Source organism: Spinacia oleracea, chromosome 4 (genome assembly GCF_020520425.1).
Source record: "Spinacia oleracea cultivar Varoflay chromosome 4, BTI_SOV_V1, whole genome shotgun sequence".
Classification (NCBI taxonomy): Eukaryota; Viridiplantae; Streptophyta; class Magnoliopsida; order Caryophyllales; family Amaranthaceae; genus Spinacia; species Spinacia oleracea.
Window position 1 is genome coordinate 25,077,301 of NC_079490.1, and position 144,179 is coordinate 25,221,479.

General features: G+C 35.6%; 4 protein-coding genes and 4 long non-coding RNA genes across 16 annotated transcripts; 4 read left to right on the forward strand and 4 right to left on the reverse strand.

The window, feature by feature from the left end:
• Positions 1–8,877: 8,877 nt before the first annotated feature.
• Positions 8,878–9,698, forward strand: LOC130459925 (RING-H2 finger protein ATL39-like). The gene has a single exon (XM_056827555.1). The coding sequence runs from the start codon at positions 8,992–8,994 to the stop codon at positions 9,505–9,507; it is 516 nt and encodes a 171-aa protein (XP_056683533.1). The 5' UTR covers positions 8,878–8,991; the 3' UTR covers positions 9,508–9,698.
• A 21,876-nt stretch (positions 9,699–31,574) lies between these two features.
• Positions 31,575–34,166, reverse strand: LOC110799082 (uncharacterized). Of its 7 annotated transcripts, none has more exons than XR_008919516.1 (4): positions 33,855–34,166; positions 33,670–33,756; positions 33,478–33,528; positions 31,575–31,942 (listed from the first exon to the last, which is right to left on the reverse strand). XR_008919516.1 is itself a non-coding variant. In XM_056827444.1 (4 exons), the coding sequence occupies exons 1-4, from the start codon at positions 33,850–33,852 to the stop codon at positions 31,742–31,744; spliced, it is 393 nt and encodes a 130-aa protein (XP_056683422.1). In that variant the 5' UTR covers positions 33,853–34,162; the 3' UTR covers positions 31,575–31,741. The 7 variants fall into 7 exon arrangements, 5 of the variants coding, with proteins under 5 accessions (XP_056683422.1, XP_056683421.1, XP_056683425.1 ...); XM_056827444.1 differs by lacking the exon at positions 33,670–33,756 and adding an exon at positions 32,070–32,159 and having other exon boundaries at positions 33,802–34,162; XM_056827443.1 differs by lacking the exon at positions 33,855–34,166 and adding an exon at positions 32,070–32,159 and having other exon boundaries at positions 33,670–33,795.
• An 18,756-nt stretch (positions 34,167–52,922) lies between these two features.
• Positions 52,923–55,293, forward strand: LOC110778593 (NAC domain-containing protein 10-like). Its single transcript, XM_056826763.1, has 3 exons — positions 52,923–53,349; positions 53,991–54,331; positions 54,489–55,293. Exons 1-3 carry the CDS (start codon positions 53,124–53,126, stop codon positions 54,534–54,536), a joined length of 615 nt encoding a protein of 204 aa, XP_056682741.1. The 5' UTR covers positions 52,923–53,123; the 3' UTR covers positions 54,537–55,293.
• A 7,127-nt stretch (positions 55,294–62,420) lies between these two features.
• On the reverse strand, positions 62,421–63,884 carry LOC130460114 (uncharacterized). The gene is made up of 3 exons (XR_008920049.1): positions 63,766–63,884; positions 63,517–63,640; positions 62,421–63,293 (listed from the first exon to the last, which is right to left on the reverse strand). It is a non-coding gene; the product is annotated as an uncharacterized lncRNA (long non-coding RNA).
• A 219-nt stretch (positions 63,885–64,103) lies between these two features.
• On the reverse strand, positions 64,104–69,946 carry LOC110796418 (uncharacterized). 2 transcript variants are annotated; one of them, XR_008919999.1, is made up of 5 exons: positions 65,468–69,946; positions 65,275–65,360; positions 64,761–64,850; positions 64,570–64,636; positions 64,104–64,160 (listed from the first exon to the last, which is right to left on the reverse strand). It is a non-coding gene; the product is annotated as an uncharacterized lncRNA (long non-coding RNA). The 2 variants fall into 2 exon arrangements; XR_008919998.1 differs by lacking the exon at positions 65,468–69,946 and having other exon boundaries at positions 65,275–65,457.
• LOC110778594 (uncharacterized) lies at positions 67,715–71,130 on the forward strand. Of its 2 annotated transcripts, XR_008919997.1 has the most exons (5): positions 67,715–67,787; positions 67,867–67,896; positions 69,529–69,609; positions 69,695–69,793; positions 69,911–71,130. It is a non-coding gene; the product is annotated as an uncharacterized lncRNA (long non-coding RNA). The 2 variants fall into 2 exon arrangements; XR_008919996.1 differs by having other exon boundaries at positions 67,734–67,896.
• A 2,297-nt stretch (positions 71,131–73,427) lies between these two features.
• Positions 73,428–74,037, reverse strand: LOC130472309 (uncharacterized). The gene is made up of 3 exons (XR_008932407.1): positions 73,785–74,037; positions 73,641–73,706; positions 73,428–73,545 (listed from the first exon to the last, which is right to left on the reverse strand). It is a non-coding gene; the product is annotated as an uncharacterized lncRNA (long non-coding RNA).
• Positions 74,038–133,386: 59,349 nt separating this feature from the next.
• LOC110775761 (F-box/LRR-repeat protein 13-like) lies at positions 133,387–135,180 on the forward strand. Its single transcript, XM_021980364.2, has one exon. The coding sequence runs from the start codon at positions 133,495–133,497 to the stop codon at positions 134,923–134,925; it is 1,431 nt and encodes a 476-aa protein (XP_021836056.1). The 5' UTR covers positions 133,387–133,494; the 3' UTR covers positions 134,926–135,180.
• The last annotated feature ends 8,999 nt before the right edge of the window (positions 135,181–144,179 follow it).

The window sequence follows — 144,179 nt, forward strand, 5'->3', positions numbered from 1 at the left end:
ATATGGTGGTAAACAACTCCTTCTACCATCAAATTATGCTTTGGAAGTTATAGCATGAATAAAAATCAACGTTTTTTTCTTATGGAAATCGTTAAGCGGTGTTGATTTATAAATTTTTAGATTTTTAAGGTGTTTAAATATAATAAAAAATAAGTAAGGTGTTTAATTAAAAAAACTAATTTTTTTAAGGTGTTAAATGACAAAAAATCCTATTTATTATTTAGTTATTAATTGTTATTAATATTTATCATATATTATAATTATTTGGTAACTAATTACAGATTATTATTATTTATTATATATTTATTTAGTTATCAATTATTAATTATTAATTATTAATTATTTTGTTATTAGTTATTATTTATTATTATTATTATTTTGTAGTTAACTAGAGATGACTAGTTTTTAATTTTTAATTATTTATTTTAATTATTTTATTATTTATTATTTATTATTAATTATTTTATTATTTTATTATTTTATTATTATTTACTATTTTTTATTTATTATTTATTATTTATTATTTATTATTTATTATTTATTATTTATTATTTATTATTTATTATTTATTATTTATTATTTATTATTTATTATTTATTATTTATTATTTATTATTTATTATTTATTATTTATTATTTATTATTTATTATTTATTATTTATTATTTATTATTTATTATTATTATTTATTATTTATTATTTATTATTTATTATTTATTATTATTATTTATTATTTATTATTTATTATTATTATTTATTATTTATTATTTATTATTTATTATTTATTATTTATTATTTATTATTTATTATTTATTATTTATTATTTATTATTTATTATTTATTATTTATTATTTATTATTTATTATTTATTATTTATTATTTATTATTTATTATTATTATTTATTATTTATTATTTATTATTTATTATTTATTATTTATTATTTATTATTTATTATTTACTATTTACTATTTACTATTTACTATTTATTATTTATTATTTATTTCAGTAATATTCGGTTAAGTTAAGTTAAGTTCAGTTCAGTTCAGGAGCATTCCGTTCAGTTCAGTTCAGTTCAGTTCAGTTCAGTTCAGTTCAGTTCAGTTCAATTCAATTCAATTCAGTTCAGTTTAGTTCAGTTCAGTTCAATTCAGCTCTAAAGAACATGGCCTTAATAATACTATAGTTGTCTAGGTTTTTCTTTAAGGATAAATCAACAACATTGATTAAAATAAAGTATGTAAATAGCATCAAAAGTAGGACCTAATTGAGTTATCGTATAGATTTCGGATCGGTTATGATCACGTCAAAACGGTTAATGTCGGGTCTCAATTTTTATTCTGGTCAATAAGGATCGGGTCAGATAACTTTGGTTCAAATAAAGTTGGGTCATAAATAGTAGCATCTATCTTCCTTAGTAGCCCGTCTTTCCTTGTCGGAAGACGTCTACCTTAGGCTCAACCAAACCTACGCATTTTTCGGATTGAACTCGGTTTCGTTTCGTGTTAATTTCGGGTTCGGTTGGAATTGGTTCGGATTTAAACGATTTTATATCTGTTTGATTTAGTTCGTGTATATGTTTGATTCTGGTACAATTTGACCGATTTGTTTCAGGTACAGGTCATGCATGTCTGGATCGGCTAAGTCGTCTCAGATTCGGGTCAAATATGGATCGGTGAGTCTCGATTTTGGATCAAACTCATATAAGACGTAACTCGGATTTGGGTCAATTACGGTTTGGGTTTCCAGTTGGGTCTAGTATAGTTTGTATTCTTGTGTTCTATTAATCGAGTGACTATCGAGTTTAAGATAAAATTCAGTTAATTTTATTATTCGAAGTCTTCACACTGAATAAAGATTTTTTAGGCTGTCTCCAATTTATTTATTATAAATAGCTCATACAATAAAATTTCATATATCGAGTTGGGTTTACATAATTAATAGTTCAATTCGGTTAACTTCAGTCGGATTAACGATGTATACATTAAATAGGATTTGGGTTAAACCGTTTTTTTTTAAATTTTTTTTATCTCGTTTGGCTTTCGTTTTTGGGTTAACTAGAATCGGATTATTTTTAGATATCAAATTAAATCGGGTTGGATGGGCAACAAATTGGTTGAATTTGAAATCAGATAGACGCGGGTCGGGATAAATCGGGTATCGGGTTTATCGGGCGGGGTTGACTGCGGTTGTTATCGGGTAAAGTCGATTTTTTGGATTGCTACCGAATCAGATGCGGGTTTGGTCAGTTCGGTTCGGTTAAAAGTTATCGAATACAAATCGGGTCACGAGTCTCCTCAAATTGCTAGCAGTTTGAGTTCGGATTTTTTATTTTATTTTAATGGAAGGGTTCAGGTCTTGAATTTCCGGAATGGATCGGATTTCATGTGGACAACGATTCGATTTTTATCTCACTATTTTTCAAATATATTCGATTCAGACGTCGGTGGTTTCCATCGAAGTGTGGAATCAATTTTTTTCGGCAATAGTCAAAAGATAGAACATTTATTTATATTTAAGAAAAATGAAAGGAGTAGTCCTTTTTTTTCTTTTGGTAAATTCTGCATATTTATTTGACAGGTAAAACAAAATTTTGCCACCACCACAGTTGTTAAATACGGAGTAATAAAATTGAAAATTGACTGGACAAGTAATAGAAATACACGTCAAAATAAAAAAATAAAAAATAATTAAAAAACATGTGTCAGTTACAGAATGAGTTAGGCTGTTTCAAACAGAAGTTTCTTCATCACCAGTTCACCACAGTTCGACACGAAAACTATTTACAATCAAAATCACCAAAAACAAACAAGAAAACCCAAAAAAAAAATCTAAAATAACTCGCCCCTAAATCTCAACTTCTTATTCTCTAAATTAATACACCCACCTAAACCCACTTATCAATTTCTAATTCCATCTTAACAAAATCTAGAAAATGCAATTACCTTCAATTTTAAACTGGGTTACATGCTCTCTCCTCATCGCTATGGTCTGCGCCTTCATCGTCATCCTCCTTCTTTATCTCATTAGACGGTATTGTTTCAAGCGCCGCGTCGAACAAGCTGCAATGCAGGATCCTTTTTCCGGTGCTCCACGCGGCGTTGATCCGTCGGTGATCGAGTCTTTCCCGAGTTTTACCGCGGCGGAGGGGAAGAAGGTTTGCGGCGGGATGAATGTGTGCGTGATTTGTTTGGCGGTGTTTAAGGAGGATGAGACGCTGCGTTCTATGCCTACGTGTGGGCACGTGTTTCATTCCGGTTGTGTTGATTCTTGGCTTAAGACTCATTCCACATGTCCTTGTTGTCGGGCTAGTCTTATTCCTGGGCCGGATGGGCCGGTCCTGTTTTTCTCCAAGTTATTTAGACCCGCTTCATAAGGTTTGTTGTAAATATATGACGGATAATAATGGAGGTTAGGGAATGTATATTAAGGAACAAAATAATTGTTTTTTTTTTTTAAATGTCGGTGGAAAAATTGGATGTTCCAATTTTAATTAGAATGATTTAGTTTTCTTCAGTTAATTAATTTTTGATTTATTTTACAGGAATAATTTGGCTGGTTATGATTTAATGTTGTGTTTTCTAGAGTGACCAATTTGTATGATTTTCTTAAAGTTGTTTTTCAGAAAGTCAATGAAAAGTGAAAAAAAATGAATAATAATGTTTTGTGTGGTACTTTCTATCCAGATTTGAATTTTTAATTATGGTTTTTTTTTCTTCTATTTAAGTAATAATAACAAAGTGTATACCCATGTTTATTAAAAAAAATAGTGATCGAATTAGTGATGTTTCGTTTTCAACTTTTACTTGTATTGAATAAATGTCGAACAAACTATCAATTTTCTTTCCTTCTAAAATAGAGGCTTAGTTATGCTTATACTACGTACAACGTTTGAGATCAGTTCGTTTTGTTACTATGAACGAAAAGATTTGACCGTTTGTTTAAGTTGGCGGTGAATAGAACATCTATATTATGTAGCTTGAACACGACATTATGAATCGAACATGAATGTGAAAAGTGAGGAGAAGAAAGAGACGGAGACTTAGGACTTCATGACTCAGGAGTATGCATTAGAGTGTAGGTTTAGATACAAACAAGTTGTTCTAATCGGATTCTATTAATTTTGTTTGTTTAGGTAATACGTACTCCTTAAATGATAGGCATTTATATATTTCCAAGCTTATTGGATGCACGGCGGATTATCGGCGTGCATGCCGGGCCAGGTGGTAAAGTGTTTGGGCTCCTCAAGTGTGGGCCGTGTGGCTGAATAATGAAGGAACCTCAAGTCCTCAACGATGCTACAAATTTAACGAACCAATTTCCTGACCAAGTCGATAAGCAGTAGGTATTTTATAATGCCAATATGTGATTGGTGGAAAAGGGGTCAGAAGCTTAAACTTCACAACATATTATTATGAGGTCAATCAAGATGTCAATTTTTTTTTTTTGTCAATTTAAATGTCGACTTCTGTCGTTAGCTGTTCTCTCAGGTTGAATTGTTGATGTTTATACTGTATACTTTTTATGTTTGGTAGCAGACTAGCAGGTAACCATCGGTTTATCAAGGATGTTCTTTCTTTTTTTTTCTTCTTTTTTTTCTTTAACTTCTAGCGTTGAATATTAAGGTATTACGAGTATTTTTTTTTAAATTCTCCGTATATGAGTTTCATCTACATTATTACCAAATTACCAATGACTCCATCGAGTTCTTGGATTAATACAATAATTGAATGTTTGTTTATGATAGATAATAGGGTCATATTCATCTCTTTATTTTGTAATTTAATATGAAATACTCGCAACGGTTTGACTGGACACGCTTGCCAATGCACAACTTTGACCATCAATATCTTCAATTATATATAATAAAAACTTATAAAATATTATTATTTTGAAAATATATATTAAGATGAAGCCAATCATATATTATATGCTAACACTTATTTTCATATACTATAAATAAAATAGGGTCAAAGTGAATTATGTGAGTATTCCGGGACGGAGGGAGTATGCCCTTTGTGGCTCATCTGGGCCAAAAATCTATGTTAGGAGTATTCATTGTTATGCAACCTTTTTTTATGTTAAAAAATAGTAAATTTATTAGTCCGGACAGGAAAAATTGACCAGGTCGGACTGACCAGACCGAAGGCAATCGTCCGGTCTACGAGTCGAGAAATATAATTTTTCAGTCTTTGGTCCGGTAAAGTCCAAAAACCTTTAAAATCGATTTTTGGATCAGATCGATTTTTCCTTAATTAAACATAATATAAACATTCTCTCCTTTAATATGTTGTAAATATTACTATACTAGATTTTAGCCCGTGTGATGCACGAATTCTATTAAATTGTTATGTTTAAATAAAAAATCTAAAATGAAATTCAATGCAAAATAAAAAACCAATCTAATCTAATGCATTGAATTTCATTTTAGATTTTTTTTTAATTATGAGAGTGTGTGTTTTTGGAAGAAATTGTATATGCGTAATATTAATAATTAATTAATTAAAATATCTACTTGACACTTAATTATTTCTCTACGTGGCACGTACTCTAATTTTTTAATTCAAAATTAATTTTGTAATCTTATTTTTCATGGGCCGAAACCATTAGATTTCCTACGTGGCGCTCTAATATTGGATTAGTGTTTGATTTTAAATTGAATTTTATTTTATTTTATTTTGGATTAGTGTTTGATTTTGGATGAATTTTATTTTATTTTGGATTAGTGTTTGATTTTGGATGAATTTTATTTTAGATTTGTTTTTTAATTATTAGAGTGTTTGATTTTAGATGGAGTTTTATATATCAATAATTAATTAATTAAAAATATCTACGTGGCACCTAATTAATTATCTACGTGGAAATCATTTTTTTAATTCAAAAATTAATTAGGAATCTTATTTTTCATTGGCCGAAACCATTAGTAATCATACGTGGCGCTCTAATAATTCAGCAAATATGCCTCCTTTATCTATATATATATATATTAGATTGTGATTTAATTTATTTTAGCTTCCAAAAAAGCGTTAAAAATGGTTTTTTTAAAATGTATTTTTTTCTTTTTTACTATGATTTTTAGAAAAAATAAAACATATATTGAAATAGGTCTACAACCGGTCTAAACCTGTCCGGTCCGGGTTTTGGACCGGGCAAGCATAACCGGTGCGGTCTCCGGATCTTGAATTATCAAAATTTCGGTATTCGATCCGGTTCGGGTCGGTTCATTCTGGACCAATGAACACCCCTTACATGTAATATACTTTATAATTATGTTTCAGGTGAGGTTAATTTTCTTCTATTTTTTTGGGTTGAAACCACTCCCTTTGGGCTTCACGCAGTGAAAATAGTGTGAGAGATTAATTTTGCAATATTAGGCTAAAAGAAATATAAGCAAACACTAATAATAAAAAGAGTAAACACAACATAAAGGTTAAGACATAGGATAAATTGAATTTTCTAGCTCTCTTATTTTAGCATTGAAATATACTATATCGTATATATATCGTATTTTCGAATATATAACCCATTATACTTCCGTTGTCTCCAACAAATAGGACCCAAATCGCTAAACTGAACTAATGAGCACACATATTTTGCACTCATTACAGCATTTATAATCATCACAAATGTAAAGGATATATACCACAAAAGTTCGTGTTCAAATCCTAACTATAAAAAAATTCAATGTTTCAACATGTACTTCTATCTACAATACTCTATGACTTCAAAAAATACAACGTTTCAACATGTTCTTCCTATCTACATATACCAAAAAAAATTCGAATGTGCATTGTACAAAATGTATTATTCAGATCAAATATTACTAATCCATAACAATGCTAACATTTTTTTTTTGACGGGTAAGGGAAAATTTCATTAAAATAAAGCCATACGGCATCTACAATCAAATTTTTTTCCCTAAACAAGAACAAATCTAAAATACAATAACACATTCTTTTTCCAAATAACTAAATGAGCAAATCCTGAAGAATGACTCCGAAATCATGGTATATGTGTAGCCATGAAATAACTTCGATGTCAAAGCGTCTTTTCGTTGTATGGAGGACCTCATTGTAAACGTTATAGTCATCTTGAAAATTGAATCTGCTTCATATCCCAGATTGATCTTGATCTTCAAAGTGCATACATCATAGAAACAACAAAATTTCCACCATGAAATACACAAACAACACCCCTCGATTTTCGATACCCACACAAAATCAGAAAACCTTTCGAAAAGAAAGGAGAAAAAACCTTGTCTTTCAAGGGAGAATCGTTCCTCTCCGGAGGAGGACGCATTATTAGACCTACAAAAACAAAAGCTAAATGAAATAACACAAGAAAACAAAGCAATTGGGGCTTTCCACCGATAAAAACCGACGGAAGCCCCTCAAAAATTACCAATGGAGGCTAGGGTTTGGAGGAGAGAGAGGAGAGCCGTGGAGAGGAGAAGCTTTTTCTCAAAGGAAGAATACATTGGTAAGGCAAAGATAAAGGTACATGTTGTCAGTTGATAGGAGTAAGAAAGTAAATGTTCACATCCTCTCAAAAAAAAAAAAAAAAGTAAATGTTCACATCCAAAAAAAATATAAAGTATAATGTGAAAAATATTATGAAATGGAATGAAACAAAAAGAACATTTTGACATGGAGGTAGTACATAATACCCCATGTGATGGATTGTTTACATAAAGGATCAAGGAGCCACCAAAACTATATAGGTACATTTATTCACCGGAATTTCATTTATATTATCTTATTGACCATGAATTTATCTTATTTTATTTTGTATTATCTTATATTATATTATCCTTTATTTTATTATTCGCCCTTAATGAAAGTTATGAAAAGGTGTCATTTGAACTTATGATCTTATCTTTTCTAAATTTCGTATCTGAAGTTATTGACCCTTATTTTATCTTACTTCGTACTCCCTCCGTCCCATAATTATAGTACCGTTTGAAAGTGGAATAATTAAAGTATATGTGAAAGAGAATATAATACATGGGTGGGGTTTTCAATTTAATTAATATAGTACATGAGAAATTGGGGACATTAGTAACCAAAATTAGAAACAAGACTATAATTTTGTGACGTCCGATTTAAAAAACAGGACTATAATTTTAGGACGGAGGGAGTATATTATTAGACTTGTTGCATTCATTATAATTTCATATCGATGTACATGGTAAAACATCTAGAAAACAAACTTGGATGTATACTTAAAACTACTATGTGGTGAATTAGTTGAAAGTAATGCCTCTTTCTTCTCATGTAAACAAAACTGTATACATTCAAAAGTGGAATGATCAATTTCTTGATAGATCAAATGAATAAAATAACAAAGTTGATGTTTTGTGCTAGTTGACATCCACCAAAGTCAAAACTACAAGTTGTTATTTCGTGAATCCTAGAGGCTACGTTCTATTTCTATGCTTCAATTCAGAGTTCTCGCTAGTTAACCATTTTATAAGGTAATTTGACAATTTCCCTCCAAAATAAATAACCAATTTGACAACTTCTATCAATTAAATATAGTCCATACAAGTGTATCTACTAGTATGTGTTTTTAATTCTTTACTCTTTTTTTAAAAAAATTTAATGCTACTAAAGTCCATTTATATGTATTTCATTTATTTATTTTCAAATTGAATTAAGGCTCTGTTTTTTGATACACTATGTTTCATCGATCGGAATTTCAATTTAATTCACTATATTTAAGTTTAGCTCATCTTAATTCAAACATTAAATCAATTCAGTTTAGTTCAGCTTCAGTCGAATGAATCTAGTTTAATTTTAGAAGGAAGGAAAAGAAAAAAACGAAGAAAAAGGCAAATAACAAACTTACATGTAGTCATGTACTCCATGTTATAATGGGTCAATTAAAAAGGACAAAGAAACATTCGCTTCTAAATTATCAACTAATTACATTCATAAGTATATTGAAGTGATCAACTAATTACAATTTTGTAGAGAGCCAAAGAAAACATTCCAACATGGAAAGACCACCAATTATAACTTTTGTTATGAACATTATCTTCTACATTACATTGTGTGCGCTATTACTCTTTTGGATTTGCTCCATCTTTTGCCGTCGTTATAGAGCGTCTACTCACAATAGACAAGCAATCGGTCCGACAATCATCGCGTCCCCGATCAACCATGAGCTGCCACGTGGCCTCGAGACCACGGTCATCGACACCTTCCCTAAGTTCGCGTACTCGACGAGGTCGGATGATGATGATGATGATGATCCAAGGGTAAAGTCGGGATTAATGAAGATGACGGGCGAATGTGCCGTGTGCTTAGGGACGTTTGAAGAGAAGGAAATACTACGTTTGTTGCCTAAATGTGGACATGTTTTTCATGCTGATTGTGTTGATACTTGGCTACGAATGCATGCCACGTGTCCTTTTTGCCGGGATATTCTGTTACCGGATGAAACTCACGCCGGGATGAGGCCTACTCAGGTTGATGTTGTGATCAATGTCAACGACGGTAGAGGACGATAATTGGTTGTGACTTTTTCTAAGAAAAGCAATTACTAATGATGTGTACATTATATTTTGTAGACCATTGCTCACATTCACATTGGTTAATAGCTAACATGTACGAACTATAAGGTAGTCTTCGAGTCTTATGGTTGACTTTTGAAATATTGTTGTATGTATTGGTTGCTCGAGTAAACTTTAGCACTAATTGTTTCGAGAACTTTAACTTTTTTTTTGTTGTTTTATTGCAAAATTAATTCCACAATACCTATTATTCGGTATACATTTATTAATGTGTTAAATTTGTTTAAATAAAAGAAATTAATTCATCTATTTCTAGGAAAAATCGAAAAAGTTCATGTAAACTCAAAAAAATAGAATAATTTTATTTCCTTTCAAAACAAAATAGAATAATTTTATATTATATAATAAAGTAACATACTCCATATGACAAAACATAAATCATGCGGAAAACCTTAATGCTAGGAAACATATTATTTACACATAATCATTTAGCATAATTTAGGAGCATACACTTTGTAGCGTGCCCTCCCTAGCTGCGCCCGAACCGAACAAGAACAAGTCTTTAGGACTCCAAATGTCGTCCCTCCGTAGATAGTCCACAGTACGTCCGGATCCGCCTCAAGTTAGACCAACTAGAATCGCCCTTAAGGTTACTAGGAATTTCGGCTATTGTGTTTGCAAGTGTATGGCTGATTTTTCTTTCAAAAACTTACCCTTTGAATACTTCAATCGTGTCTATAAATTATGACCTTAGGCACTTATTTATAGAGGTATGGAAAATGAATTATAATCCTATTAGGATATTAATTAGTTTAATTAGAATTCTGCTAGGACTCTATTAAATAATCATTATCTAATAGTTTTAGGATTTAATCATATTTCGAATCCTGATTGCTTTAGGATTCCCGCACGAGCATTGCACGAGCACCGTACACCCGCGCAAGCCTTGCGGCCCACGCTAGGCGCACAACACTCGGCCCACTGCTGATGTGCTCTCGCGCGCGCGCCCCAGGCCTTGGCTGGGCCTGGCCTTGCGCTGGGCCTGGTCGAGGCTTGGCGCGCGATGGTGCGTGTGGCTCGCTGGGCGATGGCCTGGATTCGTGATGGGCCTTCGTCTAGCGGGCCTCGTCCGATGCTAATTCGTACGATACGCTTCCGATTAAATTCCCAAATCCGGAATTCATTTCCGATACGAACAATATTTAATATTTCCGATTCCGGAATTAATTTCCGTTTCGAACAAATATTTAATATTTCCGTTTCCGGAATTATTTTCCGATTCCGATAATATTTCCGATTCTGACAATATTTTCGTTTCCGGCAATATTTCCGATTCCGGCAATATTTCCATTTCCGATAATATTTTCCGATACGTACCATGTTTCCATTTCCGGCAACATCTACGACTTGGATAATATTTATATTTCCGATACGATCCATATTTCCGTTTCCGGCAATATCATCGTTTCCGGAGTATTCACTTGCTTGTGACGATCTCAGCTCCCACTGAAACCAAGATCCGTCGATTCCGAATATCCATAGATAGAGTATTTAATGCCATTAAATACTTGATCCGTTTACGTACTATTTGTGTGACCCTACGGGTTCAGTCAAGAGTAAGCTGTGGATTAATATCATTAATTCCACTTGAACTGAAGCGGCCTCTAGCAAGGCATTCAGCTCACTTGATCTCACTGAATTATTAACTTGTTAATTAATACTGAACCGCATTTATTAGACTTTAACATTGAATGCATACTTGGACCAAGGGCATTATTTCCTTCAGTCTCCCACTTGTCCTTAGGGACAAGTGTGCATTTCCTAATTCCTTTGTCACTCGATGCTTGCTCTTGAACATAAGGTAAGAGTTGTCATCCTTATTATGTCCAGAGGTGTTTCTCGGTTTCAGAGTTCAACTGATTAAATAAACAGATAATCATAGCCTATGATTCATCTGAGCATGGCCATGCATTTCACAGTTTCTAGCTCTCCGAGTGGCCTTGTACAACTTTTAAGCATCTCATCCCGATTAATGGGAGGACAATCCCAATCTTGCGATCTTGAGATTAGACTTCGTTTGATAGGTGATTACCTGAGCGTTGCCTTTATAGCCTCCTTTTACGGTGCGACGGTTGGTCAACGTCAAAGCAACCAGTTCTCAAATTGGTAATCTCAAATCACTCAGGTATTGAGGATTTAGTGTCTAATAATTTTAATGAAATTTACTTATGACAGATTTTCATCTCTTACAGTAAAGTTTCATAGGTCTGTCCGATACTAGTCTTCCCAAAGTAAGTATCTATGCAAATGATTATGACATTGCCATGTCCACATAGTTCAAGAAACAGAACTACTAGTCATCTTGCATTCTAGTCGTCTAACGTTTTCTATGCGTCCAATTTTATAGAAAACTCCGACCAGGGACCATTTTCAACTTTTGACATTCAAGTTCACTTGATAGACATTTCTTAGTCACAGGACTGGTCCTGACAGTCTATCTTGAATATATCGTCAAATTGAAGGGACTCATCATTTAATAAACCACAAATTAAATGGAAAAATGAATTCTATTCATTTATTGTGAATGATTAACCAATAATGTTTTACAAAGATTTAAACTCTAAAACTTTAAAACATTAAATAAGGACATCAAAGCCATTCTCCAATATGCTTGATTCCCATGGCTGCAGTGTGCGAGTTGTGCTTCGCCTGCGGCAGAGGTTTAGTCAATGGATCTGATATGTTGTCATCAGTTCCAATCTTGCTTATCTCGACTTCTTTTCTTTCAACGAACTCTCGTAGAAGGTGAAATCTACGAAGTATATGCTTGACTCTTTGGTGGTGTCTAGGCTCCTTTGCCTGTGCAATAGCTCCGTTATTATCACAATACAGGGCTATTGGTCCTTTAATGGAGGGAACTACACCTAGTTCACCTATGAACTTCCTTAGCCATATAGCTTCCTTTGGTGCTTCATGTGCAGCAAAGTACTCCGCTTCAGTTGTAGAATCCGCAATGGTGCTTTGCTTAGCACTTTTCCAGCTTACTGCACCTCCGTTGAGTAAGAAGACAAACCCAGACTGTGATCTGAAATCATCTTTGTCGGTTTGGAAACTTGCATCCGTATAGCCTTTAACAATTAATTCATCATCTCCACCATAGACCAGGAAGTCATCTTTGTGCCTTTTCAGGTACTTCAGAATATTCTTGGCAGCAGTCCAATGTGCCTCTCCTGGGTCTGACTGGTATCTGCTCGTAGCACTGAGTGCGTACGCAACATCCGGGCGTGTACATATCATAACATACATTATTGAACCAATCAATGATGCATATGGAATCCCATTCATTCGTCTACGCTCATCAAGTGTTTTTGGGCACTGAGTCTTGCTTAGAGTCATTCCATGAGACATGGGTAGGTAGCCTCGCTTGGAGTCTGCCATCTTGAACCTATCAAGCACCTTATTGATATAAGTGCTTTGACTAAGTCCAATAATCTTTTTAGATCTATCTCTGTAAATCTTGATGCCCAATATGTACTGTGCTTCTCCTAGATCCTTCATCGAAAAACATTTCCCAAGCCAAATCTTGACAGAGTTCAACATAGGAATGTCATTTCCGATAAGTAATATGTCGTCGACATATAATACTAGAAAAGCAATTTTGCTCCCACTGACCTTCTTGTATACACAAGATTCGTCTGCGTTCTTGATGAAACCAAAGTCACTGACTGCTTCATTAAAATGTATATTCCAGCTCCCTGATGCCTGCTTCAATCCGCAGATTGATTTCTTTAGCTTGCATACCTTTTTAGCATTCTTTGGATCCTCAAAACCTTCAGGATGTGTCATGAACAAAGTTTCTGTTAAAACGCCGTTTAAGAAAGCGGTTTTGACATCCATCTGCCATATTTCGTAATCGTAATATGCAGCGATTGCTAACATTATCCGAATAGACTTTAGCATTGCAACTGGTGAAAAGGTTTCATCGTAATCCACACCGTGGACTTGCCTGTAACCTTTTGCAACCAATCTAGCTTTGAAAACTTCAAGTTTCCCATCCTTGTCCTTTTTCAATTTGAAAACCCATTTGCTTCCAATGGCTTCGTAGCCATCTGGCAAATCGACCAAATCCCATACTTGGTTTTCAGACATGGAGTCTAATTCAGATTGCATGGCTTCTTGCCATTGCTTGGAGCTAGGGCTCGTCATAGCTTGTTTGTAAGTCGCAGGTTCATCACTTTCAAGTAATAGAACGTCATAGCTCTCGTTCGTCAAAATACCTAAGTACCTTTCCGGTTGAGATCTATATCTTTGCGATCTACGCGGGGTAACATTTCTAGATTGACCATGATTCTCACCAGATTCTTCTAAAGATCTCTGAGTTTCATCCTGAATGTCATCTTGAGCATTCTCTAGAGTTTGTTGTTCGACTCGAATTTCTTCGAGGTCTACTTTTCTCCCACTTGTCATTTTGGAAATGTGATCTTTCTCCAAAAAGACACCATCTCGAGCAACAAACACCTTGTTCTCAGATGTATTGTAGAAGTAATACCCCTTTTTTTCCTTTGGGTAGCCCACAAGGATACATTTGTCAGATTTTGGATGAAGTTTGTTTGAAATTAATCGTTTGACGTATACTTCACATCCCCAAATCTTAAGAAAAGACACATTTGGAGGCTTTCCAAACCATAATTCGTATGGAGTCTTTTCGACAGCTTTAGACGGAGCTCTATTTATAGTGAGTGCAGTTGTATTTAGTGCATGTCCCCAAAATTCTAATGGAAGTTCGGCCTGACCCATCATTGACCTGACCATGTCTAGCAAGGTTCTGTTCCTCCGTTCCGACACACCGTTCCATTGTGGTGTTCCAGGAGGAGTCAATTCTGATAGAATTCCACATTCTTTCAGATGGTCATCAAATTCATAGCTCATATATTCACCGCCTCTATCAGACCGCAGTGCCTTAATCTTCTTGCCTAATTGATTCTCTACTTCACTCTGAAATTCCTTGAATTTGTCAAAGGATTCAGACTTATGCTTCATTAGGTAGACATAACCATATCTACTGAAGTCATCAGTGAAAGTGATAAAGTAGCTGAAACCACCTCTAGAATTTGTACTCATTGGTCCACATACATCTGTATGGATTAAACCCAATAGTTCAGTTGCTCTTTCTCCAACTTTAGAGAAAGGTTGCTTTGTCATTTTTCCAAGTAAACATGATTCGCATTTACCATAATCCTCTAAGTCAAATGGTTCTAGAATTCCTTCCTTTTGAAGTCTTTCTAAGCGTTTTAAGTTTATATGGCCTAATCGACAATGCCACAGATAGGTGAGATATGAATCATCCTTTTTGGCCTTTTTGGTATTTATGTTATAAACTTGTTTGTCGTGATCTAATAAATAAAGTCCATTGACTAATCTAGCAGATCTATAAAACATCTCTTTAAAATAAAACGAACAACTATTGTCTTTCATTAAAAAGGAAAATCCCTTAGCATCTAAGCAAGAAACTGAAATGATGTTTTTAGTAAGACTTGGAACATGGAAACACTCTTCCAGTTCCAAAACTAGCCCAGAGGGCAACGACAAATAATAAGTTCATACAGCTAATGCAGCAATCCGTGCTCCATTTCCCACTCGTAGGTCGACTCCTCCCTTGCTTAACTTTCTACTTCTTCTTAGTCCCTGTGGATTGGAACATAAGTGTGAGCCACAACCTGTATCTAATACCAAAGAAGTTGAATTAGCAAGAATACAGTCTATAACGAAAATACCTGAAGATGGAACGACTGTTCCGTTCTTCTGATCTTCCTTTAGCTTCAAGCAATCTCTCTTCCAATGCCCCTTCTTCTTGCAGTAGAAGCATTCGGATTCAGAAGTGGGTTGACTGACCTTCCTCTTTTCAGATTTGGCGCCAGCTGGTTGCGTAGTCTGGCTGGCCTTGTTGCCACCTTTCTTAGCATTCCTCATCTTTCCAGATTTCTTGAACTTGCCCCCACGCACCATAAGCACATCTTGCTTATCACTTTTGAGCGTCTTTTCAGCGGTCTTCAGCATACCGTGAAGCTCAGTGAGCGTTTTGTCCAGACTATTCATACTGTAGTTCAGTTTGAACTGATCATACCCGCTATGAAGAGAATGGAGGATGGTGTCTATAGCCATTTTCTGAGAGAATTGCTGATCCAGCCGACTCATATTCTCAATGAGTCCAATCATTTTGAGAACATGTGGACTTACAGGCTCGCCTTTCTTAAGCTTGGTCTCAAGAATTTGCCTATGAGTCTCGAATCTTCCGACTCGAGCTAGATCTTGGAACATGTTCTTCAACTCACTGATGATTGTGAAAGCATCTGAGTTGATGAACGTTTTCTGCAGATCTGCACTCATGGTGGCGAGCATTAGACATTTCACATCCTTGTTGGCATCAATCCAACGATTGAGGGTTGCCTGAGTTACCCCGTCGCCTGCGGCTTCGGGCATCGCCTCTTCCAGGACATACTCCTTTTCTTCCTGCATAAGAACTATTTGCAAGTTCCTTTGCCAGTCAAGGAAGTTTTTCCAGCTCAACTTCTCCTTTTCGAGAATTGATCGAATGTTGAATGAATTGTTGTTTGCCATAATTAAAACTACAATTGAAAAGAATAAACAAATAAATAACCATTCACAGTTTCTCTTAATAAACTTAAATTCTAGCATACAAGCATAATTCAATGTTCATTAAGCATTTTATTCAAGTTATGTGTTCCGGCAGGTGTGAATAAAATGATTCCAAGATCCTAAAATCCATTGAAGAATTAAGCACAGTTTGTCGACTCAATCCTAAAACATCTTAAATAAGCAAAAACCTTTTGCTAATAGTCTAGAAACTATTCTTGGTTGATAGGCACGTCCAAGAACTTATTAGGTAAACCTATCGATTTTGCCACGACATAAAAGGACTCCTTACTTATATCGTTGAGTTTCACCAAAACTAACATGTACTCACAATTATTTGTGTACCTTGCCCCTTTAGGACCAATAAGTAACACCTCGCTGAGTGAAAACTATTACTAGATTGATGTAAAGGATATCCAAGCAAGTGTATATTTTGGCGTGGCACCTTTTAACTCAATTTTTAAGTTTGGAACTTAAGGCTCTTACTATGTTGGTTAGATTTTAAGTGAACTAAAATCCTTAATCATGCAACATAATCAAGCCACAATATCATGCATAATTAAGACATATTTAAAGCAATAAATAACTTAAAGCAAGCATAAGATAAATGTGATCTAGTATGGCCCGACTTCATCTTGAAGCTTCAACTTCAAAGTCCGTCTCGAAAATCTCCGTGGGAGGCACCATTTTCTTCAAATAGGATAAGCTATAATTAAACTAATTACAACTATTTGATGGTACGCAGACCATATTTGAATTGAAAAACAATTTTGGTACTTTAGACCAATTACATTCAAATTAATGGTACGCAGACCATATTCTCTATCCTATTTGGGCCATACTAGTCACTTCATAACCTGCAAAATAGTACATATACAATATATACCATTCACCCATTCATTATCATGAATGGCCCACATAGCTGGTTAGTAAAACACGTTATGCATCACATAAATATTTGCAGCAATTAATCAAGGGCACCAATAATCTACAAATTATTCAGTCCTTATTAATTCTAATCAAGTTGTTTTAACCTTAAGGATTTGTAGACATAATCAAGAGTTTATGACTAAAAGGGCTCCCACTTAAACCAATAAATTCATATGCTTTACTAATTTTAAACATAAAAATGTATTTCTAGTCTAACCGGAAACATACAAATTTAATTAAAATTTAAAGCTCATATAAATTTATAATTGAATCCACATATTTAATTTATTTTCAGTCGTTTTTAAATTAATTCATGATTTTAATTTTAGTAAAATAATTAGAATAAATGAAATTTATTATAATTATAATATTCAAAATTAAAATCCAAGAAAATAATTTAAATTATTAATTATAAAATTAATTAAAATTACGTAAACTGAAAATTTCAAATTAAAATTTTAAAACGATCTAATCGTAACTCAAGGCACGCAACATCACCACGCAACGCACAGCCATAGGCCACACGCACGCAACCATCGTTGTCCATGTGCGCGCAGCCTATGTGCTGCGTCGCATCTGTGAAGGAAATAATGCCCTTGGTCCAAGTATGCATTCTATGTTAAGTCTAATAAGTTCGGTTCAGTATTAATTAACAAGTTAATAATTCAGTGAGATCAAGTGAGCTGAATGCCTAGCTAGAGGCCGCTTCAGTTCAAGTGGAATTAATGATATTAATCCACAGCTTACTCTTGACTGAACCCGTAGGGTCACATAAATAGTACGTAAACGGATCAAGTATTTAATGGCATTAAATACTCCATCTATGGATATTCGGAATCAACGGATCTTGGTTTCAGTGGGAGCTGAGATCGTCACAGGCAAGAAATGAATACTCCGGAAACGATGATATTGCCGGAAACGAAAATATGGATCGTATCGGAAATATAAATATTATCCAAGTCGTAGATGTTGCCGGAAACGGAAACATGGTACGTATCGGAAAATATTATCGGAAATGGAAATATTGCCGGAATCGGAAATATTGCCGGAAACAGAAATATTGTCAGAATCGGAAATATTATCGGAATCGGAAAATAATTCCGGAAACGGAAATATTAAATATTTGTTCAAAACGGAAATTAATTCCGGAATCGGAAATATTAAATATTGTTCGTATCGGAAATGAATTCCGGAATCAGGAAATTAATCGGAAGCGTAACGTACGAATTAGCATCGGACGAGGCCTGCCAGACGAAGGCCCAGCACGAAGCCGGGCCATCGCCCAGCAAGCCAGCGCGCCACAACGCACCAGCCAAGGCTGCGCCAGGCCCACCGCAAGGCAGGCCCAGCGCACGCCAAGGCTGCGGCAGCGTGTGGGCCTCGTGGCAATGGGCTGCGAGCTCGCGGGCTGTGCGCGCGCGCGCATGGCGCCCCTCGTGGGCTGCTGTGCGTGCGTGTGTGTGTTTGTGTGCTATACGAATCCTAAAGCTATCAGGTTTCGACATATGATTAAATTCCTAAACCTAAAAGGATGAATTAATTAAATAAGAATTCTATTAGGATTCTAGTTTAATTAATTCGTATCCTAATAGGATTCCAGTTCCTTTTCCATACCTCTATAAATAGGTGCCTAGGGTCATAATTTATTGATAACAATTGAATTATTCAAGTATTCAAAGTGATTTTTGAGAGCAAAAATTCAGTCACATAATTGCCTACAATAGCCGAAAATTCTAAGTACCTTAAGGGCGATCCTAGTTGGTCAAGCTTAAGGCGGATCCGGACGTGCTGTGGACTATCTACGGAGGGACGACACTTGGAGTCCTAAAGACTTGTTCTTGTTCGGTTCGGGCGCAGCTAGGGAAGGCACGCAACAAAGTGTATGCATCTAAACTATGCTAAATGATTATGTGTAAATAATATGCTTTCCTGGCTTTATGGTTTTTCCGCATGATTTATGAATTGTCATATGTATCATAACCTAACAGTGGTATCACGAGCCTCTTATTATTTTCATAATCTAAATTGCATGAACATGGTTAAATATTACAAATTTGCAAGAATTAAAAGGGGTGATTAATTTTCGTAATTGTTAATTAATTGCAAATTGCGTTTATTTAATTATACGTACGCAGTTTTTCGGCAGTTTCTTCGTTACTCATCCAAATCGAGTGATTTTTGTGTCAATTCCGCATGTAAAAGGCATTCTAAAATTTTGACAAAAATATTAATTTTCGGCCGAACCCAGAATTCTCAAATTCGAAGCCTAACTATGACTTTTCGGAGGTTTTAGTTTTTCGAATGCAAAATTTCGTAAATTTAAGATGTTAAATTAAATATTTGCGATTCTTGTTGATAAATCTTGAATTTTTGATTGACCTACTGTATATGTTTAACAAGTTTGAATGCATAGCCTTGTTAATTATGCAATCTAATTTGTAATTATGATTAATTTGTTGAAAATTGGAATAATTTAGAATTAATTTGATTTTCATAATTAATTATAATTTAATTAGATACCTATGATTAAAAACCACCATAAAAATTGTAAATTTATGTTAAATTTTAAATTTTTATGACCTAGACTTGAATCCATGTTAATCGGAAATCAATTAAATAATAAATTTTCAATTTTTCGCCCTAAAATTATGAAATTAATATTATTTATTAATTTGTCATTAATTTTGAATATAAATTTTTAATTTTTATGCGACTCGCTCATATAACTTGCACGCACAAAGCAATGGACGCTACGTGTTACCCTTAAGGGGTGTTGTATAGTGCGGGCATGCGACGACGAGCAAGGGAGCTCGTCGCCCATGCGGTACGAATGCAGCGAGCAAGGGCATGGTGCACGAGCACAAGGCAGCAGCCCTGCCTTGTGTCGTGGGCTGTGAGCAATGGGCGTGTGGGCAGGGGCGAGAGCAAGGCACGAGCAGTCGCGTGTGGGCAGCAAGCGTGCTGCGCCACAGCGCGCACTGCCTCGCGCAAGCATGCGGAGCCTCGCGCGCAGCGAGCGCAAGCTCGCGTGCCACGAGCGCTACGCACAGCGTCGATGCCTCGCGCGCAGCGAGCGCCAGCTTGCATACTGCTGCCTCGTGCGATGAGCGCAAGCTCGCGTGCGGGAAAGGCAGGCGCGCAGCGAGCGATGGCTCGCATGGATCGAGCGCTGGCAAGCGAGCGCAGCGAGCGATGGCTTGCGTGCATCGAGCGCTGGCGCGCGCAGCGAGCACCAGCTCGCGTGATGCCTTGCGATGGTGAGCAGCAGCGATGCGACGCAGCGCATGGGCTGCGCGCACATGGCCAGCGATGGCTGTGTGCGTGTGGCCCATAGCTATGCGTTGCGTGGGATTGTTGCGTTGCGATTAGATTGTTTTGAAATTTTAATTTGAAATTTTCAGTTTACGTAATTTTAATTAATTTTAAAATTAATAATTTAAATTATTTTCTTGGATTTTAATTTTGAATATTGTAATTATAATAAATTTTATTTATTCTAATTATTTTACTAAAATTAAAATCATGAATTAATTTAAATACGACTGAAATTAAATTAAACTTTTTGGATTCAATTATAAATTTATATGAGCTTTAAATTTTAATTAAATTTGTATGTTTCCGGTTAGACTAGAAATACATTTTTATGTTTAAAATTAGTAAAGCATATGAATTTATTGGTTTAAGTGGGAGCCCTTTTAGTCATATACTCTTGATTAGGTCTACAAATCCTTAAGGTTAAAACAACTTGATTAGAATTAATAAGGACTGAATAATTTATAGATTATTGGTGCCCTTGATTAATTGCTGCAAATGTTTATGTGATGCATAATGTGTTTTACTAACCAGCTATGTGGGCCATTCATGATAATGAATGGATGAATGGTATATATTGTATATGTACTGTTTTGCAGGTTATGAAGTGACTAGTATGGCCCAAATAGGATAGAAAATATGGTCTGCGTACCATTAATTTGAATGTAATTGGTCTAAAGTACCAAAGTTGTTTTTCAATTCAAATATGGTCTGCGTACCATCAAATAGTTGTAATTAGTTTTAATTATAGCTTATCCTATTTGAAGAAAATGGTGCCTCCCACGGAGATTTTCAAGACGGACTTTGAAGCTGAAGCTTCAAGATGAAGTCGGGCCATACTAGATCACATTTATCTTATGCATGTTTTAAGTTATTTATTGCTTTTAAATATGTCTTAAAATGCATGAGATCAAAGCTTGGTTATGTTGCATGATTAAGGATTTTAGTTCACTTAAAATCTAACCAACATAGTAAGAGCCTTAAGTTCCAAACTTAAAAATTGAGTTATAAGGTACCATGCCAAAATCTACACTTGCTTGGATATCCTTTACATCAATCTAGTAATAGTTTTCGCTCAGCGAGGTGTTACTTATTGGTCCTAAAGGGGCAAGGTACACAAATAATTGTGAGTACATGTTAGTTTTGTGAAACTCAACGATATAAGTAAGGAGTCCTTTTATGTCGTGGCAAAATCGATAGGTTTACCTAATAAGTTCTTAGACGTACCTATCAACCAAGAATAGTTTCTAGACTATTAGCAAAAGGCTTTTGCTTACCTAAGATGTTTTAGGATTGAGTCGACAAACTGTGCTTAATTCTTCAATGATTTTAGGATCTTGGAATGATTTTATTCACACCTGCCGGAACACATAATTCGAATAAAATGCTAATGACTTGTTTAAATTGCATGATTGCTTTAATTTTCAAGTTATTACTCATGATAAATGTTTAGACTTTGCATGCTTCAATGTATGTTTTAATTATTGTTTATAATTAAATATCTTGCACTGCAATAAATCTTTTTAGAAAGGTAACAGTGAATTTCCTTGATTGGTAGTGAATCCAAGAATGATTCACGGAAATGAGAGAAAATGAACAATTTAAAATGTACGTTTCTTTTAGCGACTTTTATGGTTGTTTTCGAATATCAAAGTCGAATGGCAAACCGATTGGTGCTTGTGAATTCAAAATACAATGTAGTTTTGAGATCATAAAGCATTGAGTTTAAACGCTCAGCTTTACCAATGGTTAACAACCTAATATCTTTGTCCATTTAATTCTCGAATGAGTCTAGTCCCTAGACATTCGAGTAGATCGATGCTTGGAGAACTTTAGAAGCTTCTAGTAAGATCATCTAGTTGAAACAAAATATTCAACATAAAATGGTAAAGAACCTTGTTGGTGACATTGGACATGTCTAACAAAGTATAAAAGTCAACACTAAAGAATTCAATTCTTAAGACTATAAGAAAGGGTACAAGAAATAGGAAAACAAAGGAACAAATGAAAGGAATTTATAATTCCGTTTCTACCTATAAGTTTATGTTTAAAGAGAAGTGACCTAGGAATCAAACTTCCTTGGTATCATATACCGCTTGAGGTTCTTACTTCGGTAATAACTCAAATAATGGAAGCTAGGCTACACTAATGGCCTACAAGTGGGAAATGAAGCATAGCAATGCTACATTAGCTGTAGGGTCATCTAGTTTGTTTTAAGTCCTTTCAAGGCTGGAACTAAATGGCTATTTTGTTCCATAATCAGCATACCTAAATTTCTGCTTCAAACACAGAAAGACTCACATTCAGAAGAACAAAAACAATGCTTTTTTGAATGAAATGGTCATTTACGGGATGAGTCAATATGCTTGATTAAAACAAACAACTCTTTAAAGAACTTTACTAGGTTCAAATCAACCCCTTGATTTGAGTTCCACTAATCTTTGGCATTGTTGCTTAGACCATATCAACAAGTTAACATTCAAAAGCTCTATTTTGATGGACTTTTGAAAGTTGATTGATTTCTAGATCAATTTAAGACAACTAGTCTTACTTGTTGAAAGTAACAAAAGATATGAACTATTGTTAGAACGCCTAGACGATAGAGTTCAAAGCTAAAGAAAGGTTTTATGACTTTATTATTTCACATGGATTTGAGTGAATATAGGTTTATTTACTCAAATGTGATATAAGTTGAATCTGTTTGGCTAGTTCAAAGATCCAGAAGTATAAAATCCACTTGGCAAGAAATCATAAAGATCTAGGTTAGATCATGTTGATGATTACTTGAGACCAAATATGATCATCAATGATTGTGTGTTGTAATTTCACGATCTGACTCCATAAGATATGGCATATCTTAGTTGGAATAATCGAAGTCAATTAGTACTTGATTCAATTAATGATGAATCATAAAGACTTTTCCTATAATTTCTAAAACAAAATGCTCAACTACCACCAAACTAAACCAAATTCGTCAAAGCTATTGAAAAGTAATTTCAGAATAACTTTTCATAAAATATATCTAGGGAGTTGCAAAACTCAGTGGGAGCTTAGTGTTTGTCATTCGACAAACTAAGGCCCAAGTATAGATATATGTTTCATTGTGATTTATTCAAATGAGACACAAGGGTATTGTTTCTACCACGAATTTTTGAGAACATAATGTTTGTTTGCTCGAAATAATGTCCTTTTTGGAGATTCGTTTCCAAAATGACAAGTGGGAGAAAATAGACCTCGAAAGTTTTCGAGGCGAACAACAAACATAAACGGACATTCCGGTGGCTTTTCGAAGTGCTTCAGAAAATCCGAACTTATTCTTTAAAAACTTTAGAAGTGGCTTTAAAGAATAGACATCTCTTAGAAGACTTTACAAGTGCTTCAAGTGGCTATTGATATTCTATTGTTTGATGTTCTATACCCAAGTAGGCATAGAGTTCAAGTCACTGGAACTATGAGATTCTTCTATTAGATAGTAAAGAAACATAGAGTTCTGGTCAATGAAACTATGAGATTCTTCTATTAGATAGTGAAGAAACCTACAACTTGCAGTCAAACTATTATCATGTAGATTAATGAGTTTGTGACTTGTAAGAAAGCTATGACGAAACCTAGATTCCCTAAAATGGTTAAAGGCCATATATAGACTCAAATGTTTTAAATGGTTAGAGGCCATAAAACATACTCAATGTTTTGATGACAAAATTGAAATTTTGTTGATTTGCAAGAATAGGTTCACACCTATTGGTTGCAAGTTTGTTTTAAGGATAAAAACCATCAAACATGAAATTGTGTTCACACACAAAGCGAGATTAGTTGCTAAAGGTTACAAGAAAATTCATGGTGTGAATTGTGTTGAAACCTCATGCATAATCGTAATGCTCAAGTCTATAATTCAAGCAATGATTGCATATTGGTACATATAGCAATTGGATGACAAAACGTATTCCTCAATCAAATGTTGGAATAAACTATGTACATGGTATGTCATAGGATTTGTGGATCCAAATAAATGCTTGAAAGAGAAAGCTAGCTTATAAAATCTAAGTACAGATTTAAGCAAGCAATTGGGAATTGGAATTATATTTTAATGAAGCTAATAAGTATTTTAGTTTCATAAAATATACATGATTCTTATAGATATATAAGAAGTTTAGTGGGAGTACATAAAAACTTAATTGGTCCTATGTGTATCACACACATATCTCTCTATTGTAAAATAACATTCAAATGCTAATGACTTAGATTTGAAATTATTCATCAATGATGGACCAAGGCGAAACTTAGTACATACTGGGTATTAAGATCTATTTACAAAGATCTTATGATATTGTTTAGTAATGGCATTTACTAAATCAAACACGAAAGACTCCATTGGAGATATTCGACCCATGTGAATAATCTAAGTAAAGGATGTTTGAACTATGTATAAGCATTTACTAAGTTAAACATCAAAGAGTCTAAATGAGATTCTTAACCTATATTATATGTCAAAGAATTTAGCTGAATTTAGTATCTACTGAAACTAGATAAGCTAAAGTTACATGAATAGAATTCAATTGGGAATTATTCTGCAAAAGAATTTATCATGTATGATATAATATGAGGATCGCCAAAAACGTATCGTATGACTTTAGGCATGACGAACATATACCAATCTCTATTGATCTAAGTGAAGATCAACTAGATTGAGATCAAGAATACTTATGGTACTTCAAAAGGTACATAGGAATAGTTCTTGATTCAAGGAAATAAAGATATGCTAAATATTGATGCTACACGCATAAACACTGGCAAAGGATCAAGCAAGACCCTTTGGAGTTAACCATTGATAAGGACGAGCTATAGAGCATCGTGTTTTGAAATGGCAACATGGATTGGAGACCATGAGTTGTTGCGTGGGAAATTAAATATTAATTTCTATGTTCTAAGATACAGCTGGAAAGTCTTCCACATATCCGTGAACTGCTTGGATAAGTAAATCCAAACAAAGCATCACTAGCAACCTAAACAGTTGAAGTAAAAGTACTTATTGCCTAAGAAGCAATAAAACAGGGTTGTTTGTTTATGTTAAAGAGTTCTTCACTGAACTTGGGTAGATCATATGTCTTCTGACTTGATGGTTCTTCATTGCAAGATGCGTAGAACCACTCTTGAAGCAAGAAAAGACTAGATCACAAAATAAACATACTCAAAAGATCTTATCATCTATCTCGAAGAACATTCGATGAAAAGGATATTAAGATTGGCAAAGCATGATAACTAAACCTATGCAACAAGTGAGAAACAACACTCACATTGTAGCACTGGAATCAAGCATAGCTTTGAATTCCATGAACTGTTTTAGAAGATGGGTTTGAGGCCCATGGTTGTAAAACATTGGGGTTGAACATTTATCATATATGAAATGTATTTTCATATTCCATTTAATCTTGGTTTAGTATTAAATGATGAGCCCCTTCAATTTGACGAAATATTCAAGATAGACTGTCAGGACCAGTCCTGTGACTAAGAAATGTCTATCAAGTGAACTTGAATGTCAAAGGTTGAAAATGGTCCCTAGTCGGAGTTTTCTATAAAATTGGACGCATAGAAAACGTTAGACGATTAGAATGCAAGATGACTAGTAGTTCTGTTTCTTGAACTATGTGGACATGGCAATGTCATAATCATTTGCATAGATACTTACTTTGGGAACACTAGTATCGGACAAGACCTATGAAACTTTACTGTAAGAGATGAAAATCTGTCATAAGTAAATTTCATTAAAATTATTAGACACTAAATCCTCAATACCTGAGTGATTTGAGATTACTTGTTTGAGAACTGGTTGCTTTGACGTTGACCAACCGTCGCACCGTAAAAGGAGGCTATAAAGGCAACGCTCAGGTAATCACCTATCAACCGAAGTCTAATCTCAAGATCGCAAGATTGGGATTGTCCTCCCATAAATCGGGATGAGATGCTTAAAAGTTGTACAAGGCCACTCGGAGAGCGAGAAACTGTGAAATGCATGGCCGTGCTCGGATGAATCATAGGCTATGATTATCTGTTTATTTGATCAGTTGAACTCTGAAACCGAGAAACACCTCTGGACATAATAAGGATGACAATGTTAGGTCGACTTCACCCTTGCTTAACTTTCTACTTCTTCTTAGTCCCTGTGGATTGGAACATAAGTGTGAGCCACAACCTGTATCTAATACCCAAGAAGTTGAATTAGCAAGTATACAGTCTATAACGAAAATACCTGAATTAGCAAGTTCTTCTGATCTTCCTTTAGCTTTGGACATTCTCTTTTGTAATGACCTATTCCATTACAATAAAGACAGCTTGGCGTGGACTTGTCCTGCTTTGATTTAGCATTGCCCTTGGACTTTCCACCTTTCTTGAACGGTCTCCTTCTAGCCTTGAGTAAATCTTTGGCTTCACAGTCCAGTATTATTTCAGCCTTTCTGACAAGGTGAACAAATTCTGCAACTGTTTCTTCTCTTGGTTCACTTAGGTATAGTTGCTTGAAGCGACCAAACCCACTGTGTAGTGAATTGAGCAAGATAGAGACTGCCATTCTTTCGCTTATTGGTGTTCCTAGTAGACTTAGGCGATCAAAGTATGAATGCATAAAATCCACATGGAACCTCAGTGGGACGCCTACCCTCTGTTTAGTGCGAAGGAGCTGAACATGTGTTTCTTGGACCTCCATCCTATAACACCTGTTGGGAGAACTAACCTTTAGACCAGACATTGATTCAATCAACTCATGGACGTTCAGGTCCCTGTCCTCCGTGCTTCCACGACAGATATCCCTCAGATTCTTGATGAGCGTAAAAGGTTCATAGGCTACAAACCTTCTAGCCCAATCATCAGGGATATTGTTCAGCATGAGACTCATAACCTTTTTGAGATCCGCATTCCAGGCGTAAAATCTCTCAGGGGTCATGTCTCTGGCATAGTAGCTTGGCATGGGATGTGATAGTACATACTCAAGTCCATTGAGTTTGACTATTTCAACTAGCTTAGCTTCCCATTCAAGAAAATTTGCCAGGTTCAGCTTGACCATAAGCTCAGAACCCATGATGATGTTTTGATTGTTGTTTGCCATATTAAAAACTACAATTGAAAAGAATAAACAAATAACTAACCATTCACAGTTTCTCTTAATAAACTTAAATTCTAGCATACATGCATAATTCAATGTTTATTAAGCATTTTATTCAAGTTATGTGTTCCGGCAGGTGTGAATAAAATGATTCCAAGATCCTAAAATCATTGAAGAACTAAGCACAGTTTTTCGACTTAATCCTAAAACATCTTAGGTAAGCAAAAGCCTTTTGCTAATAGTCTAGAAACTATTCTTGGTTGATAGGTACGTCTAAGAACTTATTAGGTAAACCTATCGATTTTGCCACGACATAAAAGGACTCCTTACTTATATCGTTGAGTTTCACCAAAACTAACATGTACTCACAATTATTTGTGTACCTTGCCCCTTTAGGACCAATAAGTAACACCTCGCTGAGCGAAAACTATTACTTGATTGATGTAAAGGATATCCAAGCAAGTGTATATTTTGGCATGGCACCTTTTAACTCAATTTTTTTTAAGTTTGGAACTTAAGGCTCTTACTATGTTGGTTAGATTTTAAGTGAACTAAAATCCTTAATCATGCAACATAATCAAGCCACGATCTTATGCATAATTAAGACATATTTAAAGCAATAAATAACTTAAAGCATGCATAAGATAAATGTGATCTAGTATGGCCCGACTTCATCTTGAAGCTTTGACTTCAAAGTCCGTCTTGAAAATTTCCGTGGGAGGCACCATTTTCTTCAAATAGGATAAGCTATGATTAAAACTAATTACAACTATTTGATGGTACGCAGACCATATTTGAATTAAAAAACAACTTTGGTACTTTAGACCAATTACATTCAAATTAATGGTACGCAGACCATATTTTCTATCCTATTTGGGCCATACTAGTCACTTCATAACCTGCAAAACAGTACATATACAATATATACCATTCACCCATTCATTATCATGAATGGCCCACATAGCTGGTTAGTAAAACACATTATGCATCACGTAAACATTTGCAGCAATTAATCAAGGGCACCAATAATCTACCAATTATTCAGTCCTTATTAATTCTAATCAAGTTGTTTTAACCTTAAGGATTCGTAGACCTAATCAAGAGTTTATGACTAAAAAGCGCTCCCACTAAACCAAAAAATTCATATGCTTTACTAATTTTAAACATAAAAATGTATTTCAAGTCTAACCGGAAACATACAAATTTAATTAAAATTTAAAGCCCATATAAATTTGTAATTGAATCCAAAAATTTTAATTTGATTTCAGTCGTGTTTAAATTAATTCATGATTTTAAATTATTAATTTTTAAAATTAATTAAAATTACGTAAACTGAAAATTTCAAATTAAACATTCAAAACGATCTAATCGTAATGCAAACACCCTACGCATCGCACGCCCATGGGCCACACGCACACAGCCATCGCTGGCCATGTGCGCGCAGCCCATGCGCTCGTTGCATAGCTGCTGCATCTTCCCATCGCAAGCCATCGCACAAGTGGTGCTCGCTACGCGCGCGCCAGCGCTCGATGCACGCGAGCCATCGCTCGCTGTGCGCGCTCGCCAGCGCTTGCTGCGCGCGCTCCAGCGCTCGATGCACGCGAGCCATCGCTCGCTGTGCGCGAGCCATCGCTCGCTGTTCGCGAGCAATTGCTCGCTGCGCGCGATCGACGCTGGGCGCAGCGCTCGTGGCACGCGAGCTAGCGCTCGCTACGCGCGAGGCTGCGCGCGCTTGCGCGAGGCAGTGCGCGTTGTGGTGCAGCTCGCTTGCTGCCCACACGCGACTGTCGTGCCTTGCCTTCGCCCATGCCCATTCGTCCATAGCTCGTGGCCCACGACACAAGGCAGGGCTGCTGCCTTGTGCTCGTGCACCATGCCCTTGCTCATTGCATTCGTGCCGCACGGGCGACGAGCTCCCTTGCTCGTCGTCGCATGCCCACACTATACAACACCCCTTAAGGGTAACACGTAGCGTCCATTGCTTTGTGCGTGCAAGTTATATGAACGAATAGCATAAAAATTTAAAATTTATATTTAAAATTAATGACAAATTAATAAATTAATATTAATTTCATAATTTTAGGGCGAAAAATCGAAATTTTTTTATTCAATTGATTTCCGATTATCATGGATTCAAGCCTAGGTCATAAAAATTTAAAATTTATCATAAATTTACAATTTTTATGGTGGTTTTTAATCATAGGTTTCTAATTAAATTATAATTAATTATGAAAATCAAATTAATTCTAAATTATTCTAATTTTCAACAAATTAATCATAATTACAAATTAGATTGCATAATTAACAAGGCTAGGCATTCAAACTTGTTAAACATATACAGTAGGTCAATCAAAAATTCAAGATTTATCAACAAGAATCGCAAATATTTAATTTAACATCTTAAATTTACGAAATTTTGCATTCGAAAAACTAAAACCTTCGAAAAGTCATAGTTAGGCTTCGAATTTGAGAATTCTGGGTTCGGCCGAAAAATATTAATTTTGTCAAAATTTTAGAATGCCTTTTACATGCGGAATTGACACAAAAATCACTCGATTTGGATGAGTAACGAAGAAACTGCCGAAAAACTGCGTACGTATAATTAAATAAACGCAATTTGCAATTAATTAACAATTACGAAAATTAATCACCCCTTTTAATTCTTGCAAATTTGTAATATTTAACCATGTTCATGCAATTTAGATTATGAAAATAATAAGAGGCTCGTGATACCACTGTTAGGTTATGATACATATGACAATTCATAAATCATGCGGAAACAACCATTAAGCCAGGAATACATATTATTTACACATAATCATATAGCATAATTTAGATGCATACTCTTTGTTGCGTGCCTTCCCTAGCTGCGCCCGAACCGAACAAGAACAAGTCTTTAGGACTCCAAGTGTCGTCCCTCCGTAGATAGTCCACAGCACGTCCGGATCCGCCTTAAGATTGACCAACTAGAATCGCCCCTAAGGTACTATAAATTTTCGGCACTTTTGAGCAAGATGTGTGACTGAATTTTTCTCTCAAAACTCAATTTGAATACTTGAATTACTCGTTATAAATTGTGAACCCAGGCCACATATTTATAGGGGTATGGAAAGAGAATTGGAATCCTATTAGGATACGAATTAATTAAATTAGAATTATAATAAAACTCTTATTTAATTAATTTATCAAATAGAATTAGGAATTTAATCATTAACCGAATTCTGCACGTTTTAGGTTTCGTATGCGAACACAAACACTTACGCGAGCATGACCCGCAAGCGTGCAGGCCATGCCCGCGCACAGCCCACACGGCCGCACGGCCCACACGAGCTACAAGCCCACGCGAGCTGCAGCAATGCTCGCAGCTGCGCGCGCTGCGCGCGCTGTGCGCGCTGCCACGGCCTGCTGGGCCTGGCCTTGCGCTGGGCCTGGCGTGGCCTTGGCTGTTCGTGTGGCGCGCTTGGCTTGCTGGGCGATGGCCTGGCTTCGTGCTGGGCCCTCGTCCGGCAGGCCTCGTCCGATGCTTATTCGTACGATACGCTTCCGATTAAATTCCCGATTCCGGAATATATTTCCGATACGAACAATCACTACTACAAAACGCGTCATTTTTCGACGCTTTTTTGGCTATTTTTCGACGCCTAATGGCGCCGAGAAATATTTTCTCGACGCCCGGAGCTAGTGTCGAGAAATTGGCCGTAGAGAATTTCTCGACGCCCTGCTGCGTCGATAATCTCGACGGTTTTTGCCGCCTTCAAAATATTTTTGGCGCCTTTGTGCGTCGAGTTTCTCGACGGTTTTTAGTGTAGTTATATATTTCTTGACGGTCATCTGCGTAGTAATAGTTTTTGCGGGTTTACCAACAATTTTTGCGCGAATCATGTTTTGACACTATATAGCGTCGAGAAATTAATATTTTTTTTTAATCGTTCATTTTATCCCAAAGCAAAATCAACCTGAAACTAATTAATTAAAACCAAACCAAACATATGCAATTAACTACCTTTAAAATTATAAATGACAAGATTATATATTAATCTATATATATATATATATAATAATACGTATTAGCTCGCTCCAAATCCTCATATCATATCATCAAATTAAGTTTACACATGTCCAAACTATTAAATTAGCTAGCTATATATCTCCAAAACACAAATTTAATACCAAAAGGTATGAACAAAAGTATCTAAACAACGAAACAGCAGAAAAAGTTAGAGGAGTACAGACCACTCCCTAACAACCAAACACAACAAACGCAATAAAAGGGTACGCAACATAAGATTGCACACAGCAGCAATCGAACACCACACTCCCTGTAGACCTGACTGCAACACCTGGACTCCCTGCAGAATAGCCTGCACACATCAGGAGCACAACCCACACCCTGCAACAGCAAGAAGCAGCACCTGTGCAGCTGAAAACAACACCAAACACCTGCAGAAACAACATTGCAGCAATAAACAAAGAAAAATTATTGGGGTTTCAAAGAAAAAGCAGAGGATAAAGTAGTTCCGGAAGTGAAACATGGTAGTTATTGGGGTTGCACAAATCTCAAACTTACAACTACACGAGAATAGAAAGAAAAGTTCGTCATATCTGCTGCCGATCTGAAGAAGTCGGAGAAAAAGCATCTCCTTTCGATAAATTCAAACTAGAATACCATACTCAAGAAAACACATGAACATGAAAATAATGAGCTTAAAATGGGAAAAAATCCATTCAATACAGTTCAAATTTAATCAATCAAAAGGCAACATTTCTGGTTAAGACGTTCAATTCTAAACTTGCACATACATTTCACTAATAAACAAAGAAAAATTAATTGAAAAGTACCCAAAAAAGGGTTGAACAAAAAACAAAAACATAGAAAAATTACATGCTTGGCAGCGTTAACAAAAGCAAAACTAGTAATTTTGGGTTCATGAGCAAAATTGGCAGTAGCATCCGGCTGCTGCTGCAGTTGACCTTGTTACAATATAGTACTCTACAGCAGTACAACATACATGATAGAACATATTTTTTTTACGGATTTTGAAAGAAACACTAAGGTCAAAGTTTAGTCCATTTTCTCAAGTGTTCACGTGAGATAGGCTCAAAGTCTAGTGATAGATTCGCTCCTAGTTATCCCACCTAACATCAAAGGAAACTGAAGGAAGCAGACACAACATGCAAATAAAATATGACAGTGATCTCTGTTACAGAGTTCACAAAATACATATCAAAGTAATTAGTTATACTCTATTTGCTTACAGTGTCCTGCCTAGTAAAGGAAACAATTGGAAGCTCACTGAAGACAATTGCAGATTTGCAGCATTTCTAAAGAAATAAAATTCGAGAAATGAAGTAGCTTAATTTATAAAAGCAACTAAATGTAAGAATATACCTACAAGTAAAGAAAAGAGGTACTCTAACATAATTGTGAAAACATTAACTAATCAAATGCAATCAAAAGTCTTGACTTGTTTACTAATTGTATTCTTCTTGAAATTTAGTTTCGGGAAGTATTATGTTTTGGGTCCTAAATTTTGAAACAGTAAAACCTGAATCTAATCTAATTTACAATACTCCTTCTTTACAAAGTTAAATTTCAATCCTACTCAATTTGACTATGAAATTTCCCTGAGCAAGAAATTTAACCAAATATACTAATCTAAAACAAAAACAGAGAAGGGGGAAAATTAAGTTACCAGCGACATAGGAGAATCAGATGAAAAATTGTAGGTACCTAAATAGGAGTAAATGTAAGAGAAATTAGCAGACTGTGCAAATAAATAAAGTTAAGGGCAAAGAAATTTCCCAAATGATCCGAATTGAAAATATAAACAACGACTTTTAAGAGGTAATTCACAAGTGTGAATAATTTCCTAAATGTTACGAATCATAAACAAAATATATTAAAAGCTGCAATTTCAGAGAATAATTTAAAGAATACAAAAGAGAAAGAGAGCTTGAGAGGGGCGAAAATCAACCTGTAATTGGCGAGAAAGTTGGTGGCCAAACTTGTGAATCCTTGAACAGACCTGGAGATGGGGGTGACGAATGTTAGATCCGAAGGAAGTGAGAGTTCAATGTCAAACGAAAACACAGTTCAATGGCAAAAAATTATGATAAAAGAAAGAAAACCTAAAACATACACAAATCAAAATTTTAATTATCCATACCAAATAACAACTAAACAAATGAGAGAAGAAACTTGAAAAATAACCGATTGCTAACGGGATTTGAATCAAGAACTTCAATAACAAGACCTGAAAATAAATTCGATTCGACATATATAATTAACAAAAACAAACCCTAGAAATTGAGAACTTCAGATGAAAGATAAAAACTTGAAGATACTTCATACATTATTCGAGCAAGAAATTAACTCTCAGATCCTGAAAATTAGAAGAAAAAATAATGAGAACTGATTTAAGGGTTGGGATGATTTGAGAACTGATGAGAGAGAAGGTTTAATGCGGCTGTGGAAACGAGGGGCGTTCTTTTCCCCCAAAAGTTGTAGTCACGAACGGTTCAGGTCACGTGTGGAGCACATGGGGAATTGTCGACGCTGTTATAAGTAGACAAATTGTTTCAACGATATAAACCGTCGACAAAACACGCGGACTGCTTTTCCTTCCAAGCGGTTTCCCACAGCGTCGACCCCATCGCGTCGAGAAAGCACGCATTTTGTAGTAGTGAATATTTAATATTTTCGATTCCGGAATTAATTTCCGTTTCGAACAAATATTTAATATTTCCGTTTCCGGAATTATTTTCCGATTCCGATAATATTTCCGATTCTGACAATATTCCCGTTTCCGGCAATATTTCCGATTCCGGCAATATTTCCATTTCCGATAATATTTCCCGATACGTACCATGTTTCCGTTTCCGCCAACATCTACGACTTGGATAATATTTATATTTCCGATACGATCCATATTTCCGTTTTCGGCAATATCATCGTTTCCGGAGTATTCACTTCTTGCCTGTGACGATCTCAGCTCCCACTGAAACCAAGATCCGTCGATTCCGAATATCCATAGATGGAGTATTTAATGCCATTAAATACTTGATCCGTTTACGTACTATTTGTGTGACCCTACGGGTTCAGTCAAGAGTAAGCTGTGGATTAATATCATTAATTCCACTTGAACTGAAGCGGCCTCTAGCTAGGCATTCAGCTCACTTGATCTCACTGAATTATTAACTTGTTAATTAATACTGAACCGCATTTATTAGACTTAACATAGAATGCATACTTGGACCAAGGGCATTATTTCCTTCAGACAACTCTTACCTTATGTTCAAGAGCAAGCATCGAGCGACAAAGGAATTAGGAAATGCACACTTGTCCCTAAGGACAAGTGGGAGACTGAAGGAAATAATGCCCTTGGTCCAAGTATGCATTCTATGTTAAGTCTAATAAGTGCGGTTCAGTATTAATTAACAAGTTAATAATTCAGTGAGATCAAGTGAGCTGAATGCCTAGCTAGAGGCCGCTTCAGTTCAAGTGGAATTAATGATATTAATCCACAGCTTACTCTTGACTGAACCCGTAGGGTCACACAAATAGTACGTAAACGGATCAAGTATTTAATGGCATTAAATACTCCATCTATGGATATTCGGAATCGACGGTTCTTGGTTTCAGTGGGAGCTGAGATCGTCACATGCAAGAAATGAATACTCCGGAAACGATGATATTGCAAGAAACGGAAATATGGATCGTATCGAAAATATAAATATTATCCAAGTCGTAGATGTTGCCGGAAACGGAATTATGGTACGTATCGGAAAATATTATCGGAAATGGAAATATTGCCGGAATCGGAAATATTGCCGGAAACGGAAATATTGTCAGAATCGGAAATATTATCGGAATCGGAAAATAATTCCGGAAACGGAAATATTAAATATTTGTTCGAAACGGAAATTAATTCCGGAATCGGAAATATTAAATATTGTTCGTATCGGAAATGAATACCGGAATCGGGAAATTAATCGGAAGCGTATCGTACGAATTAGCATCGGACGAGGCCTGCCAGACGAAGGCCCAGCACGAAGCCGGGCCATCGCCCAGCAAGCCAGCGCGCCACAACGCAACAGCAAAGGCTGCGCCAGGCCCACCGCAAGGCAGGCCCAGCGCACGCGAAGGCTGCGGCAGCGTGTGGGCCTCGTGGCAATGGGCTGCGAGCTCGCAGGCTGCGCGGGCGCGCATGGCGCCCATCGTGGGCTGCTGTGCGTGCGTGTGTGTGTTTGTGTGCTATACGAATCCTAAAGCTATCAGGTTTCGACATATGATTAAATTCCTAAACCTAAAAGGATGAATTAATTAAATAAGAATTCTATTAGGATTTTAGTTTAATTAATTCGTATCCTAATAGGATTCCAGTTCCTTTTCCATACCTCTATAAATAGGTGCCTAGGGTCATAATTTATTGATAACAATTGAAGTATTCAAGTATTCAAAGTGATTTTTGAGAGCAAAAATTCAGTCACATAATTGCCTACAATAGCCAAAAATTCTAAGTACCTTAAGGGCGATCCTAGTTGGTCAAGCTAAAGGCGGATCCGGACGTGCTGTGGACTATCTACGGAGGGACGACACTTGGAGTCCTAAAGACTTGTTCTTGTTCGGTTCGGGCGCAGCTAGGGAAGGCACGCAACAAAGTGTATGCATCTAAACTATGCTAAATGATTATGTGTAAATAATATGCTTTCCTGGCTTTATGGTTTTTCCGCATGATTTATGAATTGTCATATGTATCATAACCTAACAATCTGCTGCTGCTCACCATCGCAAGGCATCATCAAAGCACGCTCGCTGCTCACCATCGCTGGGCGCGCGCCAGCACTCATCGCACGCGAGCCAGCGCTCGCTGCGCGCGAGGCTTCGATGCAGTCGTAGTGCTCGTCGCACGCGAGCCAGCGCTCGCTGCGCGCGAGGCTTCGATCGCTGCGCGAGGCAGTGCGCGTTGCACGCGACTGCTCGCTGCCTTTCTCTCGCCCTTGCCCACTCGCCCATCGCACACAGCACACGACACAAGGCAGGGCTGCTGCCTTGTGCTCGTGCACCATAACCTTACTCATTGCATTCGTACCGCATGGGCGACGAGCTCGTTTGCTCGTCGTCGCATGCCCGCACTGTACAACACCCCCTAAGGGTAACACGTAGCGTCCATTGCTTTGTGCGTGCAAGTTATATGAGCGAATCGCATAAAAATTAAAATTTTATTTTCAAAATTAATGACAATTAATAAATCATATTAATTTATAATTTTAGGGCGAAAAATCGAAGTTTTATTAATTAATTGATTTCCGATTAACATGGATTCAAGTCTAGGTCATAAAAATTTAAAATTTAACACAAATTTACAATTTTTATGGTGGTTTTTAATCATAGGTATCTAATTAAATTATTAACTAATTATGAAAATCAAATTAATTCTAAATTATTCCAATTTTCAACAAATTAATCATAATTACAAATTAGATTGCATAATTAACAAGGCTAGGCATTCAAACTTGTTAAACATATACAGTAGGTCAATCAAAAATTCAAGATTTAACAACAAGAATCGCAAATATTTAATTTAACATCTTAAATTTACAAAATTTTGCGTTCGAAGAACTAAAACCTTCGAAAAGTCATAGTTAGGCTTCGAATTTGAGAATTCTGGGTTCGGCCGAAAAATATTAATTTTGTCAAAATTTTAGAATGCCTTTTACATGCGGAATTGACACAAAAATCACTCGATTTGGATGAGTAACGAAGAAACTGCCGAAAAACTGCGTACATATAATTAAATAAACGTAATTTGCAATTAATTAACAATTACGAAAATTAATCACCCCTTTTAATTCTTGCAAATTTGTAATATTTAACCATGTTTATGCAATTTAGATTATGAAAATAATAAGAGGCTCGTGATACCACTGTTAGGTTATGATACATATGACAAAACATTAATCATGCGGAAAACCTTAATGCCAGGAAACATATTATTTACACATAATCATTTAGCATAATTTAGGAGCATACACTTTGTAGCGTGCCCTCCCTAGCTGCGCCCGAACCGAACAAGAACAAGTCTTTAGGACTCCAAATGTCGTCCCTCCGTAGATAGTCCACAGTACGTCCGGATCCGCCTCAAGTTAGACCAACTAGAATCGCTCTTAAGGTTACTAGGAATTTCGGCTATTGTGTTTGCAAGTGTATGGCTGATTTTTCTTTCAAAAACTTACCCTTTGAATACTTCAATCGTGTCTATAAATTATGACCCTAGGCACTTATTTATAGAGGTATGGAAAATGAATTATAATCCTATTAGGATATTAATTAGTTTAATTAGAATCCTGCTAGGACTCTATTAAATAATCATTATCTAATAGTTTTAGGATTTAATCATATTTCGAATCCCGATTGCTTTAGGATTCCCGCACGAGCATTGCACGAGCACCGTACACCCGCGCAAGCCTTGCGGCCCACGCTAGGCGCACAGCGCTCGGCCCACTGCTGTTGTGCTCTCGCGCGCGCGCCCCAGGCCTTGGTTGGACCTGGCCTTGCGTTGGGCCTGGTCGAGGCTTGGCGTGCGATAGTGCGTGTGGCTCGCTGGGCGATGGCCTGGCTTCGTGCTGGGCCTTCGTCTAGCGGGCCTCGTCCGATGCTAATTCGTACGATACGCTTCCGATTAAATTCCCAAATCCGGAATTCATTTCCGATACGAACAATATTTAATATTTCCGATTCCGGAATTAATTTCCGTTTCGAACAAATATTTAATATTTCCGTTTCCGGAATTATTTTCCGATTCCGATAATATTTCCGATTCTGACAATATTTCCGTTTCCGGCAATATTTTCGATTCCGGCAATATTTCCATTTCCGATAATATTTTCCGATACGTACCATGTTTTCGTTTCCGGCAACATCTACGACTTGGATAATATTTATATTTCCGATACGATCCATATTTCCGTTTCCGGCAATATCATCGTTTCCGGAGTATTCACTTGCTTGTGACGATCTCAGCTCCCACTGAAACCAAGATCCGTCGATTCCGAATATCCATAGATAGAGTATTTAATGCCATTAAATACTTGATCCGTTTACGTACTATTTGTGTGACCCTAAGGGTTCAGTCAAGAGTAAGCTGTGGATTAATATCATTAATTCCACTTGAACTGAAGCGGCCTCTAGATAGACATTCAGCTCACTTGATCTCACTGAATTATTAACTTGTTAATTAATACTGAACCGCATTTATTAGACTTTAATATTGAATGCATACTTGGACCAAGGGCATTATTTCCTTCAAAGTGATGAATTAAGAAAGAGAAAACATTTATAAAGAACAAGTGATGTATTTAAAAAAAGACTATGGGAATAGTCAAGCTAAGTCAGCCAAAATATATTTGTTCAACAAAGGCAAAGAACATTTACATTTGTTAGTAAGCTGCATTAAAGATTTTAGGCATTTTTTCTTTTTCAAATTTTTTTTTTTGGGGTATGGAGGGCCAACAAATGAAATCTATTGCGATAACACTAAAATATCCATAACGATACCCATGCATATATGAATTATAATCCAATATGAAAACAATCTTGTCAATCACGATATTAATACAAGATTGCCAAATATCATATAATATCACCATATTCATCAATAAATAATGGAAGGGGCGGGCAAATAGAAGTACACCAAAATTATAATGGAACAATCATCCGCATCAACTTTTGCCTTGTTTATCATGGTCTACGTTGCGTTGTGTTTCTTCTCCGTTGTATTAATTTACATCATCTTGTTGTGTCATTATCGGAATTATTCCGGTAGTGACCCTAGCCTTTCTACGAGGCCCACGATTTCAAATGAATTTGCACAAGGTCTTGAGGCTTCACTTATTGAGAGATTACCAAGGTTTGAGTATCCGAACAAGGATATGGATACAGATACAGATACGAATACGAAAATAAAAATGAACGAGGAGTGTGTGGTGTGCTTGACGAGGTTGGAGGAAAATGAAATGTTGTGTTTGTTGCCTAACTGTGGCCACTTTTTCCACATAGAATGCATTGATACTTGGTTGCGTTCCCATGCCACGTGTCCCTTTTGCCGGGCTAATTTAATGGCCAACGATGGTCGTCCCCAAGATAATACTAGGGTTGAAGTTTCAATTGATATCTATCATCAAAGATTGGCGATGGCGGCAGTCATGGCAATTTATTGAATTAGGTGAAACTATAAAGGTTGGAGAAGGAGAACAAATGTGTTTTTTGTGTGCGTGTTAGGATTTGATTTTCTTAGTCGATACTTAGTTGTTATCCTTAACATATGCGAAGTATAGAATCAAAAAAAACATATGCGAAGTATAATTTGTTGAATGCATGTTTGAGTAACTTTAGTTGTTACCGTTTCTCCTACTTCCACCATTTCACAATAGAAGCAATTATTTGAACTATCTACACTAATTTTGACTAAATTTAACTTAAACGAGGAATAAACAAAGACAAAAATATAACTAACGACACATTAGTTCTTAGTATTTTATTTTTTTGATGCTACTACTAACATAGTTTTTACCAAGTCTATTGTGCCTGATATAAATGTCGGGGATGTTAGTTTACCCTAACACGACCTAAAACTTGAATACTCTATGGACCTAACCCCTAGCCGGATCCGCAAATAGGATGGTGCAGGCTAGGTGTGTGCACGATAAGCATAAAAACATAATTCGTAGGATACATCGTAGATATGTATCAGAAATCACCACTTTGGGTTGATTTCTTCACAAGCTGAATATCAACTTGCTGATCTGAGAGAGAGAAAGAGAGAGAGAGATTTAGGAAATAGAACAGCTAATGATTTTATTGAATTAGCTTGAATCATTTACAGCAATCATCATATATATATACAAGTGTGATGATGTGGCTCAACCAATAGAATGGCCCTATATGTACACATCAGCTACTACAAACTAGGAGAGAATCAGTTACAACAATGATGTCATTACATGGTACATAACAGAATGCATAACTGAATGAGGAAGTTGTTAGAGTTGTGATGTCATCATAGAGCTTCTAGAATGTTGTACTTCTAGAATGTTGTATTGCTGTTGTATTGCTACCTCGAGCTGTAGTGCAGAACTGCAGAGAGAAGGAGAGAAGCAGTGGTAGTAGGTGAGTAAACACCAACACCCCCCCCCCCCCCCTCAAACTTGGGGTGGGAAGAACATTGACCATACCAAGTTTGGAGGATAAAACCCTATGCTGGAGACCAGGAAGGATTTTAGTGAAAATATCAGCCAATTGATTAGAAGTAGGAAGATAACTTAGATGAATTAAGCCCTCAAGAACCTTGTCCCTAGTGAAGTGACAGTCAACTTCAATGTGTTTAGTTCGTTCATGGAAAATAGGATTTTTGGCAATATGCAACGCAAATTGATTATCACAATGAAGGTGGACTGGTTGCAGATCATGGATGCCTAATTCTGTAAGTAATCTAACAATCCAAGTCACTTCACTAGCAGCTTGAGACATAGCCCTGTATTCTGCTTCAGAAGAACTCCTGGAAATGGTAGATTGTTTCTTGGATTTCCAACTGATTGGTGAGTTTCCAAGAAGAAGAATGTAACCAGTGACAGATCTTCTGGTGGTGGGGCAAGCAACCCAATCAGAGTCACAAAAGGCTTGCAAAGTTAATTGTTCAGTAGCCTTTAGGAGAATACCTTGCCCAGCTGTGTGATTGACATATCTTAGAGTATGAGTGAGAGCATCAAGATGAAAAGTGGTAGGAGCATGCATAAATTGGCTGAGAGACTGGACAGCAAAGGCTAAATCAGGTCTGGTGTGAGTGAGAAAATTGAGTTTGCCCACAAAACACCTGTAAAGATCAGGATTGGAGCATACTTGACCTTCAGTAGACAACTTGAGATTGAAGGGAAAAGGAGTAACAGCAGGTTTAGAGATATCAAGTTCACAATCATGAAGCATTTCCTTTGTATACTTCCTTTGTGTAAGTATGTAACCATCAGCAGTGTGAGTAACTTCAATCCCTAGGAAAAAATTCAGAAGACCTAGATCTTTAATGCTGAAAGTATGATGCAAATGAGCTTTAAGAGCAGCAATAGTGGTTTCATTTGATCCTGTGATGATCATATCATCAACATAGACAGCAATAATGGTAACATCAGAAGAATCATGTTTGATAAATAGGCTGTAGTCATTTTTGCTTTGAGTGTACCCTTGGGATTTCAATTCATCAAGTAGTCTAGCAAAACACTGTCTTGAGGCTTGTTTTAGACCATACAGAGATTTTGTAAGCTTGCAAACATGACCAGTAGGAGCTGAAACACCCTCAGGAACCTTCATATAAACCTCCTCATCTAGGTTGCCATGTAGAAATGCATTGTTAATGTCAAGTTGAAACAATTTCCAGTTTCTGCTGGCAGCAAGTGAGATGATGCATCTAATAGTTGACATTTTGATAACAGGAGAGAAAGTTTCATGGTAATCAATACCATATTTTTGTGTGAAACCCTTAGCTACCAATCTGGCTTTGTACCTTTCAATGGTTCCATCTGCATTCTTTTTGATTCGAAACACCCATTTACAGCCAATGGCTTTCTTACCCTTTGGAAGCAAAACAAAATCCCAAGTATGATTGTTGTTCAATGCTGTGATTTCCTTTTCCATAGCAACCAACCAGTTGGAGTCTGTGGCTGCTTCTTGATAAGAAGTTGGTTCAATATAATCCATATGAGCAGCAATAAGTGTCTTCTGTTGCTCAGGGAGACTGTCATATGCAACCAAATTACACCAATGTTTCACAGGCTTTGAACACACAAAATCATTGAGATGAGAAGGAGGTTTTGAAACTCTTGTTGACTTTCTTTGAGGTTGTTCAGGTGGTTCTGTGGGAGAGAAATTTGAAATATGAGATGGAGAATGTTCAGAAGTGTGAGTGGGAGAGGAAGAAGCCGTTGGAGAGGAAGAAGTGTGATTTGGTGTTGATATTGGTGATGGTGATGCAGATGGAGAATGGAGATTTTCTAGTATAGGAGAAGAGATAGGAGCAGAATCTGTAAATGGAGCGGTAATAGGAAGAAAAAACTGATTAGAGTATGCTTGTTTAGGAGTAGAAGAATAATGGAAAGGAAAGTCTTTTTCATAGAAAGTTACATCTCTGGAAACAATCAAGCTATTAGTAGCCAGATTTAGGACTTTATAAGCCTTTTGATTTGGTGGATAGCTTAGGAATACACATGGTTCTGCCCTCTTGTCAAACTTGGATCTGTGGATCTTGGGTGTGGTTATATAGCATAAGCAACCAAATATTCTCAAGTGAGAAAGATCAGGTTTGGTTTTGTAAAGTCTTTCATAGGGAGTGCAGAAGTCAATGCTTTTCAAGGGCATTCGATTTATCAGATATGTTGCAGTAAGAATGCAGTGGTTCTAGTGTCTGTCAGGTAGCTTGGATTGAAAAGCTAATGCTCTAGTAGTTTCTAGGAGATGTTTGTGCTTTTTCTTTCCACAACACCATTCTGTTGAGGAGTGTAAGACCAACTCTTTTGATGTAGTATACCTTTGCTAAGGAACAAATCCTTCATTTTTCCTTCAGTAAGATCAAGAGCATTATCTGACCTAATATATTTGACTGATAATTCAAACTGTGTTGCAACATCAATAAAAAATTGAGACATAATCTTGACTGAATCTGTTTTATTTCTCATGAAATATGTCCAAGTCATTCTGGTGTAATCATCAACAATAGTAAGAAACTGATTACATCCAGAGAAATCTAAAATTGAATATGATCCCCATACATCAATATGCAATAGCTCAAAAGGTCTAGTGGACTTAATACAGATATTTGGGAATGGAAATCTAGTCTGTTTTGCTAGAGGAAAGATCTGACAGAAAGATTCAGCTACACAACCCTGTACATTTACACCTTGGAGGTTTTTTATTTTGCCAAATGACATGTGTCCTAGTCTTAGGTGCCATAATTTGGCTTCTTGAACTTCAGCTGAACTGGTAGAAGAAAGTGCACACTTATGAGATGCTAGAGTGAATTCTGTCACCAAGAATTCCTCACTTAAACTGTATAGACCTTTCTCCAATTTACCAAGCAGAGTATGCTTGTTCTTGGAAGGGTCCTGAATAAAACATTCACCACTTGTAAATGAAACTGAACAATTTGCATCATGACACAGTTTTGATATAGAAATCAAGTTGAACTGGAAAGTTGGAACATGAAGAACATCTCTGAGTGTAATTCCTCCACTTAGATTAATGAGGCCTTTATGTTTCACTTGGAGTTCAGTACCATCAGGTATAGTTATTGAATGTTTGCCATCAATCACAGGTTCAAAAAACTTGAATAAAGACAAATCAGAACACATGTGATCACTGGCTCCACTGTCTAAAATCCAATTTCTGTTAAATTTAGACATGAGACAGAATGTACCTTGAGGTTGATAGGTAGTTGCTAGACCAAGAGAGTGAGAGATAGAATTCTCTGCTTGACTAGCAGCTTGTTGAGTATGCAGGCATTGCATTAGCTGAGTGTACTGATCTTCAGTAAAAGTAGCATGAACTACTCGTGGTCCTTCATCTGTCTTGTTTTCTTTTGGAATATACTCATCAAACTGAGCTGCTGCTGCTATTCTTTTTCCTTTTCCCTTGAAGTCTTTAGGATAGCCATGTAGCTTCCAACACTTGTCAATTGTGTGATTTCTCATCTTGCAATGTTCACAGTATAAGTTGTTTCTGTTGGTGAAACTTCTGAATTGGTTTCCAGTTCCTGCATGCTGAGAATTAGGACTGTTATTGTATGGTCCTTTGTAAGGTTTATTGTCAAATCTCCTAGCATTGAATGTAGTGGACTCTGTGTGTGACTGATGCTTGTGATTGTGTACTTCTTTCTGTTGTTCTTCTTGAAGGAGCAGTCCATATGCCTTTGAAATTGTAGGCAAAGGACTCATCATAAGAATAGTGCTCTTAGGATGCTCATACTTGTCATTCAGCTTCATTAAAAATTGAATTAGCCTTTGATTCTGCTGTGTTTTAAGTAATTGTTGTGTGAGTGTGCAGCTACATCCAGTGCAAACACAAACAGGTAATGGCTCCAGTCCATCTAGCTGGTCCCATAGCATTTTGATCTTTGTGAAGAAACTAGCTACTTCTTCTTCATCTCCTTGTGTCAACTCACTCAATTGTTGTTGGACTGAGAACAACTGAGGACCAGATTCCCTGCAATACCTGTCTTCCAACTCGAGCCAAATTGCTCTTGCAATTTTGAGATAAAGAACACTTCTAGCAATCTTTGGTTCAAGAGAAGCTAGCATCCAAGAGATTACTAGGTCATTACACCTAATCCATATTCTGTGATTTGCAGAATTTGGTGCTGGCTGATTCAAAATGCCATCAACAAAACACAATTTTTTTCTGGCTGATAGTGCAATCATCATTGATCTCCTCCGATCACTGAAACATTTTCCTTCGAATTCAATGCTCACTAACTTTGTGGCATTCAAATAACTATTGCTAAGATAATAGGCAGAGTTAGGATTCTGAGAAGGCTCTTGCTGATCTGTAGGCATTTGCTGTCAGAAATGCACAATTTCTTTGAAGTGTTTCAATCAGGAAAAATTTGTGATCAATTGATCAAACTGTGAACAAAGCTAAGAAGAATTACAGCAGGATCATACGATCATATGCTCTGATACCATATCAGAAATCACCTCTTTGGGTTGATTTCTTCACAAGCTGAATATCAACTTGCTGATTTGAGAGAGAGAAAGAGAGAGAGAGAGATTTAGGAAATAGAACAGCTAATGATTTTATTGAATTAGCTTGAATAATTTACAACAATCATCATATATATATACAAGTGTGATGATGTGGCTCAACCAATAGAATGGCCCTATATGTACACATAAGCTACTACAAACTAGGAGAGAATCAGTTACAACAATGATGTCATTACATGGTGCATAACAGAATGCATAACTGAATGAGGAAGTTGTTAGAGCTGTGATGTCATCATAGAGCTTCTAGAATGTTGTACTTCTAGAATGTTGTATTGCTGTTGTATTGCTGCCTCGAGCTGTAGTGCAGAACTGCAGAGAGAAGGAGAGAAGCAGTGGTAGTAGGTGAAAAAACACCAACAATATGCATTATTTTAATACCAAGAGTTTATTTCAATCAGCTATTAACTTCCCTAATTATACAACGTAACACATCATCCAAAAATCCTAGATAACCATTTCCATCAACTACTTTCGTGACGATATTCCTTACCTCAGATTAAAGGTCAAAAGATGAAAGTAAGAATAACAAAACTAGACTTTTTTTTTTTTTTTTTTTGAAAGGAACTAAAACTAGTTAGTCATTAGGATCATAAACCCTTATAACACTATTTGTTAATGTACAAAAGAAAATTATATTATTATTACTCAGCACATAACAATACATTTTTTGTACATGGGGATAAATTTGACTCAGTTTTTATTTTTTATTTTTTAAACTTTTTTAATATTTTATATTATAAATTATTTTTTGATCGATAAACTTTTTAAAAGCTTACATGGTTACCTTTTTTCACTAAGCATGAATTTAACTTTACACCTATCTTATGCTGTTTATTGTACAATAAGGGGTGCGTAATTAAGAATTTATGTATAACATATTATAATCTTCTTTTCTTGAACTTAAAAAAAATACACTCGAAAATTATAAATCCCACTATTATTACTTCTGTCATAGGATTTACTTTCACAACTAATCAAAGATAAAAAGATTTATTCGTAGCACTTTTTCGGAGTATTCTACGTATGTGTTACTTAATTAGGCCTTGTTTTTTTTAGAGATGAACTGAACTGAACTGGATTGAAATTTTTTTTTTTTTAGGGAAAACTGGTTGGAAATTAACTTAACTTAACTTTAAATAAAAAATAATGAGTAAAATATAAAAAATAATAAAAAAAAAACAAATAATGAGTAAAAAATTATAAATAATAGTAAATTATATCACCGTTGAAAAATGATAAACTGTGAGCTACCTATATAAGTCAAACACCTGAAGACTAAGTAGTGTGTGTTAGAATATTATTGATTGTGATTAATCAGAATTACTTGTAGCATTTTCCCCCATCATTTAAATTTGATCAACTCCTCGGTTCTTTCTCCCGCATCTAATCCTTAAATTTGGCCACACGCACGCAGCCATCGCTGGCCATGTGCGCGCAGCCTATGTGCTGCGTCGCATCTGCTACTGCTCACCATCGCAAGGCATCATCGAAGCACGCTCGCTGCTCACCATCGCTGGGCGCGCGCCAGCGCTCGTCGCACGCGAGCCAGCGCTCGCTGCGCGCGAGGCTTCGATGCAGTCGTAGCGCTCGTCGCACGCGAGCCAGCGCTCGCTGCGCGCGGGGCTTCGATCGCTGCGCGAGGCAGTGCGCGTTGCACGCGACTGCTCGCTGCCTTTCTCTCGCCCTTGCCCACTCGCCCATCGCACACGACACAAGGCAGGGCTGCTGCCTTGTGCTCGTGCACCATAGCCTTGCTCATTGCATTCGTACCGCATGGGCGACGAGCTCCTTTGCTCGTCGTCGCATGCCCGCACTGTACAACACCCCTTAAGGGTAACACGTAGCGTCCATTGCTTTGTGCGTGCAAGTTATATGAGCGAATCGCATAAAAATCAAAATTTTATTTTCAAAATTAATGACAAATTAATAAATCATATTAATTTCATAATTTTAGGGCGAAAAATCGAAAATTTATTAATTAATTAATTGATTTTCGATTAACATGGATTCAAGTCTAGGTCATAAAAATTTAAAATTTAACACAAATTTACAATTTTTATGGTGGTTTTTAATCATAGGTATCTAATTAAATTATTAACTAATTATGAAAATCAAATTAATTCTAAATTATTCCAATTTTCAACAAATTAATCATAATTACAAATTAGATTGCATAATTAACAAGGATAGGCATTCAAACTTGTTAAACATATACAGTAGGTCAATCAAAAATTCAAGATTTAACAACAAGAATCGCAAATACTTAATTTAACATCTTAAATTTACAAAATTTTGCGTTCGAAAAACTAAAACCTTCGAAAAGTCATAGTTAGGCTTTGAATTTGAGAATTCTGGGTTCGGCCGAAAAATATTAATTTTGTCAAAATTTTAGAATGCCTTTTACATGCGGAATTGACACAAAAATCACTCGATTTGGATGAGTAACGAAGAAACTGCCGAAAAACTGCGTACATATAATTAAATAAACGCAATTTGCAATTAATTAACAATTACGAATATTAATCACCCCTTTTAATTCTTGCAAATTTGTAATATTTAACCATGTTTATGCAATTTATATTATGAAAATAATAAGAGGCTCGTGATACCACTGTTAGGTTATGATACATATGACAAAACATAAATCATGCGGAAAACCTTAATGCCAGGAAACATATTATTTACACATAATCATTTAGCATAATTTAGGAGCATACACTTTGTAGCGTGCTCTCCCTAGCTGCGCCCGAACCGAACAAGAACAAGTCTTTAGGACTCCAAATGTCGTCCCTCCGTAGATAGTCCACAGTACGTCCGGATCCGCCTCAAGTTAGACCAACTAGAATCGCCCTTAAGGTTACTAGGAATTTCGGCTATTGTGTTTGCAAGTGTATGGCTGATTTTTCTTTCAAAAACTTACCCTTTGAATACTTCAATCGTGTCTATAAATTATGACCCTAGGCACTTATTTATAGAGGTATAGAAAAGGAATTATAATCCTATTAGGATATTAATTAGTTTAATTAGAATCCTGCTAGGACTCTATTAAATAATCATTATCTAATAGTTTTAGGATTTAATCATATTTCGAATCCCGATTGCTTTAGGATTCCCGCACGAGCATTGCACGAGCACCGTACACCCGCGCAAGCCTTGCGGCCCACGCTAGGCGCACAGCGCTCGGCCCACTACTGCTGTGCTCTCGCGCGCGCGCCCCAGGTCTTGGCTGGGCCTGGCCTTGCGCTGGGTCTGGTCGAGGCTTGGCGTGCGATGGTGCGTGTGGCTCGCTGGGCGATGGCCTGGCTTCGTGCTGGGCCTTCGTCTAGCAGGCCTCGTCCGATGCTAATTCGTACGATACGCTTCCGATTAAATTCCCAAATCCGGAATTCATTTCCGATATGAACAATATTTAATATTTTCGATTCCGGAATTAATTTCCGTTTCGAACAAATATTTAATATTTCCGCTTCCGGAATTATTTTCCGATTCCGATAATATTTCCGATTCGGACAATATTTCCGTTTCCGGCAATATTTCCGATTCCGGCAATATTTCAATTTCCGATAATATTTTCCGATACGTACCATGTTTCCGTTTCCGGCAACATCTACGACTTGGATAATATTTATATTTCCGATACGATCCATATTTCCGTTTCCGGCAATATCATCGTTTCCGGAGTATTCACTTGCTTGTGACGATCTCAGCTCCCACTGAAACCAAGATCCGTCGATTCCGAATATCCATAGATAGAGTATTTAATGCCATTAAATACTTGATCCGTTTACGTACTATTTGTGTGACCCTACGGGTCCAGTCAAGAGTAAGCTGTGGATTAATATCATTAATTCCACTTGAACTGAAGCGGCCTCTAGATAGGCATTCAGCTCACTTGATCTCACTGAATTATTAACTTGTTAATTAATACTGAACCGCATTTATTAGACTTTAACATTGAATGCATACTTGGACCAAGGGCATTATTTCTTTCAAAGTGATGAATTAAGAAAGAGAAAACATTTATAAAGAACAAGTGATGTATTTAAAAAAAGACTATGGGAATAGTCAAGCTAAGTCAGCCAAAATATATTTGTTCAACAAAGCCAAAGAACATTTACATTTGTTAGTAAGCTGCATTAAAGATTTTAGGAATTTTTTCTTTTTAATATTTTTTTTTGGGGGTATGGAGGGCCAACAAATGGAAATCTATTGTGATAACACTCCAATATCCATAACGATACCCATGCATATATGAATTATAATCCAATATGTAAACAATCTTGTCAATCACGATATTAATACAAGATTGCCAAATATCATATAATATCACCATATTCATCAATAAATAATGGAAGGGGCGGGCATATAGAAGTACACCAAAATTATAATGGAACAATCATCCGCATCAACTTTTGCCTTGTTTATCATGGTCTACATTGTGTTGTGTTTCTTCACTGTTCTATTAATTTACATCATCTTGTTGTGTCACTACCGAAATTATTCCGGTAGTGACCCTAGCCTTTCTACAAGGCCCACGATTTCAAATGAATTTACACGAGGCCTTGAGGCTTCACTTATTGAGAAATTACCAAGGTTCGAGTATCCGAACAAGGATATGGATACAGATACAGATACGAATACGAAAATAAGAATGAACGAAGAGTGTGTGGTGTGCTTGAGGGTGTTTGAGGAAAATGAAATGTTGCGTTTGTTGCCTAATTGTGGCCACTTGTACCACATAGAATGTATTGATACTTGGTTGCGTTCCCATGCCACGTGTCCCTTTTGCCGAGCTAATTTAATGGTTAACGATGATCGTCCCCAAGATAATACTAGGGTTGATGTTTCAATTGATATCTATCATCAAAGATTAGCGATGGCGGCAGTCATGGCAATTTATTGAATTAGGTGAAACTAGAAAGGTTGGAGAACAAATGTGTTATATGTGTGCGTGTTAGGATTTGAGTTTCTTAGTCGATACTTAGTTGTTAACCTTAACATATGCGAAGTATAGAATAAAAAAACAACATATGCGAAGTATAATTTGTTGAATGCATGTTTGAGTAACTTTAGTTGTTATCGTTTCTCCTACTTTTACCATTTCACAGTAGAAGCAATGATCTGATCTATCTACACTAATTTTGACTAAATTTAACTTAAACGAGGAATAAACATAAGACAAAAATATAACTAACGACACATTAGTTCTTAGTATTTTATTTTTGTACTAAACGTTTTTTTTTATAGTTCTACTACGAGCAGTTCCCACCGCCTTCGGCGAGTGGCCTAATCTCCCGCGGGAGTTTGCATGGATACCTCGATGGGCAGCATCCCTCCCAGTTGAGATTTTTTCCATTTCCAAGGCTCAAACCCGAAACCCTGGTTAAGGAGCAAGAGGCCCTTAACCACTCATGCTAACCTCAATTGGTTTTTACTAAACTTATTTTTTTTATGCTACTACTAACATAGTTTTTACCAAGTTTATTGTGCCTGATATAAATGTCGGGGATGTTAGTTTACCCTAACACGACCTAAAACTTGAATACTCTATTGACTTAACCCCTAGCCGGATCCGCAAATAGGATGGTGCAGGTGTGTGCACGATGAGCATAAAAAAATAATTCGTAGGATACATTATAGATATGCTGATATGCATTATTTTAATACCAAGAGTTTCTTTCAATCAGCTATTAACTTCCCTAATTATACAACGTAACACATCATCCAAAAATCCTAGCTAACAATTTCGGAATTTCCATCAACTACTTTCGTGACGATATTCCTTACCTCAGATTAAAGTTCAAAAGATGAAAGTAAGAACAACAAAACTAAAACTAGTTTTTTTTTTTTGGAAAGGAACTAAAACTAGTCATTAGGATAATAAACCCTTATAACACTATTTGTTAATGTACAAAAGAAAATTATATTATTATTACTCAGCTTATAACAATAAAATTTTTGTATATGGGGATAAATTTGACTCAGTTTTTATTTTTTATACTTCATTATAAATTATTTTTTATGGAGACAAACGTTGGAATCTCGGGGTTTTAGGCTAAGTAGAAACAAGACGGAATATATGGAGTGTAAGTTTAGTGGAGTCCAAGATAGAGAGACATGGGAGATTACCTTAGATGGGAAAATTGTCCAAGGCTCTGAAACGTTCCGTTATTTAGGATCTATTATCCAAAAGGATGGAGAATTGGATGGCGATGTGGCCCATAGAATCAAAGCAGGTTAGTTGAAGTGGAAATGTGCCACGGGGTTCCTATGTGATTCAGGCATGCCCCAAAAATTGAAGGGAAAATTTTACCGCACGGCAATTCGACCGGCTTTGTTATACGGCACAGAATGCTGGGTAGTGAAACATTGTCACGTGCACAAGATGAATGTGGCGGAGATGCGCATGTTACGTTGGATGTGTGGGCATACAAGAAAGGATCGTTTGAGGAATGAGATTATTAGGAAGAAAGTAGGGGTTGCACCGATTGAGTTTAAGATGATGGAAAATCGTTTAAGATGGTTTGGACATGTGAGCAGAAGGCCAAGTGATGCCCCGGTTAGGAGGATAGAAGGGTGGCAAAGTGATAGAATTGCAAGGGGTAGGGGAAGACCTAAAAAAACTTGGAGGAAGGTGATTGAACACGATATGAGCTTTCTTGGGATTGAGGAAAATATGGCGTTGGATAGGACAGAGTGGAGGGAGAGAATATACATTGATGACTTCAGTTGATCTATACAGTTTTTATGTTTTTGTTTCTTTCTATTTCTATTTTTATTTTATTTTTTATTCTTATTTTTATTTTTATTTTATTTTAAAAATTCTTTTAAGTTTTTTTTAATTTACATGCTATTTTGAAATATACTTATTTTACTTATTCATTTATTTTAAACTTTACTTATTTTTTATTATCTCTTACAATATTTCTTCTATAATATATATACATTTTTCTCTTATCTTACTTTCATTAATTCCACTTTCTCTTCCTTGTTTTTCTTATTACTTTTTGCTCCTTTTTGGTGTGATTGGTGACATTGACGATATCCTACGACGATTCATGTTAGCCGACCCCAAATCATTTTGGGACTAAGGCGTTGTTGTTGTTGTTGTGTTATAAATTATTTTTTGATCGATAAACTTTTTAAAAGCTTACATGGTTACCTTTTTTCACTAAGCATGGATTTAACTTTACACCTATCTTATGTTGTTTATTGTAAAATAAGGGGTGCGTAATTAAGAATTTATGTATAACATATTATAATCTTCTTTTCTTGAACTTAAAAAAAATACAGTCGAAAATTATAAATCCCACTATTATTACTTCTGTCATAGGATTTACTTTCACAACTAATCAAAGATAAAAAGATTTATTCGTAGTACTTTTTCGGAGTATTCTACGTATGTGTTACTTAATTAGGCTTTGTTTTTTTTAGAGATGAACTGAACTGAACTGGATTGAAATTTTTTTTTTTTTTTTTTTAGGGAAAACTAGTTGGAAATTAACTTAACTTAACTTTAAATAAAGAATAATGAGTAAAATATAAAAAATAAAAAATAAAAAATAAAAAAACAAATAATGAGTAAAAAATTATAAATAATAGTAAATTATATCACCGTTGAAAAATGATAAACTGTGAGATACCTATATAAGTCAAACACCTGAAGACTAAGTAGTGTGTGTTAGAATATTATTGATTGTGATTAATCAGAATTACTTGTAGCATTTTCCCCCATCATTTAAATTTGATCAACTCCTCGGTTCTTTCTCCCGCCTCTAATCCTTAAAATTTCCTCGTTCTTTTTCTCTCTAATCCTACCATGGCGGATAAACAAATTATTGCGAACAATGAACGACAACAACACCAGCGACAACCCCAACAACCCCAACAACCACCAATACTGGGTTATCCAGGTCTCAAATTTGATCCCTGTGATCATGAACTCATTAAAAACTTTCTCGAGAAGAAGATCAACGGCATTGAGTTGCGCTATAATCCCATGTATGAAGTTAATATCTACGAATACCATCCTCGAGATCTTACTGGTACGTTTAGTTTCGCTATTAACATAATTCGTGCGTAAATTACATACTCTCCGTTTATTTATTCATTTATTGTTTCTTAATTGGGTCCAATTCTTGATTTTCTTACTCTCCGTTTTGTTTCTTCCATGGGTGCAGTGCTTAATTTTCTTGATTAAATTATGAATACTGGCTGCAGTTGTTGATTTTCTTGATTAAATTCTGATTTCGTGTAATCATCTTCTGGGGTTTTTTTTGTTGGGCGGGTGGGGGTTTGATTCTAACGTGAACTTATTTTGGTTTTTGTTAGACGACACACGTGCTTATTGAATCGTTGATGAGTATTGTTTAGATTATCCAAGCATTTGAAGTTTGTTATTTTATGGATAAAATATCTTTAGTCACACTGGTTAATTCATAATTTTAATTGCACTTCGTACATAGTATTAAATTTTTAATTATTGTTATAAACAGGCGAATTGAAGTTAGTAAAATATAAAAACTACTTAAAAGATTGCCAAATTAGGGTTTGTAAAACTTATTGGAACTTATATTTTTAAGTTATAAATTAATAAGATAATTTGTTTTTGTTTTTGTTTTTATATTTTTTGTAATTATTTACACATTATTAAGTTAAAGTTGGTATTTGTAATTTGAACATGCAGAAAGATGCAACCCACAAGGAAAGAATGATGTATGGTACTTTTTTACAACAAGGGAAAAAAGGAACAAGTTTGGGGTCCGTCCAGCTCGGAATGTCGGAGATAATGGATTCTGGAAAGCTATGGGATCTGATATAAAAATCAGGGATGATGTTGATGAGAATAAAGTGATCGGACTCCGAAAGTCTTTGAATTACTTCGAAGGAAGACAGTCAGGTGTTGACAAGAGTGAGACGACCACAGAGTGGAGGATGCATGAATATCAAACCATAGATCAAGTTGAATCCTCCAAAGCCAAAATCGAAGAACAAAAAAGGAACAGACATGCACCTACCAGTATGAGGGTATGTACATATTATTCTAATTCAATTTCATTATACTTCAAATGCATTAATTATATTTCAATAAGCAAAATTAATTTAGAAATAACCCTAGTATCTGTGTATAATTAATAATATGTTTGCACTGTGCTAATTTAATTAGTTTTGTTTTTTGGGGTAGTTGGATGTTGTGCTATGCAAAATCTTTTGCAAGAAGGAAGCAGCCTGAAAGCCGCCAGCAGATAAAAAAACAGTACAAGTTACAGAGAAGAAAGCTGCGACAAGAGTAAACTCATCTGGGAAGGGCAAGGGGAAAGTCAAAGCAGACGATAATAACCCACCAAATAACCAAATTGAACTGCCTGTAGCTTCTGAAATGAAGAATAGCAACCAAGTGTCTAAGTACAACACTGGCTGCTATCATAGCGCAAACTCCACCGCCGCCACCACCACCACCGAATACAACGGCGAAGCGGGGTCACTTGGTTTCTGTAATAATCTCGGCGGCATAAATTTCAACAACCCGACGGCGGTTTATAGTGGCGGTGTTGATTATTTTCAAGGAGTGCAGCAATTCCCAGCACCTTATGATCAACCTTATCCTCCAATAATAATGCGACAACAACAACCCTTTCATGATCCATCAACAACAACACATGGAGGTGCAACCGAACAAGCAGGCAAGGAGGAAGAGAGTGATGGAAGTTCTGATGAGGATATTTACGAGGTGATTCTTAATGAATTAAACATGTAATAGACACCGATCCAAGAACCATAGTTATGTCTTGCTGGGTAAGGGTAGGGAAGAGTTTTATCGTAGAACAACTTGGCAAAATTGTTTTGTTAGTTTATAAAGAGTAGTTTTATTACGAACAAAACTTCATGTCATTATAATGCCGTGTTGCTAAGAGAGATTTTTAATAGCTACCACGTAGTTACTGTAGTTGTTTTCAATCAAGTAAACCTTTTAAAATTTTGGAGATTAATGTTGTCAATATGTTTGCCATTTTGATTGTACAGAGTAATACGTTTATAAAGCATTTTTTTAATCACAATCAGTGTGTGGTCCGAATGTTGCTCCGGGTTTTATAATTAATGGGCTTTACTTGTTGTAAACATGAACCCATTTTTAAAAGATTGTATTTTATATTTAATTTATATGAAAAAATATAACATATAATATTGCTAGCTAGCTAAGGTGGTTGAAATTTAAAGTGTAACTTTTAATTCGTGAGGTTTAATGTTCTATGTTCTTATTAACGTCTTTTAAATATATCGATATAGATTAAAAATAAAATGAAATGATATTTCATAGCTCCGTATTTATCTAGGAACCGCTGCCGATACCTCAAAAAAAATTGTACTTCGAGTCTTCAAAATGGAATCCATGACATCAATAAAATGACTTTAACAATATCATCATTTTTTTTAAATAGTACCAATATCTCCAATTTTTCAAAAAAGTATCAATATCATCATATTTATGTTAAGAAATAAATACAACTAATTAATTAAACCGATAAAAGCTTGTGTTGAAGTTTGGGGTCAAAGTCGGATACATCGAAATGCCAAATATCAAACATACCATCTTGCGAGGAGTTTTACCAGCTATTTAGACCTGTCAAAAATCGACCCGACTCGAAAACCGACCCGAACCCGACCCGAAAATACTGGGTCCTGAACAAGATTTTGCGACCCGTAACCCGATTTTATCCGAACTCGAGCAACCCGAAAAGTAATGGGTCAAAACCCGACCGAACCCGTTTTGGACCCGACCGATTGAAAATCGTTGTATTTATAGTAATAAATGCGATTATGAGAAAATTTAAGCATAATAAACACGCTATTTTTTACTATTATTGTGTGTAATATGATTTTAATTTGAATTATACGCCATTTTACGGTTGAATTTGACTAATATAAACTTAGTAGGAAAATTTGTTAATTTGTGCCCATATTTTGTATATTTATCACCTAAATTAATGAAAATATAATGCGCGTTTTAAAATCTCTCAACCCGTTGGGTCAACCCGAACCCGAAAGTTCTGGGTCTTGAACAAGCATTTGTAAACCCGAACCCGAAAGTGACCGACCCGATCTAACCCGAACCCGAAAATAATTTTTTACAACCCGACCCGACCGACCCGTTTGACAGGTCTACAGCTATTGCATTATGAGTCTCTTACTAAGGCTCCGTTTGGTTTGGTAGGGCGTAAAACGTTTTCATGGAAAACCATTTTCACCTTTTTAATCATTTTACGTTGTTTGGTAGAGTAAGTGATGAAAAACAATTTTTCATTACTCTCTCAAAGATGGAAAACCCTTTTCCATTTGAAAGGAAGGTAAACCACTTTTCCTTATTTCCTCCTTACCTCCCTCTCCTTTCTTCCCCTCAATCTTCATCATCTTCTCCTATTTTCCTTTAAGTTACCAAACAAAGGAAAACTAGTTTGGAATTGTGTTTTCCCTTGAAAATTGTTTTCCAAGGAAAATCATTTTACAATGAAAATGTTTTACACCTTACCAAACGGAGCCTAATTGGAATTTGGGAAGCAACGTGGAGATAAGAATGGAATGGGTAAACTCAAGTGAACATGGGATTTCTTTTTGGAATGAATTTTACTACTAGGTTTCTATCTTTTTTAATTTCCTGGTTCAATGAGATACTACCTCCGTTTCATGAAGTTCTTTACGCTTTGAAAATTGTGTCTAAAAATCATAACTTTGACCATAAATTCTCACTATTATATCTATCAAAAATTATCATGAGATATATTGTTAGATAAGTCTCAAAATGTATTTTATAAATATCAATTTTTTATATTTTTTTGCTAGTACAGAATTTGATATATTAAAGATCAAACATTGCACCGGAGCCCGTGCAAATAGTACGAGTAAAGATCTTTTTAAAACGGAGATAGTACGGAGTATGTAATTAGGAAATAAATAGAATTTGTTATGTATGTAAGATATTATACTTGGAGGACAATTATTGTATCTTAGTATACGAGGGTTTCTAGTTTATAATAATCATTTGAGGGGTTATTTTGGTATTACGCAGGAACTAAATAATCTAATAAATATATATATGTTATAAATATATTGTATTGTGGATGTCCATTATACCCCTGACATCTTTATCTTATATAATACATGTATATGTACATATTATATAGATCGGAACAAGAACATAACCGCTAGATTCTCTCTTCCCCTCTCTCCCTTTCTCCCTAATTTCATAACACGTTATCAGCACCATTGCCAACCGACGAAAGATAACAACGGGAATGTCCAACGAGAGACAAAGGAAACTACCATTACTCGATGTGAGTATTACATGCGATTATTTTATATAATTGATTTATGTGTTGAATCGCTAGTTATCATTTGAAATATATATATTGCGATTTGCATATCTTTGCGGTTATATGAAAATATGGAATTTGTGTATCTTCCCTTTCAAAAAAAAAAAAAAAAAAAAGAAAATATGGAATTTGCATGGCATTATTTTATACAATTAGTGTTTCAATTCATGTTGATATCATTGGTTTCCTTTAATCAATACGGCGGTTTTCTTTGTTACCATAATATAGTTTTATGTTTATTAACTGCAATTCTAAAAACGGAGTATATTTTTATTTGTTCTCATATTACGCATATGACTACTCCTAAAGATAACATGTAACAGAATGTCCTCTAATGTTGGCGGTTTTTCATTACTTAATGATATTGTGTATGATCTATATTATTGTGCTTTGATTAATTTGTCTACTTATTATTTACAAATCATGTGTAATATAGTACATTTTTTGTCATATTCAATAACAATAACTGCCAATAATTAAGGCACGAATTCTCATGATCATGCTTCATAATTTCATGTTTGTGTTTTTCGTGCGCAAATAAATGATTGGGAATCATATGGTTGACAATACGGCTAGTGTGTATAAACAGATTTGTTGAGGCAGTTGCGTATAATTATGATTATATTTTATATGAATGTGTTTACTATTTCGTATTTAAGTTTTAATTTACAATACTATCTTGTGTAGTGAATATTATCTTGTGTAGTGAATATGTCAACTGAGAATAGATCATGAAGATATATATTAGTGGGTAGAACAATTGCTCCCACAATAATTAAGAATATAATATATGCAAGTATCAGGGGGAGATAGCTTTTAAGTTTACAAAATAGTGCTATGTTGATTAAAATGATACATGGATGTTAAATGTGGTACAAGTTTTGTTCATAAATCGTTGACTATTTTTATGAACACGAGTACAAGTTTATGATATTATTATCTCATCCCGAAGATGAAGAAAGAAGAATGTTTATTGAAATTGATATGTACCACAATTACAATGCATACTCCAGAAGAGTATAAGCTATCTTTCCATAAGTGTGTTGGATTGTCTTGCCATTACAAATGAGACACCAGTTTGTGTCGTTATATCACATCACAATATGTTCAAATTATAGTATTTTATAATTAAAGTGATCACTTTGGGAAGATAACCAGCAGTTATCGAATGAAACATTTTATATGATATTATATACGTACGATGTGATAATTCAGGTCATCCGGGTTTAAGAACACCCGTCATGAGAATTTGAAAATTCTTGTCAAATAAAATTTATGTGCTGACATTCCCTCGTATGTTGTATATATATTCAAAGGCAAGACATAATGATGAGGTTGAGTTGTATTTCAATAAAATATTTATAATGAAGATTGAGAAAATAATACAAGAGATATTAATTACTTTGAAAACTTGGATAATGATATGATAGGTGACTTGAAGTTCACCATGATAGTAAGTGACCCGAAGTTCACCAAAAATGATAGTAAGTGACTTGAAGATCACCAAGAAGTTTACAAGTGTTTTGTGATTGATTTAAGTATCATAAATCTCTTGATTGGGGTAATCATACGTCAGCACGAAATGAGAAAATATGAAAAATACAACTGCACAGTGTATCTACTCCCCATGATCAATGTTAATCTCCAGAAGAGAACGAAAGTATGAAACATTTATTAAAATACACGTCGAAAAGTGTATTATTAGTTGGTGAAAGATTTTATGCCCCATAATATATTGAAAATATTTTCACAACTTAGGGGGAGACGAGCTAGAATAAGTTGGAAAATTTGAAAGATAATATATTGATCCCCATATGAATAAGTGTAAATGCCAACTGTATGTCCTCGAAGTATGTTTGGACATAAATATCTATGACTTGATTATGTGAAATTGTTACATGTTCAGATGCATAAATGTGTATAATTGTCATAGTGCTCGATGTTACTATAATGATCTTGCCAATATTTTTTTAAACCTCTGCACCTGAAGTGTAGATTATATATACGGTTCCAACATGATGAGTTATAGATTTATTTATATGAAAGGGCAAGATAATGCAGTTGATGATATTATTGAAAACAAAAAAATACTATTATATAATGTATGAAATACCCTTGAAGTGGTATAGATATCTGAACTATAATAGATGGCCCATGAGAAGAGATGAATGGTACCTATCGAGTAAGTATTCAGATATCATTGATGAATAGCATGCAAAGTATATGTTGAAGAATTTTGATGATACCGGTAGACGATGGAACCGAAATATAATGCATATGCGAGAAATAATGGATTGAATAGGGGATTATAAATCTATGTCTATTTCGATATAGACATCATTATAATGATCAAATGAGCTCATGGACCTGAAGTCCAACAAGTTATGGATTTAAAATATCCACACTGTACAGTGTTTTGCGTTTGAGTCTTACATTCATATACATGTGTAGTTAAAAGGTAAATGCATCATGCATCATTCATCATACATTTAGTTTGTTTTATGTTTTATCATGATATGATTTTCATTTATCCAGTTATATATGTTTTCAAAACTATTATGATGTCATATATGAATATGCATCCAAAGAATGGTAAGACGGATTTGTAACTTTATGAATATTATAAGAGGAGTTTCTTACTCCAATGGGCGAATAGTTGCGACAGAAGTATATATATAATGTTGATTAAATAGCATGTTATGAATCATGCAAATAAGAAGAGTTCCTGAAGAACTTATACATGATATTCTTAAACATCTAGCCCTTTAAGTTTTACATATGAATGTCATAACATTGATCAAATACTATCTAAACTCTTGAAGAGTGTTTTTGAAACGTCGTCTGAACCAGTAGTTTGAGTACTTCAGAATTATGAAATATACATATTAGTTTATTCACGGAAGAATTCTTGTACAATATGAGTTGATTCAAAATATAAGATAAGAGTATAAGTATTTTATGGTCCAGAAGAACCATAAATCACATTATACCCTAAGTTGGACAGTGATATAATTATTTGTCATATATTGTCATGAAAGTATGACTAGAGAAATTTTGATCAACATTAATGATTACAACTACTTATGACCTCCAGAAGAAGGTTTATATATGTCGAATATTTAAGGATACGTTTTGTAATATTATGTACAAGAAAATATATTTATTTCAGGTTTATTGTCAAAAGTCTGGTGATATAAATACTCACCTAGTGCATACAAGTGAACGTTTGAAAATTCAACTCAAATTGTGGAGAATCAACTTCCAAGGAGCTTCATGTTGCTACATTTAGAAAGTTATCAACGGTATTAGATTCATTGAACTAGAAGATCTCAAGTGATGTATTCATCAGGGGGAGAAAATACGCGTTGCACTCTTTTTCCCTTAACCACGGTTTTGTCCCATTGGGTTTTTCTGGTACGGTTTTTAACGAGGCAACATCCCAAGCGTATTATGATGAGTGTTGTACTCTTTTCCTTCACTAGGATTTTATCCCACAGGGTTTTCCTAGAAAGGTTTTTAATGAGGCATCATCTCATGTATATATTACAGGGCCATTGTATTATTTTAGATAATGGACATCCAAGGGGGAGTGTTATAAATATATTGTATTGTGGATGCCCATTATACCCCTGACATCCTTATCCTATATAATACATGTATATGTACATATTATATAGATTGGAACAAGAACATAACCGCTAGATTCTCTCTTCCCCTCTCTCCCTTTCTCCTTAATTTCATAACAATATATATATATATATATATATATATATATATATATATATATATATAGAGGAAGGCTCTCGTGAGAACACTTCCTTACGGTGAGAACACTTCCTTACGGTGAGAACACTTTTTAATAATGACATTTTTGTAATTATTATTAACAAATACACCCGATTTTTATTTTCACGGCATTTATTTTTCATTTCAGATTCAGTTTCAGATTCCACTCTCTCTCCAATTCTCTCGCCGTCGGTCTCCACCAACGCTCGCCGGTCGCCACCAACGCTCGTCGGTCGCCACCAACGCTCGCCGGTCGCTGCTCTCGGTAGTGGTTGTGGTTCAAACGCAAATCGGCATTTGAACAACGGTCACTGGTCGTTCGTAGCCACCACAATCTGGCCGCCGCTTCTCGCCTCTCTCCACCGCCTCTGTTCTCCTTTCGCCGCCGCCGGTCACAACAATTAAATCGCTGCCGGTCGCAGCGCTGTTGTTTGAAATCGAAATCGCTGGTGGTCGAAATCGCCGCCGGCACTAGTGGAAAAAACCCCTGTTGAGGGGGGCATTTCGGGCTTGTTGAGGCGAACATGGCCCGCTTCGACAGAGGAGGCTTCAACAGGTCAGAGATCTGTTGAGGCGGGCCAAGCCCGCCTCAAAAAGATATCTGTTGAGGCGGGCTTTTGAAAGCCCCCCTCAACAGACAAGCCTATTGAGGCGAACAATAAATTGTCCCCCTCAACAGACAAGCCTGTTGAGGCGAACAATAAATTGCCCCCCTCAACAAACTAGCCTGTTGAGGCGAACATTAAATTGCCCCCCTCAACAAACAAGCCTGTTGAGGCAAAGATTGTGTTGCCCGCCCCAACAGCACATAAGCTGGCTACATATTCTGCTTTAATTTTCTTTGTTAGGTAATAGAAGAACTATAATACTCATAAAATAGACAATTATAAACAATAAATACTTCATTCACATTAATATTGAAATAATATTGTTTAATGTAATTTTACAATATAAATTCACACAAAAATAATCTTTGAATCTACAATTCGATTATTCGGCCTACGCTTCCCTTAACCATTACCAAAATTACGCCATGCCCATTTATCATTTCTTGACAAGTCTTCCATAGTAAATTTCACCACCCTTCTATCTTCAAAATTCCTGCAAAATAAAATAAAATAAAAATTAAAAAAGCAAATTAAGTAGCAGGTGAAGAATGCTGCATGTTTTGAGACAGTGGTCATGAGCTACCAGCTGACTCAGCTGATGGTGAATCAACTGATTGTTCTGAATAGCTCAATCTGTTCAACTGATTTTCTTCTAGACGGCGGTGATCAGTTGCTTCGTGGCTTCCCTATATCCACATGTTGCTGAAATCAGTATCTGTATTCAGTATTTTATTTCACTGATGATTTTGCAAGCACTAGAACCGATCTTATAAATCACAAGTAAAGCCGTAAAAGGCATGCTGCTGTTGAAATTTTTGTAAAATCATGTCATATTTGTTCCAAGTTTTGACAAGTTGGAATAATGCGACAACTGATTCTAGTCAGAGGGAAAACAATGTAATGCTTCTTTGAGATACAGGAAAATAATTAAAAACCTTTCTGCAAAAGAATACTTATTACCCTCCTTGATACGAAACTTGTGTCTAGTAATTTCTGATACCACACAAATTAATCAATTTAGGAGATATGAAGCTAGTAGACACAATAATTATCAATTTGAAGTGACACCAAGTCACCAAGAGAATGAACATGTATTGATTAAATTTAGCAAGCAAAATATACCTTGTATATATTAGACGACCCTTGTATACAAACCAGATATGACAGAAATCAGGAGCTTTATTAAGGACTTCATTAGACTGTTCTGAGGTGGGTTTTGGTTTTATCCTGCAATATCAAGGCAACAAAACAGGATATGTCATCCTATAGATTGAGGTGCGTTTTTATCAGAACATGTACGATATGATATTTGTCGTTGCTCAATATAATAATGCCTAGAACATGGTCACTAAAATCAGAAGTAGTTATAATAAAATCAATTACTGTAAAATTATAGAAACCGGAACAGAACAAAAAATGTGGAAGTGCATTTCAAAATTTGTATCTCCACCTCAAAAAAATCTGCTGTTAGATCCTGCACCCATCACCAATTTCTGTATCCCCAATTCAGATATGAGTTCCAAAATTCCATCAGTTATAGACTCTTTCTCAATGCATATTTTCTCAGAGGGAACCTGCAAGAAGGAGCTCAATCTTTATTCTAGTTTACATACCTATGATAACTCAATTTGTACTTGGTACTATTATGATCTGGGAAATAAACTGGTGTTGTTACAGACGGGGAAGAAAGAGATAGTACCTGTTTAAGGGCATACATTTTAATACAATCATCTAACATTTCTTCAACCTCTTGTCTTTCCAATTCTTGATTGACCTCCGATTGTGTGACCGCCTTTAAAGGAGATCGAAAACCATACCATATATATTCAAATTGGATTGTAAAACAAATGAGAATCCAGGCAAAAAGATGGAAAATAGAACATCAAATTGGAAAGTGGAAAACCATAAACAAAAGATTATACAAACAACCACAAGAAGGGTAAATCAATCTAGCAAACAGTGAGAGGCATGTAGATATTAAATGGTCAACGTATGCACAACTTTGAACATCATTAGGGATCCTGACTTACAAACTAACCTTCCTTGAAACAAGAATGTCATGACTCCAATCCTTATAGCATCCATCATCAACGCCTAAGAGATATAACAACAACCAAACTCAGGATACCTCTACTTAAAACAAGACATCTAAAACAAGAAGTCAATATGTGTTTCGAAAGCGTACTTAGGGTGTAAACAAACTTAAATGTGTAGTTTATGCACTCGGACAAACACAAAAACAATCCAATATTTTGTTTTCACCACAAAAATACAACTTTGAATTAACACTCCCTCCTATGCCAATTCAGACCCTAGGAAAACAATCTACAAGACCACAACTCTTCAATATTATATAAGACACATAAGAACAATAATTGAACATCACTGAAGCTGGAACATGCTGAAGCATATATACACTGGCACTGTAACATTAGGCTAAACTTAACTTAGAAAAGCTTATATCATCAAAAATACTTCTTAAGAATCAACATGGAGGGCTTACCACCCTAACTGTTGAAAGTCCAATCGATTCCAGCTACACTCTTCATGTTGTTCTTCCTTACGAGAAACTAGTTCAAAAGAGATGTTACCTAAAAATCATTGCTTAAAATCTAGGAATAATTATAAATGGAAGGAAAAGAAAACTCCTTGATAAAAAGTAATCAAGCTGTAAGGAGAAAGGATAAGACTCACAGTAGGTCTTGAATCACAAAACCAGGAATCATTCATACTCATTTCCACAACCCTAACATTTGGAGGCAATAGACTCCTTGCATTTTCCCACTGTACAGTTCATACAAAACAGCTCTCATTGGTAAGCTATTCAGTGTCTACTGTCAAATATTTCATCATTTACAAAAACAATTAAGTAGAATAACATGATATCCATACATTTAAATTATACTATAAAGTTTTCATTCCCAGAATTTCTGGAAAATCCACCGACTGATAGAAAATTTCAGTTCACCAAACACGAAAAGTTCATGTAGTATTCAAGAAAATGCCAAATCGACACTCCAGCGAAAAATTGAAAACGAACCCACAAAAATTCATAAATTGATATTATTCGGAAAATTAATTAAATAAAATAACCAATCTCTATTCCCAAGAAAAATAATTCAAAATTAACAGAAAAATTCAGTCGAAACCCAGAAAAGTTAAACAAAAACCCATGAAATTTAAAGAAAAATCCAGATAGGAATCAAACCTTCCAGTAGATGAAATAACAGGGTCCTTCACAATTTCTTTAGAAATGGGGCAACGATATTCATCAGGAACAATCAACTGATCAAACTGAACGAATTCAACACCCATAACATCAATTTTTCGCAATATCAGCATAAAATTAAGAAAAAAGAAAGCAGAAACGATAGATCTTGAGAGAAGAAGAGAGGTTATACCTGAATACCATGCTCGACACAGTAAAGCTACCAGCTTGACCGATGCACTCCCTCGTTTTCGCTTGAAATATCTAAATCTAACACGAAATTTTTTTTGAAAGAGGAGAGAGAAAGAAAACGAAATCGAGGCCGTTTATGAAGACACCTTCTTTGAAATTATAGAGAATGGGGGAGAGGGAGAGAAGATAGACCTTCCATGGAAAGGGGCGGATGGTTTGAGGAGTTTTGAACCGGGAGAGAGGAGAGGGGAGAGAAGAGAGAGAAATGAATCTTTCAGGTTAACAGAAGAAATGAGGAGGAGAGAGAATCAAAAGTTGGAGTATATGCGACTGTTATTTGTTGAAGCGAACATTTAATCCCCCCTTCAACAACTGCTATTGAAGCGAACAACAAAAATGTTCGCTTCAACAACAGTTTATAATGTTTGACCCGCGTTGACCGATTGGTTGTTGAAGCGTACTTCTTTATGCCCCCTTCAATAAGGGGGCTGCAACAAGGGTTTTTTCTACTAGTGCGGTTTCCTGCACCGCTGCTCATCTCTCGCCGCAGCTCGCCACTCGCCGCCGCTATTATCCGGTAAGAACTTTTGCCTCCTCCGATTCCTCACTGAACACTTCTCAATTCGCAATCAATTTCAATTAGAGATTTTTAATCGATTTTTCGAAATCGATTTTTCAATCGACATCTCAATTGATTGTTAGGAGGTTTCAAAATCGAATTTTAATCGGCATTCTCAATCGATTTTCCAATTCTGAATTCAACAATTAAAATCGATTTCAATTGATTTCTCAATTCCAAAAATTAAAATCGAGTTCAATTTGGTGGCTGCAAAATATATCTGTGGTTGTGGTGATGTGCTTGTGATTTCTGGTGGAGAGAGACTAAGAGGCGATGGTGGAGATGGACCGAATTAATTCAAGAGGATAGATTTTAAAGATTTTGGTTGATTTTAATTTTGTAATATCTTCTTAGATTTGTTTCAAATGTATTATTCCGAATTTTGATTTTAGTTATCAATTTTGTAATTTCAATAACTTATTTTAGTGATTTATGTGGTTAATTTACTTTTTCAATTCGCATTATAATTTGATTGAATCTCTTGATAATTAACTTGTACCGCTTTTATTGTGCTAGGAAAGCATATAATAAATTTAGAACATGTTTGAATAAATTTAGAACATGCTTGAATAAATTTAGAACATGGTTGAACAAATTTAGAACATCGTGAATAAATTTAGAACATGCTTGAATAAATTTAGAACATGAGCTTAAAAATTTAGAACATGATTGAATAATTTTAAAACATGAGCTTACAAATTTAGAACATGTTGAACAAATTTAGAACATGGTTGAACAAATTTAGAACATGGGTGGACAAATTTAGAACATCGTTGAATAAATTTAGAACATGCTTGAATAAATTTAGAACATGCTTGAATAAATTTAGAACATGAGCTTACAAATTTAGAACATGGTTGAACAAATTTAGAACATCGTTGAATAAATTTAGAACATGCTTGAATAAATTTAGAACATGAGCTTACAAATTTAGAACATGGTTGAATAATTTTAGAACATGCTTGAATTAATCTAGAACATGAGGTTAAAAATTTAGAACATGGTTGAATAAAATTAAAACATGCTTGAATAAATTTAGAACATGGCTGAACCAATTTAGAACATTGTTAAATAAGTTTAGAACATGGTTGAATAAATTTAGAACATGATTTTGAAAATTTAGAACATCGTTGAATAAATTTAGAACATGCTTGAATAAATTTAGAACATGCTTGAATAAATTTAGAACATGCTTAAATAAATTTAGAACATGAGCTTACAAATTTAGAACATGGTTGAATAAAATTAAAACATGCTTGAATAAATTTAGAACATGGCTGAACCAATTTAGAATATAGTTAAATAAGTTTAGAACATGGTTGAATAAATTTAGAACATGAGTTTGAAAATTTAGAACATTGTTGAACAAATATAGAACATAGAGAGTGTAAAAGTGTTCTCACCATAAGAAGTGTTCTCACATAAGGAGGTGTTCTCACCGGATCCCTCCCCATATATATATATATATAAAGGCTCTCGTAAGAACACTTCTTACGGTGAGAACACTTTCTTACTGTAAGAACACTCTTAAACCGTAGGATCAAATCTAATCTAACCGCCCAAAATTAAGGAGAGAGTAATGGAAGTTTTGTAAATTTTAAACACTTATCCCCTTTTATTCTTCCTCTTCAGCGTTACTTTCTTTCTCTCTCTAAACTCTTTCGACAACTTCACTTTCTCTCTCCCTCCCTCTACAATTTCGGTCAGTTTTACTCCAAATTCTTCATCTGTTTCGTTCAAATTTATGTTATTTAATCGATTATCTTCATCGATTTTTCCAGATTTCGTGTTTTATGAGGTCTATTTCAAAGGTATGATTCTAAACTTTGGTTTAGTTTTCAATTTTGTAATTCAATAACGTGTTTTGTTGATTTATGTTTGATTTGTTTATTCATTTCGGATTGTAATTTGATTGAATTACTTGTATTGGATGTTATGGAAATTTTTCGAATTTTGTATCTAAGTTTGTTCTAAATTTCTGGTATTCTGATCTAAATTTCTAGTATTCTGTTCTAAATTTTACTTGTTTGAATCCAAATTTCTCGTGCAACGAGTGACATTATAGCTGCTCATTTTCTTATGTCGACTTTTTTGGAAAAGACGTCCTTCAGACTGTTATTGGAAGTCCAGTTTGAACCAAAATAGCCTGTTGTTTCTTCTCGTGAATTGTTCTTGATTGTGGCGTTATAATTGATTAATCATCGTTGCTTATGTTCTAAATAATAGTTGCTTGTGTTCTAAATCATTGTTTCTTATGTTCTAAATCATAATTGAACTTAGAATATCGCAAGAATCATGTGTTTGATATGTTAAGGTCACATTCGGTATGCATCAGAAGGTTTTTCAATTTTCATAATAGCCTAGCTGGTAGTAGTACTTTTTTTAGGTCCATTGTATTCAAAGTAGCCTGCAGATGTAATTAGGAAATGAAGCCATTGTCATTTTTGTAGTTCCGTTGCTGCATATGAAGAGTTGTGCATGTTACCCTTCCTTGAAGGTGGATATGTTTCAATACTGATGCATTTACAACTTTTGGTGTAGCTCTGTAGTGGCTTAGCTTTTTTCTTGTGTTGCTAGGTTGTATTTGGTGGTTATGTTCAAAACTAGTGATAGCAAATGTTCTAAATGTGTTAAGGTAAACTAAAATTTTGAAAATGTGAACTTGACCTCTCTAAAAGTAAAATAAGTCTCTAGATATTAAAGGCTTGGGTTTCCTATAAGATACATACATGTATATTTTGTATCAAGATGTGCTAGTACTTGTTTTCACAGCAGAAATTATACTTTTGCTGATAATCATAGCACTTGTTGTAGTTCATATTGCACTACTTTGTATTTCTTTCCGTTTGCTGGAGGGTTTTGAGTCAGTGAATGTCTGTTAAAGGAATGCTTATGCTAAAATGATTCTTTTCAGTTCTTTTCTAAAAAGACAACTCTTCTTACTCCAAAATTCCTCAAAAACGTCAAGTTATCTGCTCTTCTTCGTTTAGCTGGATGATTTACTTCTCTTGCTATGGCCTAGCTGAATTATGGTCAATTAGTTATAACTTATAAGCTTTTCTTGTTGGTTGGCCCTAGGTAAATATGCATGGTGTGGAAGAGAATTTTTTTGTAGCCACAGTAGTCAGTTGGGCGATCTCTCATATGTGAATAGCATTCAGAAATAAGAACCTTCTCCTATAATAGAGATTTATCTAGTCATACTAAATCTGTCATTAAAGAGTCCTTTGTATCTTTCTTTACAAGATTAACTTAGCATTTGGTTTAAGATTAAGCCTAAAGCATGAATAAATCTCTGAATATAATCAATGCCACTGACTCATAATTAGATTCAAGTGTTGATTTTAATAAATTCTTGGATTTTCTGGTTGAGATGCTGATAAATGTCTCATATGGTTTGTAGCTATGTGTTAATTGGGAGATCTTTCTTTTGTCTTGTGCAGGGATTCTTGCTGAAGGATAAAATCTGGAGGGGGTATTATCAAAGCGTTGGCCAACCCATATGGGCCTCTCTCTGAATATTGGTATGTTCTTGGTTAAATTGTCGCAACATTGTGTTGGCCTGCAATTTATCAATTTGTGCTAACCTTTGCTATATGGGATTGTCAGCTATTCTGGATGTTCCTCTTAGTATCTGGAAGAAAATGCTACATCCTTTAAGTGGCTTTAGTTTTGGCAGAAGGAGCATTTGGCATTTGGGAAGGCGAGGTTGGCTTATTTCTTGTTTCGGATACAGTTCTATTTGTGTTGAGTTTGGCTTGGCTTAAGGCTTTCCAGATTAGCAGTAGGTTTAGGAAGTATATGACAGTATTTTTGTTCCCTCAGGCTTGTGTCATTTGTGCGGGAACACCTGTGAGGATTAGAGGGGTGAATGTTGGCAATGTCATCCGCGTGAATCCTTCTTTGAAAAGCATAGAAGCTGTCGTTGAGGTTAGTATTCTTCATCTCATGCTTCTCTGTTACTACAGAAGACAATACTAAATTTTGCTGATTTGCAATTAAACAAATAATACATGTACCCAGGAAATCGTCCCTACCTAGTTGTATTTTTCAAGAGTCTGAATGTTGGTGGTATCATAAAGATCAAACCTAATTGACAAGGTTCAATCCTAAATATTTATGCAGCATTCCTCCTTCTCATAGTTTCCGTTTCAGAAGTTTTTAGAGAATTGTCCAATAAAAAAGTAGATAGAGAATACATAAAAGTAAACATAAATAGTAAAAGCTAAATTTCCCTATCTTTTATAGATAGTACTTTCTTGAATATTTTGTTAAAACCTATTAGCTCAAATGGTAGAGCAATGTGCCATTGCACATAGATGTAGGTTCAAATCCTACATAGGTTGATGAGAACACATAGCTGAGCTCCGATGTATTTATCGGGATAGGTTCTACAAGAGAGTTACCCTCCGGCATGAGCCGAGCTAAGTGTCAGATTCTGCATTTTGGGAAGTGGGTTAAATTTTATTTTGAAAATAAGAAAAGGCAAAAAGAATGAGAAAGAAAGAGAAATGGGAGAAATGGGAAAGTTTGTTTTACAAGATTAACCTACGTGGGATTCGAACCCACATCTTTTGTGCATTTGCACAAAGCTCTACCTATTGAGCTAGTAGGCTAGTAAGAACTCATCCAAGGAAGTTCAATATAGGGAGATAAATTTCAGAGATATTCAAAGTTTTTTTTTGTGTCCATGTTCTAAAACGTTGAGCTCGTTGTTCCAAATATTGTAGCATATGTTCTAATCCTTGATAACAAATGCTCTATATAAATCAAAGGATTATTACCTTTGTACTAATACATAATAAATATAAAAGATCAGATAAACAGAATGCTGGACTAAAGACAACTCCCAGTCTCCCACTGTATCAAAGTTCAAAGTGTCGTATGTTCTATAAATAAGCCTCTGTGTAGTCTCTGCCATAGTTGTCTTGGTGCTCTTATCCTTTTCTTGTCTGAAGCTACATGGATCGATGAAAGTAAACAGGATCGAGGTGTTATAATGGCTGAAATAGCCCGTGAATTTGCTTGATTATTACAGATTAGGATTGAAAGTAGCCATTCTCTGTTTTGAAAGTATGGTTTTAGCAAAGAGTTTTTTCATTGCATATGTTCTAGTTATGTTCTAATTATCCTTGAGTATGTTTTAATTATCCTTTGAGTATGTTCTAAAGGTTTATATAGCTAGTCGCACTTTGAAAATATTTTAGAGTCTTTCTTAATTCATGTTCTAAAAGGTAGAACTGTTGTTCTAAATAGAGTGGCATATGTTCTAAACTTTAAAACACAATGTTTCCGCTTATCTAGTCCACCTAAATCAAAGAGGAGGTTTATATCAGGATAGTAAAACCGGATACTCATAGATATCTATTGAGTTGATTGGGGTTTTATTAGCCCTTTGATAACTTAGTTCCAACTCAGGCATCATTTCAAATTTCTAATTGCCAAAATACAACACAAATACAGCGAAAACATCCTTAAATAAACAAACTACAACAATTAGAGAATGTGAATTAGTTCACATGCATAACTCTGGTGGACATATGGACATTGATAGTTTGATACAGGGTGAAATTGTTTCTCAATGAAATTTCAAAAAGGTCCACAATACAATAACAAAATAAAGATTGTTGGAGACATCTAAAATGACCCATGTTCTAAAAGGTATACATTGATGTTCTAAATATTAATCCACATAGAAACGGAATAACACACTGTAGGTTGTAAATCCGTGCATGATAATTATTTGATATCACAGGAAATAGAGTCCGGGTTCCACTAATGTCTCAATCTAATTAGTAACAATAAACGTTCTAAAAAGTAACTTCCTTGTTCTAAAAAGTGAAACTTAATGTTTTAAAAATTGAACCTTCATGTTCTAAAGAATTGAGATTATAAAAAATTACCTAATATTTGAAAGGATGTGAGCTATATTTTAGAAATATACTACTTGCAACAAGCCAACAACACCACACACACAAAACTGCTAGCAGCAGCCAAATAGAGCAAAACAGCTATCCAACAAAAAACTACTAAAATAGTTGGAAAATTACTAAAATAGCTCGAAAATTCAATAAATATGCACACACACGTAGCAGATGTTCTAAAAAACAATATCAAATGTTCTAAAAAGCCATAGTATATGTTCTAAACCTTAAGCCATATGTTCTGAAAACCATAGCAAATGTTCTAAAACTAAGTCATATGTTCTAAAACCTTAACCATATGTTCTAAAAATATGGAAAATGCTCTACAAACCAAAAAGATGCAGCAAAAGATATTTTTACGAACTATTATGAACATATAAGATATTTATGCAACTATTATGGGTGCACGAGGATTCATAATCTAATCCCGTTGTAACAACTATATATTTTAAAATTTATGCCTATATGTTCTAAAACTTATTACGTATGTTCTAAAACGTATGGTGTAAGTTCTAAGCCTGATGGCTTATGTTCTAAAACTCAAGACATACTTTCTAAATCATAATCCACGTGTTCTAAATTTATGATGTCACTTTTTACATAGTTTTAAACAATAATTACTCCAAAAATTAATTACAAAGACTTAAAACATAAATATGTAGTTTGAATTTGTCTTGTAATTCAGTGACAAAGACTTAAAACATAAAAGTCGTAGATATTTCTTATTAACTATTCGTTAGTGATGATTTACCATGTTCTAAACAGTAACTTTCATGTTCCAAACAATAAACGTTCATGTTCTAAAAATTGAAACTTAATATTCTGAAAAGTGAGCACTCGTTAATGAAAAATAGGTGCCATGTAGATAGTAGATTATTTTGATCATGTTCTAATAAGTTTTATGTTCTAAATAATGGTTCATATGTTCTAAAAAGTAAATATTGTGTAAACATGGGGTTAGGAGCAAGCATTCTATTAAGAACACAAAACTTTGGGTTAGACAATCAACAAACCATATACAAATATACAAGATAGTATTCTAATCATTTTTTAGTCATGTTTTAAGACATAAGCTTTATGTTCTAAATAATGGTTCGCATGTTCTAAAAATTAAATATTGTGTAAACAAGGGTGTTAGGAGCATGCATTTTAGAACATATTATTGTCAGTTTTAGAACATCAAGCATTACTTCAGAAAGTCAAAAATAGAAACTCTCCAAATTTACACAGATTTAGGAATATTTCAGATTTTAATCACAAATTACAGAAAAAATCACAAATTAGTTCAGAAATTTAAAATTTCAGAAATAATTCCAAACAATTCTAAAAAGTTGACAAATTAATTCAGAAATTAAGAGATTAATCACAAAAAAAATCGGAAAAATTAAATCAACAACTAAACAAATATCACAATACAATTAGAACATTCAATCTACCTGATTACTAACGAATTTCTGGAATTTCTAAATCAGAAGTAGATTGATGAATACCTTGAATGTATGCTACGAACCTCCACTTACGACTTCCGTAGATTTTCTGAAAAGTCAAAATACAAAAAAGTAAACTAAATTAACAAATATTAACAACAATTAATTAAAATTAACTATTAAAATAGCAAAATTAGTACTTACTGTTTACTTATCTGTAGCTTTTTTAAAGAATCTTCATACTTCGATGCATGCTCGTAGATTTTGCAACTTCAATTCCAAAAAAATATCAAAAATTAACAATTAAAAATGGCTAATACAATTCGAAATTCACATATTACTACTAACCTTCTTTGTTTTTAAGTAATTTCTATAGATTCGCAACTTCAAGTCGTCACTTTGATCCATTCGAAAATTGAAAATTCAGATTTCTAGGGTTTCGCTTCACGAATTTGGTTGGTGTATTTGTTGGTAAATCCTTCAAATATTACTGTTCTTATGCAACAATATCAACAATTTTTAGATTTCGTTGAGAAATTGGGAGAAATTTGAGCGAAACTTGGAGATTTTAGGAGAGAGATACGCCGTAATTTTTTTGTTCGAGGAGAGAGAAAGAAGACGCTCTAACTGGGAGAATTGTTTCTCATAAGTTTCGTTTAGTTGGGTTATTTACCATTTTGCCATTATTTTTATTAGACACGCGATTAATCTTGGCCGTTGGTCTCATCTAATCCTACGGATTAAAAGGTGTTCTTATTGATAGAAGTGTACTTACATAAGGAGGTGTTTTTACCGGACCCCTCCCCTATATAATATATATATATATATATATAGAGAGAAAGGCTCCCGTAAGAACACTTCTTACGGTGAGAACACTTCCTTACGGTAAGAACACATTCTTAACCGTTGGATTGTTTCTAATCTAACCACCCAAAATGACTCGATTTTAACAAATCTGGACCTTTAAAAATGATTAAAAACAAAAAAAATAATAATTATTTTTCTCTCTCTCCATTTTCAGATTTCTTTCTCTCTCTTCACTTCCTCTTCTAGATTCAGAATTTTTCTCTCTCCACCACCAATGGTGGCCGTTCGTTCTTGCCGGTCGCCGCTCGTATGTCGCCGGTCGGTGCTCGCTTCCTCTCTCTCCGGCGCTCACCTCTTCAATTCCTCTCTCTACGGCGCTCATTCTCTCTCTTCAATTTTCGAAATCGATTTCTCAATCGATTGTTAAATCGATTTCTCAATTCAAAATCGATTTTTCAAACGATTGTGCAATCGATTCTTCGAAGTCGAAATCGATTTCTAAATCGGTGTTCTTCCACGCAGCGAAATCGAACCAGAAATTCGGCGAAATTGAACCAAAAGTCGCCGGTGTGGTTAAAGAAATAAGTGCTGGTGGCGGTGGTTGTGGTTCGCCGCTGCTCACCTCTCTCCGTCGCCGCTGCTCACCTCTCTCCGCCGCCGGTCGCTCCTTTCGCCACCGCCGCCGGTCGCAGCAATGAAATCCCTGCAATTCAATCGCCGTCGGTCGCAGCAACTCGATGTTGTTTGAAATCGAAATCTGTTCTAATCGCAGTCGTCAAACCAGAATTCGAAATCGAAATCGCTGGTGTTCTAATCGTTTTAATGTTAGGTTATGATTCATATGACAAAACATAAATCATGCGGAAAAACCATAAAGCCAGGAAAGCATATTATTTACACATAATCATTTAGCATAGTTTAAATGCATACACTTTGTTGCGTGCCCTCCCTAGCTGCGCCCGAACCGAACAAGAACAAGTCTTTAGGACTCCAAGTGTCGTCCCTCCGTAGATAGTCAACAGCACGTCCGGATCCGCCTTAAGCTTGACCAACTAGGATCGCCCTTAAGGTACTTAGAATTTTCGGCTATTGTAGGCAATTATATGACTGAATTTTTGCTCTCAAAAATCACTTTGAATACTTGAATACTCGATATAAATTATGAGCCCTTAACTCATATTTATAGACCATGGAATAAGTAATCGAATCCTACTAGGATACGAATTAATTAAATTAGAATCCTAGTAGAATTCTTATTTAATTAATTTATCTTTTAGGATTAGGAATTTTAATCATTAAACAAATCCTATACTTTTTAGGTTTCGTATGTGAACACAAACTCTACACGAGCATGACCCGCAAGCGTGCAGGCCATGCCCGCGCACAGCCCACACGGCCGCTCGGCCCACGCGAGCTACAAGCCCACGCGAGCTGCAGCAATGCTCGCAGCCCATTGCTGCGCGCGCTGCGCGCGCTGCCATGGCCTGCTGGGCCTGGCCTTGCGCTGGGCCTGGCGTGGCCTTGGCTGTTCGTGTGGCGCGCTTGGCTTGCTGGGCGATGGCCTGGCTTCGTGCTGGGCCCTCGTCCGGCAGGCCTCGTCCGATGCTTATTCGTACGATACGCTTCCGATTAAATTCCCGGTTCCGGAATTCATTTCCGATACGAACAATATTTAATATTTCCGATTCCGGAATTAATTTCCGTTTCGAACAAATATTTAATATTTCCATTTCCGGAATTATTTTCCGATTCCGATAATATTTCCGATTCTGACAATATTTCCGTTTCCGGCAATATTTCCGATTCCGGCAATATTTCCATTTCCGATAATATTTTCCGATACGTACCATGTTTCCGTTTCCGGCAACATCTACGACTTGGATAATATTTATATTTCCGATACGATCCATATTTCCGTTTCCGGCAATATCATCGTTTCCGGAGTATTCATTTCTTGCCTGTGACGATCTCAGCTCCCACTGAAACCAAGATCCGTCGATTCCGAATATCCATAGATGGAGTATTTAATGCCATTAAATACTTGATCCGTTTACGTACTATTTGTGTGACCCTACGGGTTCAGTCAAGAGTAAGCTGTGGATTAATATAATTAATTCCACTTGAACTGAAGCGGCCTCTAGTCAGGCATTCAGCTCACTTGATCTCACTGAATTATTAACTTGTTAATTAATACTGAACCGCACTTATTAGACTTAACATAGAATGCATACTTGGACCAAGGGCATTATTTCCTTCAGTCTCCCACTTGTCCTTAGGGACAAGTGTGCATTTCCTAATTCCTTTGTCGCTCGATGCTTGCTCTTGAACATAAGGTAAGAGTTGTCATCCTTATTATGTCCAGAGGTGTTTCTCGGTTTCAGAGTTCAACTGATCAAATAAACAGATAATCATAGCCTATGATTCATCCGAGCACGGCCATGCATTTCACAGTTTCTAGCTCTCCGAGTGGCCTTGTACAACTTTTAAGCATCTCATCCCGATTTATGGGAGGACAATCCCAATCTTGCGATCTTGAGATTAGACTTCGTTTGATAGGTGATTACCCGAGCGTTGCCTTTATAGCCTCCTTTTACGGTGCGACGATTGGTCAACGTCAAAGCAACCAGTTCTCAAACAAGTAATCTCAAATCACTCAGGTATTGAGGATTTAGTGTCTAATAATTTTAATGAAATTTACTTATGACAGATTTTCATCTCTTACAGTAAAGTTTCATAGGTCTTGTCCGATACTAGTCTTCCCAAAGTAAGTATCTATGCAAATGATTATGACATTGCAATGTCCACATAGTTCAAGAAACAGAACTACTAGTCATCTTGCATTCTGGTCGTCTAACGTTTTCTATGCGTCCAATTTTATAGAAAACTCCGACCAGGGACCATTTTCAACTTTTGACATTCAAGTTCACTTGATAGACATTTCTTAGTCACAGGACTGGTCCTGACAGTCTATCTTGAATATATCGTCAAATTTGAAGGGACTTATCATTTAATACTAAACCAAGATTAAATGGAATATGAAAATACATTTCATATATGATAAATGTTCAACCCCAATGTTTTACAACCATGGGCCTCAAACCCATCTTTAAAACAGTTCATGGAATTCAAAGCCATGCTTGATTTCCAGTGCCACAATGTGAGTGTTGTTTCTCACTTGTTGCATAGGTTTAGTTATCATACTTTGCCAATCTTAATATCCTTTTCATCGAATGTTCTTCGAGATAGATGATAAGATCTTTTGAGTATGTTTATTTTGTGATCTAGTCTTTCTTGCTACAATAGTGGTTCTACGCATTTTGCAATGAAGAACTATTGAGTCAACAGACATGTGATCTACCCAAGTTCAGTGAAGAACTCTTTAACTTAAACAACCCTGTTTCATTGCTTCTTAGGCAATAATTACTTTTACTTCAACTGTATAGGTTGCTAGTGATGCTTTGTTTGGATTTGCTTATCCAAGCAGTTCAAAGATATGTGGAATACTTTCCAGCTGTATCTTAGAACATAGAAATTAATATTTCAATATCCCACGCAACAACTCATGGTCTCCAATCTATGTTGCCATTTCAAAACACGATGCTCTATAGCTCGTCCTTATCAATGGTTAAGTCCAAAGGGTCTTTCTTGATCCTTTGCCAGTGTTTATGCGTGTAGCATCAATATTTAGCATATCTTTATTTCCTTGAATCAAGAACTATTCCTATGTACCTTTTCAAGTACCATAAGTATTCTTGATCTCAATCTAGTTGATCTTCACTTAGATCAATAGAGATTGATATATGTTCGTCATGCCTAAAGTCATACGATACGTTTTTGGCGATCCTCATATTATATCATACATGATAAATTCTTTTGCAGAATAATTCCCAATTGAATTCTATTCATGTAACTTTAGCTCATTCAATTTCAGTAGATACTGAATCCAGCTAAATTCTTTGATATATAATATAGGTTAAGAATCTTACTTAGATCCTTTGATGTTTTAACTTAGTAAATGCTTATACATAGTTCAAACATTCTTTACTTAGATTTATTCATATGGGTCGAATGTCTCCAATGGAGTATTTCGTGTTTGATTTAGTAAATGCCATTACTTAATCCAAAACAATATTATAAGATCTTTGTAAATAGATCTTAATACCCAGTATGTACTAAGTTTCGCCATGGTCCATCATTGATGAATAATCTCAAATCTAAGTCATTAGCATTTGAATGTTATTTCACAATAGAGAGATATGTGTGTGATACACATAGGACCAATTAAGTTTTACGTACTCCCACTAAACTTCTTATATATCTATAAGAATTATGTACGTTTTATGAAACTAAAATACTTATTAGTTTCACTAAAATACATTTCCAATTCCCAATTGCTTGCTTAAATCTGTACTTAGATTTCATAAGCTAGCTTTTCTTTTCAAGTATTTATTTGGATCCACAAATCCTATGACATACCATGTACATAGGTGTTAGGTTATGATACATATGACATTTACATAAATCATGCGGAAACAACCATTAACCCAGGAAACATATTATTTACACATAATCATTTAGCATAGTTTAGATGCATACTCTTTGTTGCGTGCCTTCCCTAGCTGCGCCCGAACCGAACAAGAACAAGTCTTTTAGGACTCCAAGTGTCGTCCCTCCGTAGAAAGTCCACAGCACGTCCGGATCCGCCTTAAGATTGACCAACTAGAATCGCCCTTAAGGTACTCAGAAAATTCGGCACTTTTGGGGCAAGATGGGTGTTTGAATTTTCTCTCAAAAACTCACTTTTGAATACTTTGAAACTTGTATATAAATTATGACCCCTAGGCCTTTATTTATAGAGTTATGGAAAAGGAATCGTAATCCTAGTAGGATGCGAATTAATTGGAATTAGAATTCTACATGAATTCTACTTAATCAATTTATCCAATAGGAATAGACATTTAATCATACACTGACTCTTGCAGATTCAGGAATCTCGCATGAGCTCAAACTCACACACACACGGCAGCCACAAGGGCTGCCCACGCATGCGAGCAGCAGCCCACGCAGCGCGGCCCACGCATGCGCGGCCTTGTGCGCGCTGGGCTGTGGCGTGCGTGCTTGCTGGGCGATGGCCTGGCTTCGTGCTGGGCCTTCGTCCGGCAGGCCTCGTCCGATGCTAATTCGTACGATACGCTTCCGATTAAATTTCCATTTCCGGAATCTATTTCCGATACGAACAATATTTAATATTTCCGATTCCGGAATTAATTTCCGTTTCGAACAAATATTTAATATTTCCGTTTCCGGAATTATTTTCCGATTCCGGCAATATTTCCGATTCTGACAATATTTCCGTTTCCGGCAATATTTCCGATTCTGGTAATATTTCCATTTCCAACAATATTTTCCGATACGTACCATGTTTCCGTTTCCGGCAACATCTACGACTTGGATAATATTCATATTTCCGATACGATCCATATTTCCGTTTCCGGCAATATCATCGTTTCCGGAGTATTCATTTCTTGCCTGTGACGATCTTAGCTCCCACTGAAACCAAGATCCGTCGGTTCCGAATATTCATAGATGGAGTATTTAATGCCATTAAATACTTGATCCGTTTACGTACTATTTGTGTGACCCTACGGGTTCAGTCAAGAGTAAGCTGTGGATTAATATCATTAATTCCACTTGAACTGAAGCGGCCTCTAGCTAGGCATTCAGCTCACTTGATCTCACTGAATTATTAACTTGTTAATTAATACTGAACCGCATTTATTAGACTTAACATAGAATGCATACTTGGACCAAGGGCATTATTTCCTTCAGTCTCCCACTTGTCCTTAGGGACAAGTGTGCATTTCCTAATTCCTTTGTCGCTCGATGCTTGCTCTTGAACATAAGGTAAGAGTTGTCATCCTTATTATGTCCAGAGGTGTTCCTCGGTTTCAGAGTTCAACTGATCAAATAAACAGATAATCATAGCCTATGATTCATCCGAGCACGGCCATGCATTTCACAGTTTCTAGCTCTCCGAGTGGCCTTGTACAACTTTTAAGCATCTCATCCCGATTTATGGGAGGACAATCCCAATCTTGCGATCTTGAGATTAGACTTCGTTTGATAGGTGATTACCTGAGCGTTGCCTTTATAGCCTCCTTTTACGGTGCGACGGTTGGTCAACGTCAAAGCAACCAGTTCTCAAATAAGTAATCTCAAATCACTCAGGTATTGAGGATTTAGTGTCTAATAATTTAATGAAATTTACTTATGACAGACTTTCATCTCTTACAGTAAAGTTTCATAGGTCTTGTCCGATACTAGTCTTCCCAAAGTAAGTATCTATGCAAATGATTATGACATTGCCATGTCCACATAGTTCAAGAAACAGAACTACTAGTCATCTTGCATTCTAATCGTCTAACGTTTTCTATGCGTCCAATTTTTATAGAAAACTCCAATTAGGGACCATTTTCAACCTTTGACATTCAAGTTCACTTGATAGACATTTCTTAGTCACAGGACTGGTCCTGACAGTCTATCTTGAATATATCGTCAAATTGAAGGGACTCATCATTTAATACTAAACCAAGATTAAATGGAATATGAAAATACATTTCATATATGATAAATGTTCAACCCCAATGTTTTACAAACATGGGCCTCAAACCCATCTTCTAAAACAGTTCATGGAATTCAAAGCTATGCTTGATTTCCAGTGCTACAATGTGAGTGTTGCTTCTCACTTGTTGCATAGGTTTAGTTATCATGCTTTGCCAATCTTAATATCCTTTTCATCGAATGTTCTTCGAGATATGATGATAAGATCTTTTCGAGTTTGTTTATTATGTGATCTAGTCTTTCTTACTTCGATGGTGGTTTTACTCATTTTGCAATGAAGAACCATCAAGTTAGCAGACGTTTTTCTTGCTTCAAGAGTGGTTCTACGCATTTTTCAATGAAGAACCATCAAGCCAGCAGACAGGTGATCTACCCAAGTTCAGTGAAGAACTTTAAACAACCCTGTTTTATTGCTTCTTAGGCAATAATTACTTTTACTTCAACTGTTTAGGTTGCTAGTGATGCTTTGTTTGGATTTGCTTATCCAAGCAGTTCACAGATATGTGGAAGACTTTCCAGCTGTATCTTAGAACATAGAAATTAATATTTTAATTTCCCACGCAACAACTCATGGTCTCCAACCCATGTTGCCATTTTCAAAACACGATGCTCTATTGCTCGTCCTTATCAATGGTTAACTCCAAAGGGTCTTGCTTGATCCTTTGCCAGTGTTTATGCGTGCAGCATCAATATTTAGCATATCCTTATTTCCTTGAATCAAGAACTATTCCTATGTACCTTTTCAAGTACCATAAGTATTCTTGATCTCAATCTAGTTGATCTTCACTTAGATCAATAGAGATTGGTATATGTTCGTCATGCCTTAAAGTCATACGATACGTTTTTGGCGATCCTCATATTATATCATACATGATAAATTCTTTTGCAGAATAATTCCCAATTGAATTCTATTCATGTAACTTTAGCTCATTCAATTTTAGTAGATACTGAATCCAGCTAAATTCTTTGACATATAATATAGGTTAAGAATCTCATTTAGACTCTTTGATGTTTAACCTAGTAAATGCTTATACATAGTTCAAACATTCTTTACTTAGATTTATTCACATGGGTCGAATATCTCCAATGGAGACTTTCGTGTTTGATTTAGTAAATGCCATTACTTAATCTAAAACAATATTATAAGATCTTTGTAAATAGATCTTAATACCCAATATGTACTAAGTTTCGCCATGGTCCATCATTGATGAATAATTTCAAATCTAAGTCATTAGCATTTGAATGTTATTTCACAATAGAGAGATATGTGTGTGATACACATAGGACCAAATAAGTTTTTATGTACTCCCACTAAACTTCTTATACATCTATAAGAATCATGTATATTTTATGAAACTAAAATACTTATTAGCTTCACTAAAATACAGTTCCAACTCCCAATTGCTTGCTTAAATCTGTACTTAGATTTTATAAGCTAGCTTTTCTCTTTCAAGCATTTATTCGGATCCACAAATCCTATGACATACCATGTACATAGTTTATTCCAACATTTGATTGAGGAATACGTTTTGTCATCCAATTGCTATATGTACCAATATGCAATCATTGCTTGAATTATAGACTTGAGCATTACGATTATGCATGAGGTTTCAACACAATTTACACCATGAATTTGTCTGTAACCTTTAGCAACTAATCTAGCTTTGTGTGTGAACACAATTCCATGTTTGATGGTTTTTATCCTTAAAACAAACTTGCAACCAATAGGTGTGAACCCATTCTTGCAAATCAACAAAATTTCAATTTTGTCATCAAAGCATTGAGTATGTTTTATGGCCTCTAACCATTTAAAACATTTGAGTCTATATATGGCCTCTAACCATTTTAGGGAATCTAGGTTTCGTCATAGCTTTCTTACAAGTCACAAACTCATTAATCTACATGATAATAGTTTGACTGCAAGTTGTAGGTTTCTTCACTATTTAATAGAAGAATCTCATAGTTTCATTGACCTGATCTCTATGTTTCTTTACTATCTAATAGAAGAATCTCATAGTTTCAGTGACTTGAATTCTATGCCTACTTGGGTATAGAACATCAAACAATAGAATATCAATAGCCACTTGAAAGTCCTTTGAATATTCTGTTCTCCTTGAAGCACTTGTAAAGTCTTCTAAGAGATGTCTATTCTTTAAAGCCACTTCTAAAGTCCTTAAAGAATAAGTTCGGATTTTCTGAAGCACTTCGAAAAGCCTCCGGAATGTCCGTTTATGTTTGTTGTTCGCCTCGAAAACTTTCGAGGTCTATTTTCTCCCACTTGTCATTTTGGAAACGAATCTCCAAAAGGACATTATTTCGAGCAAACAAACATTATGTTCTCAAAAATTCGTGGTAGAAACAATACCCTTGTGTCTCATTTGAATAAATCACAATGAAACATATATCTAGACTTGGGCCTTAGTTTGTTGAATAACAAACACTAAGCTCCCACTGAGTTTAGCAACTCTTTAGATATATATAATTGAAAAGATATCCTGAAATTACTTTCCAATAGCTTTGACGAATTTGGTTTAGTTTGGTGGTAGTTGAGCATTTGTTTTAGAAATTATAGGAAAAGTCTTTATGATTCATCATTGATCGAATCAAGTACTAATTGACTTCGATCATTCCAACGTAGATATGCCATATCTTATGGAGTTAGATTGTGAAATTACAACACACAATCATTGATGATCATATTTGGTCTCAAGTAATCATCAACATGATCTAACCTAGATCTTTATGATTTCTTGCCGAGTGGATTTTATACTTCTGAATCTTTGAACTAGCCAAACAGATTCAACTTATATCACATTTGAGTGAATAAACCTATATTCACTCAAATCCATGTGAAATAATAAAGTCATAAAACCTTTCTTTAGCTTTGAACTCTATCGTCTAGGCGTTCTAACAATAGTTCATATTCTTTGTTACTTTCAACAAGTAAGACTAGCTTGTCTTAAGTTGATCTAGAAATCAACCAACTTTCAAAAGTCCATCAAAATAGAGCTTATGAATGTTAACTTGTTGATATGGTCTAAGCAACAATGCCAAAGATTTAATGGAACTCAAATCAAGGGTTTGATTTGAACCTAGTAAAGTTCTTTAAAGAGTTGTTTGTTTTAATCAAGCATATTGACTCAACCAGGAATTGACCATTTCATTCAAATAAACAAACAAACAAGCATTGTTTTTGTTCTTCTGAATGTGAGTCTTTCTGTGTTTGAAGCAGAAATTTAGGTATGCTGATTATGGAACAAAATAGCCATTGAGTTCCAGCCTTTGAAAGGACTTAAAACAAACTAGATGACCCTACAACTAATGTAGCATTGCCATGCTTCATTTCCCACTTGTAGGTCATTAGTGTATCCTAGCTTCCATTATTTGAGTTATTACCGAAGTAAGAACTTCAAGCGGTATATGATACCAAGGAAGTTTGATTGCTAGGTCACTTCTCTTTAAACATAAATTTATAGGTAGAAACGGAATCGTAAATTCCTTTCATTTGTTCCTCGTTTTCCTATTTCTTGTACCCTTTCTTATAGTCTTAAGAATTGAATTCTTTAGTGTTGACTTTTATACTTTGTTAGACATGTCCAATGTCACCAACAAGGTTCTTTACCATTTTAATTTATGTTGAATATTCTGTTTCAACTAGATGATCTTACCAGAAGCTTCTAAAGTTCTCTAAGCATCGATCTATTCGAATGTCTAGGAACTAGACTCATTCGAGAATTAAATGAAAAAAGGATTTTAGGTTGTTAACCATTGGTAAAGCTGAGCGTTTAAACTCAATGCTTTATGATCTCAAAACTACATTGTATTTTGAATTCACAAGCACCAATTGGTTTGCCATTCGATTTTGATATTCGAAAACAACCATAAAAGTCGCTATAAGAAACGTACATTTTAAATTGCTCACTTTCTCTCATTTCCGTGAATCGTTCTTGGATTCACTACCAATCGAGGAAATTTACTGTTACCTTTCTAAAAGGACTTATTGCAGTGCAAGATATTTAATTATAAACAATAATTGAAACATACATTGAAGCATGCAAAGTCTAAACATTTATCATGAATAATAACTTGAAATTAAAGCAACTATGCAATTCAAACAAGTTATTAGCATTTTATTCGATTTTATTGTTCCGGCAGGTGTGAATAAAATGATTCCAAGATCCTAAAATCATTGAAGAACTAAGCACAGTTTGTCGACTTAATCCTAAAACATCTTAGGTAAGCAAAAGCCTTTTGCTAATAGTCTAGAAACTATTCTTGGTTGATAGGTACGTCTAAGAACTTATTAGGTAAACCTATCGATTTTGCCACGACATAAAAGGACTCCTTACTTATATCGTTGAGTTTCACCAAAACTAACATGTACTCACAATTATTTGTGTACCTTGCCCCTTTAGGACCAATAAGTAACACCTCGCTGAGCGAAAACTATTACTAGATTGATGTAAAGGATATCCAAGCAAGTGTATATTTTGGCATGGCACCTTTTAACTCAATTTTTAAGTTTGGAACTTAAGGCTCTTACTATGTTGGTTAGATTTTAAGTGAACTAAAATCCTTAATCATGCAACATAATCAAGCTTTTGATCTCATGCATTTTAAGACATATTCAAAGCAATAAATAACTTAAAACATGCATAAGATATTTGTGATCTAGTATGGCCCGACTTCATCTTGAAGCTTTGACTTCAAAGTCCGTCTTGAAAATCTCCGTGGGAGGCACCATTTTCTTCAAATAGGATAAGCTATAACTAATTACAACTATTTGATGGTACGCAGACCATATTTGAATTGAAAAATAACTTTGGTGCTTTAGACCAATTACATTCAAATTAATGGTACGCAGACCATATTTTCTATCCTATTTGGGCCATACTAGTCACTTCATAACCTGCAAAACAGTACATATACAATATATACCATTCACCCATTCATTATCATGAATGGCCCACATAGCTGGTTAGTAAAACACATTATGCATCACGTAAACATTTGCAGCAATTAATCAAGGTCACCAATAATCTACCAATTATTCAGTCCTTATTAATTCTAATCGAGTTGTTTTAACCTTAAGGATTTGTAGACCTAATCAAGAGTTTATGACTAAAAGCACTCCCACTCAAACCAATAAATTCATATGCTTTACTAATTTTAAACATAAAATTGTATTTCTAGTCTAACCGGAAACATACAAATTTAATTAAAATTTAAAGCTCATATAAATTTATAATTGAATCCAAAAATTTAATTTTAATTTCAGTCACATTTAAATTAATTTATGATTTTAATTTTAGTAAAATAATTAGAATAAATGCCATTTATTATAATTATAATATTCAAAATTAAAATCCAAGAAATTAATTCAAATTATTAATTTTAAAATCAATTAAAATTACGTGAACTGAAATTTTCAAATTAAACATTCAAAACGATCTAATCGTAACGCAAACACCCTACGCGTTGCATGCCCATGGGCCGTACGCACACAGCCATTGCTGGCCATGTGCGCGCAGCCCATGCGCTCGTTGCATAGCTGCTGCTGTCCCATACGCAAGCCTCCGCACAGCGCCCACCGCACGCGAGCTATCGCTCGCAGCGCGCGCGCGTTACCGCGCTCGCTGGTGCGCGAGATCGCTCGCTGGTGCGCGCGAGCCATCGCTCGCTGGGGCGCTGCATCGCTCGCTGGTGCGCGCGAGCCATCGCTCGCTGGCGCGCGAGATCGCTCGCTGCGCGCGCGCGAGCCATCGCTCGCTGGTGCGCGACATCGCTCGCTGGGCGGGCGACGTCGCGCGCTGTGCGCGCGAGTGATGCTGTGCGCAGCGCTCGTGGCACGCGAGCTTGCGCTCGCTGCGCACGAGGTTGCGCGCTGTTGTGCGAGGCAGCGCGCGCTGTGGCGCAGCTCGCTTGCTGCCCACACGCGACTGCCTTGGCTCGCCCCTCGCCCATGCCCATCCGTTCATTGCTCGTGGCACACGACACAAGGCAGGGCTGCTGCCTTGCGCTCGTGCACTACGCCCTTGCTCATTGCATTCGTGCCGCACGGGCGACGAGCTCCCTTGCTCGTCGTCGCATGCCCGCATTATACAACACCCCTTAAGGGTAACACGAAGCGTCCATTGCTTCGTGCGTGCAAGTTATTTGAACGAATCGCATAAAAAATTTAAAATTTATATTTAAAATTAATGACAAATTAATAAATAATATTAATTTCATAATTTTAGGGCGAAAAATCGAAAATTTATTATCCAATTGATTTCCGATTGATATGGATTCAAGTCTAGGTCATAAAAATTTAAAATTTATCGTAAATTTACAATTTTTATGGTGGTTTTTAATCATAGGTTTCTAATTAAATTACAATTAATTATGAAAATCAAATTAATTCTAAATTATTCTAATTTTCAACAAATTAATCATAATTACAAATTAGATTGCATAATTAACAAGACTAGGCATTCAAACTTGTTAAACATATGCAGTAGGTCAATCAAAAATTCAAGATTTATCAACAAGAATCGCAAATATTTAATTTAACATCTTAAATTTACGAAATTTTGCATCCGAAAAACTAAAACCTTCGAAAAGTCATAGTTAGGCTTCGAATTTGAGAATTCTGGGTTCGGCAGAAAAATACTATTTTTGTCAAAATTTTAGAATGACTTTTACATGCGGAATTGACACAAAAATCACTCAATTCGGATGAGTAATGAAGAAACTGCCGAAAAACTGCGTACATATAATTAAATAAACGCAATTTGCAATTAATTAACAATTACGAAAATTAATCACCCCTTTTAATTCTTGCAAATTTGTAATATTTAACCATGTTCATGCAATTTAGATTATGAAAATAATAAGGGGCTCGTGATACCACTGTTAGGTTATGATACATATGACATTTACATAAATCATGCGGAAACAACCATTAACCCAGGAAACATATTATTTACACATAATCATTTAGCATAGTTTAGATGCATACTCTTTGTTGCGTGCCTTCCCTAGCTGCGCCCGAACCGAACAAGAACAAGTCTTTTAGGACTCCAAGTGTCGTCCCTCCGTAGAAAGTCCACAGCACGTCCGGATCCGCCTTAAGATTGACCAACTAGAATCGCCCTTAAGGTACTCAGAAAATTCGGCACTTTTGGGGCAAGATGGGTGTTTGAATTTTCTCTCAAAAACTCACTTTTGAATACTTTGAAACTTGTATATAAATTATGACCCCTAGGCCTTTATTTATAGAGTTATGGAAAAGGAATCGTAATCCTAGTAGGATGCGAATTAATTGGAATTAGAATTCTACATGAATTCTACTTAATCAATTTATCCAATAGGAATAGACATTTAATCATACACTGACTCTTGCAGATTCAGGAATCTCGCATGAGCTCAAACTCACACACACACGGCAGCCACAAGGGCTGCCCACGCATGCGAGCAGCAGCCCACGCAGCGCGGCCCACGCATGCGCGGCCTTGTGCGCGCTGGGCTGTGGCGTGCGTGCTTGCTGGGCGATGGCCTGGCTTCGTGCTGGGCCTTCGTCCGGCAGGCCTCGTCCGATGCTAATTCGTACGATACGCTTCCGATTAAATTTCCATTTCCGGAATCTATTTCCGATACGAACAATATTTAATATTTCCGATTCCGGAATTAATTTCCGTTTCGAACAAATATTTAATATTTCCGTTTCCGGAATTATTTTCCGATTCCGGCAATATTTCCGATTCTGACAATATTTCCGTTTCCGGCAATATTTCCGATTCTGGTAATATTTCCATTTCCAACAATATTTTCCGATACGTACCATGTTTCCGTTTCCGGCAACATCTACGACTTGGATAATATTCATATTTCCGATACGATCCATATTTCCGTTTCCGGCAATATCATCGTTTCCGGAGTATTCATTTCTTGCCTGTGACGATCTTAGCTCCCACTGAAACCAAGATCCGTCGGTTCCGAATATTCATAGATGGAGTATTTAATGCCATTAAATACTTGATCCGTTTACGTACTATTTGTGTGACCCTACGGGTTCAGTCAAGAGTAAGCTGTGGATTAATATCATTAATTCCACTTGAACTGAAGCGGCCTCTAGCTAGGCATTCAGCTCACTTGATCTCACTGAATTATTAACTTGTTAATTAATACTGAACCGCATTTATTAGACTTAACATAGAATGCATACTTGGACCAAGGGCATTATTTCCTTCAATAGGTTCTTCCAACATTTGACTGAGGAAGATGTTTTGTCATCCAACTGCCATATGTACCAATATGCAATCATTGCTTGAATTATAGACTTAAGCATTACGATTTTGCATGAGGTTTCAACACAATCCACATCGTGAATTTGCTTGTAACCTTTAGCAATTAATCTAGCTTTGTGTGTGAACACAATTTCATATTTGATGGTTTTTATCCTTAAAACAAACTTGCAACCAATAGGTGTGAAACTATTCTTGCAAATCAACAAAATTTTAATTTTGTCATCAAAACATTGAGTATGTTTTATGGCCTCTAACCATCTAAAACATTTGAGTCTATATATGGCCTCTAACCATTTTAGGGAATCTGGGTTTCGTCATAGCTTTCTTACAAGTCACAAACTCATTAATCTACATGATAATAGTTTGACTGCAAGTTGTAGGTTTCTTCACTATCTAATAGAAGAATCTCATAGTGACTTGAACTCTATGCCTACATGGGTTTAGAACATCAAACAACAGAATATCAATAGCCACTTGAAAGTCCTTTGAATATTCTGTTCTCCTTGAAGCACTTGTAAAGTCTTCTAAGAGATGTCTATTCTTTAAAGCCACTTCTAAAGTCCTCAAAGAATAAGTGTTCGGATTTTCTAAAGAACTTCGAAAAGCCTCCGGAATGTCCGTTTATGTTTGTTGTTCGCCTCGAAGACTTTCGAGGTCTATTTTCTCCCACTTGTCATTTTGGAAACGAATCTCCAAAAGGACATTATTTCGAGCAAACAAACATTATGTTCTCAAAAATTCGTGGTAGAAACAATACCCTTGTGTCTCATTTGAATAAATCACAATGAAACATATATCTATACTTGGGCCTTAGTTTGTCGAATGACAAACACTAAGCTCCCACTGAGTTTTGCAACTCTCTAGATATATTTTATGAAAAGTTATTCTGAAATTACTTTTCAATAGCTTTGACGAATTTGGTTTAGTTTGGTGGTAGTTGAGCATTTTGTTTTAGAAGATATAGGAAAAGTCTTTATGATTCATCATTAATCGAATCAAGTACTAATTGACTTCGATTATTCCAACTAAGATATGCCATATCTTATGGACCTAGATTGGGAAATTACAACACGCAATCATTGATGATCATATTTGGTCTCAAGTAATCATGATCTAACCTAGATCTTTATGATTTCTTGCCAAGTGGATTTTATACTTCTGAATCTTTGAACTAGCCAAACAGATTCAACTTATATCACATTTGAGTAAATAAACCTATATTCACTCAAATCCATGTGAAATAATAAAGTCATAAAATCTTTCTTTAGCTTTGAACTCTATTGTCTAGGCGTTCTAACAATAGTTCATATCTTTTGTTACTTTCAACAAGTAAGACTAGCTTGTCTTGAATTGATCTAGAAATCAATCAACTTTCAAAAGTCCATCAAAATAGAGCTTATGAATGTTAACTTGTTGATATGGTCTAAGCAACAATGACAAAGATTAATGGAACTCAAATCAAGGGTTTGATTTGAACCTAGTAAAGTTTTTATTTAAAGAGTTGTTTGTTTTAATCAAGCATATTGACTCAAACCGTAAATGACCATTTCATTCAAATAAACAAACAAACAAGCATTGTTTTCGTTCTTCTGAATGTGAGTCTTTCTGTGTTTGAAGCAGAAATTTAGGTATGATGATTATGGAACAAAATAGCCATTAAGTTCCAGCCTTTGAAAGGACTTAAAACAAACTAGATGACCCTACAACTAATGTAGCATTGCCATGCTTCATTTCCCACTTGTAGGTCATTAGTGTATCCTAGTTTCCATTGTTTGAGTTATTACCGAAGTAAGAACCTCAAGCGGTATATGATACCAAGGAAGTTTGATTGCTAGGTCACTTCTCTTTAAACATAAACTTATAGGTAGAAACGGAATCGTAAATTCCTTTCATTTGTTCCTCGTTTTCCTATTTCTTGTATCATTTCTTATAGTCTTAAGAATTGATTTCTTTAGTGTTGACTTTTATACTTTGTTAGACATGTCCAATGTCACTCCAACAAGGTTCTTACCATTTATGTTGAATATTTTGTTTCAACTAGATGATCTTACCAGAAGCTTCTAAAGTTCTCTAAGTATCGATTTATTCGAATGTCTAAGGACTAGACTCATTCGAGAATTAAATGGACAAAGATATTAGGTTGTTAACCATTGGTAAAGCTGGGCGTTTAAACTCAATGCTTTATGATCTCAAAACTACATTGTATTTTGAATTCACAAGCACCAATCGGTTTGCCATTCGATTTTGATACTCGAAAACAACCATAAAAGTCATTAAAAGAAACGTACATTTTAAATTGCTCATTTTCTCTCATTTCCGTGAATCGTTCTTGAATTCACTACCAATCGAGGAAATTTACTGTTACCTTTCTAAAAGGATTTATTGCAGTGCAAGATATTTAATTATAAACAATAATTAAAACATACATTGAAGCATGCAAAGTCTAAACATTTATCATGAATAATAACTTGAAAATTAAAGCAATCATGCAATTTAAACAAGTCATTAGCATTTTATTCGAGTTTATTGTTCCGGCAGATGTGAATAAAATGATTCCAAGATCCTAAAATCATTGAAGAACTAAGCACAGTTTGTCGACTTAATCCTAAAACATCTTAGGTAAGCAAAAGCCTTTTGCTAATAGTCTAGAAACTATTCTTGGTTGATAGGTACGTCTAAGAACTTATTAGGTAAACCTATCGATTTTGCCACGACATAAAAGGACTCCTTACTTATATCGTTGAGTTTCACCAAAACTAACATGTACTCACAATTATTTGTGTACCTTGCCCCTTTAGGACCAATAAGTAACACCTCGCTGAGCGAAAACTATTACTAGATTGATGTAAAGGATATCCAAGCAAGTGTATATTTTGGCATGGCACCTTTTAACTCAATTTTTAAGTTTGGAACTTAAGGCTCTTACTATGTTGGTTAGATTTTAAGTGAACTAAAATCCTTAATCATGCAACATAATCAAGCCGCAATCTCATGCATAATTAAGACATATTTAAAGCAATAAATAACTTAAAGCATGCATAAGATAAATGTGATCTAGTATGGCCCGACTTCATCTTGAAGCTTTAACTTCAAAGTCCGTCTTGAAAATCTCCGTGGGAGGCACCATTTTCTTCAAATAGGATAAGCTATAATTAAAACTAATTACAACTATTTGATGGCACGCAGACCATATTTGAATTGAAAAACAATTTTGGTACTTTAGACCAATTACATTCAAATTAATGGTACGCAGACCATATTTTCTATCCTATTTGGGCCATACTAGTCACTTCATAACCTGCAAAACAGTACATATACAATATATACCATTCACCCATTCATTATCATGAATGGCCCACTAAGCTGGTTAGTAAAACACATTATGCATCACATAAACATTTGCAGCAATTAATCAAGGGCACCAATAATCTACAAATTATTCAGTCCTTATTAATTCTAATCAAGTTGTTTTAACCTTAAGGATTTGTAGACCTAATCAAGAGTTTATGACTAAAAGGGCTCCCACTTAAACCAATAAATTCATATGCTTTACTAATTTTAAACATAAAAATGTATTTCTAGTCTAACCGGAAACATACAAATTTAATTAAAATTTAAAGCTCATATAAATTTATAATTGAATCCATAAATTTAATTTAATTTCAGTCGTATTTAAATTAATTCATGATTTTAATTTTAGTAAAATAATTAGAATAAATAAAATTTATTATAATTATAATATTCAAAATTAAAATCCAAGAAAACAATTTAAATTATTAATTTTAAAATTAATTAAAATTACGAAAACTAAAAATTTCAAATTAAAATTTTAAAACGATCTAATCGTAACGCAACAAACCCACGCAACGCACAACCATAGGCCACACGCACGCAGCCATCGCTGGCCATGTGCGCGCAGCCCATGCGCTGCGTCGCATTGCTGCTGCATTCCATCGCAAGGCATCCGAGGCATGCTTGGCCTCTGGCTCGCTGCGCGCGCCAGCGCTCGATGCACGCGAGCCATTGCTCGCTGCGCGCCCCAGCGCTCGATTCATGCGAGCCATTGCTCGCTGCGCTCGCTTGCCAGCGCTCGATCCATGCGAGCCATCGCTCGCTGTGCGCTTGCCTTTCTCGCACGCGAGCTTGCGCTCATCGCACGAGGCAGTGGCATGCGAGCTGGCGCTTGCTGCACGCGAGCGATCGATGATGGGCGTAGCGCTCGTGGTACGCGAGCTTGCGCTCGCTGCGCGCGAGGCTCCGCACGCTTGCGCGAGGCAGTGCGCGCTGTGGCGCAGCTCGCTTGCTGCCCACACGCGACTGCTCGTGCCTTGCTTTCGCCCTTGCCCATGCGCCCATTGCACACAGCCCACGACACAAGGCAGGGCTGCTGCCTTGTGCTCGTGCACCATGCCCTTGCTCGCTGCATTCGTACCGCATGGGCGACGAGCTCCCTTGCTCGTCGTCGCATGCCCGCACTATACAACACCCCTTAAGGGTAACACGTAGCGTCCATTGCTTTGTGCGTGCAAGTTATATGAGCGAATCGCATAAAAAATAAAAAATTTATTTTTCAAAATTAATGACAAATTAATAAATCATATTAATTTCATAATTTTAGGGCGAAAAATCGAAAATTTATTAATTTATTGATTTCCGATTAACATGGATTCAAGTCTAGGTCATAAAAATTTAAAATTTAACATAAATTTACAATTTTTATGGTGGTTTTTAATCATAGGTATCTAATTAAATTATAACTAATTATGAAAATCGAATTAATTCTAAATTATTCCAATTTTCAACAAATTAATCATAATTACAAATTAGATTGCATAATTAACAAGGCTAGGCATTCAAACTTGTTAAACATATACAGTAGGTCAATAAAAAATTCAAGATTTATCAACAAGAATCGCAAATATTTAATTTAACATCTTAAATTTATGAAATTTTGCATTCGAAAAACTAAAACCTCCGAAAAGTCATAGTTAGACTTCGAATTTGAGAATTCTGGGTTCGGTTGAAAAAGACTATTTTTGTCAAAATTTTAGAATGCCTTTTACATGCGGAATTGACACAAAAATCACTCGATTTGGATGAGTAACGAAGAAACTGCCGAAAAACTGCGTACGTATAATTAAATAAACGCAATTTGCAATTAATTAACAATTACGAAAATTAATCACCCCTTTTAATTCTTGCAAATTTGTAATATTTAACCATGTTCATGCAATTTAGATTATGAAAATAATAAGAGGCTCGTGATACCACTGTTAGGGTATGAGTCATATGACAAAACATAAATCATGCGGAAAAACCATAAAGCCAGGAAAGCATATTATTTACACATAATCATTTAGCATAGTTTAGATGCATACACTTTGTTGCGTGCCCTCCCTAGCTGCGCCCGAACCGAACAAGAACAAGTCTTTAGGACTCCAAGTGTCGTCCCTCCGTAGATAGTCCACAGCACGTCCGGATCCGCCTTAAGCTTGACCAACTAGGATCGCCCTTAAGGTACTTAGAATTTTCGGCTATTGTAGGCAATTATATGACTGAATTTTTGCTCTCAAAAATCACTTTGAATACTTGAATACTCGATATAAATTATGAGCCCTTAACTCATATTTATAGACCATGGAATAAGTAATCGAATCCTACTAGGATACGAATTAATTAAATTAGAATCCTAGTAGAATTCTTATTTAATTAATTTATCTTTTAGGATTAGGAATTTTAATCATTAAACAAATCCTATACTTTTTAGGTTTCGTATGTGAACACAAACTCTACACGAGCATGACCCGCAAGCGTGCAGGCCATGCCCGCGCACAGCCCACACGGCCGCTCGGCCCACGCGAGCTACAAGCCCACGCGAGCTGCAGCAATGCTCGCAGCCCATTGCTGCGCGCGCTGCGCGCGCTGCCATGGCCTGCTGGGCCTGGCCTTGCGCTGGGCCTGGCGTGGCCTTGGCTGTTCGTGTGGCGCGCTTGGCTTGCTGGGCGATGGCCTGGCTTCGTGCTGGGCCCTCGTCCGGCAGGCCTCGTCCGATGCTTATTCGTACGATACGCTTCCGATTAAATTCCCGGTTCCGGAATTCATTTCCGATACGAACAATATTTAATATTTCCGATTCCGGAATTAATTTCCGTTTCGAACAAATATTTAATATTTCCGTTTCCGGAATTATTTTCCGATTCCGATAATATTTCCGATTCTGACAATATTTCCGTTTCCGGCAATATTTCCGATTCCGGCAATATTTCCATTTCCGATAATATTTTCCGATACGTACCATGTTTCCGTTTCCGGCAACTTCTACGACTTGGATAATATTTATATTTCCGATTCGATCCATATTTCCGTTTCCGGCAATATCATCGTTTCCAGAGTATTCATTTCTTGCCTGTGACGATCTCAGCTCCCACTGAAACCAAGATCCGTCGATTCCGAATATCCATAGATGGAGTATTTAATGCCATTAAATACTTGATCCGTTTACGTACTATTTGTGTGACCCTGCGGGTTCAGTCAAGAGTAAGCTGTGGATTAATATAATTAATTCCACTTGAACTGAAGCGGCCTCTAGTTAGGCATTCAGCTCACTTGATCTCACTGAATTATTAACTTGTTAATTAATACTGAACCGCACTTATTAGACTTAACATAGAATGCATACTTGGACCAAGGGCATTATTTCCTTCATTTAATGCTGGTAATTCGATTTCGATTTCTGTTAGATTTCTTCGATTGCGATTTCAATTTCTGTTATATTTCTTCGATTCTAAAATCAGTCGATTGATATTTTCTGAGAATCAATTGATTCTAAAATCAATTGATTACTTCGATTATAAAATCAATCGATTCTAAAATCAATTGATTACTTCGATTATAAAATCAATCGATTCTTTAATCATTGATTTTTCAATTTAAAAATTAAAATCGATTTCAATTTTGGTGGCTGCGAATCATATCTCGTTTGAGCGTATATCGGGATTTAGAACACTGTTTGATGATGTTAAATTGTTAAAACATGTTTGGATAAAATTTGAACACGGTTGAATAAAGTTAGTACATGCTTGAATAAATTTGGAACATACTTGAATAGAGTTAGAACATGTTTATATAAAGTTAGAACATGTTTGAATAAATTTATAACATGTTTATTAATTTTAGAACATGCTTGAATGGATTTAGAAATACTTGAATAAATGTTGAACACTTTTGAATAAAGTTAGAACATGCCTGAATAAATTTTGAAACACGGTTGAATAAAGTTAGAACATGGTTGAATAAATTTATAACATGTTTAATAATTTTAGAAATGTTTAAATTAATTTAGAACATGCTTGATTGGATTTATAACATGCTTGAATAATTTAGAACATGGTTGAATAAATTTATAAAATGTTTAATAAATGTTAGAACATGTTTGAATTAATTTAGAACATGAGCTTGAAACTTCAGAACATGTATATATGTATATGTGTTGACTAGGTTCCATGTTCTAAATTTAGAACATTGTTGGACAAATTTAGAATATGTTTGAATAAAATTAGAACATGATTGAATAAATTTATAACATGAGCCTGAAAATTTAGAACATGGTTGAATAAAATTAGAACATGCTTGAATAAATTTAGAACGTGGTTGGATAAATTTAGAATATGGTTAAACAAGTTTAGAACATCGTTGAATAAATTTAGAACATGCTTGAATAAATTTAGAACACAAGCTTGAAAATTTAGAACATTTATATATGTATGTGTGTTGACTTGTTCTAAATTTAGAACATGGTTGAATAAATTTAGAACATGCATGCATAAATTTAGAACATAGTTTAACAATTTAAGAAAATGGTCGGATAAATTTAGAACATGCATGCATAAATTTAGAACATCGTCGAACAAATCTAGAACATCGTCGAATAAATTTAGAACATGAGCTTGAAAATTTAGAACATAATTGAATAAATTTAGAACATGCTTGAATAAATTTAGAACACAAGCTTGAAAATTTAGAACATTTATATATGTATATGTGTTGACTTGTTCTAAATTTAGAACATGGTTGAATAAATTTAGAACATGCATGCATAAATTTAGAACATAGTTTAACAAATTAAGAAAATGGTCGAATAAATTTAGAACATGCATGCATAAATTTAGAACATCGTCGAATAAATTTAGAACATGAGCTTGAAAATTTAGAATATGGTTGAATAAATTTAGAACAGGATTGAATAATTTTACAACATGGTTGAACAAATTTAGAACATTTTTGAATAATTTTAGAATATGGTTAACAAAATTTAGAACATGCTTGAATAAATTTAGAACATTGAGAGTGTAAAAGTGTTCTTACATAAGGGAGGTGTTCTTACCGGATCCCTCCCCTATATATATATATATATGTTAGAGCGCCACGTAGGATTACTATTGGTTTCGGCCAATGAAAAATAAGATTTCTAGTTCAATTTTGAATTAAAAAATGCGAGTGCCATGTAGATAATTAATTAGGTGCGACATATATATTTTAATTATTTAATTACTTATATATAGAACTCCATCAAAAATCAAACACTCTAATAATTAAAAAAAAAAAAATCTAAATAAAAATTATCCGAAATCGATCAAACACTAATCTAAAATAAAATAAATAAAATTCAATTTAAAATCAAGCATTAATCCAATAGGCATATTTTCTGAATTATTAGAGCGACACGTAGGATTAATAATGGTTCCGGCCAATGAAAAATAATATTTCATATTTATTTAGAATTAAAATAACCGATTGCCACGTAGATAATTTATTAGGTGCCACATAGATATTTTTAGTAAATTAATTACTAACATATACAACTCAATCTAAAATCAAACACTCTAATAATTGAAAAATAAATCTAAAATAAAATTCATCCAAAATCAAACACTAATCTTAAATAAAATAAATGAAAGTAAATTTAAAATCAAACATTAATCCAATATTAGAGCGTCACGTAGGAAATCTAATGGTTTCGGACAATGAAATATAAGATTTCAAAATTAATTTTTAATTAAAAAAGTTAAGTGCCACGTAGATAAATATTTAAGTGCCATGTAGATATTTTTTATTAATTAATTATTAATATTACGCATATACAATTTCATCTAAAAACAAACACTTTCATAATTTTTTTTTTAAATCTAAAATGAAATTCAATGCAAAATAAAACACTAATCTAATCTAATACGAAGTATATAAATTTGGTATGTACATAGGAGTTTTATTTAAACATAACAATTTAATAGAATCAGTGCATCGCACGGGCTAATATTTGAGGAGAGGAAATCTAAATTTCCTCACAAACACTTGTGTATTTTATTATTGTTTTTGCTATTTGTTCTATATTGTATTTGCGGGTTTGTTCCTAATCGTTTGTGGCACGGGTTTGATTATAACAAAATATAAGTTAATGGTTGTTAGGTGGGGGGAGTTAATGTGTGGCCGTGTGTGCCCTCCCTCTACCGTAGCTGATGTTGGAATAATGGAGTTGTTGTCCTTCGAAGTTGGGTGTAGGATTGGAGGTTGTAGTTTTAGTTGTTTGATAGATTAAGGAAGGAGAAATAGATTATGGGAAGGTTCGGTGTTATTGGGGTTGGGTAATCCTTTGGTCTTGGAGGGTATCTCTTGTTATCCCTTCCTTTAGTTTAACGTTGAGAGTTGTTCTTAGCGCTTTCGATCAAAAACCAATATTTGAACGCTGCTCCCCATTTTATGGGGTTTCATAGTATGCTAAACTATTTTTGTTTCGACGCTTGTGAAAAAAGCACAAAGTCTATGAGCCTAGCCCATAGCAATGTGTCTTTGTCTCTCCTTTCGTTATTTTCCAAGTTCTACAGGTACTTCCAAGTTACTCAGCTCCTAGTCAAAATTACTAATTTTATGTCCAAAACCATTAATGAATTTATTTGAAAAATAAATAAAGTAGAGCACAATTTAATTGAAATAACAAATTACACTTTCTAAAATAACACAGTTATATGGCTTTAATTGTAACATCCGTAACGCATTTAAATCTTTTTAAAAAAAATTAGAATATAGTTTAGAAACAACATAGATTTGGTTTTAAGTCCAACAAATTAAACAACGTCGTTTCATTTTCTTTTCTTAACTAAAACACGTGATGTGGGCTAAAAGGAAAAATAATATTTATAAAACAATATAGATCTTGTTTTAAGCCCATCAGAGTCGTGTTTTGTTCTTTTTAATATTAAAGTTGCTTGTGCTCTTTTTTAAATTAGTTTTTTTTGTTCTTTTTAAATTATTAACTTTTTTTGTAGTGTTACCAATAGATGATTTGTTGTTGTTATTTTACATTTTTTCACATGACGTTCGTTTTAAAACACAGATGTTCTTTTATCTGTTTATTAGGAGAGAGAATATGTTATATCTTCAATGTTCTTTTCATTTTTTACCTTTTGTTCTTTACTTATAGTGCTTTTTTATAATATTATTATAATATGTACACTGTGCCCCGACCTCTAATTCAATTATTAGAGCACAATTAGCAGCGGAATTAACTTAATGTGGTCGGGACATTATCTGCCGTAACTCCCACTTGGGAATTACAAGGCAACCATCAATCATAAGCTATTATATCCCAAAATTAATATAATAATCCTTTATATTACCAAAATAAAAGTGCATAACTTACTAAAAGTCTTTAATTGACCTATTAAAACTTTAAGCATAAACTGGGTGAATAATATTAAAGTGAAATTCTTCGCCACTACTCATTTCCATCGTTCCCCGCAGCACCCAAAACAGAAAACAAAAACGGTGAGCCGAAGACTCAGTAACGAACTATTCTAGCAACGTAAATTTCATTTCAATTCATTTTATTTAATAACACAGGGAGAGTAGAATAATGTAAAAACATTTTATAAAGTCCTTTATTTCATTCATTCATAGTTTTTGGGTGCACATGCTAGCCGTGGCAAGTATGACATGGTGGCACGTCTTCCACGATGGACCGCTGTCCATAAAACATGGGGCCTTGGCCCGAAAACATGAGAGCCGTGGCTCAATGGGCGGATGCCCCAGGGGTACATGCATGACCGAGAATAGTAACCTGTGAACATATACTTCCAAACGGACTAGGTCTTTCACTTTCATTTATCATGTTTCGTTTAATTTTACATTTTAGCCTTTCACTTCAGTTGAAGTAACATAAATCCTTTAGATCATGATAAAACATCATTTAGATCCTGGGATCAATAAAATATCAATTCTTTCATGGCATTGCATAAACATCATTTCTTACATGGTTTCTTATAAACATAATTTTATAACAATTTCAATCAATCATATTATAATAAATAAATCAATCAAATCATATTTCATTTCCCGCAATTCATAAAACATGTTAAAACATTAAGCTCATAAATCAATCATAACATTATAATTTCGTAATCGCATTTATAAGGGAATTGCGGGTACTAGCAATAGCCGTTACCTCACTTCCGCGATTTTGCTAAGGATTTTCCTTGGTTCGTTCGTCCTGAGCTCCGATTCCAAATTCTTTCAAAAGATTAAATTATTGAATTAATATTAAAATGATAAATTTTGTAAAATTAATATTTTCTAAATAATATTTTTAGTTGGTAAATTCATAAATCAATTAAATATAAAATAATTAAATAAAACTTATAATCAAATTCAAGTTTTAAGGGAATACATGTGTTAGTAGTTTTAAATTTGAAAATAATAATAATGCTAGATAGTTCTTAAATTTAATTGCATAAAACAATATTTATTTGATTGAAATAGCAAATCAGAAATTTTAATAAGAAGAATAGGGCCTAAATAGAATTTGGGCTTACTTGGGGTTTATAAGAAAGCCAAAGTTCCAAAATTGGAACTTGGTTTTTGAAAGTCGACTAAGGCAGAGCAGGCACGAAAAGAGAGAGAGGGGGAGAAGCAGGGGTACGTTGTTGCAGTGGAGGAAAGAGAGAAAGAAGGTGGTGGCTGGTTCGACGGGCCTGGGCGACAGAAAACGCCGGCGAAAGCGCCAGTGGTGGCCGCTGCTCGAGCGCGGAAGGGAGAAGGAAGCAGGAGAGTTGGGCGCAGAGGAGAGGGAAGCAGGAGAGGCTGAGTGCGGAGGAGAGGGGGGGAACAGAAAGGGGTTGCGACGGTGGGTTGGCGTGATTAGGTGGTTATCGGTGGTGTTTTTCCGGCGGTCAGTGGTAATGGTGGTGGCGGCAATAGGTGGTGGTTGTGGTGGTAATTCTTGAAGTTATTTTGAAAGGAATTTTAATGGTGAATTAGGAATTGGGGGTTAATCTGATTTTGTGTTTCATTTAGGATGATTGAGCAGTTATTTATAGTTGCTTGGGTGCTCCATTGATGCCACAAACCAGCTTGTTTGCAGTGCCAAGTGTAAGAGGTTGAGCAAGGAAATTGGTGATTCATATTGGCTATTCTAGTTTTAGGTTTACAGATTTGCAAGTAGCTTTGGTGAATAAGGCTTGTAAATTTGGATTAGTGTCATATAGGTGGTGAGTCATATTGAGATGAATTAGGGTGATGACAAGTAGAAAGTAGTTTGAATCGATGGCCAAAATGACGTGAGGAAGAAGAAGAGAAAAGAGAAACTGACTTGTTTCATTTAGGTGTTAATAAGGGTAATTTCGTAATTTTGAGCTAATTTCCAGAATTTAATTACTATTAACTAAAATTAAAATAATGATTTGGCTAAATTAATTTCCGAAAATAATTTTTATAAAGTGCGAGTAATTAAATTTAGTTTCTAAATCAAATTTGTCGTTAACGAAAACGTTATTTAAAATATTTTATAAGTTACGAAATATTTAAAATGTAACTATTCTCGTAAATATGAAATTAAATTTTATAATCTGAAGAATAAATCATGAAGTAATATTAAAATTCATAAATAGAAATTTCGTTAATAAAGTACGCAATTAAAATTTTAAAACGAATTTTAAGCTAATAAAAAAAATTAAAGTTACCTAATCATGTTTTGAAATTCCGGGGTATGTGATTGTCCCATAATACTTTAACCATTGGAATTAATTTGCTTCTAAGTCGTTTCACTCTTCGTTTGAGAATTTCAATCGGCTTCTCCTCATATGTCAGATCGTTACGCAGTAATAAGGGTTCGTGCATAATCACATGACTAGGATCAGGAACATATTTTATTGACACATGGAACACTGTATGCACCTTTTCCAAGTCGGTCGGTAAAGTTAGTTGAGATGTTACTTCACCTACTCTTCCTAATATCTGCTATAACCTGATGCATCTTGGAACTCAATTTTCTAATTGACCAATACTCATTGTTTCTTTCATAGGACACGTGATCTTAATTTCAACTTCAAATTGTCTTCTTTGTAGGTTTTCCTAATTCCTTAGCTTACTTTGAGTTTTCCCTTTGTTCTCAATTGGGCTAACGAGTTTTGTAAGTAGTTTCTTGAATCACTTTTAGTCCTTCAGCACGTGTTTCTTTGATTTTACTTCAACACATTGGTGTTCGGCATCTTCTCAATAATAGTTAAATCCTTTTTATAGGTACTACCTAGGGCTCAGACTAACGTGGCTCGATTCTCGAACATAGGCATGGTTGAGATTTCTACCTATACCCAAAATATAAGGTAGCTACTTTAGCATAGATTAGTCTAGGTTGTTCACTCTAGATTTTAGTTTTATAGCCTTTGAAACTACTTTCTGGCCAATTGACTTATTCCAAAACTTTATGGACTCCTGCATTTCCTCAAAGTTGTTCCTTGGGGTTCTTCATAATTCTTAAACTATACATAAGTAGGTTTACTAAATTATCAAAACACGGGTCTGAATTGTGATTCACCAAGATCTTACATACAATTGATAATTCCAAAATAATTTCAAGTAACTTTATGGTGTTTGGTTTACAACTTCTAGTATATTCTTAATTACTCAACGAACCTTCAGGGATACTTTTGTGCCAGTTTCTTTGATATGGGACACATGACGATAGCTAGGTTTGATTTTCTATAACTTATACTTATATGCTATCGTTCCTTTATACATAAGATTGGGGATCCCTAAGTGACATCTTCATGTTATCGTTCTTCAAATGATTACCTCAAATTAACTCATCTCATGACATAATGGTAGGGTGAAACCTAAAATCTTGTTTGCTCTAAAGGGGTCTATCATATATCCTCTTTGAAATATATTCGCGCACTTACTATAGGCAACTAAAATTTTCCTTTCCCTAGTTGTCTGATAAACTTTCAATTTTGACCTTTTGTCTCTTAGTCATTGGAGTAATTTACTCTTATTCTCTCATACGCATATATGTCAATCTTCTTCATAATCTCCAACCTATCATCCTTTCATTACATCCCCTAAATATGCCTGAACTTTCAGGTTACCTAGTACTCATATACTATCCTACTCATGTCAACCTATTTGGTATACACTCTAAACATGTATGACAAATAATGAATGAAGGAATATCAACGAGTATCATACATAATAATTAGAAAAGAGAATTACAAGGACCATTGGTAACATTTCTCCCTTTTTCATGTGGTTTTGTCATAGAATCTACTCCAATCATGGGTTTCTGAGGAATGCTAACAATGTCATTGGTTCTACGTTAGTGGTCAATAGAGGATCTTTTAGTACATGTAGCTGATGGTGATAGCTCAGAATAATCTCGAACCTAATGGTCATGACTTCCACAATGATGATTAATTTTTTCCTATCGCAAATCCTTAATAATTCACAATTGGTCTCGTTACTAACGCACTTAAACATTTCCTTTATTCTTAATGAACACGGATTTCATGTCTTACACATCATCTTGGTTGGCTCAGAAAAAGGTAGGATCGGATTTAGGTAAGACTTTGATTCAAAACATCTATAATAACATTAGCTTTTCTAGTAGGGTATTGTATATCAAGATCATAAGTAAGGTAGTTCTATTCAGGATTTGGAGTTGGCGAGAGAATCATCTATGACCTTCCTTTTCCATTTTGACACATCACATTCCATGTTTAGAAGTATTACTATAAATGACAATTCTCTCGGTTCCGGATGGAAGGCAAGGATATAGGCAATTGTGATACGTCTCTTAAGTTCTCGAATTGCAGATTCACAATCATCATTCCCAATAAATTTGATATTCTTTCTAACCAATCGGATTGTGGGTAAGGCAACCTTAGAGAAATCTTAAATAAATCTTCGATAATCTTCAGCTAAACCCATAAAACTGATAGGTTATGATACATATGATAAAACATAAATCATGCGGAAAAACCTTAATGCCAGGAAACATATTATTTACACATAATCATTTAGCATAATTTAGGAGCATACACTTTGTAGCGTGCCCTCCCTAGCTGCGCCCGAACCGAACAAGAACAAGCCTTTAGGACTCCAAATATCGTCCCTCCGTAGATAGTCCACAGTACGTTCGGATCCGCCTCAAGTTAGACCAACTAGAATCGCCCTTAAGGTTACTAGGAAATTCGGTTAAGTGTTTGCAAGTGTTTGGCTTATTTTTCTTTCAAAACTTACCCTTAGAATACTTCAATCCCATGTGCATAAATTATGACCCTAGGCCCTTATTTATAGAGGTTTGGAAAAGGGAATTGGAATCCTAGTAGGATACGATTTAATTAAACTTAGAATCCTACAAGGACTCTAATTAATTAAATAATCCTTTTAGGAATAGGAATTTAATCATACACCAAATCCTAATAGATTTAGGAATTGTGCATGGACACAAACACACACACGCACGGAGCCACGAGGGCGCCCGCACGCGTGCGCTCGGCCCACGCAGCCCACGCTACGCAGCCACGCCTTGGCGCGCTGGGCCTGCCTTGCGGTGGGCCTGGCGCTGCCTTGGGCTGGGCGTTGGCGCGCGTCTTGCTTGCTGGGCGATGGCCTGGCTTCGTGCTTGGCCTTCGTCCGGCAGGCCTCGTTCGATGCTTATTCATACGATACGCTTCCGATTAAATTCCCGGTTCCGGAATTCATTTCCGATACGAACAATATTTAATATTTCCGATTCCGGAATTAATTTCCGTTTCGAACAAATATTTAATATTTCCGTTTCCGGAACTATTTTCCGATTCCGATAATATTTCCGATTCTGACAATATTTCCGTTTCCGGCAATATTTCCGATTCCGGCAATATTTCCATTTCCAATAATATTTTCCGATACGTACCATGTTTCCGTTTCCGGCAACATCTATGACTTGGATAATATTTATATTTCCGATACGATCCATATTTTCGTTTCCGGCAATATCATCTTTTCCGGAGTTTTCACTTGCTTGTGACGATCTCAGCTCCCTCTGAAACCAAGATCCGTCGATTCCGAATATCCATAGATAGAGTATTTAATGCCATTAAATACTTGATCCGTTTACGTACTATTTGTGTGACCCTACGGGTTCAGTCAAGAGTAAGCTGTGGATTAATATCATTAATTCCACTTGAACTGAAGCGGCCTCTAGCTAGGCATTCAGCTCACTTGATCTCACTGAATTATTAACTTGTTAATTAATACTGGACCGCATTTATTAGACTTATCATTGAATGCATACTTGGACCAAGGGAATTATTTCCTTAAGTCTCCCACTTGTCCTTAGGGACAAGTGTGCATTTCCTAATTCCTTTGTCGCTCGATGCTTGCTCTTGAACATAAGGTAAGAGTTGTCATCCTTATTATGTCCAGAGGTGTTTCTCGGTTTCAGAGTTCAACTGATCAAATAAACAGATAATCATAGCCTATGATTCATCCGAGCACGACCATGCATTTCACAGTTTCTAGCTCTCCGAGTGGCCTTGTACAACTTTTAAGCATCTCATCCCGATTTATGGGAGGACAATCCCAATCTTGCGATCTTGAGATTAGACTTCATTTGATAGGTGATTACCTGAGCGTTGCCTTTATAGCCTCCTTTTACGGTGCGACGGTTGGTTAACGTCAAAGTAACCAGTTCTCAAACAAGTAATCTGAAATCACTCAGGTATTGAGGATTTAGTGTCTAATAATTTTAATGAAATTTACTTATGACAGATTTTCATCTCTTACAGTAAAGTTTCATAGGTCTGTCCGATACCAGTCTTCTCAAAGTAAGTATCTATGCAAATGATTATGACATTGCCATGTCCACATAGTTCAAGAAATAGAACTACTAGTCATCTTGCATTCTAGTCGTCTAACGTTTTCTATGCGTCCAATTTTATAGAAAACTCCGACCAGGGACCATTCTCAACCTTTGACATTCAAGTTCACTTGATAGACATTTCTTAGTCACAGGACTGGTCCTGACAGTCTATCTTGAATATATCGTCAAATTGAAGGGACTCATCATTTAATAAACCACAAATTAAATGGAAAAATGAATTCTATTCATTTATTGTGAATGATTAACCAATAATGTTTTACAAAGATTTAAACTCTAAAAATTTAAAACATTAAATAAGGACATCAAAGCCATTCTCCAATATGCTTGATTCCCATAGCTGCAGTGTGCGAGTTGTGCTTCGCCTGCGGCAGAGGTTTAGTCAATGGATCTGATATGTTGTCATCAACTCCAATCTTTCTTATCTCGACTTCTTTTCTTTCAACGAACTCTCGTAGAAGGTGAAATCTACGAAGTACATGCTTGACTCTTTGGTGGTGTCTAGGCTCTTTTGCCTGTGCAATAGCTCCGTTATTATCACAATACAGGGCTATTGGTCCTTTAATGGAGGGGACTACACCAAGTTCACCTATGAACTTCCTTAGCCATATAGCTTCCTTTGCTGCTTCATGTGCAACAATGTACTCCGCTTCAGTTGTAGAATCCGCAATGGTGCTTTGCTTAGCACTTTTCCAGCTTACTGCACCTCCGTTGAGGCAGAAGACAAACCCAGACTGTGATCTGAAATCATCTTTGTCGGTTTGGAAACTTGCGTCCGTATAGCCTTTAACAATTAATTCATCATCTCCACCATAGACCAGGAAGTCATCTTTGTGCCTTTTCAGGTACTTCAGAATATTCTTGGCAGCAGTCCAATGTGCCTCTCCTGGGTCTGACTGGTATCTGCTTGTAGCACTGAGTGCGTACGCAACATCCGGGCGTGTACATATCATAGCATACATTATTGAACCAATCAATGATGCATATGGAATCCCATTCATTCGTCTACGCTCATCAAGTGTTTTTGGGCACTGAGTCTTGCTTAGAGTTATTCCATGAGACATGGGTAGGTAGCCTCGCTTTGAGTCTGCCATCTTGAACCTATCAAGCACCTTATTGATATAAGTGCTTTGACTAAGTCCAATCATCTTTTTGGATCTATCTCTGTAAATCTTGATGCCCAATATGTACTGTGCTTCTCTTAGATCCTTCATCGAAAAACATTTCCCAAGCCAAATCTTGACAGAGTTCAACATAGGAATGTCATTTCCGATAAGTAATATATCGTCGACATATAATACTAGGAAAGGAATTTTTGCTCCCACTGACCTTCTTGTATACACAAGATTCGTCTACGTTCTTGATGAAACCAAAGTCACTGACTGCTTCATCAAAACGTATATTCCAGCTCCTGGATGCCTGCTTCAATCCGTAGATTGATTTCTTTAGCTTGCATACCTTTTTAGCATTCTTTGGATCCTCAAAACCTTCAGGCTGTGTCATAAACACAGTTTCTGTTAAAATGCCGTTTAAGAAAGCGGTTTTGACATCCATCTGCCATATTTCGTAATCGTAATATGCAGCGATTGCTAACATTATCCGAATAGACTTTAGCATTACAACTGGTGAAAAGGTTTCATCATAATCCACACCGTGGACTTGCCTATAACCTTTTGCAACCAATCTAGCTTTGAAAACTTCAAGTTTCCCATCCTTGTCCTTTTTCAGTTTGAAAACCCATTTGCTTCCAATGGCTTGGTAGCCATCTGGCAAATCGACCAAATCCCATACTTGGTTTTCTGACATGGAGTCTAGTTCAGATTGCATGGCTTCTTGCCATTGCTTGGAGCTAGGGCTCGTCATAGCTTGTTTCTAAGTCGCAGGTTCATCACTTTCAAGTAATAGAACGTCATAGCTCTCGTTCGTCAAAATACCTAAGTACCTTTCCGGTTGAGATCTATATCTCTGCGATCTACGCGGGGTTACATCTCTAGGTTGACCATGATTCTCACCAGATTCTTTGTAAGATCTCTGAGTTTCATCCTGAATGTCATCTTGAGCATTCTCTAGAGTTTGTTGTTCGACTCGAATTTCTTCGAGGTCTACTTTTCTCCCACTTGTCATTTTGGAAATGTGATTCTTCTCCAAAAAGACACCATCTCGAGCAACAAACACCTTGTTCTCAGATGTATTGTAGAAGTAATACCCCTTTGTTTCCTTTGGGTAGCCCACAAGGATACATTTGTCAGATTTCGGATGAAGTTTGTCTGAAATTAATCGTTTGACGTATACTTCACATCCCCAAATCTTAAGAAAAGACACTTTTGGAGGCTTTCCAAACCATAACTCATATGGAGTCTTTTTGACAGCTTTAGACGGAGCTCTATTTATAGTGAGTGCGGCTGTATTTAGTGCATGTCCCCAAAATTCTAATGGAAGTTCGGCCTGACCCATCATTGACCTAACCATGTCTAGCAAGGTTCTGTTCCTCCGTTCCGACACACCGTTCCATTATGGTGTTCTAGGAGGAGTCAATTATGATAGAATTCCACATTCTTTCAGATGGTCATCAAATTCATAGCTTAGATATTCACCGCCTCTATCAGACCGCAGTGCCTTAATCTTCTTGCCTAATTGATTCTCTACTTCACTCTGAAATTCCTTGAATTTGTCAAAGGATTCAGACTTATGCTTCATTAGGTAGACATAACCATATCTACTGAAGTCATCAGTGAAAGTGATAAAGTAGCTGAAACCACCCCTAGCATTTGTACTCATTGGTCCACATACATCTGTATGGATTAAACCCAATAGTTTAGTTGCTCTTTCTCCAACTTTAGAGAAAGGTTGCTTTGTCATTTTGCCAAGTAAACATGATTCGCACTTACCATAATCCTCTAAGTCAAATGGTTCTAGAATTCCTTCCTTTTGAAGTCTTTCCATGCGTTTCAAGTTAATATGGCCTAATCGACAATGCCACAGATAGGTGAGATCTGAATCATCCTTTTTGGCCTTTTTGGTATTTATGTTATAAACTTGTTTGTCGTGATCTAATAAATAAAGTCCATTGACTAATCTAGCAGATCCATAAAACATCTCTTTAAAATAAAACGAACAACTATTGTCTTTTATTAAAAAAGGAAAATCCCTTAGCATCTAAGCAAGAAACTCAAATGATGTTTTTAGTAAGGCTTGGAACATGGAAACACTCTTCCAGTTCCAAAACTAGCCCAGAGGGCAACGACAAATAATACGTTCCTACAGCTAATGCAGCAATCCGTGCTCCATTTCCCACTCGTAGGTCGACTTCACCCTTGCTTAACTTTCTACTTCTTCTTAGTCCCTGTGAATTGGAACATAAGTGTGAGCCACAACCTGTATCTAATACCCAAGAAGTTGAATTAGCAAGTATACAGTCTATAACGAAAATACCTGAAGATGGAACGACTGTTCCGTTCTTCTGATCTTCCTTTAGCTTCAAGCAATCTCTCTTCCAATGCCCCTTCTTCTTGCAGTAGAAGCATTCGGATTCAGAAGTGGGTTGACTGACCTTCCTCTTTTCAGACTTGGCGCTAGTTTGCTTAGTTGGGCTGGCCTTGTTGCCACCTTTCTTAGCATTCCTTTTCTTTCCAGATTTCTTGAACTTGCCCCCATGCACCATAAGCACATCTTGCTTATCACTTTTGAGCGTCTTTTCAGCGGTTTTCAGCATACCGTGAAGCTCAGTGAGCGTTTTGTCCAGACTATTCATACTGTAGTTCAGTTTGAACTGATCATACCCGTTATGAAGAGAATGGAGGATGGTGTCTACAGCCATTTCCTGAGAGAATTGCTGATCCAGTCGACTCATATTCTCAATGAGTCCAATCATTTTGAGAACATGTGGACTTACGGGCTCGCCTTTCTTAAGCTTGGTCTCAAGAATTTGCCTATGAGTCTCGAATCTTTCGACTCGAGCCAGATCTTGGAACATGTTCTTCAACTCACTGATGATTGTGAAAGCATCTGAGTTGATGAACGTTTTCTGCAGATCTGCACTCATGGTGGCGAGCATTAGACATTTCACATCCTTGTTGGCATCAATCCAACGATTGAGGGCTTCCTGAGTGAGCCCTTCGCCTGCGGCTTCGGGCATCGCCTCTTCCAGGACATACTCCTTTTCTTCCTGCATAAGAACTATTTGCAAGTTCCTTTGCCAGTCAAGGAAGTTTTTCCCGCTCAACTTCTCCATTTCGAGAATTGATCGAATGTTGAATGAATTGTTGTTTGCCATAATTAAAACTACAATTGAAAAGAATAAACAAATAAATAACCATTCACAGTTTCTCTTAATAAACTTAAATTCTAGCATACACGCATAATTCAATGTTCATTAAGCATTTTATTCAAATTATATGTTCCGGCAGGTGTGAATAAAATGATTCCAAGATCCTAAAACCATTGAAGAATTAAGCACAGTTTGTCGACTCAATCCTAAAATATTTTAGGTAAGCAAAAACCTTTTGCTAATAGTCTAGAAACTATTCTTGGTTGATAGGTACGTCTAAGAACTTATTAGGTAAACCTATCGATTTTTGCCACGACATAAAAGGACTCCTTACTTATATCGTTGAGTTTCACCAAAACTAACATGTACTCACAATTATTTGTGTACCCTACCCCTTTAGTATCGACAAGTAACACCTCGCTATGGCGGAAAACTATTACTAAGATCGATGTATAGGATATCCAAGTAAGTGTTATTTTTGCATGGCACCTTTTAACTCAATTTTTAAGTTTGGAACTTAAGGCTCTTACTATGTTGGTTAGATTTTAAGTGAACTAAAATCCTTAATCATGCAACATAATCAAGCTTTGATCTCATGCATATTTAAGACATATATAAAGCAATAAATAACTTAAAGCATGCATAAGATAAATGTGATCTAGTATGGCCCGACTTCATCTTGAAGCTTCAACTTCAAAGTCCGTCTTGAAAATCTCCGTGGGAGGCGCCATTTTCTTCAAATAGTATAAGTTATAATTAAACTAATCTATATATTATACTAAAACAGAGGAAATCAATATGGTGATGACAAATGTCACTCATTGATTCGCCTCTCCTTTAATATAAATAATTAAACTTAAAAAAAACTTACAACATCAAATATTTTACAGCCCACCTATCTCCCTAAATAATATTGGGATTCCAAAAATAGTGGCGAGAATCAATTTCAAATGATTCATTACTTTTTACCAAATATAATATACATATAGACACTAAATTTGCTACTATGTATAATTTCCATGATTGTTAACTTCGACTATGGAGTATAAAAATTTCACTAAAAATCTAGCTATTGCCTATATATACTACTTCGTTGCATAGCTATTAGCTAACATACAAGAAGATCGGTTGCACAGCTACCACGTGTCTCTAATTAAAATAATATTCTATCTCTTAAAAATTATCTAGATATTTATGTTAATTTATAATGTTCCTAAAATTACATTCACTGTGGGATCTTTCATAATTAGAATTTGTGATGAGTTTTTTTTTTTTTTTTTTTGACATAATTTGCATATATAAAGAAAGTGTACATATTATAACTTACTAAAACTAAAACAACCTAAATTACTAGGGTTATTAAAACGCCTACATAAATTACGAGTCCGGATCCTCTAAAATTTTAATAAAACTCTACAAGGTAGAGTTATATCTAAACCATACATTTTAAAATCAATGGCTCATATTGATGAGAAAAAATAGGGGAAATTTTAGAAAGATAATATATCAACCATTGATTTTTCATTTAATGGTTGATATGCTCTAACTCTACCTTGTAGAGTTATTTTAGAACTCTAGATGATCCAATACCATAAATTACACACCGAACTAGCAACAAAATATTAAAAACTGAAGGAATAAGTTATTCGTTATACTAAATATGTTAGAGAATATATAAATCATACTACATATATATATATATATATATATATATATATATATATATATATATATATATGATTGTATGTTTACACAATTACGAACTCTAACAAAGCTATTAAAGAAACAAAATAGGTACTTTATAGATTATAAAATTGAGTTTTATTTATATCGGTTCTATATGTGTAAATGCTACATCGCACTTGATGATGGAGCGAGTTTGAATTTTACATTGGGCTGACGACAGAGATAAAACACGTAGATTATTAACTAATGTTGACTAACAATTATATATTTTATGTTGGTGGACGGTTATAAAGATACCAACCTTTGTGATGAGATGAGTTTGAATTGATTGGATTTGAGAATACTCACTCAATCCTAATTATGCATGTCACTTTTAAATAAATTTATCAATATTATAGTTAATACAATCAAATTTAATATTTCGTAATAAACTTATGTAAATATATCTAAAATTAGTTTAAAAGAAACGTGGATTATTTATGGAATATAGGGATGTCATATTTTCAGTGATCGAGGCAGTTTTTTTGGGAGATCCCTCGTGCATCTGTCCAAAGTGGGCGGAGATGGAGGAATGTTAAGCGGGAGATGTATTTAAAAAATGTATTCGTCGCGGGTGACGAGGCGATGATGGATTTTAGATTGGACCCGCATGTTTCGCAAATCCATCATCTAATTGATTACGAGAATATAAAAAAAAATTACTACTAACTTACATATTATAATATTTTGTTTAATTATTCAATTACTCTAACCAGAAAAACAAATTGTCAACGACTCTAGAATAGAGTTTTAAAATTTACAATTCAAAAACGAGTCTAGGTGTGGGAACGTTTGAGGCGGGTGTGGATACACCTGAGGGGGGTGATGAAAAGGGGATGAATTTTATTTTGGGAGGGGTGGGTATCGTTCTTATCGCAGATGGAGAGGATCGGATGAGAACTGTAAGCGGGTACGAGTGTGCAGGTTCAGGCCCTCCTCAAAGTCATCTCTAACTGGAAAAAGTAAATGGTGCGGGTAGGAAAGTTTGGATTTTAGATTGGGTTGACAAAAAAAATAAACGTAGATGATTGACTAATGTTGACTAACAATTAGATATTTTATGTTGGCGACGGGTATAAGGATAACATATATGTACCAACAATGGTGATGGGGCAAGTAGATTTGAGAATACTTACCCAATCCTAATTATGTATGTCACTTTTAAATAATTTATTAGTATTATAGCTAATGCGATAAAATTTAATACTTCTTAATAAACTTATATCAATATATTTAAATGATAGTTGAAAGTAAAAGTGGATTATTTATCGAATACGGGGATGTCACATTGTCGCTGGGGCAGACTTTTTGGGAGATCCCCCGTGCATCTGCCTCCCTTTGAGCGGGTGGGTACGTTTGAGGCGGGTGTGGACAACGGGACGGGGGTGATGAACAGAGGATGGATTATATTTTATTTTGCATGTACCTCCCGAGAAGGGGATTAGGAAGGGTGGGTACCGTTCCTATCGTAGATGGAGGGGATGAGGATGAAAACTGTAGGCGAGTATGAATGTGCAGGTCCATCAGCGTCTCAAAGTAATCTCTAACTGAATAAAGCGAATGATGTAGGTAGGTGTTAAATGATTGTGTAATGAATTTGACGGGGGCAACAATGCGAGTATTAAGTGGGTATTACAATCGTAGTACGTGAATAGTAGATGAGATAACTTTATGCTTGACACAAGTGGTGAATGGGAATGAAAATAATTTTGTCTTTGTACCCTTATTTGTTTTAATTCCTTTAATTAATAAATAAGACACCGAATGAGCAATCACAAACTTACCCATCATTAATTTTAATTTGGAGAATATCTATAAGCTTTATTTTAATGATAATTGTCTACCATGTTTCATATAAATTTATATTTAGATTATAATATTTAGATTATAAATCGTGCATCGCACGGGTAATATACTAGTTACAACTATTTGATGGTACGCAGACCATATTTGAATTGAAAAACAATTTTGGTACTTTAGACCAATTACATTCAAATTAATGGTACGCAGACCATATTTTCTATCCTATTTGGGCCATACTAGTCACTTTATAACCTGAAAAACAGTACATATACAATATATACCATTCACCCATTCATTATCATGAATGGCCCACATAGCTGGTTAGTAAAACACGTTATGCATCACATAAATATTTGCAGCAATTAATCAAGGGCACCAATAATCTACAAATTATTCAGTCCTTATTAATTCTAATCAAGTTGTTTTAACCTTAAGGATTTGTAGACCTAATCAAGAGTTTATGACTAAAAGGGCTCCCACTTAAATCAATAAATTCATATGCTTTACTAATTTTAAACATAAAAATGTATTTCTAGTCTAACCGGAAACATACAAATTTAATTAAAATTTAAAGCTCATATAAATTTATAATTGAATTTACATATTTAATTTATTTTCAGTCGTGTTTAAATTAATTCATGATTTTAATTTTAGTAAAATAATTAGAATAAATGAAATTTATTATAATTATAATATTCAAAATTAAAATCCAAGAAAACAATTTAAATTATTAATTTTAAAATTAATTAAAATTACATAAACTGAAAATTTCAAATTAAAATTTTACAACGATCTAATCATAACTCAAGGTACGCAACATCACCACGCAACGCACAGCCATAGGCCACACGCACGCAGCCATCGCTGGCCATGTGCGCGCAGCCTATGTGCTGCGTCGCATCCATCGCTGCACACCATCGCAAGGCGCCTCGAGGCACGCTTGGCCTCTGGCTCGTTGCGCGCGCCTGCCCTCGACGCACGCGAGCTTGCGCTCGCTGCACGCGAGCGTTCGTCGTTGGGCGTAGCGCTCGTCGCACGCGAGTTTGCGCTCGCTGCGTGCGGCAGTTGCGTCGTGGCGCAGCTCGCCTGCTGCCCACACACGACTGTCGCTGCCTTGCTCTCGCCCTTGCCCACTCGCCCATCGCACATAGCACACGACACAAGGCAGCGCTGCTGCCTTGTGCTCGTGCACCATATCCTTGCTCGCTACATTCGTACCGCATGGGCGACGAGCTCCCTTGCTCGTCGTCGCATGCCCGCACTATACAACACCCCTTAAAGGTAACACGTAGCGTCCATTGCTTTGTGCGTGCAAGTTATATGAGCGAATGGCATAAAAATTAAAAATTTTATTTTCAAAATTAATGACAAATTAATAAATCATATTAATTTCATAATTTTAGGGCGAAAAATCGAAAATTTATTAATTAATTAATTTCCGATTAACATGGATTCAAGTCTAGGTCATAAAAATTTGAAATTTACACAAATTAACAATTTTTATGGTGGTTTTTAATCATAGGTATCTAATTGAATTATTAATTAATTATGAAAATCAAATCAATTCTAAATTATTCGAATTTTCAACAAATTAATTATAATTACAAATTAGATTGCATAATTAACAAGGCTAGGCATTCAAACTTGTTAAACATATACAGTAGGTCAATCAAAAATTCAAGATTTATCAACAAGAATCGCAAATATTTAATTTAACATCTTAAATTTACAAACTTTTGCGTTCGAAAAACTAAAACCTCCGAAAAGTCATAGTTAGGCTTCGAATTTGAGAATTCTGGGTTCGGCCGAAAAATAGTGTTTTTGTCAAAATTTTAGAATGCCTTTTACATGCGGAATTGACAAAAAAATCACTCGATTTGGATGAGTAACGAAGAAACTGCCGAAAAACTGCGTACATATAATTAAATAAACGCAATTTGCAATTAATTAACAATTACGAAAATTAATCACCCCTTTTAATTCTTGCAAATTTGTAATATTTAACCATGTTTATGCAATTTAGATTATGAAAATAATAAGAGGTTCGTGATACCACTGATAGGTTATGATACATATGACAAAACATAAATCATGCGGAAAAACCTTAATGCCAAGAAACATATTATTTACACATAATTATTTAGCATAATTTAGGAGCATACACTTTGTAGCGTGCCCTCCCTTGCTGCGCCCGAACCGAACAAGAACAAGCCTTTAGGACTCCAAATGTCGTCCCTCTGTAGATAGTCCACAGTACGTCCGGATCCGCCTCAAGTTAGACCAACTAGAATCGCCCTTAAGGTTACTAGGAAATTCGGTTAAGTGTTTGCAAGTGTTTGGCTTATTTTTCTTTCAAAACTTACCCTTCGAATACTTCAATCCCATGTGCATAAATTATGACCCTAGGCCCTTTATAGAGGTTTGGAAAAGGGAATTGGAATCCTAGTAGGATACGATTTAATTTAAACTTAGAATCCTACAAGGACTCTAGTTAATTAAATAATCCTTTTAGGAATAGGAATTTAATCATACACCAAATCCTAATAGATTTAGGAATTGTGCATGGACACAAACACACACACGCACGGAGCCACGAGGGCGCCCGCACGCGTGCGCTCGGCCCACGCAGCCCACGCTACGCAGCCACGCCTTGGCGCGCTGGGCCTGCCTTGCGGTGGGCCTGGCGCTGCCTTGGACTGGGCGTTGGCGCGCGTCTTGCTTGCTGGGCGATGGCCTGGCTTCGTGCTGGGCCTTCGCCCGGCAGGCCTCGTTCGATGCTTATTCGTACGATACGCTTCCGATTAAATTCCCGGTTCCGGAATTCATTTCCGATACGAACAATATTTAATATTTCCGATTCCGGAATTAATATCCGTTTCGAACAAATATTTAATATTTCCGTTTCCGGAACTATTTTCCGATTCCGATAATATTTCCGATTCTGACAATATTTCCGTTTCCGGCAATATTTCCGATTCCGGCAATATTTCCATTTCCAATAATATTTTCCGATACGTACCATGTTTCCGTTTCCGGCAACATCTATGACTTGGATCATATTTATATTTCCGATACGATCCATATTTCCGTTTCCGGCAATATCATCGTTTCCGGAGTATTCACTTGCTTGTGACGATCTCAACTCCCACTGAAACCAAGATCCGTCGATTCCGAATATCCATAGATAGAGTATTTAATGCCATTAAATACTTGATCCGTTTACGTACTATTTGTGTGACCCTACGGGTTCAGTCAAGAGTAAGCTGGGGGATTAATATCATTAATTCCACTTGAACTGAAGCGGCCTCTAGCTAGGCATTCAGCTCACTTGATCTCACTGAATTATTAACTTGTTAATTAATACTGAACCGCATTTATTTGACTTATCATTGAATGCATACTTGGACCAAGGGCATTATTTCCTTCAAAAACTTCATACTTCAGGGACATTGGTTGGTCTAGGTCATTCCACAATTGCTTTTACTTCCTCAGGATCACAGATACACCTTTCTCAGAAATATTATGACCTAAAAACGACATTCCCTTAAGCCAGAATTTACACTTTAACAATTACTTAGCACATAGTTGGTTTTCAATCAACATATATCTAACACATTCCTCATATGCTCCTTGTGTTCCTCATTACTCTTAGAATATACTCCCTCCGTCCCGGAATACTCGACCCGGTTTGACCGGCACAGAGTTTAAGGGACTTGAATTGACTTATTTAATTTAATATGTAGTAGTTGATAGTGGGGTATTATTTTAATGTAGTTAGTGGGAGGTGGGTTAAGAGGTGGGGTTTGGGGAGAGTAGGGGTTGAATTTTTAATTATTTTTTGTATGGAGTAGGGGGTAGGTGGGTTAATAGGGGTGGAGTGAGAAATAATATAATATTATTAGAATATTTCCATTTTTAGAAACAGGTCAAGTATTAAGGGACGACCCGATAAGGAAAACAGGTCAAGTATTCCGGGACGGAGGGAGTACCCAAAATGTCATCAATGGAAACAACTACAAACTTATCAAGGTTTGGTTTGAAAATGCGGTTCATTAAATCCACAAATACAGCTGATGCATTAGTTAACCCAAAAGGTATTACAACAAACTCATGGTAATCATAGTTGGTTCTAAAGGTTGTCCTTGGAATATCCTCAAGTTTATTGTAAAGTTGATGGTATCCAGACCTCAAATCTATCTTTGAAAACACTTTTGCACCTCGAAGTTAGTCAAACAAGTCATCAATGCGGGATAAAGGATATTTATTCTTGTCTAACTCTCTATAATCTATGCATAACCTCAAAGTTTCATCATTTTTCCTCACAAATATGACAGAGCTCCCAAAAGTGAAGCACTCAGTTGAATATACCCTGATCCAAGTAAATAATTTAATTGTTTCTTCAATTCTTTGCAACTCAGTTAGTGTCATTCTATAGGTGCTTTAGAAATAGGGGTGGATCTTGTAATTACTTTAATTCTAAAGTTTAATTCTCTCGGTAGGGCGTACTAGGTTTCTTTTCTGGAAAAATTTTGGCTATTCTCAAACGATAGCTGTATCGGTGATGGGTGATCGACAACACTACAAGGATAACAAGAAAAACTCACCATCGGTCATCAGGGGTTTTCAAAGCAGAGACAATTGGCATCGTTGGTTTCTTTACTAACTTAGGGAATGCAATCCTATCCTCATTTGGCGTTTTGGTCATACTATGCCTCAAACAATTAATGTTAGCTTCATATTCAACTAATTTATTTCCAAAATTACATCAGATCTAGATAGGTCAAAGGATATTAAAACTCAACTTTCTCTAACATCATAGGACAATTCTAATTCACCATCACTAGGAAAGAAAACACTCATGATTGCATCGATATGGCATAATCCTTGTGCGTAATGTGGTTATCATAGTAAACAGGTTGCTCGTTGCGAGCCCTTGGTGACATCATTCATAGCCTCGATAGACAACATTCAACATAATATGTCTCAACAAATTGAAGCAATTAAATCATAGAAAATAAACCCGTTCATCCCGTTCCTACACTCACACTCATATTCATTTTATCTTAACATGATTTTAGAAAATTCTTTTTAGCTAGTTCAATTCCTTAAAATTCTTTGCTTAAAGCCTACTAAATTCTATTTCGTGCAAAACCCGTAAGGTTAAACACTTATGGTCCAGAACCTTGGCTCTGATACCAAACTGTAACGCCCCGACCTCTAATTCAATTATTAAAGCACAATTAGCAGCGGAATTAACTTAATATGGTCGGGACATTATCTGCCGTAACTCCCACTTGGGAATTACAAGGCAACCATCAATCATAAGCTATTAAATCCCAAAATTAATATAATAATCCTTTATATTACCAAAATAAAAGTGCATAACTTACTAAAAGTCTTTAATTAAACTATTAAAACTTTAAGCATAAACTGGGTGAATAATATTAAAGTGAAATTCCTCGCCACTACTCATTTCCATCGTTCCCCGCAGCACCTAAAACAGAAAACAAAAACGGTGAGCCGAAGACTCAGTAACGAACTATTCTAGCTACGTAAAATTCATTTCAATTCATTTTATTTAATAACACAGGGAGAGTAGAATAATGTAAAAACATTTTATAAAGTCCTTTATTTAATTCATTCATAGTTTTTGGGTGCACATGCTAGCCGTGGCAAGTATGACATGGTGGAACGTCTTCCACGATGGACTGATGTCCATAAAACATGGGGCCTTGGCCCGAAAACATGAGAGTCGTGGCTCAATGGGCGGATGCCCCAGGGGTACATGCATGACCGAGAATAGTAACCTGTGAACATATACTGCCAAACGGACTAGGTCTTTCACTTTCATTTATCATGTTTCGTTTAATTTTACATTTTAGCCTTTCACTTCAGCTGAAGTAACATAAATCCTTTAGATCATGATAAAACATCATTTAGATCATGGGATCAATAAAATATCAATTCTTTCATGGCATTGCATAAACATCATTTCTTTCATGGTTTCTTATAAACACAATTTTATAAGAATTTCAATCAATCATATTATAATAAATAAATAAATCAAATCTTTCATTTCCCGCAATTCATAAAACATGTTAAAACATTAAGCTCATAAATCAATCATAACATTATAATTTCGTAATCGCATTTATAAGGGAATTGCGGGTACTAGCAATAGCCGTTACCTCACTTCCGGGATTTTGCTAAGGATTTTCCTTGGTTCGTTCGTCCTGAGCTCCGATTCCAAATTCTTTCAAAAGATTAAATTATTGAATTAATATTAAAATGATAAATTTTGTAAAATTAATATTTTCTAAATAATATTTTTAGTTGGTAAATTCATAAATCAATTAAATATAAAATAATTAAATAAAACTTATAATCAAATTCAAGTTTTAAGGGAATACATGTGTTAGTAGTTTTAAATTTGAAAATAATAATAATGCTAGATAGTTCTTAAATTTAATTGCATAAAACAATATTTATTTGAATGAAATAGCAAATCAGAAATTTTAATAAGAAGAATAGGGCCTAAATAGAATTTGGGCTTACTTGGGGTTTATAAGAAAACCAAAGTTCCAAAATTGGAACTTGGTTTTTGAAAGTCGACTAAGGCAGAGCAGGCACGAAAAGAGAGAGAGGGGGAGAAGCAGGGGCACGTTGTTGCAGTGGAGGAAAGAGAGAAAGAAGGTGGTGGCTGGTTCGACAGGGCCTGGGCGACAGAAAACTGAAGGAAATAATGCCATTGGTCCAAGTATGCATTCTATGTTAAGTCTAATAAATGCGGTTCAGTATTAATTAACAAGTTAATAATTCAGTGAGATCAAGTGAGCTTAATGCCTAGCTAGAGGCCGCTTCAGTTCAAGTGGAATTAATGATATTAATCCACAGCTTACTCTTGACTGAACCCGTAGGGTCACACAAATAGTACGTAAACGGATCAAGTATTTAATGGCATTAAATACTCCATCTATGAATATTCGGAACCGACGGATCTTGGTTTCAGTGGGAGCTAAGATCGTCACAGGCAAGAAATGAATACTCCGGAAACGATGATATTGCCGGAAACGGAAATATGGATCGTATCGGAAATATAAATATTATCCAAGTCGTAGATGTTGCCGGAAACGGAAACATGGTACGTATCGGAAAATATTATCGGAAATGGAAATATTGCCAGAATCGGAAATATTGCCGGAAACGGAAATATTGTCAGAATCGGAAATATTACCGGAATCGGAAAATAATTCCGGAAACGGAAATATTAAATATTTGTTCGAAACGGAAATTAATTCCGGAATCGGAAATATTAAATATTGTTCGTATCGGAAATGAATTCCGGAATCGGAAAATTTAATCGGAAGCGCATCGTACGAATAAGCATCGGACGAGGCCTGCCGGACGAGGCCCAGCACGAAGCCAGGCCATCGCCCAGCAAGCCAAGCGCGCCGCACAAACAGCCACGCCAGGCCCAGCGCAAGGCCAGGCCCAGCAGGCTGCGCAGCGCGCACAGCGCGCACAGCACGCGCAGCGCGCAGCGCGCGCGGGCGCTGCGTGGGCTGCTGCTCGCGCGCACGCATAGGGGCCCATCGTGGCTGCCGTGCGTGTGTGTGCAAGTGTTTGTGTTCGTGCACGTTTCCTAAAACATGCAGAGTTCGGTTAATGATTAAATTCCTAATTCTATTTGATAAATTAATTAAATTAGAGTTCTTGTAGGATTCTAGGTTTAATTAATTTGTATCTGAATAGGATTTCGATTCCCTTTCCATACCCCTATAAATATGAGGCTAGGGCTCACAATTTATAACAAGTTTCAAAGTATTCAAAAGTGAGTTTTTTGAGAGAAAATTAAAACACACATCTTGCTCATAAAAGTGCCGAAATTTTCTAGTACCTTAAGGGCGATTCTAGTTGGTCAATCTTAAGGCGGATCCGGACGTGCTGTGGACTATCTACGGAGGGACGACACTTGGAGTCCTAAAGACTTGTTCTTGTTCGGTTCGGGCGCAGCTAGGGAGGGCACGCAACAAAGAGTATGCATCTAAATTATGCTATATGATTATGTGTAAATAATATGTTGTCCTGGGTTAATGGTTGTTTCCGCATGATCTATGTAATGTCATATGTATCATAACCTAACAGTGGTATCACGAGCCCCTTATTATTTTCATAATCTAAATTGCATGAACATGGTTAAATATTACAAATTTGCAAGAATTAAAAGGGGTGATTAATTTTCGTAATTGTTAATTAATTGCAAATTGCGTTTATTTAATTATACGTACGCAGTTTTTCGGCAGTTTCTTCGTTACTCATCCGAATTGAGTGATTTTTGTGTCAATTCCGCATGTAAAAGGCATTCTAAAATTTTGACAAAAATAGTATTCTTCTGCCGAACCCAGAATTCTCAAATTCGAAGCCTAACTATGACTTTTCGAAGGTTTTAGTTTTTCGAATGCAAAATTTCGTAAATTTAAGATGTTAAATTAAATATTTGCGATTCTTGTTGATAAATCTTGAATTTTTGATTGACCTACTGCATATGTTTAACAAGTTTGAATGCCTAGTCTTGTTAATTATGCAATCTAATTTGTAATTATGATTAATTTGTTGAAAATTAGAATAATTTAGAATTAATTTGATTTTCATAATTAATTGTAATTTAATTAGAAACCTATGATTAAAAACCACCATAAAAATTGTAAATTTATGATAAATTTTAAATTTTTATGACCTAGACTTGAATCCATAACAATCGGAAATCAATTGGATAATAAATTTTCGATTTTTCGCCCTAAAATTATGAAATTAATATTATTTATTAATTTGTCATTAATTTTAAATATAAATTTTAAATTTTTATGCGATTCGTTCATAAAACTTGCACGCACGAAGCAATGGACGCTTCGTGTTACCCTTAAGGGGTGTTGTATAATGCGGGCATGCGACGACGAGCAAGGGAGCTCGTCGCCCGTGCGGCACGAATGCAATGAGCAAGGGCGTAGTGCACGAGCACAAGGCAGCAGCCCTGCCTTGTGTCGTGTGCCACGAGCAATGGACGAATGGGCATGGGCGAAGGGCGAGCCAAGGCAGTCGCGTGTGGGCAGCAAGCGAGCTGCGCCACAACGCGCGCTGCCTCGCACAAGAGCGCGCAGCCTCGCGCGCAGCGAGCGCAAGCTCGCGTGCCACGAGCGCTGCGCCCAGCATTGCTCGCGCGCACAGCGAGCGATGTCGCCCGCCCAGCGAGCGATGTCGCGCGCCCAGCGAGCGATGGCTCGCGCACCCAGCGAGCGATGTCGCGCGCCCAGCGAGCGATGTCGCGCCCGCACTGCGAGCGATAGCTCGCGTGCGATGAGCGCTGGCGCGCGCAGCGAGCACCAATGCGTGCGGAGGCTTGCGATGGGGATGCAGCAGCTATGCGACGAGCGCATGGGCTGCGCACACATGGCCAGCAATGGCTGTGTGCGTGCGGCCCATGGGCGTGCAACGCGTAGGGTGTTTTCGTTACGATTAAAGATCGTTTTGAATGTTTAATTTGAAAATTCCAGTTCACGTAATTTTAATTAATTTTAAAATTAATAATTTAAATTATTTTCTTGGATTTTAATTTTGAATATTGTAATTATAATAAATTTTATTTATTCTAATTATTTTACTAAAATTAAAATCATGAATTAATTTAAATACGACTGAAATTAAATTAAATTTTTGGATTCAATTATAAATTTATATGAGCTTTAAATTTTAATTAAATTTGTATGTTTCCGGTTAGACTAGAAATACATTTTTATGTTTAAAATTAGTAAAGCATATAAATTTATTGGTTTAAGTGGGAGCGCTTTTTAGTCATAAACTCTTGATTAGGTCTACAAATCCTTAAGGTTAAAACAACTTGATTAGAATTAATAAGGACTGAATAATTGGTAGATTATTGGTGCCCTTGATTAATTGCTGCAAATGTTTACGTGATGCATAATGTGTTTTACTAACCAGCTATGTGGGCCATTCATGATAATGAATGGGTGAATGGTATATATTGTATATGTACTGTTTTGCAGGTTATGAAGTGACTAGTATGGCCCAAATAGGATAGAAAATATGGTCTGCGTACCATTAATTTGAATGTAATTGGTCTAAAGTACAAAAGTTGTTTTTCAATTCAAATATGGTCTGCGAACCATCAAATAGTTGTAATTAGTTATAGCTTATCCTATTTGAAGAAAATGGTGCCTCCCACGGAGATTTTCAAGACGGACTTTGAAGTCAAAGCTTCAAGATGAAGTCGGGCCATACTAGATCACATTTATCTTATGCATGCTTTAAGTTATTTATTGTTTTAAATATGTCTTAAAATGCATGAGATCAAAAGCTTGATTATGTTGCATGATTAAGGATTTTAGTTCACTTAAAATCTAACCAACATAGTAAGAGCCTTAAGTTCCAAACTTAAAAATTGAGTTAAAAGGTGCCATGCCAAAATATACACTTGCTTGGATATCCTTTACATCAATCTAGTAATAGTTTTCGCTCAGCGAGGTGTTACTTATTGGTCCTAAAGGGGCAAGGTACACAAATAATTGTGAGTACATGTTAGTTTTGGTGAAACTCAACGATATAAGTAAGGAGTCCTTTTATGTCGTGGCAAATTCGATAGGTTTACCTAATAAGTTCTTAGACGTACCTATCAACCAAGAATAGTTTCTAGACTATTAGCAAAAGGCTTTTGCTTACCTAAGATGTTCTAGGATTAAGTCGACAAACTATGCTTAGTTCTTCAATGATTTTAGGATCTTGGAATCATTTTATTCACACCTGCCGGAACACATAATTTGAATAAAATGCTTAATAAACATTGAATTATGCATGTATGCTAGAATTTAAGTTTATTAAGAGAAACTGTGAATGGTTATTTATTTGTTTATTCTTTTCAATTGTAGTTTTTAATATGGCAAACAACAATTCATTCAACATTCGATCAATTCTCGAAAAGGAGAAGTTGAACGGGAAAAACTTCCTTGACTGGCAAAGGAACTTGCAAATAGTTCTTATGCAGGAAGAAAAGGAGTATGTCCTAGATGAGGCGATGCCCGAAGCTGCAGGCGACGGGGTCACTCAGGCAGCCCTCAATCGTTGGATTGATGCCAACAAGGATGTGGAATGTCTAATGCTCGCCACCATGAGTGCGGATCTGCAGAAAACGTTCATCAACTCAGATGCTTTCACAATCATCAGTGAGTTGAAGAACATGTTCCAAGATCTGGCTCGAGTCGAAAGATTCGAGACTCATAGGCAAATTCTTGAGACCAAGCTTAAGAAAGGCGAGCCCGTAAGTCCACATGTTCTCAAAATGATTGGACTCATTGAGAATATGAGTCGGCTGGATCAACAATTTTATCAGGAAATGGCTATAGACACCATCCTCCATTCTCTTCATAGCGGGTATGATCAGTTCAAACTGAACTACAGTATGAATAGTCTGGACAAAACGCTCACTGAGCTTCACGGTATGCTGAAGACCGCTGAAAAGACGCTCAAAAGTGATAAGCAGGATGTGCTTATGGTGCGTGGGGGCAAGTTCAAGAAATCTGGAAAGAAGAGGAATGCTAAGAAAGGTGGCAACAAGGCCAGCCCAACTAAACAAACTGGCGCCAAATCTGCAAAGAGGAAGGCCAGTCAACCCACTTCTGAATCCGAATGCTTCTACTGCAAGAAGAAGGGGCATTGGAAGAGAGATTGCTTGAAGCTAAAGGAAGATCAGAAGAACGGAACAGTCGTTCCATCTTCAGGTATTTTCGTTATAGACTGTATACTTGCTAATTCAACTTCTTGGGTATTAGATACAGGTTGTGGCTCACACTTATGTTCCAATCCACAGGGACTAAGAAGAAGTAGAAAGTTAAGCAAGGGTGAAGTCGACCTACGAGTGGGAAATGGAGCACGGATTGCTGCATTAGCCGTAGGAACTTACTATTTGTCGTTGCCCTCCGGGCTAGTTTTGGAACTGGAAGAATGTTTCCATGTTCCAAGTCTTACTAAAAACATCATTTCAGTTTCTTGCTTAGATGCTAAGGGATTTTCCTTTATAATAAAAGACAATAGTTGTTCATTTTATTTTAAAGAGATGTTTTATGGATCTGCTAGATTAGTCAATGGACTTTATTTATTAGATCACGACAAACAAGTATATAACATAAATACCAAAAAGGCCAAAAAGGATGATTCAGATCTCACCTATCTGTGGCATTGTCGATTAGGCCATATAAACTTGAAACGCTTAGAAAGACTTCAAAAGGAAGGAATTCTAGAGCCATTTGACTTAGAGGATTATGGTAAATGTGAATCATGTTTACTTGGCAAAATGACAAAGCAACCTTTCTCTAAAGTTGGAGAAAGAGCAAATGAACTATTGGGTTTAATCCATACAGATGTATGTGGACCAATGAGTACAAATGCTAGAGGTGGTTTCAGCTACTTTATCACTTTCACTGATGACTTCAGTAGGTATGGTTATGTCTACCTAATGAAGCATAAGTCTGAATCCTTTGACAAATTCAAGGAATTTCAGAGTGAAGTAGAGAATCAATTAGGCAAGAAGATTAAGGCATTGCGGTCTGATAGAGGCGGTGAATATCTGAGCTATGAATTTGATGACCATCTGAAAGAATGTGGAATTCTATCAGAATTAACTCCTCCTGGAACACCACAATGGAACGGTGTGTCAGAACGGAGGAACAGAACCTTGCTAGACATGGTCAGGTCAATGATGGGTCAGGCCGAACTTCCATTAGAATTTTGGGGACATGCACTAAATACAGCTGCACTCACTATAAATAGAGCTCCGTCTAAAGCTGTCGAAAAGACTCCATACGAATTATGGTTTGGAAAGCCTCCAAATGTGTCTTTTCTTAAGATTTGGGGATGTGAAGTATACGTCAAACGATTAATTTCAGACAAACTTCATCCAAAATCTGACAAATGTATCCTTGTGGGCTATCCAAAGGAAACAAAGGGGTATTACTTCTACAATACATCTGAGAACAAAGTGTTTGTTGCTCGAGATGGTGTCTTTTTGGAGAAGGATCACATTTCCAAAATGACAAGTGGGAGAAAAGTAGACCTCGAAGAAATTCGAGTCGAACAACAAACTCTAGAGAATGCTCAAGATGACATTCAGGATGAAACTCAGAGATCTTTAGAAGAATCTGGTGAGAATCATGGTCAATCTACTAATGTTACCCCGCGTAGATCGCAAAGATATAGATCTCAACCGGAAAGGTACTTAGGTATTTTGACGAACGAGAGCTATGACGTTCTATTACTTGAAAGTGATGAACCTGCGACTTACAAACAAGCTATGACGAGCCCTAGCTCCAAGCAATGGCAAGAAGCCATGCAATCTGAATTAGACTCCATGTCTGAAAACCAAGTATGGGATTTGGTCGATTTGCCAGATGGCTACCAAGCCATTGGAAGCAAATGGGTTTTCAAACTGAAAAAGGACAAGGATGGGAAACTTGAAGTTTTCAAAGCTAGATTGGTCGCAAAAGGTTACAGGCAAGCCCACGGTGTGGATTACGATGAAACCTTTTCACCAGTTGCAATGCTAAAGTCTATTCGAATAATGTTAGCAATCGCTGCATATTACGATTACGAAATATGGCAGATGGATGTCAAAACTGCTTTCTTAAACGGCGTTTTAACAGAAACTGTGTTTATGACACAGCCTGAAGGTTTTGAGGATCCAAAGAATGCTAAAAAGGTATGCAAGCTAAAGAAGTCAATCTACGGATTGAAGCAGGCATCCAGGAGCTGGAATATACGTTTTGATGAAGCAGTCAGTGACTTTGGTTTCATCAAGAACGCGGACGAATCTTGTGTATACAAGAAGGTCAGTGGGAGCAAAATTGCTTTCCTAGTATTATATGTCGACGACATATTGCTTATCGGAAATGACATTCCTATGTTGAACTCTGTCAAGATTTGGCTTGGGAAATGTTTTTCGATGAAGGATCTAGGAGAAGCACAGTACATATTGGGCATCAAGATTTACAGAGATAGATCTAAAAAGATGATTGGACTTAGTCAAAGCACTTATATCAATAAGGTGCTTGATAGGTTCAAGATGGCGGACTCCAAGCGAGGCTACCTACCCATGTCTCATGGAATGACTCTAAGCAAGACTCAGTGCCCAAAAACACTTGATGAGCGTAGACGAATGAATGGGATTCCATATGCATCATTGATTGGTTCAATAATGTATGCTATGATATGTACACGCCCGGATGTTGCGTACGCACTCAGTGCTACGAGCAGATACCAGTCAGACCCAGGAGAGGCGCATTGGACTGCTGCCAAGAACATTCTGAAGTACCTGAAAAGGCACAAAGATGACTTCCTGGTCTATGGTGGAGATGATGAATTAATTGTTAAAGGCTATACGGACGCAAGTTTCCAAACCGACAAAGATGGTTTTACATCACAGTCTGGGTTTGTCTTCTGCCTCAACGGAGGAGCAGTAAGCTGGAAAAGTGCTAAGCAAAGCACCATTGCGGATTCTACAACTGAGCGGAGTACATTGCTGCACATGAAGCAGCAAAGGAAGCTATATGGCTAAGGAAGTTCATAGGAGAACTTGGTGTAGTCCCCTCCATTAAAGGACCAATAGCCCTGTATTGTGATAATAACGGAGCTATTGCACAGGCAAAAGAGCCTAGACACCACCAGAGATTCAAGCATGTACTTCGTAGATTTCACCTTCTACGAGAGTTCGTTGAAAGAAAAGAAGTCGAGATAAGCAAAATTGGAACTGATGACAACATATCAGATCCATTAACTAAACCTCTGCCGCAGGCGAAGCACAACTCGCACACTGCAGCTATGGGAATCAAGCATATTGGAGAATGGCTTTGATGTCTCTGTTTAATGTTTTAAAGTTTTAGAGTTTAAATCTTTGTAAAACATTATTGGTTAATCATTCACAATAAATGAAATGAATTCATTTTTCCATTTAATTTATGGTTTATTAAATGATGAGTCCCTTCAATTTGACGATATATTCAAGATAGACTGTCAGGACCAGTCCTGTGACTAAGAAATGTCTATCAAGTGAACTTGAATGTCAAAAGTTGAAAATGGTCCCTAATCGGAGTTTTCTATAAAATTGGACGCATAGAAAACGTTAGACGATTAGAATGCAAGATGACTAGTAGTTCTGTTTCTTGAACTATGTGGACATGGCAATGTCATAATCATTTGCATAGATACTTACTTTGGGAAGACTAGTATCGGACAAGACCTATGAAACTTTACTGTAAGAGATGAAAATCTGTCATGAGTAAATTTCATTAAATTATTAGACACTAAATCCTCAATACCTGAGTGATTTGAGATTACTTGTTTGAGAACTGGTTGCTTTGACGTTGACCAACCGTCGCACCGTAAAAGGAGGCTATAAAGGCAACGCTCAGGTAATCACCTATCAAACGAAGTCTAATCTCAAGATCGCAAGATTGGGATTGTCCTCCCATAAATCGGGATGAGATGCTTAAAAGTTGTACAAGGCCACTCGGAGAGCTAGAAACTGTGAAATGCATGGCCGTGCTCGGATGAATCATAGGCTATGATTATCTGTTTATTTGATCAGTTGAACTCTGAAACCGAGGAACACCTCTGGACGTAATAAGGATGACAACTCTTACCTTATGTTCAAGAGCAAGCATCGAGCGACAAAGGAATTAGGAAATGCACACTTGTCCCTAAGGACAAGTGGGAGACTGAAGGAAATAATGCCATTGGTCCAAGTATGCATTCTATGTTAAGTCTAATAAATGCGGTTCAGTATTAATTAACAAGTTAATAATTCAGTGAGATCAAGTGAGCTGAATGCCTAGCTAGAGGCCGCTTCAGTTCAAGTGGAATTAATGATATTAATCCACAGCTTACTCTTGACTGAACCCGTAGGGTCACACAAATAGTACGTAAACGGATCAAGTATTTAATGGCATTAAATACTCCATCTATGAATATTCGGAACCGACGGATCTTGGTTTCAGTGGGAGCTAAGATCGTCACAGGCAAGAAATGAATACTCCGGAAACGATGATATTGCCGGAAACGGAAATATGGATCGTATCGGAAATATAAATATTATCCAAGTCGTAGATGTTGCCGGAAACGGAAACATGGTACGTATCGGAAAATATTATCGGAAATGGAAATATTGCCAGAATCGGAAATTTTGCCGGAAACGGAAATATTGTCAGAATCGGAAATATTACCGGAATCGGAAAATAATTCCGGAAACGGAAATATTAAATATTTGTTCGAAACGGAAATTAATTCCGGAATCGGAAATATTAAATATTGTTCGTATCGGAAATGAATTCCGGAATCGGAAAATTTAATCGGAAGCGCATCGTACGAATAAGCATCGGACGAGGCCTGCCGGACGAGGCCCAGCACGAAGCCAGGCCATCGCCCAGCAAGCCAAGCGCGCCGCACAAACAGCCACGCCAGGCCCAGCGCAAGGCCAGGCCCAGCAGGCTGCGCAGCGCGCACAGCGCGCACAGCACACGCAGCGCGCAGCGCGCGCGGGCGCTGCGTGGGCTGCTGCTCGCGCGCACGCATAGGGGCCCATCGTGGCTGCCGTGCGTGTGTGTGCAAGTGTTTGTGTTCGTGCACGTTTCCTAAAACATGCAGAGTTCGGTTAATGATTAAATTCCTAATTCTATTTGATAAATTAATTAAATTAGAGTTCTTGTAGGATTCTAGGTTTAATTAATTTGTATCTGAATAGGATTTCGATTCCCTTTCCATACCCCTATAAATATGAGGCTAGGGCTCACAATTTATAACAAGTTTCAAAGTATTCAAAAGTGAGTTTTTTGAGAGAAAATTAAAACACACATCTTGCTCATAAAAGTGCCGAAATTTTCTAGTACCTTAAGGGCGATTCTAGTTGGTCAATCTTAAGGCGGATCCGGACGTGCTGTGGACTATCTACGGAGGGACGACACTTGGAGTCCTAAAGACTTGTTCTTGTTCGGTTCGGGCGCAGCTAGGGAGGGCACGCAACAAAGAGTATGCATCTAAATTATGCTATATGATTATGTGTAAATAATATGTTGTCCTGGGTTAATGGTTGTTTCCGCATGATCTATGTAATGTCATATGTATCATAACCTAACAAAAACGCCGGCGAAAGCGCTGGTGGTGGCAGCTGCTCCAGCGCGGAAGGGAGAAGGAAGCAGGAGAGTTGGGCGCGGAGGAGAGGGAAGCAGGAAAGGCTGAGTGCGGAGGAGAGGGGGGGGGGCGAACAGAAAGGGGCTGCGACGGTGGGTTGGCGTGATTAGGTTGTTATCGTTGGTGTTTTTCCGGCGGTCAGTGGTAATGGTGGTGGCGGCAACAGGTGGTGGTGGTGGTGGTAATTGTTGAAGTTATTTTGAAAGGAATTTTAATGGTGAATTAGGAATTGGGGGTTAATCTGATTTTGTGTTTCATTTGGGATGATTGAGCAGTTATTTATAGTTGCTTGGGTGCTCCATTGATGCCACAAACCAGCTTGTTTGCAGTGCCAAGTGTAAGAGGTTGAGCAAGGAAATTGGTGATTCATATTGGCTATTCTAGTTTTAGGTTTACAGATTTGCAAGTAGCTTTGATGAATAAGGCTTGTAAATTTGGATTAGTGTCATATAGGTGGTGAGTCATATTGAGATGAATTAGGGTGATGACAAGTAGAAATTAGTTTGACTCCATGGCCAAAATGACGTGAGGAAGAAGAAGAGAAAAGAGAAACTGACTTGTTTCATTTAGGTGTTAATAAGGGTAATTTCGTAATTTTGAGCTAATTTTCAGAATTTAATTACTATTAACTAAAATTAAAATAATGATTTGGCTAAATTAATTTTCGAAAATAATTTTTATAAAGTGCTAGTAATTAAATTTAGTTTCTAAATCAAATTTGTCGTTAACGAAAACGTTATTTAAAATATTTTATAAGTTACGAAATATTTAAAATGTACCTATTCTCGTAAATATGAAATTAAATTTTATAATCTGAAGAATAAATCATGAAGTAATATTAAAATTCATAAATAGAAATTTCGTTAATAAAGTACGCAATTAAAATTTTAAAACGAATTTTAAGCTAATAAAAATAATTAAAGTTACCTAATCATGTTTTGAAATTCCGGGATATTACACACTGTTATTTTCAGCTTTTTATTAATGTTCTTTTCATTTTCTTGATCATGATCTTTTTGTTCAGTTTACCATGTTTTTTTACTTTTTACATTTTGTTATTAAATTTTTACGGTACGATTTCACCGTGCTTTTGATGCACGCCTAGAGCTGTCAAAACGGTTACTCGAGTCGGGTCCGGGTCTGGTCATCTCGGGTCTCGGGTCGTGATCTGGTCGGGTCGTGCCGGGTCATTTTATCACCGGGTGCAGGTCGGGTTCAGGTCGGGTTCGGTCAGGTTGAAATTTTGTCGGGTCATGTCGGGTTATTTTTCCATTTCGGTATAGGTCGGGTTCGGTTCGGGTTCGGGTCGAGTCTTTTTCTAGTCGGGTACAACTACGGGTTCGGGTCTTAACGAGTCGGGTCAATTTCGGATCGGATAATTAGCGGGTCGATTAAAATTCAGGTCATGTTCACTATCGGACACGGGTTAAGACCGGGTACGATAACTATCAGGTCTAGTCAAGTTTTAACCTTATAAGTAATTTTTATAAATTTGGTTAAATTTGGTTTAACGCTTTTCACTTGTTCTGAATTAGGTAATTATAAAAAATAATATTAACTTGATTTAAGTTATTATTTAGTTAGGTCAATGACAAGTCGGGTTGTCAACAGGTCGCGTAAATTAAGGTAACGGGTTGTTACGAATTGAGTCAATAACAGGTTTCATTGGGTTATAATCGGTTTCCGGTTGACATCATGTCGGGTGTTGAATCGGGGCGGATCATTTTTCGGTCGGGTAAGATGACTCAGTTTGGTTATCGGTTATATTTCGGTCGGGTGTTAGGTTCGGGTCCGGGTCATGCATTAACGTGTCGAAATCGGTCGTCGGTTTTAACGGGTTGGATACAGTCGGGTTACGGGTTTCCTATTTTAACAAAGTTTCGGGTCTCAATCGAGTTTGGATCCTTAAACATACAGGTCGATTCAGGTCGATTTTTCGAATCGGGTCAATATTTAACAACTCTATTTAACACACCCCTACACCATCCGCGATCGGATCGACGACACTAATGTCTAAATTTTAACTCTACCGCATTTCTTTTGCACTTAAAAGTTAAAATATCCTGATTAAACCCTAACCAAAGACAAACAGATTAAGCTCCCATAAAAAAAAACATGGAAGAGAGCGATTGCAGAAGCAACAACAATGGCAGTGAAGAAATGATAGATAGATTAAGCTCACTCCCGGACTCCCTTTTGATCTCAATTCTCTCCCTCCTCCCTCTCAATTCCGCCGCTGCAACCTCTGCCTTGTCCCGCCGTTGGATCCCCCTTTGGACCCACCTCCCTCGCCTCATAATCGAAGACGGTTACCACCCTACATTCAGCAGCGACACCAATACTTCCCGACAAAACTTCGACAAATTCATCACAACCGTCGATCACATCCTCCGGCAGGCCACCTCACCGAAAATCGAAACCTTCAATCTTCGTTTCTATCACCCTGATTTGGAAATCGACCAATACCCAATTTGTTTAGCGTCACTGAATTCATGGGTTCTTCTAATTTGCGCCCGATATCCTGCAAATTTGGAGGTAAGCTTTGACTTCTATTTGAATGGTTTGCAATTCATTCCTCTTCCACCCTGTATTTTCGAAACACAGTCTCTCGTAAAAATCGAATTGCGTGGTTATTTTAATTGCAAATTGCCTGAAAGTGGTATTGTTAGTCTTCCTAATCTGAAAGAGCTTAGTTTGAATGGCCTTGATTTCGACTTTCAAGTGTTGAGGACATTGTTTAAGTCTTGTCCACTATTGGAGATATTGTTCCTGGGAGTAGAGTTTATGGAGGATGAAATTGTTGAAATATCTGCTCCTAATCTGAGAAAATTGGCGGTTTATATGCGTGGTTCGTCATATCGGAGTATATTTTTGATTGATGCACCCTTGTTGGAAGAGATTGATGTCCAAGATTGTGTTGCATTCTATTATTTTGTCAAAATTCCATCTAATTTGCAAAAGGCAAGGATTCACTTTTGGGATTCAATTTTTGGGGAAGGAAGTGTTCATCAAACCCACATACCAGAGCTTATTCGAGGGATTTCTAATGTTAATTCTATTCAATTAGGGAATAATATTCATATCTTTGATACCCTTAATCGGATGGATGCTGCAAATTTGTGGTCACTCTTTCATAATCTAACCTATCTTTGCTTGAGTGTCTCTAAGGAATGTGTGAATTGGGGTGCCAGAATTCCATTATATTTGTTGTCTAAGCTCAAGAGGATAGACGTATTGGCAATCAAAGGGGATGATAATGATGTCTGTTCGGTTTATTACATTCTAAGTCTTGCAGATGTCTTGGAGCAGTTAAACATTTCTTGCTTTGCTAACTCTGGCAAAGGCGGGAAGCGCCAATTATGGAAGGAATATAAGTTCTGTGGTAAATTGTTCACCTTTTCAAGGAGATCTATAACTTCTAAAATTGAGTTTAATGGTGCTTATATTCATGCATTTAGTCATGGTCCTCGAAATGCATCAAGTGCTTCTCAAATTGACTGGTTAGGACCCAGTATGTGGCCCGACATTGAAGAGGAAGACGAATAGACAGCAGGCTTATATATGACCTTTTAACTAGCATTATCAAAAAACTTGAACGGCTAGTGCATCAGTTTTGTCTTTGGCTTTAACAAAGTTTAAACTTAGATTTCTGGAACTCTTGAATGTCCTGCAGCAAGGTTGTGTTCTTGTCGTCTACTTCTGTAAGTAGAATGCTTATTGACTAACAGCACTCATATTGTTGTTTTGATGTGATTTTGTCCCCTCTGTTCTGGTATTTTGATTGTTAACTTTTAAGTTGTACATGGGCTTGATTGTTGCGGTGTCTAGTGTCAATCTTTAACGAATTGGCACTAGCAATTTACTGTTTCTTTTTTTTATGCAAGCTTGGGACCTTACATTAAAAAGCAGTCAAGAGCATTACAAAGTCTCATGGAGGTCTATACTTCATCAATACATCCGAAACAAACTCAGGGGCTTGTTCATAAATAACTAAGTCATCATTAGCAATTATATTTGTTCGATAAACTCTAGCTAATTTGTCTGCAACTTGGTTAGTCGTCCTTGGTTGAAATCCAGCTTAATATCATGCATATGTAGTCATGTAGATAGAGGTCCCTGCATTGTTCAACAATATTAAAATTAGCATCCTTGATTGGTGTTTCTTGCAAAATTCGTGCTATGGCTTGTTGTGAGTTGGAGTTTACATTGATTCTACTCCAACTCTTCTCCTTGATAAGCAGCAGCCCCGTGAGAATGGCTAGAAGTTCACCCATGAGTGCTGTTTATTCCTTTGGAAACCAATAACCCAGTTGGCTATCTGATCTCTGTATGTCCCTGCAATATTACCTACTGCAGAAATATCAAGAAAGGAAGAGTCGCGATTGAACTTGAGCCATTGAGGGGGTGGAGGGATCCATTTGTGATTATTAACAGGGGTTTGGGTCGTGGAGAAATTGCAGTTTATGGAGGTATGGTGCTCCCAACTCCCAAGCGAGAGCTTGGGCCTCTAAAATGCACTTTTCCAGGGAAGTTTGAGTTTAGTTGAAAATGAGGGAGTTTATATGTTTCCAAATGGTCCAAATGACAAAGGGGAAATGGGTTTTCCATGGCAGGGTGATATGGTCAGCAGTGTGAGGAGGTTTATGGGTAAGATTTGATTCAATCCGTAACTGATCTTGGGGGGCTTTGGAGGGGTGAAGAAGGAGTCTGCAATTTACTGGTAATCATGTACAAACATCACTGCAGGATTTGCAGTTTATTTGTAACAGAGTGCTAGTTGCTTGTAAAGTTTATAAGAGAGTTATCCTTTTATTGTAGTTTGCAATGAGTTTGTGATGGTTCTAAAGTTGCCTAAAAAAGATTGTGTGCTTTGTGCGGAAGGCGTTTGGTGAGTGTGAGGTTTGGTGAGTGAGGTTTGATGAGGTTACAAAGAAATGGTTAAGCAGCTGGTTAATAAGGTAAGGACGATGGGGAGTTTGTAGGGAAGTTTTTGGTGTGAGACAAGTGATCCATATTGACCTGAAATTGAAGGGTTGAGTAGTTTTCAAAGGAAAATAGTGCATTCAACTCAATACAAACCAAAAACAATTCCTGCGTGAGATTAGTCCACTCGCCGTATGCAGTGGAAACTCCTCGTATTGTCTAAGTGTGTTAGTAATGAATTTGGAGCTGGCTATTCTGGCGTAGAGATTGGTAGTCTTGATCTTGCATGTGAACTTGTGAATTGATTGTTTATATGTTGGGCCTTATTATAGGAAGGTCCATGATTTTAAATTTTGGACCTCTAAGGATAAAGGTCCCGCAAATTTTTTGTTGTACCCGGGTGCAGTCAGAGTTGGCTGTACCCCCATCCAAAACAAATATTTACTATTTTGAAAATGAACATTTATTATTTTATTTGGAAATGAACATTTATTATTTTGGAAATGAACATTTACTATTTTTGAAATAAACACTTATTTATTTATTTGGAGATGAACATTTACCTACTCATTCAATATGGACGTGTATCTAATTATTTGGCAATCCTCATTTATTCAACCAATTTAGAAATGAACATTTATTTACTGATTGTGAAATGAATAGTTTCTAATTTTAAAATGAACTTAGTTATTGCATTACTACGGAGTATATTATTACTTTGAACATATATTTACATATATTGAGCAATTAAAACATGTCAAATAATATATTTTACCAAAAAATGAACATTTTAGGCATTGCCTATGTAAGTTTGTACTTGCATTACAAGATATTAGTAGAAATCATCCACTTATTTTTCAATATCTTCAATCTTAAATCTTGCTTTTGATGTAGTCTCGAGTTCTTATATTTTTGAATGTGTGTATGAACTGTGATTTGAACACAATATTTGACTTTTACGGTTTCAATTTCCTCATTATTGTAGGCTGAAAATGAAAATAGTAAGTAATTTGATATGATGATCACAACTAATTTAAAAATGAACATTTACTCATTTTAAAATGATGAGCATGCAAAGAAAACAAATAGGTTAAAAAGGGTTTTTAAGATGCTCGGTAATAGAACAAGAAAGAGCAAAGAATACAAAAGGTATGAATAAATAAAACAAAAAGTATGAATCATTTCACTATGAATATTAACCATATGATGATTATGAACAAACAAATAAACAAGAAAGAACAAACAATTCAACAAAAAAAGAGCAAACAATATAAAAAAGAACATAAATTTCAGAAGAAAGAAAAAACAATACAACAATTATGGATAATTTTATGATGAATTTAAAAAGCAACATGAAAGAACAAACAGTATAACAAGAAAGAAATAAACAATACAAGCGCGTCGTTTCCATGATTTTAAAATTTTGGACCTGTAAGGAATTTTTTTTTATTAATTTTTTTTTTGAGGGGGACATATTAATTAATATATAAGGCTCTGTTCTAATTGGCTTATTTGTCTGAACTTTTTAACTTATCTAAATTTATTTTATCCAAAAATAACTTATTTTGTGTGAAATATGTATGCGCAAATATCTTTAAAAACTTATAATTTTTTTTTGAACTTATATTTTATGATTTTATCTGAAATAAGTCAAAATAAGTCGCACATAATATAGTCTAAGGCTCCGTTCTATTGTACTTATTTTGACTGAACTTATATTATTTGAACTTATCTGAACTTATTTTATCTGCAAAAGTTTGTCCGAAATAAACTTATTTGTGTGTGAAAATATCTGAAAAAACTTATTTTTGCTAAACTTATCTGAACGTAACTGGAATTAACTGAACTTATCTGAACTTATCGATCTGAACTTATCTGAACTTATTTGAACTTATTTTGTCTGAAATAAATCAAAAGAAGTCGAACAGAACATAGCCTAAATGTATAATAGACCAACAAAAATAACAATAATTAATCAAATTAATTATTGGGCCATACTTTTTTCATATTTACCACCTTTTAAGTTTTAGATTTTGTATTTATCATCTTATAAATGTTATTTTATATTTATCACCTTAATTTTATGAAACGTTTGTATTTCACCAATTTTTAACGGATTCATCCAACTTTCCGTTCATGTATGCTCTACTTTACTTTTTTTATTATTTAAATTTCCCTCTTTTATTTGATTTCCAATTAAAAATTTAGGTAAATATGACCCACAATGACAGAAATATAGATGAAATTCGCCAAGAGGTAAAAGAATTAATCACCATGGCTTCTCCTCCCTTTACTCCTCTTTTTATTTTTAAAATCTGCTCATGGCACATGGCATCTTCTTTCCTTTTTTATAAATAAATAATAGGAAAAAGAAAAAAAAACTTTGTGATGCTACTAAGATTTATGGTAAATGTTTCACCTTCATTATCTCCCTAACTTCCTTCAACCTTAAAAAACAATGAGATAGTTAATTCATATAGTTTCATTCAAAATCATTCATTCCTTCACTGGAAGGTTTTTAGCAATTTTAAAATTGTTAATTAATCAATTAATCAATTAATAAATGGATGAATTTGAAAAGGTAGGAGTTTATGGATGTAATTAGTTTTTATACCCACAACTAATTTTCATTCGGGTTCATCTTATTTGCTTTCCTCCATTGCAACAATCTTAATCTTCTGTTCTTAATCTTATGTTCGTAATTTACAAGATGGGTGCATTTTTTTTCTTCATATCTAAAATTGATCGAAATCGATGCAAGGGTTCTCTTAATATATTTTATATTTCCTTTAATAGTGGAGGTAAATTTTGTCTTCCTTATAGGTTTTTTTTTGTTTTCCCTATATTTATCTTTTGTTTTTATAATCCAACTTTTGCTATGGTTCTGATTGGAATTAAGGTTTTTAACTTTTTCTTTGATCTGTTAATTTAGATTCTTTCATGAACAATAATAGTACTGTGACACATTTCTTGAAAAAGATATATTAAAGCTAAGAAGTTTATTGAGTTCGTTGTCGTGTTTGTTTTTTTTCTACTATGATATTTCTAATTATTAAGTTGTACTCCATTCGTTTCATAATGTTCCTCGCTTTTTCATTATGTGCGGTCTTCCATGCACTACTTTGACAATTAATAGTTTTAATTTCGCATTAGTAAAAATTATATTAAAAAAATGATATTTAGAAAATTTATATTGAAACGAATCCAATGAGATCCAACAAGTTAATATTTTTCTCTTAATTATACTATTAATTGCAGTCAAAGTTTTTAAACTTTGACCATATGAATAGTAAACATGAGTAACATTATGGAATAGAAGTAGTTATTAAAGCCACTAGATTATTATTTCTGAATTTTGTTCAGTTGGATTCAATATCATCTTCTGTTAAATTTGGGAAATCCATGACAATCGACATATTTAATGGTGAAGTAGATAATTTGGTTGGACGGGATGAATTAGATAAATTTGATTCTACATAATGGATACACAGTGAGTAACATGAACATAATAATGTTAATTACTCGAGGTGGGTGAAAATTATTAGGTGCACCATGCATCCAAGGGTATTTTAATGTCCATTGGTGGTTCCTCTTACACTTTTCCTCACATCAAATGACAAATGTGAAAGGGGAATGTCATTTGTCTTTAATATTAATACGACTTTGAGTGGGGAAACAATGGCGCCATGATGGTCATTAAGATTCTACATTTGTTTCAAGCGTTTCATCGAACAATTTATGGACATGATGTAAACAACCATTTTAAGAGTAAAAGTGGAATACCCGGAGTGACGTAAAGAAGCTGGATTATAAGCAGAGTTTTATGACTTTGAGAACGGGACAATAAAACCTCTTTTAGAGATTTAGGTGCATCTAAATTCTAATGGGAAAAGCAAGATTTTACAGCAGGTGGAAAATATGAGCATTAACTTCTTTTTGTGACAAAAACGTCAAAATTTTCATTTACGGTTTTATGTTTGTGATATATGAAGTCATGGGCAGACCTACATATATAGCTCCAGAGGGGTCCAAAGGGACCCCCCGTTATTTTTGAAAAAAAACTGTAAAAATTGATATTGAGGATAATTAACTACACTTGAAATAATTAAGTTATGTATCATTAACTTACATCAATGACAATGAAATGTACTTGAAGCATAATGGTTGCTTGATGACTGTGTTACCCAAGTAAAAACAAGGTTCGAATCCTCTTAAGGGGAGTTAAAGATGATTTTTTTCCTTTTTTTTTTTGTCTTTTTCTTGTCCTTCGTTGATCATCTAATTTCTTTATGTTTACTTTTTTTTTTCTTCATCGCTTTTTTTTCTAGAATGTTTCATGATTTTTCTTTTACAAAAGCACAAAAAATAGTAATGTTATTTTTTCTTCAAAAATGTTTAGTATTTTTCATAAGATATACTTCTAGTGGTAATTATTGTAATAAAGTAAATCTAATTCAAAGTATGAAAAACTCATTTTTTCCATTTTAAATTGAAATCGCGCCAAGTTATTGTTTGCAATTTGGACTAGGTGTTGAGTTTTATTGCTATGAAAATCCAAAATTAAAGTTCATAAATCCTCCACATATTTTATTATGGTGATTTAATATCCGAGTACTTACCTCTCAACTTTAACCCTTTATAAAGAGCAAATATGAAAAATTAGAAAGCAAATCATAAATTTTTTTTGGACCCCCCATTTATAAATTTCTAGGTCCGCCCCTGTATGAAGTATTTAGTTTTAATTCAAGGCACAACATATATTGGCATAATTTTTATGTAATATACTTAGTAGCATGTATGATTAACTATGTTTTCATCATACTATCACAAAAAAAATGTATCCATAAATGGTGAATATATGAATGTGAAGACTAATAATAAAGTGTGCGAAAGAAAGGAAAATACATTAAAATGGGTTCATTTCTTTTTTTCTTTTTTTCTTTTTTTTTAAAAAAAAAATTCATTTTTCTTCTTCCTATAATCAATCCTTTCATTGAATGGGCCAATGCATTCCTTTAAGTGATCTACCCATACATGTCATTGAAGCGTGCACTCATTAATTTAGCTTGTTATAAGCTACAATTATGTAACTGTAGATTTTAATGTCCTCCTATAAATACAACTCCATCTCTTTGTTTTTAAGTGTAACACTTGGACCGTCACACTTGTCATTGCATCATTATGACCATTGATCATCTTTAACCTATTTCTAAAAATTATATTAAAAAATGTTATGATGAGCATATGCATTGTGACTAATCAAACATAGTAAAATATCCAAGTCAAAGTTAGTACATAAATATTGTGAATGTTATAGTGATACATTTAAAAAGAAAAGGAGAGAATATATATATATATATATATATATATATATATATATATATATATATATATATATATATATATATATATATATATATAAAATAATTATTTTGTAAATGTAAACATATTCATGAAGCTTTTTACAAAGATAGGGATATACACTTCGTAACTTGCAATTAAGATTAACAAACTACTTTTGATGTAAATAATTAAGAAACTGTGTCTTTTATGTTGTAAAAAGACCTTAATTAATTAGTACTACCTTTGTTTCATAAATGCTTTGAAAAATGTGCACAAAAATAAAAAAAAATTGACAAAAAACTATCAATATTATATCCATAAAAAATTAATGGGATATCTTGTTAGATTCGTCCCGCAATGTATTTTATAAATATCAAATTTTTATAATTTTTTGTCATACAAAATTGGATATATTAACGGTCAAATATTGCACCGGAGTCCAATAGTAAGTGTAAATATCTTTTTAAAACGGAGGTAGTATGAGTAAGTAGTAAATATTATAATTGTACGTTGCTCCGACACGTGCATAGCACGTGCTATGTAACTTGTTAATTTTTGTGCGAAAGAAAGGAAAATACATTAAAATGGGTTCATTTCTTTTTTTCTTTTTTTTTAAAAAAAGTTCATTTTTCTTCTTCCTATAATCAGTCCTTTCATTGAATGGGTCAAAAAGCTAGTTGAAAATAATAAAAGAGCCGATTTAAATAGTGGGAACAACTCCTCAAACTTATTAGTTGGTGTTTCTCTCTTTTTTTTTTTTAATATGGAACAACTTACATGTGAGTAATATTGGATTTAATACCCCCATCAACATATCTTGGTCTTCCAACAACGACAAGAACATCAATCTTATGACTCCCTCCTCGTCTTCTCAAACTTCTAGCATTTGTGGGTTATGACAATTGACGCTTAAAATTTTGAAGGGCTCAGAAAAGCGGCGAAAATAAGGACGACAAAAAATGTCGAAAAATATTCTCGACTCATATTCAGAGGACGTTTTTTAAAAGCGCCTAGGAGATATTTCTCGACGCTTTTTGGCATCCAAAAGTGAGCTAAAAAAGTGTCTCCAAAGCATGAAATTTGTGGTGGTAGGGTTTAATTGGCAAATGCCAGCAGGATATGATGTGACTCACTAGCCGATTATCAACATAATAAGGTACAAAACTTGGTCACACTTGGGAATCAAACACTAGGATGCCAATATTTGATCCTTCTCTACATATATATTGAATGTAGGATAATCAACAAGCGGCATCGATAAGCCATAACATGCAGCCCCAGTCCTAAAGGTAGGCGGGGTGCAACCGCCTACTCACCTAGGGTCTAAGGGCGAAAAGGGTCCCAAAATGAATCTACGGTATGTTAGTACAAGAAATAAAAAACGCGTTAAGTACTTGTACTTTATCTTTGGTTCAGTGGTAAGATGATGTGAAATTTCTTTGTTGCCTCGGGACTGTGAGTTTGATCCCGGCCTCCTCCAGTTGTATGCTTACGTTTAAGATAAATAAGTTGACATTTAATTAGCTTACGGCTATACGTATGTAGTGCTTCACATGTAGTTTAACTTTTACTACTAGTTGTAATTCATGTACTAATTTTTTGAGGGCGAAATTAATTACTTTTGTGTTGGACTGGACTATGAGTCTATGTTAGATAGTTTTGGAAAATCAAATTTCAAACTTTAATTAAGACAAAAGTAAAAAACTATTTATATAAAGATAGTTGTACTAATATTCTTGCTACAAAATAAATATATATTTTTAAGAATCAAATAATAAACTTATTTATCCACATTGACTAAATCTAGTTATTAAGTAAATATCTATTTTACTAATATAATGCAAGTGCTTAGAGCAGTCCGGTGAAATTTTAGTAGGAGATAACGTAATGTTTTACTGATTAGACTTTAAATATGCAAGAATTAGGATCAAGGAAGGCGATTTTTCTTACAAGAATTAGGATCAAGGAAGGCAATTTTTCTTACAAAAGGAAGGCGATAATGAACTTGCCCTAGTAGAACTGACCAAATACGACAACAGTAAATTGCCTTTCTTGGCAATAAAAATGAGGGCGAGAGTATGGAGCGCCTTCTTTGAAATTAACAAAGAGGGCGAAACCAAGAAATCGCCTTCTTTTTAAGTACGGAATAACAAACAGGGCGATAATTTTGAGTTGCCTTCTTTGAAAATAACGAGGGCGCATTTTCCTCATCGCCGTATTCGTGTAGAAGGAAATAAGAAACAGATGGCACTGGTGTTTTCTAATTTCCTCTTTCATTCTTCTCCTACCCCTGTCTTTAGATTTTTATACAAATTAATTTGAGTTCCCCATTTTCTTCTAATTAACACCTGATTCAATCGGTTAGAAATTTTTGGTCTTCTGTCAATTTCTTGGAACCCTGGAAATCAATGTGTTCTAAATTCCTCTCTGACGGTACGAATCTCTTTCTTTTTCCGTAAAATTAATTATGTTCAAGGCAACTATTATCAATCGATTATCTTTAGCAAAAGTCTTGGCTCAAATTTCATGAATTT

Coding starts and splice junctions, on each gene's coding strand:
- LOC130459925 (XM_056827555.1), top strand. CDS start 8,992: ATGGAAAGACCACCAATTATAACTTTTGTTATGAACATTATCTTCTAC.
- LOC110799082 (XM_056827443.1), bottom strand. CDS start 33,780: ATGTCGAATCGAATTTATTTTCAGGTCTTGTTATTGAAGTTCTTGATT. Junction 33,529..33,669: donor ATTTGTTTAGTTGTTATTTG/GTATGGATAATT, acceptor CCCCATCTCCAG/GTCTGTTCAAGGATTCACAA. Junction 31,943..32,069: donor CTTTCTATTCTCGTGTAGTT/GTAAGTTTGAGA, acceptor TTGTTTCTGCAG/GTGTTTGGTGTTGTTTTCAG.
- LOC110778593 (XM_056826763.1), top strand. CDS start 53,124: ATGGCGGATAAACAAATTATTGCGAACAATGAACGACAACAACACCAG. Junction 53,350..53,990: donor CCATCCTCGAGATCTTACTG/GTACGTTTAGTT, acceptor TTGAACATGCAG/AAAGATGCAACCCACAAGGA. Junction 54,332..54,488: donor ATGCACCTACCAGTATGAGG/GTATGTACATAT, acceptor TTTTTGGGGTAG/TTGGATGTTGTGCTATGCAA.
- LOC110775761 (XM_021980364.2), top strand. CDS start 133,495: ATGGAAGAGAGCGATTGCAGAAGCAACAACAATGGCAGTGAAGAAATG.